The sequence below is a fragment of the Nerophis lumbriciformis genome, linkage group LG27, assembly GCF_033978685.3.
Source record: "Nerophis lumbriciformis linkage group LG27, RoL_Nlum_v2.1, whole genome shotgun sequence".
Taxonomy (NCBI): domain Eukaryota; kingdom Metazoa; phylum Chordata; class Actinopteri; order Syngnathiformes; family Syngnathidae; genus Nerophis; species Nerophis lumbriciformis.
The window spans coordinates 38,070,001-38,202,500 of record NC_084574.2 but is presented as its reverse complement, the minus strand read 5'-3'; the positions used below and the strand labels follow the sequence as shown (position 1 = coordinate 38,202,500).

Below are 132,500 nucleotides of genomic sequence, written 5' to 3'. Positions count from 1 at the left end.
GTGTAACCTGTGAGTGAAGGTGCACAGCGACAAGTGATGCCCGGTTACCCCTGAGACGCTAAAAAGAGAAAAGTTGATGACGAATGGCGTGTTTTCAACAAGACATGGACTGCCAAGTATTTCTTTACATAAATTAAAGGTAAAGCCGTGTACTTAATTTGTGGTACACAGGTTGCTGTGTTTAAAGAATATAATTTAAATCGCCACTACACGACAAAGCACGAGGAAAAATACAGGAATCTGTCTGATGAAGCGCACACAAGGGAGGCTGATGCGTTGATGGTAAAACTGCAAACCCAACAAGGACTTTTTGCCAAATTTCACACCCCCAGAGATGCAGCCGTCAGGACAAGTTTCGTCATTTCTCACAAAATCGCCAGAAAAAGTAAGGCGTTTTCTGACGGAGAGTTTATTAAGGAGTGCTTATTGGACTCTGTTGCGCTGATATGCCCGGAGAAGAGGGGCGCATTTGAGAACGTGTCACTCTCCCGACGCACTGTAACGAGGCGGGTTGAGACCATCGCTGGAAACTTGGAGCTTCAGCTGAAGAACAGAACGACCGACTTTGACTGTTTTTCGCTGGCTTTGGATGAGAGCTGCAATGTACGTGACACCACCCAGCTGCTCATATTCTTACGTGGGATAACTGCAGACTTTCAAATCACAGAGTACCTGGCAGCCGCAGTCAATTAAAGAGACAACCACAGATAATGACTTGTTCACATAGGTATATGCGTGTTTGGACATGTTAGGACTGAAATAGGACAAGCTGGCAGGTGTGACAACAGCCGGTTGTCCAAATCTGACGGGGAAAAATGTTGGACTTATAAAGAGGATGCAGGATAAAGTGACATAAATGTACATTTTTGCATTGTATTATACATCAGGAAGTGTTGTGTAGGACAGTGTTAAAAATAAAACCATCAAAAGCAATCTGCTTTTGTATAAAGTTAAGTTAGGTTAAATGAAATTATTATTAGGGCCCGCATGGCCCATTGCATAAGGACTCCCACAGGGAGTCCTTATGCAATGGGACATAAGGACCTATTGAATTTGTAAGGTTTTTAGGGCCCGCATGGCCCATTGCATAAGGACTCCCACAGGGAGTCCTTATGCAATGGGACATAAGGACCTATTGAATTTGTAAGGTTTTATTCTTTATTCTTTATTCTTCCGCCGCCACATTAAACTGTAATTTGACCCACTTAACATGCTTCAAAACTCACCATATTGCCTTTTTTAAGAAAAACCGAACCACAAAACTCAAAATTGCGCTCTAGCGCCCCCTAGGAAAAAAAAAACTAGACTGCCTGTAACTCCCACTAGGAAGGTCGGAGAGACATGAAACAAAAACCTCTATGTAGGTCTGACTTAGACCTACATTTCATAATGGTACATTCTCGGGCTAAAATCAACAGGAAGTTGGCAATTCCCCCTTCAAGACAAAAAAGTACTAAAAACAGTCACTTTTGCCTCTTTGAGCTGTAATTTGACCCCCTTAACATGCTTCAAAACTCACCAAACTGAACACACACATCAGGACTGGCAAATATTGCGATCTAATAAAAAAACCTAACCCCAAATTTAAAAATTGCCCTCTTGAGCAATTTTTTAATAAAACGCAAAAAAAACTGCTCCTCGGAAGAAAAAAATGACAAAACTGCCTGTAACTCCCACTGGGAAGGTCGGAGAGACATGAAACAAAAACCTCTATGTAGGTCTCACTTAGACCTACATTTCATAAATTGACAACCCCCAGCAAAAATCAACAGGAAGTTTGCTACTCCCCCTTCAAAACAAATTTTTTGTAAAAACCGGTCACCTTCCTTCAAAAACAAACTCCTCTGAGCGCGTTTGTCGTTTCGCCTTCAAACTAACACAGGAGAGAGATTGAACCCTTGTGATTACAATGACAGAAGCGCTTTTTTTCTAACTGCTCCGGTTTTGATTTTATGACCCTTCAAAGACCCGCTGCGATGATTTTGCTGCGCTGCTGTTTTTTTAAGATGGCTGCTTAAAAGCAGGAAGCACCAACGTGCCCACACAATGCAGACAAGGTAGGTACACTAGACAAAAGTCTTGGGACACTTCAGACTAAAAGTAGACAAAAGTATTGGGACAGTTAGGACTAGCACCTGCCAAATACGCGGGCCCGACCAATGCTGCTTGCAGCTTTAATTATTATTATTATTTATCTTACGGTATATCAGAAATAATTTGAGCAAAATTTTAATGAAATATTGTCGTGTGGCCCTCAAGCAGTGCTCGGGTTGCTCACGCGGCCCCCGGTAAAAATTAATTGCCCACCCCTGATGTAGCGTGTGCAGGTGGCGGGTCAGGGGTGTAGTGGTTACTGTCACACAGTGAAGGATGTAGTGTGTGCATGTGGCGGAGCAGGGGTGTAGTGGTTACCGTCCAGCAGGTACTCGGCACTCAGGTGGATGTTGATGCTGCTGTGCAGGCCTGAGATGAGGCGGTAGAAAACTCTCTTCTCCAAACACAACCCTGACAGCAGAAGCATCAGTCAGTGGACATGCAGGAAGTAGGAAACAGCAACAGGTTACCTTCCAGCCAGTCGTAGAAGCCCTCGCCTGGAACGACATCACACTTTGACCTCTCACACACAAGCATGTGACGTCACCTGACCTCTACTCACCATCCTCGTCTCCTGAAACAAACAACAACAACAACAAGCCCATGACTTGGTGACAGCACAGGTCAAGCAGCAGGTGGCGCTGTGGTCAACATGACCGCTACATATGAAGCCACGCCCCCAGGGATGTGATGTCACGGGGCATCAGGCTGACCAATGAGAAGAGAGTGCATGACTCACCTCTGCTGGGGACCAGCGGGTTCAAAGGTCGGTACACAGACCTGGGCCTGCAAAGACATGTGAGGTGTCATGTGACAATACGTCCAGGGGTGTGTGGTCAAGGGGGCGTGGTCACTGACTTGAAGCAGTTCTCCTCGTAGATGCTGTTCCACACCCTCCAGGCCGACGGCCCCTTGTATCCCGTGTAGCGCTCCGAGTTGAGCAGCAGGTCCACGTACTCGGCGTCAGGACACATCTCGTCTGAAAGTCGGTGGTCAGCAATGCACACGCCTCCCTGAGGGGGCGCCACTGAGCTAAGTACTCCTACTCACCGTCCAGCTCGCAGAAATGATCCTGAGCGTCGTCGTGTCTCGCCCAGTCAGCAAATGCCTCTTTGCTCTGATTACTGCAAGTACACAACACTACTTTCACTCGTAACATGTACAAGTACGCAACACTACTTTCACTAGTAACATGTACAAGTACGCAACACTACTTTCACTCGTAACATGTACAAGTACGCAACACTACTTTCACTAGTAACATGTACAAGTACACAACACTACTTTCACTAGTAACATGTACAAGTACGCAACACTACTTTCACTCGTAACATGCACAAGTACACAACACTACTTTCACTAGTAACATGTACAAGTACACAACACTACTTTCACTAGTAACATGTACAAGTACACAACACTACTTTCACTAGTAACATGTACAAGTACGCAACACTACTTTCACTCGTAACATGCACAAGTACACAACACTACTTTCACTAGTAACATGTACAAGTACACAACACTACTTTCACTAGTAACATGTACAAGTACACAGCACTACTTTCACTAGTAACATGTACAAGTACACAGCACTACTTTCACTAGTAACATGTACAAGTACGCAACACTACTTTCACTCGTAACATGCACAAGTACACAACACTACTTTCACTAGTAACATGTACAAGTACACAACACTACTTTCACTAGTAACATGTACAAGTACACAGCACTACTTTCACTAGTAACATGTACAAGTACACAGCACTACTTTCACTAGTAACATGTACAAGTACGCAACACTACTTTCACTAGTAACATGTACAAGTACGCAACACTACTTTCACTCGTAACATGCACAAGTACGCAACACTACTTTCACTAGTAACATGTACAAGTACGAAACACTACTTTCACTAGTAACATGTACAAGTACGCAACACTACTTTCACTAGTAACATGTACAAGTACACAACACTACTTTCACTAGTAACATGTACAAGTACACAACACTACTAGTTGAACAAGTAATACAGATCACATATGATGAAGTACAGAGTACTAGTTGAACTAGTAATACAGATCACATATGAAGTACAGAGTACTAGTTGAACTAGTAATACAGATCACATATGATGAAGTACAGAGTACTAGTTGAACAAGTAATACAGCCCACATATGATGAAATACAGAGTATTAGTTGAACTAGTAATACAGATCACATATGATGAAGTACAGAGTATTAGTTGAACTAGTAATACAGCCCACATATGATGAAGTACAGAGTACTAGTTGAACTAGTAATACAGATCACATATGATGAAGTGCAGAGTATTAGTTTAACTAGTAATAAAGATCACATATGATGAAGTGCATAGTACTAGTTGAACTAGTAATACAGCCCACATATGATGAAGTACAGAGTACTAGTTGAACTAGTAATACAGATCACATATGATGAAGTGCAGAGTATTAGTTTAACTAGTAATAAAGATCACATATGATGAAGTGCAGAGTATTAGTTTAACTAGTAATACAGCCCACATATGATGAAGTACAGAGTACTAGTTGAACTAGTAATACAGATCACATATGATGAAATACAGAGTATTAGTTGAACTAGTAATACAGATCACATATGATGAAGTGCAGAGTACTAGTTGAACTAGTAATAAAGATCACATATGATGAAGTGCATAGTACTAGTTGAACTAGTAATACAGATCACATATGATGAAATGCAGGGTATTAGTTGAACTAGTAATACAGATCACATATGATGAAGTGCAGAGTATTAGTTGAACTAGTAATACAGATCACATATGATGAAGTACAGAGTACTAGTTGAACAATACAACCCACATATGATGAAATACAGAGTATTAGTTGAACTAGTAATACAGATCACATATGATGAAGTGCAGAGGGTTACGGTTCATACACCTGCCGCCTCTCACTCAGCACCTCGGGACACGCCCGGGGGCGTTCCACTCATGCTGCAGCCGCGCGTGCAATCAACACACCTGATGCTGATGAGAATCCTGCCTTCATAAGCCAGCACGTCCTGCGTTCCAGTGCCATAACGTAGCTACTTGTACTTGTACAGAAGGCTTCTCACGTCTCTCGCTTCTTTGCCCATGTGCTTCCTCACTCTTTGTGTTTCCCCTCCGTCGTGCTCACTGTGTCTTGTCTTGTGTCGTCATCCAGCAACCCTTCGTCATCCCCTGGTTTCGAGCTGTGTGTCTCGTCTCCCTGGATCCTCTCTGGACTCTTTTCTGCCTTCCTGGTTCTACACCTCACGCCTGCCTTTGGACCACGACGGCCCGCTCCAGCCCCTGACCTCCTGCCTTGCCCTTTCTGGACTTTCGCACCGATCTCAACATGCACCTTCAACACCACCTGGTAACACTCCTCATATACCTGCTGCACATAGTCACACCCTATACACCTGGTTTAAACACACACTTCACATATATTTGTATATTTCAATAAACACGACGTCCCTGCCTCCGTGCCGTCTCCTTCTCCCACTACACCGTTACACTGAGTACTAGTTGAACTGGTAATACAGCCCACATATGATGAAGTGCAGAGTACTAGTTGAACTGGTAATACTTGAAAGAGGAAGAGAATAGTAGGAAGTCATGTGTGTCAGACGAGTGTGATGATGTCATCAGCAGGCGCTCACCTCAGCGTGCTGTTGATGGCGCCAAGTTCTTCCACTTGTTGGCACTCTGCCATGTCGGCCATGTTGTTGGCAGCCTGGGAATACTGAGCACAGAGCAGGACCGTGTTAGAACACACTACTTGGTCTCCAGGACGTAACACGTGTGTGTGTGCGTGTGTGTGTGAGTGTTTGTGTATGTGTTTGTGTGTGTGTAAGTATGAGTGTGTGTGTGTGTAAGTGTGTGTGTGTAAGGGTGAGTGTGTGTGTACGTGTGTGTAAGTGTGAGTGTGTGTAAGTGTGAGTGTGTGTGCGTGACATTCGACCCTGTGGGTGTGTGTGTGTGTGTGTGTGTGTGACATTCGACCCTGTGTGCGTGTGTGTGTGTGTGTGACATTCGACCCTGTGTGTGTGTGTGTGTGTGTGTGTGTGTGTGTGTGTGTGTGTGTGTGTGTGTGTGTGTGATTCGACCCTGTGTGCGCAGCTGTGGAATAACAAAGATGGCCTCCCACAGATGGACTTAATCCAGAGAGTAACCTTCCAAAACAAACATGACTGTTCGGCCTTCAGCCTCTTCATGGAAACTTCCGGAGAAGATAAAAGTCCAAGTTAGCAGCTGCTAACAGTACTTAGCAAAGCTGTCTGCCGCGAGCAGTTAGCATTAGCATGAAATATTGTTTTGGAGGGTGCAGCATGATTGACAGCCTGCATTGTTGCATTCTTCTAATAGTTCTACTTGTCATCAGGACAGCAAACTCTTGCAAGCCCTTGTGCACAGGTGGACCCTTCCACAGGTGGAGCCTTGAACAGGTGGAGCCCTGAACAGGTGGACACTTGCACAGGTGGAGCCTTGAACAGGTGGACACTTGCACAGGTGGACACTTGCACAGGTGGAGCCTTGCACAGGTGGACACTTGCACAGGCGGAGCCTTGCATAGGTGGAGTCTTGCATAGGTGGACCCTTGCACAGGTGGAGCCTTGCACAGGTGGACTCTTACAAGCGGTGTGCACAAGTGGACTCTTACAAGCGGTGTGCACATGTGGACTCTTGCTAAGGTGGACTCTTATAAGCGGTGTGCACAGGTGGACTATGGCTAAGGTGGACTCTTACAAGTGGTGTGCACAGGTGGACTATGGCTAAGGTGGACTCTTACAAGTGGTGTGCTAAGGTGGACTCTTACAAGTGGTGTGCACAGGTGGACTCTAGCTAAGGTGGACTCTTAAAAGCGGTGTGCACAGGTGGACTTTTGCTAAGGTGGACTCTTACAAGCGGTGTGCACAGGTGGACTCTGGCTAAGGTGGACTCTTACAAGTGGTGTGCACAGGTGGACTCTGGCTAAGGTGGACTCTTACAAGCGGTGTGCACAGGTGGACTCTTGCTAAGGTGGACTCTTACAAGCGGTGTGCACAGGTGGACTCTTGCTAAGGTGGACTCTTACAAGCGGTGTGCACAGGTGGACTCTGGCTAAGGTGGACTCTTACAAGCGGTGTGCACAGGTGGACTCTTACAAGCGGTGTGCACAGGTGGACTCTTGCTAAGGTGGACTCTTACAAGTGGTGTGCACAGGTGGACTCTTGCTAAGGTGGACTCTTACAAGCGGTGTGCACAGGTGGACTATGGCTACGGTGGACTCTTACAAGCGGTGTGCACAGGTGGACTCTTGCTAAGGTGGACTCTTACAAGTGGTGTGCACAGGTGGACTCTTGCTAAGGTGGACTCTTACAAGCAGTGTGCACAGGTGGACTGGTGCACATAAGAGCGTGTGCAAGTGTGTGAGTGCGTGCAGGTGTGTCAGCTGTGTTCACCTTGTTGTAATTCCCAGACTTGATGCCCGGAGGAATCTCGCTCTGGAACATGAAGAAGAACAGTCAGTATGTGGGCGGGGTGAAAGGTGAAAGGTGAAAGGTACCTCTGGGCAGGCCTCCACATGGCAGTCTTTGATGGCACACTGACCGTCATCTGGCCAAAATGGACACGGCCGCTTCAAGTTGACCTGAACACGCCATCAAAGTCAAATAACCCCTTTGCACATGTGTGTGTGTGTGTGTGTGTGTGTATGTGTGTGTGTATGTGTGTGTGAGTGTGTGTGTGTGTGTCGTACCTTGTAGTACCTGAAGTAGTCTCTCTCCGTCAGCTTCTTGATGCGAGGATAGATCCTAAAGTTGTTGAACAGGTCGATGCTCTCCACGTCACAGAAACAATCGTCAAGAACGCCCGTCAGCTGCCAGACATCATCACAACTTCATAACTCAGTATCATCACAACTTCATAACTCAGTATCATCACAACTTCATAACTCGGTATCATCACAACGTCATAACTCAGTATCATCACAACTTCATTACTCAGTATCATCACAACTTCATAACTCAGTATCATCACAACTTCATAACTCAGTATCATCACAAATTCATAACTCAGTATCATTGTATCACTGTGATTGTGTGCACGTTTTATGTGAAGTATGTAGAAGTATTATTTAGAAGTATTTAGAAAGGTAACATGAAGTATGTAGAAGTAGTATTTAGAAGGGTGACATGAAGTATGTAGAATTAGTATTTATAAGTATTTAGAAAGGTAACATGAAGTATGTAGAAGTAGTATTTAGAAGTATTTAGAAAGGCAACATGAAGTATGTAGAAGTAGTATTTATAAGGGTGACATGAAGTATGTAGAATTAGTATTTAAAAGTATTTAGAAAAGTAACATGAAGTATGTAGAAGTAGTATTTAGAAGTATTTAGAAAGGTGACATTAAGTATGTACAAGTAGTATTTAGAAGTATTTAGAAAGGTAACACGAAGTATGTAGAAGTAGTATTTAGAAAGGTAACATGAAGTATGTAGAAGTAGTATTTAGAAGGGTGACATGAAGTATGTACAAGTAGTATTTAGAAGTATTTAGAAAGGTAACACGAAGTATGTAGAAGTAGTATTTAGAAGTATTTAGAAAGGTAACATGAAGTATGTAGAAGTAGTATTTAGAAAAGTAACATGAAGTATGTAGAAGTAGTATTTAGAAGTATTTAGAAAGGTAACATGAAGTATGTAGAAGTAGTATTTAGAAAGTTGACATGAAGTATGTAGAAGTAGTATTTAGAAGTATTTAGAAAGGTAACATGAAGTATGTAGAAGTAGTATTTAGAAAGGTGACATGAAGTATGTAAAAATAGTATTTAGAAAGGTGACATGAAGTATGTAAAAGTAGTATTTATAAAGGTAACATGAAGTATGTAGAAGTAGTATTTAGAAGTATTTAGAAAGGTAACATGAAGTATGTAAAAGTAGTATTTAGAAAGGTAACATGAAGTATGTAGAAGTAGTATTTAGAAGTAATTATAAAGGTAACATGAAGTTTGCAGAAGTAGTATTTAGAAAGATGACATGAAGTATGTAGAAGTAGTATTTAGAAGTATTAAACGTATTTAGAAAGGGGACATGTAGTATGTAGAAGTAGTATTTAGAAGTATTTAGAAAGGTGACATGAAGTATGTAGAAGTAGTATTTAGAAGTATTAACAAAGGTGTTCCAGGTGAGTCCAACCTGAGAGTGCAGCAGTGCAGTGAGTTTAATGAATAGCAGGAGGATGCAGAAGGTTCTCATTATCATCATCATCATCATCATCTTCATCGTCGTCATCTCCGTCACCATCTTCACACTCCACTCTGTGTGTGTGTGTCTGTGTGTGTGTGTCTGTCTGTGTGTGTGTCTGTCTGTGTGTGTGTCTGTCTGTGCGCGTGTGTGTGTATGTGTGACTGAGTCTTGTCACTCGGCTGCCGAGGCCCCGCCCCCTGGTTGGCACATCATGCCCCGCCCCTTGTAGTCCTCCTATCCAATGAGTTCGCGTCCTGACGCTGACCGACAACTCCGGGGCAGAGGGCGGGGCTAGCATAGGCCCTGACCAATCACATCGCACCACGCTCGTGCATTCACACACGTTGCCTTCGCGTCACGTGACTAATATTTATTTACATGTCATGATCAATGTTTACGTGTCATTATTCGTGACAATGACTTCATGAGCATCATAAATCAGGACCCTAACGAAGAAGTTCAACATTATAAGCTGTCTTTTAGAACAGAACATGTTTCCGCGTAACTTGCGTAGCAACGCTGCTAATTAGCATATCACACGTCAAACGACTGCCGAACATTCTGGAAGCGCTGACGTCATACGTAAGCAGCCGTTGGAAAGCGGTGTTAAAAAGAAGTCCCAGACGACGAGTTGGACGCAAAGTGTGACTTACATGGCAGAAGCAGCTCTGCTCGTGTTGCTCCGCGCTGGTGCCGGCGAGGCTGTGCTGGAACCAGCCCAGAGCTAACTTGTCCAACACAAAGGCCAGCAGCAGAGCACTGAAGGCTTGTAAAGTCACCCTCCACATGCCGCACTGTGCTCCAGGCCAAACAATGGCGGTGGGAAAGAGCAAAAAGCAGCGAGACGCACAACCACTTCCGCCTTCAGCCTGTTAGCTTCCGCAGGCTAACAGATGCTAACACACGCCAGCGGCTCGCGGAGCGGAGGAAGGCCGCTAAGAGAGCGCCCTGACGCGGCCACTCGCGCCTACACGCGCCCTGAGAAAACGGAGGTCTTTGTGGGGGGGAAAAAAAAATCAACACAACTTGGAGAAGTTTTGACCGACAGCTTCCACGAGAGTGTCGGATATAAAAGAACTACTTTCAGGTTGGAGATTTCAAAATAAAAGTACGCTGGGCTCGAGCGGGCTTGTGGGCGGTGTTCCGGTTTAGAGGTTCAACTAAGTCCGAGTTTAAACTACTCGATTCGAATTCGAATCGTGATTCTCACGTTGTGCGATTCAGAATCGATTCTCAATTTTTTTTTAAACGATTTTTATTTTTTATTTATTTTTTATTTTCTATTAATCAATCCAACAAAACAATACACAGCAATACCATAACAACGCAATCAAATTCCAAAACCAAACCCGACCCAGCAACACTCAGAACTGCAATAAACAGAGCAATTGAGAGGAGACACAAACACGACACAGAACAAACCAAAAGTAGTGAAACAAAAATGAATATTATCAACAACAGTATCAATATTAGTTACAATTTCAACATAGCAGTGATTAAAAAATTCCTCATTGACATTATCATTAGACATTTATAAAAATAAAAATAGTGTCACAGTAGCTTACACTTGCATCTCATCTCATAAGCTCGACAACACACTGTGTCCAATATTTTCACAAAGATAAAATAAGTCATATTTTTGGTTCATTTAATAGTTAAAACAAATTTACATTATTGCAATCAGTTGATAAAACATTGTCCTTTACAATTATAAAAGCTTTTTACAAAAATCTACTACTCTGCTTGCATGTCAGCAGACTGGGGTAGATCCTGCTGAAATCCTATGTATTGAATGAATAGAGAATCCTTTTGAATCGGGAAAAAAACGTTTTTGAATCGAGAAACGTGTTGAATTGAAAAAAAAATAGATTTTGAATCAAATCGTGGGACACCCAAAGATTCACAGCCCTAATACATATATATATATATATATGTATGTGTGGGAAAAAAATCACAAGACTATTTCATCTCTACAGGCCTGTTTCATGAGGGGGGGTACCCTCAATCATCAGGAGATTTAATCTCCTGATGATTAAAGTGCTACGGTATCGAGCACTATTTTTTGGATAACCTTATTAAGACATATATATATATATATATATATATATATATATATATATATATAGCTGTAATTCACTGAAATTCAAGTATTTCTTAAATATATATATATATATATATATACACATAATTAAATAAAAAAATTAATAAAAGGAGGATAGGGATGATGTTCGTTAAGACTTTATCGATGTTGATGCCATTAGCGAATCCTCTTATCGAACCGATTCCTTATCGAATCTCTTATTTGAATTCAGATTGGTTGTTGTGTGTGCACTAGAGATGCGCGGATAGGCAATTATTTCATCTGCAACCGCATCAGAAAGTCGTCAACCATCCGCCATCCACCCGATGTAACATTTGATCAGAACCGCACCCGCCCGCACCCGCCCGTTGTTATATATCTAATATAGACGATGCAAGGCATAAAGTGAGGTTATAAAGCTTTTGCCTGTTAAAGAAAGGAGACTGATCCAATGCAGTTCAGACATTCGCGTGCCATGCTGTCACGACCCAGACGCACACCAGTGCGCAATCATATGGGAGCCGCGCTGAGCGCACCTCCAAGCGCGTCTCGCTGCCGGCGACGGCCGGGTATGGGCCCGACGCTCCAGCGCCATCCATTTTCAGGGCTAGTTGATTCGGCAGGTGGGTTGTTACACACTCCTTAGCGGGTTCCGACTTCCATGGCCACCGTCCTGCTGTCTATATCAACCAGGGTGAGCCCCACCCCTTTCGTGAGCGCACTGCGCGCGGAGTGACCCCTGTTACGCGCCCCCGGCAACAGGGGTGGCGGGCAGGTAAGCTGCGCGGGCGAAGCGCGCGGAGTGACCCCTGTTACGAGCCCCCGGCCACGGGGGTGGCGGGCAGGTAAGCTGCTTACCTGCTGCGCGTGACGCCGGCCGCGGCGAAGGCGGACAAGGCGGGGTGTCGGTGCGGTGGGCGCGGTGGTGACCCTGGACGTGCGTCGGGCCCTTCTCGCGGATCACCTCAGCTACGGCTCCCGGTGGGGCCCTCTCGGGGGAAGGGGCCTCGGTCCCGGACCCCGGCGAGGCGTCCCTTCTCCGCTCCGTAAAAGTGTCCATCTCTTTTTTTTTTTTCTTCTGTTGTGGCATATGCTGCAGGTGCCTGCTCGTTTTTCGTATGTGGGTAACAACATTTAACTATGTATATATATTTACCAATTGGTTTAACTGCCACCCGCCTGAATCTATTTAAAATCTAATTTTTTTTTATTTCAACCGCCCGACCCGCGGATAAAATCTAATTTTTTTTAATTTCATCCGCCCGATCCGCGGATAATCCGCGGACTCCGCGGTTGTGCCCGCAAACCGCGCATCTCTAGTGTGCACTGAGTTCCAAAAGCCATAGATGTTATGTGACCGGGCCGGCACGCTGTTTATATGGAGGAAAAGCGGACGTGACTGAGGACAGCATGCGGCCATTAAAGGGTGAAGGTTTCAGGTGAGAGAGGACGCTAAAGGCACGCCCCCAATATTGTTGTCCTGGTGGAAATCGGAAATGCCCCGGGAGATTTTCGGGAGGGGCACTGAAATTCGGGACTCTCCCGGGAAAATCGGGAGGGTTGGCAAGTATGTATACCTCAACATGGCAAACATCTGATCGGGATTACTGCAATTAATCCACACTATGTGGACTGAGTTATAAAGACTTAGACTTCCTTTTTATTGTCATTCAAATGTGAACTTTACAGTACAGATAAGAAGTTGCATTAGCTGATTGCAGTGCAGGATAAAAAAGCAATAAGGTGCAGATATAAATAAATAGATTACTGTACAGATAAATGTATTGCACTTTTGCATATGCGTCCAGGTTTATGGATGTATGTTATATTGTCTTTATATTCCAGCCACTTCATCCATTTTTGGGGTGAATTGAGGGGATTATTATGATGCGTTCAAGAGGGAAGAAGCTGTTACAGAACCTGGAGGTTCTGCTTCGGAGGCTGCGGAACCTCTTTCTAGAGTCCAGCAGTGAAAACAGTCCTTGGTGGGGGTGGGAGGAGTCTCTACAGATATCCTGAGCCCTGGTCAGGCAGCGGCTTTTTGCGATCTCCTGGATAGGAGGAAGAGGAGTCCTGATGATAAAGCGGTCATATTATCTTTTTTTTTTTTTTTTTACATTTAAAACATTTCCTTGTCTACAGCAGTGGTTCTCAAACTTGTTTCCCAGTACCCTCAGAAAACACTTGCCCTCCGGTCCTCCAAGTACCATGCACCATAATGACCAACACTAGTATTATAGTAGGCTTAAGTATTCACTAAAAAAACAAGCAGAGGTTTTATTTAACAAGTGTATTTCACATGTTAGGCTACTGTAACATTACACGCAGTTTGAACAGTAACACTTTGAATGTAGGAAAATAAAACACGTGACGTACCCCAGTTTGAGAATCACTGGTCTACACAACATGTCATGGTTCTCTGGTGGAAATGTTGCATGGATTTTGTTTTGCAGACCATCGTCAAGCTACTTTGTTAGAAATGGCAACAGCGGAGGACGCATGTGCCTGTACGAGCTCGTCTGCCCCACAACAGGAGGATTGTGAGAAATAACCTACAAAGTGGGACGAGCCGCGCGAGGGTCTTTGAGTAAATCTCTTCTTGTGCGATGGAAAAACATCACAAATTGTGCAAATTGTGCAAATTCCTAAAATACGTATGAAGATTGTTTCATAAATATCTCCGCCATGCTTTCACACTTGGGATACTTATGTGGATCATGATTGCACAAAAACAGGAAAGAATCGTTGCTTTTGCACAACCGCTGCCCGCTAAGACCGCAATACAAAGACTCATTCTTCATAGCAACAGAACATTTTGTCTTTCTGGAACTTCTTGTTTTTCTTACTATGACTCATAGATGTATTTACAGCCAATAAAAAACAAAAAGGCTCGCTTTCTCAAAGAAATTCAATGATACTAAATATCTCAAATCAAGGAGCACTTTTATTTTTTGGGGGTGACCAAAATCTGACATCTCGCTTCACTTTTATCAGCACGGAGGAGAACACGCAGGGCCGGCCCGTGGCATAGGCCGTATAGGCAAATGCTAAGGGCGCCGTCCATCAGGGGGCGCCACGCCAGTGCCACAAATGTTGGGGAAAAAAAAAAAAAAGTTGGTACTATTATTTCTAAATACAAAAAATAATCCCACGTTAATTAAAATGCAAAGTAAAGCCTATTTAATAGAAATATTATTTGTTACAACATATTACGCCCTGAAGGTGTACCTAATGTTGTGGCCCTGCAGTCATTCACAACTCCTCCAACACGAACATTACTGTTTTTGCACTTTTTGGCTTCTTATGAAATAACTTTTTTAAATAGATTCAATCTTGCACGTGGAAAGTTTAAGTGTGGGCTTTAGTTGATATAACAATTCTACGGCGGGGGTGCAGGAGGCGGGGCTACTGGAGCCTCAGCCAGTGCGTCTTTTGCAGCCGTTTTATGATCGCTCAGCACAAGAAATACGTTATACACATACAGTTGTTGACAAAATACACTGTACATTATATACCTCAGCTAACTAAACTATGGAAATGTATAATATCATTCATATAGCAATACAGTCTCACTGCACAGCAGGCCAGCAGTTAGCCGAGTCATTGCGCAATCCATGTTGAGGCAGTGAGTGACGTGCCTCAACTGGCTGCTGTTCACCGCACCGTCTCTTCTCAGTATTTGAACGGCAAATGTGAAAATTCAGCGATTTTTAATAAAAATAATCTAAAACTGGTGAAGTTAAATGGAAAATAACTTTATAGTATAATCACTGGATACATATAACAATTTAATTAATTTTTTTTCTTTTTGCATTTTTTTTCTTTCCATGATGGAAAGAAAAAACTTTTTTTACTTACAACTATACCAGTGACTGCACGTCACTGGTATAGTTGTAAGTAAAAAAAAAAAGGTCAAAGACAAAGCTATTCGGGTTCTTGTGAGTATATACACTTCACTGCCGATGTAGGGGGGCGCCACCTAAAATCTTGCCTAGGGCGCCAGATTGGTTAGGGCCGGGCCTGAGAACACATGTTATGTTACGTTCACGGTTACTATGGCAACAGACATTTTTTGTCACATAAAGCCCGACATTTTTCGTTAAAACGTACAAATTATTTCACTGCTGGTTGACTGGCTGCGGCGTATTTTACTTTGAAAATCTTAGACGGAAGCAGCGAGCGTTTTTTGCGCTAAAGCGGCTTGGAGCGCGTCGGCTCGGCACGGTGATGCTGAGGAGAGAGAGAGCGAGAGAGAGAGAGAGCATCTCCCCCGGGCGAGGCCGAGCGATCTGGCGGACGTGTTAGACGCCGCAGAGGCGATCCCACCTGCGTGCAGGTGCACTTCCGCCCCGCAAAGATGCTGGCCGTCCCGCTGGGCGGCTCGGCGTCTCACGGCAGACACGGCCTGAGCAGCGGCGCCAAGAAGACGTCGAAAAAGTGCCGCGCGAGACGAAGCAAGCGAGGTCGGCGACGTCGGAGCAAAAAGAGCAACAGGAGCGACAACAAATGCCAACAACCCTTTTTACCGCCGGAGGTAGCATCTTCCTTTTAGCACCCTTAGCAACATGCTAGCTCGCCGCAACAACAAAGTCACTTGTGACGTCACCGACGCGTGACGTCACCGAAACGCCAGACACGTCTTGTGTGTACACAGAATGCTAACTCTGTGTTTGCAGGCAGAATGAAGTACAACCCCGTTTCCATATGAGTTGGGAAATTGTGTTAGATGCAAATATAAACGGAATACAATGATTTGCAAATCCTTTTCAACCCATATTCAGTTAAATATGCTAGAAAGACAACATATTTGATGTTCAAACTCATAAACATTTTTTTTTGTGCAAATAATCATTAACTTTAGAATTTGATGCCAGCAACACGTGACAAAGAAGTTGGGAAAGGTGTCAATAAATACTGATAAAGTTGAGGAATGCTCATCAAACACTTATTTGGAACATCCCACAGGTGTGCAGGCTAATTGGGAACAGGTGGGTGCCATGATTGGGTATAAAAACAGCTTCCCAAAAAATGCCCAGTCTTTCACAAGAAAGGATGGAGCGAGGGTCACCACTTTGTCCACAACTGCGTGAGCCAATTGTTGAGCAGTTTAAGAAAAACCTTTCTCAACTAGGAATTTAGGGATTTCACCATCTACGGTCCGTAATATCATCAAAGGGTTCAGAGAATCTGGAGAAATCACTGCACGTAAGCAGCTAAGCCCGTGACCTTCCATCCCTCAGGCTGTACTGCATCAACAAGCGACATCACTGTGTAAAGGACATCACCACATGGGCTCAGGAACACTTCAGAAACCCACTGTCAGTAACTACAGTTGGTCGCTACATCTGTAAGTGCAAGTTAAAACTCTCCTATGCAAGGCGAAAACCGTTTATCAACAACACCCAGAAACGCCGTCGGCTTCGCTGGGCCTGAGCTCATCTAAGATGGACTGATACAAAGTGGAAAAGTGTTCTGTGGTCTGACGAGTCCACATTTCAAATTGTTTTTGGAAACTGTGGACGTCGTGTCCTCCGGACCAAAGAGGAAAAGAACCATCCGGATTTTTATAAGCGCAAAGTGTAAAAGGCAGCATGTGTGATGGTATGGGGGTGTATTAGTGCCCAAGACGTGGGTAACTTACACATCTGTGAAGGCACCATTAATGCTGAAAGGTACATACAGGTTTTGGAGCAACATATGGTGCCATCCAAGCAACGTTACCATGGACGCCCCTGCTTATTTCAGCAAGACAATGCCAAGCCACGTGTTACATCAACGTGGCTTCATAGTAGAAGAGTGCGCGTACTAGACTGGCTTGCCTGTAGTCCAGACCTGTCTCCCATTGAAAATGTGTGGCGCATTATGAAGCCTAAAATACCACAATGGAGACCCCCGGACTGTTGAACAACTTAAGCTGTACATCAAGCAAGAATGGGAAAGAATTCCACCTGAGAAGCTTCAAAAATGTGTCTCCTCAGTTCCCAAACGTTTACTGAGTGTTGTTAAAAGGAAAGGCCATGTAACACAGTGGTGAACATGCCCTTTCCCAACTACTTTGTCACGTGTTGCAGCCATGAAATTCTAAGTTAATTATTATTTGCCAAAAAAAAAAAAAGTTTATGAGTTTGAACATCAAATATGTTGTCTTTGTAGTGCATTCAATTGAATATGGGTTGAAAAGGATTTGCAAATCATTGTATTCCGTTTATATTTACATCTAACACAATTTCCCAACTCACATGGAAACGAGGTTTGTATTTGTGCTAACTGTGTGTGTTTGCAGGCAGAAGAAGGAAACATTGAATATAAGGTAGCTAGCCGCCGCCAACACCTCAAAGTCCGGCGGGTCACGTGACGCTAACACGTGACCTTTGCCCCCCCCAGCTCAAGCTGGTCAGCCCCACTCAGTACCGCTTCGAGCATCTGGCCACGCAGCTGAAGTGGCGTCTGCAGGAGGGTCGCGGCGAGGCCGTCTACCAGATCGGCGTGGAGGACAACGGTCTGCTGGTGGGCCTGAGCCAGGCCGACATGGAGGCGTCCATCGCCACCTTGAAGAAGATGGCCGACAAGTACGTTGGCGGCGAGCTCGCCCGGCTGTCCGCCGTGTTGACGTGTCTTGTCACGCCGCAGGGTGGGCGCCGACATCACGGTGCTCCGGGAGCGGGAGGTGGACTACGAGCCGGACGCCAGCACGCGCAGGATCGCTGAGGTTCTGGTGCGGAAAGTTCCGGACGATCAGCAGGTGACGAAGGTTGACCATGGTGCGGTGCCAAACAAAGACTAAAGTCTGTCCGTGTGCAGTTCCTGGACCTGCGTGTGGCCGTCTTGGGCAACGTGGACTCCGGGAAGTCCACCCTGCTGGGCGTGCTGACGCAGGGCGAGCTGGACAACGGGCGAGGACGAGCGCGTCTCAACCTCTTCAGGCACCTCCACGAGATCCAGACGGGACGCACGTCCAGCATCAGCTTCGAGATCCTGGGCTTCAACAGCAGAGGACAAGTCAGCACGTGCGTGTCCCAGCCAGGTGTGCAAGGGTCCGCTCATCCCATGTCTGTGCAGGTGGTCGACTACAGCCACTCTCGCAGCGCCGAGGAGATCTGTGAGAGCTCCTCCAAGATGATCACCTTCATGGACCTGGCTGGACACCACAAGTACCTGAAGACCACCATCTTTGGCCTCACCAGCTACTGCCCCGACTTCGCCATGCTGGTGGTCAGCGCCAACACGGGAGTGGGTGAGGTCCTTCTACTTTGCTCAACTGCAGAGAGTGCTAGGCCTAGACAGTGGTGGTGATACCGTGTCATTGTTTAGGTTGCTTACGCAGGAGGGAAAGCAGGGCTTCTCAAATGCGGATATGTGTAGGGGGGGCGTGACAGACAATAGCATACGGATCAATAAATAAACATTCACTTCAGGGGGGGCGGGAGAGACAATAAGGTACATCTTGACACATACAGACCAATAGATAAACATTCACTTCGGGGGGGCTAATAAGTACTGTCTACAAACCCCGTTTCCATATGAGTTGGGAAATTGTGTTAGATGTAAATATAAACGGAATACAATGATTTGCAAATCCTTTTCAACCCATATTCAGTTGAATATGCTACAAAGACAACATATTTGATGTTCAAACTCATACTTTTTTTTTTTTTTTTTTTTTTTTGCAAATAATAATTAACTTAGAATTTCATGGCTGCAACACGTGCCAAAGTAGTTGGGAAAGGGCATGTTCACCACTGTGTTACATCACCTTTTCTTTTAACAACACTCAATAAACGATTGGGAACTGAGGAAACTAATTGTTGAAGCTTTGAAAGTGGAATTCTTTCCCATTCTTGTTTTATGTAGAGCTTCAGAGTATTTTACGCTTCATAATGCGCCACACATTTCGTACAAAGCCCACATAAGGGCAAGGAAAAACTCACCCCAGTGGGACGTCGATGTGAATGACTATGAGAAACCTTGGAGAGGACCGAATATTTCCAAAAACAATTTGAAATGTGGACTCGTCAGACCACAGAACACTTTTCCACTTTACATGAATCCATCTTAGATGATCTCGGTCCCAGAGAAGCCGGCGGCGTTTCTGGGTGTTGTTGATAAATGGCTTTTGCTTTGCATAGTAGAGTTTTAACTTGCACTTACAGATGTAGCGACCAACTGTATTTAGTGACAGTGGTTTTCTGAAGTGTTCCTGAGCCCATGTGGTGATATCCTTTAGAGATTGATGTCGGTTTTTGATAGAGTGCCGTCTGAGGGATGGAAGGTCACGGTCATTCAATGTTGGTTTCCGGCCTTGCCGCTTACGTGGAGTGATTTCTCCAGATTCTCTGAACCTTTTGATGATATTATGGACCGTAGATGTTGAAATCCCTAAATTTCTTGCAATTGCACTTTGAGAAACGTTGTTCTTAAACTGTTCAACAATTTGCTCACGCAGTTGTGGACAAAGGGGTGTACCTCGCCCCATCTTTTCTCGTGAAAGACTGAGCATTTTTTGGGAAGCTGTTTTTATACCCAATCATGGCACCCACCTGTTCCCAATTAGCCTGCACACCTGTGGGATGTTCCAAATAAGTGTTTGATGAGCATTCCTCAACTTTATCAGTATTTATTACCACTTTTCCCAACTTCTTTGTCACGTGTTGCTGGCATCAAATTCTAAAGTTAATGATAATTTGCAAAAAAAAAAAAGTTTATCAGTTTGAACATCAAATATGTTGTCTTTGTAGCATATTCAACTGAATATGGCTTGAAAATGATTTGCAAATCATTGTATTCCGTTTATATTTACATCTAACACAATTTCCCAACTCATATGGAAACAGGGTTTGTACATAATAGTAGTTCATGTACTGTTTATAATGTGTAGTGTCCTCCATGCAGCTGGTACCAGTCGGGAGCATCTGGGCCTGGCCATGGCGCTGAAAGTTCCCATCTTCGTGGTGGTCAGTAAAGTGGACGTGTGTTCGAGGGGCACGGTGGATAAAACCCTGCGACAGCTGGAAAGACTCCTCAAGCAGCCGGGCTGTAACAAGGTTCCTCTCATGGTCTCCAACCCGGACGACGCTGTTGCTGCTGCCCAGCAGTTCGCACAGTCGGCATGGTGCGTGTGTGTGTGTGTGTGTGTGTGTGTGTGTGTGCGCATGTGTGTGTGTGTGTGCGCTCCCTATGTGTGCTAACTGGTCCTGTGTGTGTGTGTGTGTGTGTGTGTGTGTGTGTGTGTGTGTGTGTGTGTGTGTGTGTGTGTGTGTGTGTGCGCATGTGTGTGTGTGTGTGCGCTCCTTATGTGTGCTAACTGGTCCTGTGTGTGTGTGTGTGTGTGTGTGTGTGTGTGTGTGTGTGTGTGTGTGTGTGTGTGTGTGTGTGTGTGTGTGCAGCATCACGCCCATCCTGACAGTGTCCAGTGTGTCAGGAGAAAGTCTGGAGCTCCTCAAAGTCTTCTTGAACGTTCTTCCTCCTCTGAGCAACAGCAAAGAACAAGAGGAGCTCATGCAGCAGCTGACTGAGTTCCAAGTGCGCGCACACACACACACACACACACACACACACACACACACACACACACACACGTCATTTCACTTTTTACACTATTATTGTTTTCATTACCTCTATTCTTTTTAAGATCATAGTTATTATAATAATTTTTATAATAATTAATATAAACAAATCAGAGACCTAATCCTGCAGCCACCAAACCGGATCCCCTCAACGCCTTGACTGCGCCTAGAAATTCTGTCCATAAAAGTTATGAACAGAATAGGTGACAAAGGGCAGCCTTGGCGGAGTCCAACCCTCACATCATCCGCTTTCTGCGGATGATGTGGTCCTGATGGCTTCATCTGGCCAGGATCTTCAGCTCTCGCTGGATCGGTTCGCAGCCGAGTGTGAAGCGACTGGGATGAGAATCAGCACCTCCAAGTCCGAGTCCATGGTTCTCGCCCGGAAAAGGGTGGAGTGTCATCTCCGGGTTGGGGAGGAGACCCTGCCCCAAGTGGAGGAGTTCAAGTACCTAGGAGTCTTGTTCACGAGTGGGGGAAGAGTGGATGGTGAGATCCACAGGTGGATCGGTGCGGCGTCTTCAGTAATGCGGACGCTGTATCGATCCGTTGTGGTGTAGAAGGAGCTGAGCCGGAAGGCAAAGCTCTCAATTTACCGGTCGATCTACGTTCCCATCCTCACCTATGGTCATGAGCTTTGGGTTATGACCGAAAGGACAAGATCACGGGTACAAGCGGCCCAAATGAGTTTCCTTCGCCGGGTGGCGGGGCTCTCCCTTAGAGATAGGGTGAGAAGCTCTGTCATCCAAGAGGAGCTCAAAGTAAAGCCGCTGCTCCTCCACATGGAGAGGAGCCAGATGAGGTGGTTCGGGCATCTGGTCAGGATGCCACCCGAACGCCTCCCTCGGGAGGTGTTTAGGGCACGTCCGACCAATAGGAGGCCACAGGGAAGACCCAGGACACGTTGGGAAGACTATGTCTCCCGGCTGGCCTGGGAACGCCTCGGGATCCCCCGGGAAGAGCTGGACGAAGTGGCTGGGGAGAGGAAAGTCTGGGCTTCCCTGCTTAGGCTGCTGCCCTCGCGACCCGACCTCGGATAAGCGGAGGAAGATGGATGGATGGATGGATGGATGGATGGATGGATGGATAAACAAATCATTATATTAATGTTAATTGATTATTATATTTAATATTGCAGTTATTATTCCTATTATTATTGTTGTAATTGTATTTTGCTCCTCCTACTCTTATAATCAAAGCACTTAACTCCGCCCACCATGTCTCCCATGATGCATTGCAGCTACACTTGTCAGTCAGCCCATGCTGACTGTGCGTCAATTACAAGTTTAAGGCCCTCACAGTCGTCTATTAACATTATTATTAATATTCCTATTATTGGTATTATTATGATAAATATGATCATAATCATTAATACAGTAATTATTATCAATTGTATTATTACAATTATTATTTTTAGTATTCCTATTATTATTATTATTCCTAATATTGGTATTATTATGATAAATATAATAATCATTACAGTAATTATTATAAATGGTCTCATTACAATAACTAATATAAATGTTATAATTTTTTTAATATTTTTATTATTACAATTATTATTTTTGGTGTTATAATTATTATTCTTATAATTATTATTATTATTCCTATTATTGGTATTATTACTCGTATTATAACAATAATCATTGTTACAGTAGTTATTATAATTAGTTTTATTACAATAACTAATACAAATATAATTATATTTTTATTGTCACAATAAATCTTTATTATTGTAACTATGATTATTATTCCTATCATTATTATTATTATTATTCCTATTATTGGTTTTACTCGTATTATTATTATGATAAATATAATAATTATTACAGTAATTATTATAAATGGTCTTATTACAATAACTAATATCAATATAATAGTTTATTTTTACAATTATTATTTGTAGTATTGTAATCATGATTTTTCCTGTCAGTATTATTATTATTATTTTTCTTATTATTGGTATCATTACTCGTATTGTGATGGATCTAATTATTACAATAATTATAAATGGTCTTATTACAATAACTAATATCAGTATTATAACTAATATATTTTTTATTATTACAATTATTTTTAGTATTGTAATTATGATTATTCCTATAATTATTATTATTCCTATTATTGGTATCATTACTCGTATTATGATGCATATAATAATCATTATTACAGTAATTGTTATAAATTGTCTTATTACAATAACCAATATAAATATAATTATATTTTTATTATTACAATTATTATTTTTAGAATTGTAATTATGATTATTATTCCTATTATTATTATATTTATTATTCCTAGTATTGGTATTATTACTCGTATTATCATGATAAATATAATAATCGTTACAGTAATTATTATAAATGGTTTTATGACAATAACTAATATGAATATAATTATTATACTTTTATTACAATGATTCATTTTAATATTGTAATCATGATTATTATTCATATTATTATTACTATAATAATAATTATTATTCCTATTATTGCTATTATTACTTGTATTATGATAAATATAACAATAATCATTATTACAGTAATTATTATAAATTGCCATGTTACAATAACTAATATAAATATAATTAAATTTGTATTATTACAATTATTCGTTTTAGTATTATAATTATGATTATTATTCCTATAATTATTATTATTCCTATTATTGGTATTATTACTATAAATATAATAATCATTATTACAGTAATTATTATAAATTGTCTTATTACAATAACTAATAAATATAATTATATTTTTTATTATTACGATTATTATTTTTAGTATTGTAATTCTGATTATTATTCCCATTAATATTATTACAATAATTATTATTATTCCTATTATTGGTATCATATGATTTATCATATAATGATAAATCTAATAATTATTACAGTAATTATAAATGGTCTTATTTCAATAACTAATATCAATATTATACATATTATATTTTTATTATTACAATTATTTTTAGTATTGTAATTATGATTATTCCTATAATTATTATTGTTATTATTCTTATTATTGGTATTATTACCCGTATTATTATGATACATATAATAATCATTGTTTCAGTAATTATTATAAATTGTCTTATTACAATAACCAATATAAATAGAATTCTATTTTTATTATTACAATTATTCTTTTTAGTATTGTATCCATGATTATTATTCCTATCATTATTACTATAATAATTCCTATTATTGCTATCATTACTCGTATTATGATAAATATAATAATAATCGTTATAATTACCGTAATTATGATAAATTGTCTTGTTACAATAACTAATATAAATATAATTAAATTTTTATTATACAATTATTCGTTTTAGTATTATAATTATTATTATTCCTATTATTGGTAATACTATAAAGATATCATTATTTCAGTAATTATTATAAATTGTCTTATTTCAATAACTAATAAATATATATATTTTTAAATTATTACAATTATTCTTTTTAGTATTGTAATTCTGATTATCATTCCTATTATTATTACAATAATAATTATTATTCCTACTATTGGTATCACTACTCGTATTATGATAAATATAATAATTATTACAGTAATTATAAATGGTCTTATTACAATAACTAATATCAATATTATAATTATAATATTTTTATTACAATTATTTTTAGTATTGTAATTATAATTATTCCTATAATAATAATTATTATTATTCCTGTTATTGGTATTGTTACTCATATTATTATGATACATATAATAATCATTATTACAGTAATTATTATAAACTGTCTTATTGCAATAACCAATATAAATATAATTATATTTTTAATTATTCTTTTTAGTATTGTAATTCTGATTATTATTCCTATGTTATTACAATAATAATTATTATTCCTATTATTGGTATTGTTATTATGATACATATAATAACCTGTATATATGTAATTATTATAAATGGTCTTATTACAATACCTAATATCCATCCATCCATCCATCCATCTTCTTCCGCTTATCCGAGGTCGGGTCGCGGGGGCAGCAGCTTAAGCAGGGAAGCCCAGACTTCCCTCTCCCCAGCCACTTCGTCCAGCTCCTCCCGGGGGATCCCGAGGCGTTCCCAGGCCAGCCGGGAGAGATAGTCTTCCCAGCGTGTCCTGGGTCTTCCCCGTGGCCTCCTACCGGTCGGACGTGCCCGAAACACCTTCCTAGGGAGGCGTTCGGGTGGCATCCTGACCAGATGCCCGAACCACCTCATCTGGCTCCTCTCGATGTGGAGGAGCAGCGGCTTTACTTTGAGCTCCCTCCGAATGACAGAGCTTCTCACCCTATCTCTAAGGGAGAGCCCCGCCACTCGGCGGAGGAAACTCATTTCGGCCGCTTGTACCCGTGATCTTGTCCTTTCGGTCATGACCCAAAGCTCTTGACCATAGGTGAGGATGGGAACGTAGATCGACCGGTAAATCGAGAGCTCTGCCTTCCGGCTCAGCTCCTTCTTCACCACAACGGATCGATACAGCGTCCGCATTACTGAAGACGCCGCACCGATCCGCCTGTCGATCTCACGATCAACTCTTCCCCCACTCGTGAACAAGACTCCGAGGTACTTGAACTCCTCCACTTGGGGCCTAATATAAATATGATATTTTTAATGATTAATTATTGTATTTTGCTCCTCCCACTCCAAACATCAAAGCGCCAACATGTCTCCCATGATGCATTGCAGCTACACTTGTCAGTTGAAAGCCTCTAGTGGACACAGTGGTGTACTTGCAGGTGGACGAGATCTACTCGGTGCCTGAGGTGGGCACGGTGGTGGGCGGGACTCTGTACAGGTGAGGACACGGTGGTGGGCGGGACTCTGTACAGGTGAGTGTACGGCGAGCGCCCAACAATGTGTGTGTGTGTCAGTGGGGTGTGCCGCGAGGGCGAGCGCCTGGTGGTGGGGCCCACGGACCAGGGCCACTTCCTGCGCCTGAGGGTGGCGAGCATCCAGAGGAACCGCTCGGCGTGCAGGCTGCTGAGGGCGGGGCAGGCGGCCACGCTGGCGCTGGGCAACTTTGACCGCTCGCTGCTGCGCAAGGTGAGAGGTCGCCCAGAGCGCCGCCTCGCAGCGATGTGACGGCTGCTGTCCCGGCAGGGGATGGTGATGGTGAGTCCCAAGATGAAGCCCACCGTCTGCCGGGAGTTCGAGGCCGCCATCGTGCTCCTCTTCCACGCCAAGACCTTCCGCCGGGGGTCACAGGTCACCGCCCACGTGGGCAACGTGCGGCAGACCGCCGTGGTCCAGAGCCTCTACGGGAAGGTGCATGTCGGCGCTACGTTTGCAAGATGGCTGCCGGCAGGTCACGCCACTCTCTTCCCCTCGCAGGACGAGCTGCGGACCGGCGAGCGAGCCGTGGTGGGATTCCGCTTCATCAAACATCCAGAGTACCTTCGGACCGGCGCCAAGCTGCTCTTCAGAGAGGGCGTGACCAAAGGCATCGGCCACGTCACCCGCCTGCTGCCTGCGGACCAGAACCACCGGCAGAACCAGAACCCTTACTAGGCTAATCTGATCGCGCCAAGAACTTGTGGACGCCATCTTGGCTCCTTTGAGCACTTTAAAGGTGAATGTATCATTTCCTCTGCATGCCACACCTTCAATAAATCACCTCGTCAGAGGCAGGAGGCGGAGTCATGCTGAAGATGAATCTTTAATCTTGTGACCTGATCTCTGGCAGCTGTCAATCATTCAGTCAAGCGTCTTGTCGGGGGCGGACCCTCGCGCAGACCTGTCAATCATCGGGAATATTAGCAGCGCTACATGCTAATGCTAACTGAGGAGGACTCACCCCCAGCAGGTTCCGGGCGACGTAACCTTCGCGGTCGCCACATCTCGCCCACCACCACTCGTCCTCCGCCTCGTCCTCCCGCCTCAGCACCGTCACGCACTCGCCTTCCTGGAGGCGGAGCTCATCGCCACTCTCAGGCTCGTAGTCCCACAGGGCGTAGACCACGCCCCTATTCATCACCCCCATCTTCTCCTGCACGCCTGCACACACAAACACACATCTAGACCCTCACATGTATTATTGTCACTAAACTACTGGCCTTTCACAATCTGTAACCCGTGTAATACTTGTGTGTCTGTATCACAATCTGTAATCCATGTACTAATTTGTGTGTCTGTATCACAATCTGTGCGTCTGTAATCCGTGTACTGATTTGTGTGTCTATATCACAATCTGTGCGTCTGTAATCCGTGTACTGATTTGTGTGTCTGTATCACAATCTGTGCGTCTGTAATCCATGTACTGATTTGTGTGTCTGTATCACAATCTGTGCGTCTGTAATCCATGTACTGATTTGTGTGTCTGTATCACAATCTGTGCGTCTGTAATCCATGTACTGATTTGTGTGTCTGTATCACAATCTGTGCGTCTGTAATCCATGTACTGATTTGTGTGTCTGTATCACAATCTGTGCGTCTGTAATCATTGTACTGATTTGTGTGTCTGTATCACAATCTGTGCGTCTGTAATCATTGTACTGATTTGTGTGTCTGTATCACAATCTGTGCGTCTGTAACCCATGTACTGATTTGTGTGTCTATCACAATCTGTGCGTCTGTAATCCATGTCCTGATTTGTGTGTCTATCACAATCTGCGCGTCTGTAATCCATGTACTGATTTGTGTGTCTGTATCGCAATCTGTGCGTCTGTAATCCGTGTACTGATTTGTGTGTCTATATCACAATCTGTGCGTCTGTAATCCGTGTACTGATTTGTGTGTCTATATCACAATCTGTGCGTCTGTAATCCATGTACTGATTTGTGTGTCTGTATCACAATCTGTGCGTCTGTAATCCATGTACTGATTTGTGTGTCTGTATCACAATCTGTGCGTCTGTAATCCATGTACTGATTTGTGTGTCTGTATCACAATCTGTGCGTCTGTAATCCATGTACTGATGTGTGTGTCTGTATCACAATCTGTGCGTCTGTAATCATTGTACTGATTTGTGTGTCTGTATCACAATCTGTGCGTCTGTAATCATTGTACTGATTTGTGTGTCTGTATCACAATCTGTGCGTCTGTAACCCATGTACTGATTTGTGTGTCTATCACAATCTGTGCGTCTGTAATCCATGTCCTGATTTGTGTGTCTATCACAATCTGCGCGTCTGTAATCCATGTACTGATTTGTGTGTCTGTATCGCAATCTGTGCGTCTGTAACACGTGTACTGATTTGTGTGTCTATCACAATCTGCGCGTCTGTAATCCATGTCCTGATTTGTGTGTCTATCACAATCTGCGCGTCTGTAATCCATGTACTGATTTGTGTGTCTATCACAATCTGTGCGTCTGTAATCCAGGTACTGATTTGTATCTGTATCGCAATCTGTGTGTCTGTAATCCGTGTACCGATTTGTGTGTCTGTATTGCAATCTGTGCGTCTGTAACCCGTGTACTGATTTGTGTGTCTATCGCAATCTGTGCGTCTGTAATCCATGTCCTGATTTGTGTATCACAATCTGCGTCTTTAATCTGTGTTCTGATTTGTGTGCCTGTATCGCAATCTGTGCGTCTGTAATCCGAGAATTGATTTGTGTGTCTGCATCGCAATCTGTGCGTCTGTAATCAGTTCAGTTTGTGTGTATTTTAATTTGTGTGTCCGTATTTTGATTTGTGTATGTAAAAACACACAGATGTTAATACGGACAGATACATTTTCTTTTACACGGACTCATATCAAAATACAGACACACAAATTAAAACGCGCACAGATCTGATCACACACACACACACAGATTGAGATACAGACACAGTGAATCGGATTACAGACGCACATATTGAGATACACACACACAAATTAGTACACGGACACTTGGATCTGATTACACACAAATTAGTACACAAACGTGAATCTGATTAAAGACACAGATTGAGGTACACACACAAATTAATACACAAACGTGAATCAGATTACAAACGCACAGATTGAGTTAGACACACAAATTAGTAAACAGATATGCAGTGATTACACACACAAAGATGGCGATACACACACAAATCAGTACACAAACACGAGAAATGGATTACAGACGCACATACTGAGATATAGACACACAAATCAGAACACAAACACGTGAATTAGATTACAGACACACAGATTGAGATATACACACAAATCAGAACACAAACACGTGAATCGGATTACAGACGCACAGACTGAGATATAAACACACAAATCAGTACACAAAGACATGAATTAGATTACAGACTGAGACAGACACACAAATCAGTACACAAACACGTAAATCAGATTACATACACACAGACTTGAGATATAGACACACAAATCAGTACACAACACGTGAATCATATTACAGACACACATACTGAGATATAAACACACAAATCAGTACACAAACACGTGAATCAGATTACAGACGCACAGACTGAGATATAGACACAAATTAGTACACAAACATGTGAATCGGATTACAGACACAGAGTGAGTTATAGACACACAAATCAGAACACAAAGACGTGAATTAGATTACAGACACAGACTGAGATATAGACACACAAATCAGTACACAAACACGTGAATCAGAGTGAAACACAGTTTGCTACAATATTACAATAATACTTCCATACCTTATACATTAAATACAATACTACTTGCATACATTATACATTAAATACAATAATACTTGCATACATTATACATTAAATACAATAATACTTGCATACATTATAGATTAAATACAATACTACTTCCATACATTATACATTAAATACAATAATACTTGCATACATTATACATTAAATACAATAATACTTGCATACATTATACATTAAATACAATAATACTTGCATACATTATACATTAAATACAATAATACTTGCATACATTATACATTAAATACAATAATACTTGCCTACACACAGCCTATAAATCTGATGGTGGTCAAAGGATGGACCACCAAAGATGAGGACTTCCTGATGGAACTTCTAGAATGTTCTCTAGAGTGAGGAAGTGTGTGGATCAGAAGTTTCTCACCGTAGAGGAACTGCGAGCACTGGGCGTAGCCGTCCTCCGTGTCTTCGCACTTGTCGGCGGCCGTCTGCATGTCGCTGTAGGTGGCGGCGAAGACAGCGGCGCCCGACTCCACCAGGAACTTACACGCCCGCACGTTGTTGCAGGAGGCGGCGCAGTGCAGCGGCGTCCTGGCGACACACCACCAACAGAGCGTGAGAACACATAACTACGCGTCGCGACCTTCGGGGGGGCGCCACGCTCTACCGACCAGCCGTCACTGTCTGCGGCGTTGACGTCCACGCCAAACCACACCAGGAGCTTGACGATGTCCGTGTGTCCGGCGCACACGGCGTTGTGTAGCGCCGTGATGCCCTCGTCGTTGGCCGCGCTGGGGTCGTCCACCTGCAAGACAAGCAAGCGTCAGGGACCACAGCGTCCAAGATGGCGAGGGGACTCACATCGTAGATGACCCTGCGGACGAGGTCGTACTCGCCCTCCAGCGACGAGTCCAGCAGGATGGCGAGGGCGTTGAACTTGACCCGCAGCGCCCGATCTACAGGACCCGAGTCAGCTTTGCGCAGGATGGACTTCTTTGCCTGAAAGGTTTATTAACATTAATATTATGATTATAATTACTATTCTTATACCTATTCTTATTATATTATTGTTATTATGATAATTACTATTGTTATACATATTATTATTATTATGATAATTACAATTATACATATTATTATTATTATCATCATGATAATTACTATTCATTTTCCTATTATTATTATTATTGTCATCATGATAATTACTATTCATTTTCCTATTATTATTATTATTGTCATCATGATAATTACTATTCCTTTTCCTATTATTACCATCATGATCATTACTATTCCTTTTCTTATACCTATTATTATTATTATTATCATAATTACTATTTGTATACTTATTATTATGACAATTACTATTCTTATACATCATTATTATTATATTATGATAATTATTATTCATATACCTATTATTATTATGATAATTACTATTTGTATACCTATTATTATTATTATCATTATTATAATTACTATTATATTCTTATACCTACTACTATTATTATTATTATCATCATCATTATAATAATATTCTTATACCTATTATTATTATAATTACTATTCTTATACCTATTATTCTTTTAATAATTACTATTCTAATACCTCTTATCATAATTACTATTTTATGCCTATTATTATTATGATATTTACTATTCTTATGCCTATTATTATTATCATCATAATTACTATTTGTATACCTATTATTATTATTATGATAATTACCATTATACATCATTATTATTATTATTATGATAATTACTATTCGTATGCCTATTATTATTATTATGATCATTACTATTCGTATACCTATTATTATTATTATCATTATTATAATTACTATTCTTATACCTACTACTATTATTATTATCATCATCATTATAATTAATATTCTTATACCTATTATAATTATTATTATGATAATTACTAATCTTATTATAATAATTACTATTCTTATACCTATTATCATCATTACTATTTTATGCCTATTATTATTATCATAATAATTACTATTCTTATACCTATTATTCTTATACCTATTATTATTGTCATGATAATTACTATTCTTATACCTATTATTATCCATCCATCTATTTTCTACAGCCTATCTCAGCTACATTCGGGCGGAAGGCGGGGTACACCCTGGACAAGTCGCTACCTCATCACAGCCTATTATTATTATTATGATAATTACTATTCTTATACCTATTATCCATCCATGCATTTTCTATCGCTTATTCCCTTCGGGTCCTATTATTATTATTTTTATTATTATCATTATAATTACTATTCTTATACCTATTATTATTATTATCATCATAATTACTATTGTTATACCTATTATTATTATTATTATCATCATGATAAATACTATTATACCTAATACAATTATCATGATAATTACTATTCTTATACCTATTATTATAATCATCATTAATATTCTTATACCTATTATTATTATTGTCATGATAATTACTATTCTAATACCTATTATTATTGTTATTATTACTATCATGATAACTATTCTTATACCTATTATAATTATTATCATGATAATTAATATTCTTCTACCTATTATTATTATTATAATTACTGTTATACCTATTATTATTATCATGATAATTACTATTCCTTTTCCTAATATTATAATTATTATGATAGTTACTATTCCTTTTACTATTATTATCACGATAATTATTATTCCTTTTCCTATTATTATTATCATGATAATTACTATTCTTTTTCCTATTATTATTATTATCATCATGATAATTACTATACATTTTCCTATTATTGTTATTATTATTATCATCATGATAATTACTATTCTTTTTCCTATTATTATTATCATGATAATTACTATTCATTTTCCTATTATTATTATCATGATAATTACTATTCTTGTACTTATTATATTATAATTACTATTCTTATACCTATTATTATTATTATCATAATAACTACTCTTATACCTATTATAATTATCATGATAGTTACTATTCTTTTTCCTATTATTATTATCATCATGATAATTACTGTTAATTTTCCTATTATTATTATCATTATTATCATCATGATCATTACTTTTCCTATTATTATTATTAGCATGATAATTACTATTGTTATACCTATTATTTTTATATTATGATAATTACTATTCTTATACCTATTAATATTATTATCATCATGATTACTATTCTTATACCTATTAATATTATTATCATAATTACTGTTCTTATACCTATTAATATTATTATTATCATCATGATAATTACTATTCTTATACCTATTAATATTATTATTTTTATTCCAGCACTCCCCGCGACCCCGAACGGGACAAGTGGTAGGAAATGGATGGATCATTATCATGATAATTACTATTCTTATACCCATTAATATTATTATTGTTATTATCATTATCATGGTGATTACTATTCCTATTCCTATTATTATAATTAACATGATAATTGTTACTCTTATACCTGTTATAATTATTATTATTTTCATGATAATTACTATTTTTATTCCTATTATTTACATTATAAATATTATATTTTAATAAAATGGTATATTAGTATACTATAATAGCAATCATTATTATGATTTGTTATTACAATAATATTTATAAAATAATGCTAATAAAAATGGCAATAATAACTATGATTAATATGTATTCCTAATTATTGTAATTAATATTATTCTTATTTATATTAACATTATTATTCCTGTTATTTTTATTCCTATTATGACAAATATTGACATCATTATTATTATAGTAATTAATATAACTACTAAAGGTCTACTTATTACAATAATAGTTATATGTATCAATATTATAATACTAATAATTATAATAGTAATTATTATAAAATTTCTATTATTACAGTATTATCATTCAATAATAATAATATTGGAATAATAATTGTAATGATTATATTTCATATTATTATTATTGTTCTAATAATGATTATTGTAATCATAATGTCATGACTATTAGTATCATAATTATTATTATAATGATAATATTTCACGTGATTATAATAATAATAATGATTATTATGATATTATTATTCTAATCCCTTTGAGCGGGAGGTCCACTCACCGTGACCTCAGGGGGTCGCAGGTTGGGGGTGTGGTCTCCTTGCGAGAGGCGGGACGAGGGGTCCGGATGAGGCGACGTGATTGGATGCAGCACTTCCTCTTTGGCCCCCCCAAGAGCAGTGGCCGGGGGACGGGAAGACGCGGAGCTTGTGATGGGTGAACTTTGGGGACGTGGGGGTGGAGTCACCTCATCCTCTGGGGTCTCCATGGCGATGGTCTCCATGGCGGCCATGGTGGTCTTCTGGTAGAGGAGCTTCTGGATGTTGGGCCCCGCCGGGCCTTCGGGCTCCGTGACGGAACCACGCTTCTTCAGGGGCCGGGGGGCGTGGTGCCGGCGCCGCAGGACTTCCGGGTCGGTGGGGTAAGACAGGAAGGGGAGGAGCTTTGTGGGACTGAGCGGCCGAGTGGGGGCTGGCTCTGCAGGATCCGCTCTACAACTTTCAGTCCCGCCCCTTTTTGAGGCGCACGAGGGGAGGGGCCTCCCGTACACTGGGGGAGGAGGTGACAAGTTGACCTTTAGCGGCGGCGGCGAGTCACCTGCTTGGCAGCGTGGCAGCGTGCAGCTCTTTCCCAGGAGGCTTTGCTGCGTGTACACGAGGATTATGGACGCCGCCGCCACCGTCAAAGGCTTCTGCAGCACAGGGGGGAGGGGCCCTGAGGTGTCGGCGGCGGCGGCGGGGGGGCTCTCCCGCTTGCTGGCCAGATGTAGGGCGCCCCTTGCTGGCCGCATCCTTCCAGGGAAGGTTCCGGTGGAGAAGGCGGTGGATGGAGGCGGAGCTCTAGTTGCCGTCTGAGCTTGAGACCACGCCTACCAGCCAAACACACAAACACGGGTGTAACACGGTCCTCAGCGAGAAGGAGACAGGCGGGAGTCCACTGGTACCTGGTCTTCAGCCATGTGATTGGTCCTTGAGGGGACAGGGGGCGGAGCATCTGTAGCGTCGCCTGAGCTTCCAGCGTCCTTGAACGCAACGCCTGATGAGTGGCGGCGCAGGCCGGCCACGCGGGGCAGTGTGGAGGCGTGGGCGGGGCTAGTCTCCACAGCTGCAACACAACAACACGTCTGATTGGCTCACGGAGATCACGTGACTGGCCTACCTGAGGCTGCTTCCTGCGGCCGGCGGAGCGGGATTGGCGTCGGCAGGGTGGTGGCGCCCTCCTGGCGGGGGGGCAGTGGGGGCCCCTGACAGGAGGACTGGATGTACGGACCCACCGCCGCCACAGCAACGTCCGAGGTGACCTGCAGGGGGGGCCGACACAAGTGGGCAGGACCCCCAGGGGCCCACACCTTTGTCTCCTGGGGCTGCAGCGCCGCCTTCTTCTTCCAAAGACGGAGGCGGAGCTCAGAGAGGCGTCGCTCCATGGCCGCCACATCCACGTTCTTCTTGTTCAGGCCCGACCTCTGATGCTGCAGTCGGCTGCTCTGGTCCTGGTTCAGCTGCTTCCTCAGCTGGAAGGTCCAACGCCACGTTAGCATCTTCATTAGCAGGCCACGCTAGCATCTTCATTAGCACGCCACGTTAGCATGTTTATTAGCACGCCAGTTAGCGCCTTCATTAGCACGCCTCGTTAGCATCTTCATTAGCACGCCACATTAGCATCTTCATTAGCCTGCCACGCTAGCATCTTCATTAGCACGCCACGTTAACATCTTCATTAGCATGCCACGTTAGCGTGTTTATTAGCACGCCAGTTAGCGCCTTCATTATCACGCCACATTAGCATGTTTGTTAGCACGCCAGTTAGCGCCTTCATTTTCATGCCACATTAGCGTCTTCATTAGCTTGCCACGGTAGCATCTTCATTAGCATGCCACGTTAACAGTTTTATTAGCACTCCATGTAGCATCTTCATTAGCACGCCCATGTAGCATCTTCATTAACACGCCACGTTACCATTTTTGTTAGCACACCATATTAGTATCATGACGAGCACGCCCTGTAGCATTTTCATTAGCACGCCACGTTAACATCTTGTCTAGCCTGCCACGTTCACCTTCATTAGCACGCCCGTTAGCATCTTTGTTAGCATGCCATGTCAACATTTTCGTTAGCATGCCAGATTAGCATTTTCATTACCATGCCACGTTAGCATTTTTGTTAGCACACCATATTAGCGTCTTGACGAGCGCGCCATGTAGCATTTTCATTAGCGCGCCACGTTAACATCTTGTATAGCACGCCACATTAGCGTCTTGACGAGCACGCCATGTAGCATTTTCATCAGCACGCCACGTTAACATCTTGTTTGGCCTGCCACGTTCACCTTCATTAGCACGCCACGTTAGCATCTTCATTAGCACGCCACGCTAGCATCTTCATTAGCCTGCCACGTTAGCATTTTCATTAGCACGCCATGTTAGCATGTTTTTTAGCACGCCAGTTAGCGCCTTCATTAGCACGCCACGTTAGCATGTTTATTAGCACGCCAGTTAGCGCCTTCATTTTCATGCCACATTAGCGTCTTCATTAGCTTGCCACGGTAGCATCTTCATTAGCATGCCACGTTAGCATTTTCGTTAGCACACCATATTAGTATTTTGACGAGCCCGCCCTGTAGCATTTTCATTAGCACGCCACGTTAAATTCTTGTTTAGCCTGCCACGTTCATCTTCATTAGCACGCCCGTTAGCGTCTTGTTTACAAGGATACGGACCCCTCTGTGTACCAAGACGAGATAGACCTATTTATTAGGTGGTGTGACACTAACCATCTTATTTTAAATGTGACCAAGACACAGGAAATGGTTTTGGATCCGAGGAAAGTGACTGACCATGAGCCAGTGGTCATCAAAAATCAGGAAATCACCCAGGTATCCTCATATAAATATTTAGGGGTTCATATTGATAATCTTCTCTGCTGGAAGACACATATTGACAAACTGTGCAATAGACTGCAACAGAGGCTATATTTTTTGCGAAGATTAAGATTGTACGGCGTAAGCAGCCACATCATGATGATTTTCTACCGTGCCATTGTAGAGAGCATCATTAGATACGGGATCACCTCATGGTTTGGCAACCTAACCGTTAAGCTAAAAAGCAAACTGGCCGGCATGCATAAAACGGCAATGAAAATCGTAGGGAGGAAAGAATATGAGCCTATACAGAGCATCTATGAGCAGGCAGTTAGGAAAAAAGCTAAGAAAATTATTTCCAACTCACAACACCCACTCTTTCCTGAATATGGAACCCTGCCATCAGGGAGAAGACTCCGGGTCCCACTATGCAAATCTAACCGCCTTAAATTATCATTTGTTCCAGCCTCCATTAAGCTGACCAACAATGTGCAATAGAATTTTAATACATAGGTTAGCACTTTTTTAGCACATAGCACTTTAGCAGATAGCTAAATGTCTATCAAGCTCCATGTTCTGATGTTTAAATGTTAGTTGTATGGTTGTGGTTGTGTCTGTGCTTGTGTTTTTCTTCTGTTGTTTTTGGGTATGTTAAGAAAGCCATGATGCACTGTGCCCAAGACAAATTTCCCCGCGGGGACAATAAAGTTGAACCTTGACCTTGACCTTAGCACGCCACATTAACATTTTGTTTAGCACGCCACATTAGCATCTTGACGAGCACGCCATGTAGCATTTTCATTAGCACGCCACATTAACATCTTGTTTAGCACGCCACATTAGCATCTTGTTTAGCACGCCACATTAGCATCTTGACGAGCACGCCATGTAGCATTTTCATTAGCACGCCACATTAACATCTTGTTTAGCCTGCCACGTTCACCTTCATTAGCACACCCGTAGGCGTCTTCGTTAGCATGCCATGTCAACATTTTCATTAGCATGCCACGTTAGCATGCCAGATTAGCATTTTCATTAACACGCCACGTTAGCATTTTTGTTAGCACACCATATTAGCGTCTTGACGAGCGCGCAATGTAGCATTTTCATCAGCACGCCACGTTAACATCTTGTTTAGCCTGCCACGTTCACCTTCATTAGCACGCCACGTTAGCATCTTCATTAGCACGCCACGCTAGCATCTTCATTAGCCTGCCACGTTAGCATTTTCATTAGCACGCCATGTTAGCGTGTTTATTAGCACGCCAGTTAGCACCTTCATCTTCATGCCACATTAGCGTCTTCATTAGCTTGCCACGGTAGCATCTTCATTAGCATGCCACGTTAGCATTTTCGTTAGCACACCATATTAGTATTTTGACGAGCCCGCCCTGTAGCATTTTCACTAGCACGCCACATTAACATCTTGTTTAGCACGCCACATTAGCATCTTGTTTAGCACGCCACATTAACATTTTGTTTAGTACGCGACATTAGCATCTTGACGAGCACGCCATGTAGCATTTTCATTAGCACGCCACATTAACATCTTGTTTAGCACGCCACATTAGCATCTTGTTTAGCACGCCACATTAGCATATTGACGAGCACGTCACATTAGCATCTTGACGAGCACGCCATGTAGCATTTTCATTAGCACGCCACATTAACATCTTGTTTAGCACGCCACATTAGCATCTTGTTTAGCACGCCACATTAGCATCTTGACGAGCACGCCATGTAGCATTTTCATTAGCACGCCACATTAACATCTTGTTTAGCCTGCCACGTTCACCTTCATTAGCACGCCCGTAGGCGTCTTCGTTAGCATGCCATGTCAACATTTTCATTAGCATGCCACGTTAGCATGCCAGATTAGCATTTTAATTACCACGCCAAGTTAGCATTTTTGTTAGCACACCATATTAGCATCATGACGAGTGCGCCATGTAGCATTTTCATTAGCGCGCCACGTTAACATCTTGACTAGCCTGCCACGTTCACCTTCATTAGCACGCCCGTTAGCGTCTTCGTCAGCATGCCACATTAGCATTTTCATTAGCACGCCACGTTAGCGTCTTCATTAGCACGCCAGATTAGCACATTCAACTGGCACACGGACCTGCAGCTCCCTGCAGAGGCGCATCAGCTCCACGGAGGAGGAAGCGGAGGTGGCGTGGAGGCGGGGAGGAGGAGGAGACAGCAGTGAGCTGCTCCTCAGCGCCTCCAACTGGAGGCTGAGCTCCTCCACCCGCGCGACGGCCAGCAGCACCTCCTTCTGCTTCTGCTGCAGCACATCACTCATCTGCTCCACCTCGCCCGCTGCGGGAGCACACACACGCAGCACCTCCATGACATCGCCCGTCGCATGGCCACGCCCCTTCCTCGGCGACCACCCCCCCCGCTCACCCAGCTCGCTGTTGCCGAGGTGTTTGTTCTCCACTCGGCCCCTGAGGGCCCGCACACGCTGCAGCTTGGCCTCCTGCCTGAGGACGTTCTCTTGGAGCATCTGCTCCTCCTGATGCTCCTCCCGATTGTCCTCCTGATGCTCCTCTGGCCTCAAGGTCCACAGTCGCGGCTTCTGGGGGCCACAAGGGGACGAAAAAACATCATCAGACATGATCACAGTCTGGCGGCCTGCACGTCCCGAGGTCAAGCGGTCCAGACGGGAAGGGAGGGGGCGGAGTCGGGCTGTGAACCTCATCAAGGGCCAGACAGGATGTAGAGCGCCACCTCGTTAGCGCCGTCCTAATCCAGACAGATTAGAGCCCCCCCGCCGTGAGGGACGCCATCACAACAATGTGGCGTCTGCTGACCCGTCATGTGACCATGACATCACGCTACCATACGACCACGCTGTCTCTTTAAGACGGTCAAAGGTCACAATTAAGGCTGGGATTAAGAATTTGCCACGTCGTCATGGCAACCTGAGCATCGATGTCACATCCTGAACTTTGGCTGGGGCCATATGGGGTGGTCACATGACCAGGTGGGCTTCACTTTTCATGGATAACACGGTCACCATGGCAACTGTTGCCGAGCAGAACACAGATCCCCCCCACCTCCTGTGGCCCCCCCTGCCTTCACGTTGTCATGGTAACGCAGGTGCCTGTCACTCGCCCCCAGCTACCTTGATGACGTCATCTACAACGTTTCCGTCAACGCCGCCTTGTCGTTCAACACACTTCCGCCACCGCAGATGATTGACAGCTGTGTCAACAAGTCCACGCCGACCATTTACTTTTTTAAACGACAAGCCCCTCCCACTTGTTAGTTCATTAACACACAATATGAAGTAGCAGTGCAAGGTGAAAGGTCACCAGGGGGGGGCTCACCGGCATCATGGTGTCCACACGAAGAAGCAGGAGGTAATCGCGCGGCGTCCACGACCACTTTGACCGCGCGTGTGAGGATCACTGCCATTTAATTCACGCACAGCGAATCAAGCGCCTGTACGTGACGACAGCTTCCGCTTTGGCTCTTCAGCAGAAGAGGGGGGAATAATCCATCACGTGGATCCGATTCGAGCTCAATAGCATAATTAATCATTGTGGTGTGAAAAGGGATGTTTGGTGTCACGTGTGACACGCCAGGTACAGCTCGTGCTCCGTGGCGTCCTTTAACATTTGTAGTCACTCGTCCAAAACATTTTATTTTGAAAGTTGACATGTGTATAATTCCGGTTTTAAGCGTTTCCGGGCAACCACCATATACTCCTCCCTGTGTCTTAAAATGCGTGAACGAAACATTCGCCGGAAATAAACAGACGTTTCAAAATAAATGAGGGGAATAATCCATCACGTGGATTGGAGCTCAATAGCATAATTAATCATTGTGGTGTGAAAAGGGATGTTTTGTGTCACGTGTGACACGCCAGGTCCAGCTCGTGCTTCGTGGCGTCCCTTAAATTTTGTAGTCACGCGTTCAAAACATTTTATTTTGAAAGTTGACATGTGTATATTCCGGTCTGAAGCGTTTCCGGGCAACCACATAAACTTCTTCCGGTGTCTTAAAATGAGTGAACAAAACATTCACTGCGATGAGGTGGCGACTTGTCCAGGGTGTACCCCGCCTTCCGCCCGATTGTAGCTGAGATAGGCTCCAGCGCCCCCCGCGACCCCAAAGGGAATAAGCGGTAGAAAATGGATGGATGGATGGACATGTGTATATTCCGGTCTGAAGCGTTTCCGGGCAACCACATAAACTTCTTCCGGTGTCTTAAAATGAGTGAACAAAACATTCGCCGGAAATACACAGACGTTTCAAAATAAATTGGGGGGAATAATCCATCACGTGGATCCGATTGGAACTCAATAGCATAATTAATCATTGTGGTGTGAAAAGGGATGTTTTGTGTCACGTGTAACACGCCAGGTCCAGCTGGTGCTCCGTGGCGTCCGTTAACTTTTGTGGTCACTCGTCCAAAACATTTTATTTTGAAAGTTGACATGTGTACAATTCCGGTTTTAAGCGTTTCCGGGCAACCACCATAAACTCCTTTCTTTGTCTTAAAATGCGTGAACAAAACATTCGCCGGAAATAAACAGCAGTTTCAAAATAAATGAGGGGAATAATCCATCACGTGGATCCGATTGGAACTCAATAGCATAATTAATAATTGTGGTGTGAAAAGGGATGTTTTGTGTCACGTGTGACACGCCAGGTCCAGCTCGTGCTCCGTGGCGTCCGTTAACTTTTGTAGTCACTCGTCCAAAGCATTTTATTTTGAAAGTTGACATATGTATATTCCGGTCTGAAGGGTTTCTGGGCAATTCCGGTCTGAAGGGTTTCTGGGCAACAACAAACTTTTTCCGGTGTCTTTAAATGAGGGAACAAAACATTCGCCGGAAATACACAGACGTTTCAAAATAAATTACTAGCAAGGAAACTGACCACTCCATGTGTACATTTATGCCATGATATGCGCTATAACATAAGCAGTTATGACGACTCACAACAACAGGCTGAGTAGCTAAATACGAACAGAGCCTCTTGGCGGCCAGTGACTTTTATTGTGACCTTCCTCAGCTGGAAGGTCCAACGCCAAGTTAGCATCTACATTAGCACGCCACGTTAACTCCACTTTTTATTATAAACCTTTATTTATAAATTTAAACATTTACAAACAGTTGAGAAATAATAATCAAACTAAGTACAAAACAGCGCCTGGGGTTGTAAATTACGTTAACTCCACGTAAACTTCTTCCTGTGTCTTACAATGCGTGAACAACACATCCGCCGGAAATACACAGACGTTTCAAAATAAATGACTTGCAAGGAAACCGACCACTCCATGTGTACATTTATGCAATGATATGCGCTATAACATAAGCAGTTATGACGACTCACAACAACAGGCTGAGTGAGTAGCTAAATACGAACAGAGCCTCTTGGCGTACAGTGACTTTTATTGTGACCTTCCTCAGCTGGAAGGTCCAACGCCACGTTAACTCCACTTTTTTATTTTATAAACCTCTATTTATAAATTTAAACATTTACAAACAGTTGAAAAATAATAATCAAGGTAGGTACAAAACAGTGCCAGGGGGTTGTAATTACGTTAACTCCACATAAACTTCTTCCTGTGTCTTAAAATGCGTGAACAAAACATCCGCCGGAAATACACAGACGTTTCAAAATAAATGACTTGCAAGGAGACTGACCACTCCATGTGTACATTTATGCCATGATATGCGCTATAACATAAGCAGTTATGACGCCTCACAACAACAGGCTGAGTAGCTAAATGCGAACAGAGCCTCTTGGCGGCCAGTCACAAGTAGCAGGCTTTTATTGTGAAAGCGAAAAGGAAAATTACGTCTTTCTGAGGAACTCGCCCACGCGTGTAATGGAGATTTGGACCGACGTGTCTGTAATGTAAATATTTGCAACATTCCATCAAAAAAACTCCCAACTGAAGGCGAGTTAACGCGGGGAACAAAGACCGGAAGTCCGTGTGAAGTCGCACTGTTGTTTTGGACGTCCCTGACGCGACACCACTGAAGTGCATTGCGGATTGGTCGTCTTTTAACGTTCACCTGCAACTCAGGTAACACACGTTGGCGTTAAACCGTGTCACTTGATCGTAAACGACTCTTTTGTATATTACAATTAATTCGGCGTATCGACAATCTTGCTAACTTTACTTTTGGACCAACTTTGGACCGAAATGCTTGTTACTAGACGGCGAGGGCGAACAAGATGGCGGCCAGTAGCAGCGATGGAGAAGACTCTGATGTGGAGAAGAACTTTGCTTTGCTGATGGAGAGAGGAGCTGAGGAGGAGGAGGAGGAGGAAGATGAGGAGGAGGAGGAGGACGGTGAAGATGAGGAGGAGGATGATGAAGAGGACGGTGAAGATGAGGAGGTTGAAGGGTCAGCAATGGAGACGAGAGAGGACATCAAAAAAGGTGAGGAAGATGTTCCTGGTGTTTGTGAAGGAGTGAGTGAGTGAATGAGTGAGTGTCGTTGCCAGAACTCTCCAACATGTCCTTTGAGGACGTGATGAAGCTGCAGAATGAAGTGGGCACCAAGGTGTACCAGGAAGTGGCGTACGGCGCCGCCAAGCGTCCGCACGGCGCCGCCAAACACAAGCGTCTGAACAAGAACAGGTGAGCGGTCACGTGACCACCGCCGACCACACCCGCCAGCTCACCCGTGTTTTTACGCCAGGCCCATGGAGATGTCCTCCAAGAGGGCGGCGCCGTTCCTTCGCCAGGTGGCGGGCGTGAAGAAAGCGGTGAGTGGCAGGAAGTGCGGGGAGAAATGCTAACGTGCTAACGAGCTAACGGCGCGCAGACGCGGAGAGACCCTCGCTTTGACGACCTGTCGGGAGAGTACAAGGTGGACGTCTTCGAGAGGACCTACGGCTTCATCCATGACATCAGGAGACAGGAGGCCCAGGTGCGTTGACCTCACCTGCTTGTGGGCGGAGCTACACGCTGGCGCGCTCTCTCTCCCTGTGCAGGTGATTAAAAAGCAGCTGAAGAAGACCGAGAGCGGCGAGAAGAAGGAGAAGCTCAACTCCCTCCTCAAGAAGATGGTGAGTCTCCGCCCCCTGCCCCTCACGCTGAGCATTGTGGGAAATGTGACGGGCGTGTGGCGTCCCGCAGACCAATCAGGAGCGAGCGAGGCGGAGTGCAGAGCAGCAGAGAGAGAGAGCGCTTCAGTTCAAGAAGGAGCAGAGAGAACGAGCCAATCAGGGAGCACAACCCTTCTTCCTCAATAAAAGTAAGCAGTTCACATTCGTTCATGTGTTCATATTCGTTCACCCCCCTCGTATTTGTTCATGTGGTCACATTTGTTCATCCCTTTGTATTTGTTCATGTGTTCATATTTGTTCACCCCTTTGTATTTGTTCATGTGTTCACATTCGTTCATCCCTTCGTGTTTGTTCATGTGTTCAGTCGTTCATCCCTTCGTATTTGTTCATGTGGTCACATTCGTTCATCCCTTCGTATTTGTTCATGTGTTCACCCTTTCGTATTTGTTCATGTGTTCAGTCGTTCATCCCTTCGTATTTGTTCATGTGGTCACATTCGTTCATCCCTTCGTATTTGTTCATGTGTTCACCCTTTCGTATTTGTTCCTGTGGTCACATTCGTTCACCCCTTCATATTTGTTCATGTGGTCACATTCGTTCACCCCCTCGTATTTGTTCATGTGGTCACATTTGTTCACCACTTTGTATTAGTTCATGTGTTCATATTTGTTCACCACTTTGTATTTGTTCACATTCGTTCATCCCTTCGTATTTGTTCATGTGTTCACAGTCGTTCATCCCTTCGTATTTGTTCATGTGGTCACATTCGTTCATCCCTTCGTATTTGTTCATGTGTTCACCCTTTCGTATTTGTTCCTGTGGTCACATTCGTTCACCCCTTCATATTTGTTCATGTGGTCACATTTGTTCACCCCCTCGTATTTGTTCATGTGTTCACCCCTTCGTATTTGTTCCTGTGGTCACATTCGTTCACCCCTTCATATTTGTTCATGTGGTCACATTTGTTCACCCCCTCGTATTTGTTCATGTGTTCACCCCTTCGTATTTGTTCCTGTGGTCACATTCGTTCACCCCTTCATATTTGTTCCTGTGGTCACATTCGTTCACCCCTTCATATTTGTTCATGTGGTCACATTCGTTCACCCCCTCATATTTGTTCATGTGGTCACATTTGTTCACCACTTTGTATTTGTTCATGTGTTCATATTTGTTCACCACTTTGTATTTGTTCACATGTTCACATTCGTTCATCCCTTCGTATTTGTTCATGTGTTCACAGTCGTTCATCCCTTCGTATTTGTTCATGTGGTCACATTCGTTCATCCCTTCGTATTTGTTCATGTGTTAACCCCTTCGTATTTGTTCCTGTGGTCACATTCGTTCACCCCTTCATATTTGTTCATGTGGTCACATTCGTTCACCCCCCTCGTATTTGTTCATGTGGTCACATTTGTTCATCCCTTTGTATTTGTTCATGTGTTCATATTTGTTCACCCCTTTGTATTTGTTCATGTGTTCACATTCGTTCATCCCTTCGTGTTTGTTCATGGGTTCACAGTCGTTCATCCCTTCGTATTTGTTCATGTGGTCACATTTGTTCACCCCCTCGTATTTGTTCATGTGTTCACCCCTTCGTATTTGTTCCTGTGGTCACATTCGTTCACCCCTTCATATTTGTTCATGTGGTCACATTCGTTCACCCCCTCGTATTTGTTCATGTGGTCACATTTGTTCACCACTTTGTATTTGTTCATGTGTTCATATTTGTTCACCACTTTGTATTTGTTCACATTCGTTCATCCCTTCGTATTTGTTCATGTGTTCACAGTCGTTCATCCCTTCGTATTTGTTCATGTGTTCACCCTTTCGTATTTGTTCCTGTGGTCACATTCGTTCACCCCTTCATATTTGTTCATGTGGTCACATTTGTTCACCTCCTCGTATTTGTTCATGTGTTAACCCCTTCGTATTTGTTCCTGTGGTCACATTCGTTCACCCCTTCATATTTGTTCATGTGGTCACATTCGTTCACCCCCCTCGTATTTGTTCATGTGGTCACATTTGTTCATCCCTTTGTATTTGTTCATGTGTTCACATTTGTTCACCACTTTGTATTTGTTCATGTGTTCATATTTGTTCACCACTTTGTATTTGTTCACATGTTCACATTCATTCATCCCTTCGTATTTGTTCATGTGTTCACAGTCGTTCATCCCTTCGTATTTGTTCATGTGGTCACATTCGTTCATCCCTTTGTATTTGTTCATGTGTTCACCCTTTCGTATTTGTTCCTGTGGTCACATTCGTTCACCCCTTCATATTTGTTCATGTGGTCACATTTGTTCACCTCCTCGTATTTGTTCATGTGTTAACCCCTTCGTATTTGTTCCTGTGGTCACATTCGTTCACCCCTTCATATTTGTTCATGTGGTCACATTCGTTCACCCCCCTCGTATTTGTTCATGTGGTCACATTTGTTCATCCCTTTGTATTTGTTCATGTGTTCATATTTGTTCACCCCTTTGTATTTGTTCATGTGTTCACATTCGTTCATCCCTTCGTGTTTGTTCATGTGTTCACAGTCCATCCCTTCGTATTTGTTCATGTGTTCACAGTCGTTCATCCCTTCGTATTTGTTCCTGTGGTCACATTCGTTCACCCCTTCATATTTGTTCATGTGGTCACATTCGTTCACCCCCCTCGTATTTGTTCATGTGGTCACATTTGTTCACCCCTTCATATTTGTTCATGTGGTCACACTCGTTCACCCCCCTCGTATTTGTTCATGTGGTCACATTTGTTCACCCCTTCATATTTGTTCATGTGGTCACATTCGTTCACCCCCCTCGTATTTGTTCATGTGGTCACATTTGTTCATCCCTTTGTATTTGTTCATGTGTTCATATTTATTCACCCCTTTGTATTTGTTCATGTGGTCACATTCGTTCATCCCTTCGTGTTTGTTCCTGTGGTCACATTCGTTCATCCCTTCATATTTGTTCATGTGTTCATTCATTCATCCCTTCATATTTGTTCATGTGTTCATTCATTCATCCCTTCATATTTGTTCATGTGTTCACATTCAATCACCCCTTCATATTTGTTCATATATTTATCTGTCCATCACCTCATATTATATCTACTTATATTTTTCCACCCATCACGTCAGTTATTCCATCCATCCATATTTATTCATTCCTTCATCATTCATGTTTATTCATTCCTTCATCATTCATGTTAATTTGTTCACCCCTTCATATTTATCCATCCGTTGGTAGTTATTTAGTCAGTCATTTGTTCCCTCCCAAGGTTTCTCATTGTGTTGAGTTTTTCCTTGCCCAGATGTGGTGTGGTTTGTGCAGGCCTATATAAAGACATTTGGATGGATGGATGATTGATGGATGTGTTGTCTTGGCAACAGGCGCGGAGAAGAAAGTGCGTCTGGCTGAGAAGTATGAGGAGCTGAAGAAAAGCGGCAAGCTGGAGAACTTCCTGAGCAAGAAGAGGAAGAGGAACGCCCTGAAAGACCGCAGGAAGTTACCATGGCAACAGCAGCACAAGTGAGTGTGCGGTGCGTTCAGGGTCCCACGTGAAAATCACGTCTGACTGGACGGCGTCGTGGTCACATGGTTTGTGTATTGATTGTTGTGGCACTACAACTCAAACACAATATAAAGAACTTTCAAAATAAAGCTTTAAAGTATTGATCATTGAAATATGTTTTTTCCTACACTTGTGCACATTTATTGCAAATAAAGTTTGTACACTTTGACCACACCTGCTGACCGTAAGAAAATAATACTTTGTCGTTGCTATTCCTGTACACTAACACAAACATCCTCTTTTACCCTTCAAAGTAAAGTGTATTTCTCCATCAGAATCTTTATTAATGCCAAGAATTGATGGAATTCACATTGTGGTAGATCACACACACACACACACACACACACACACACACACACATTGTAGTTAGTGCCATCTTCTATCCAGAGTGTGAAGGTGGACTGATGGAAGACTGCCTGATGACATGTGTAGTGCATGTGAGGGGTCAGAGGTCATCTTCTGGGCTCTTTGACGGAGGATGTGTTGGTGCAGGGAGGTCTTGACCTGTGATACATCTTCATTCATCAACCAGTGACACATCTCCATTTATCAACAAGTGACACATCTCCATTTATCAACCAGTGACACATCATTTATCAACCAGTGACACATCTCCATTTATCAACCAGTGACACATCTCCATTCATCAACCAGTGACACATCTTCATTTATCAACCAGTGACACATCTTCATTCATCAACCAGTCACACATCTCAATTTATCAACCAGTGACACATCATTTATCAACCAGTGACACATCTCCATTTATCAACCAGTGACACATCTTCATTTATCAACCAGTGACACATCTCCATTCATCAACCAGTGACACATCTTCATTTATCAACCAGTGACACATCTTCATTCATCAACCAGTGACACATCTCCATTCATCAACCAGTGACACATCTCCATTCATCAACCAGTCACACATCTCCATTTATCAACCAGTGACACATCTTCATTTATCAACCAGTGACACATCTCCATTCATCAACCAGTCACACATCTCCATTTATCAACCAGTGACACATCTTCATTTATCAACCAGTGACACATCTTCATTTATCAACCAGTCACACATCTCCATTTATCAACCAGTGACACATCTTCATTTATCAACCAGTGACACATCTCCATTCATCAACCAGTCACACATCTCCATTTATCAACCAGTGACACATCTTCATTTATCAACCAGTGACACATCTCCATTTATCAACCAGTGACACATCTCCATTTATCAACCAGTGACACATCATTTATCAACCAGTGACACATCTCCATTTATCAACCAGTGACACATCTTCATTCATCAACCAGTGACACATCTTCATTCATCAACCAGTGACACATCTTCATTCATCAACCAGTGACACATCTCAATTTATCAACCAGTGACACATCTCCATTTATCAACCAGTGACACATCTTCATTCATCAACCAGTGACACATCTTCATTCATCAACCAGTGACACATCTCCATTTATCAACCAGTGACACATCATTTATCAACCAGTGACACATCTTCATTTATCAACCAGTGACACATCTTCATTTATCAATGTTGACCAGGTGTGTAGAGTATGAATATTAATGAGATGATTAATGAGTGTCACATGGAATCAAGAAAAGATTTGAATGTCTTTAATGAGGTGGATGTGGTTGCCTAGCAACCATCAGTCACGCTAAAGGTCAGTCACCTTCAGCTTGCTTCTGTTGCGTCACCTCAGAGTGCACGGCGCTCCGAACGGCTCGCTGCATCAGCCACGTGCCCGCGTGCACGCTGATGAAGGCCCCGCCCACCAGCCACACCCACTTCCTCCTCATCCAGCTGCCGGTGTTCCTCTGCAGGGCAGAACGTGGCCGTGTCAGCACCTTCAGCCGCAGCGTGCTCGCGGGAACTCACCATTTCTTCCAGGGCGCCCGGGACACGGTGGCGTCGTCCGCGGCCACTTCCTGTTTTCTGTGTTGGCGCAGCCGGGGGTTGGACTTCAACTGGTACCAGCCCACGTGGATCAGAACCAGGCTGCTGCCCATCACTATCAGAACCTTGTAGTTCCGCCACACGTCTCGCATGCGCATCACACTTCTCTGCCGCCCGCTGTCTGTCCAACACACACACACATATACATATATATATACAGGTAAAAGCCAGTAAATTAGAATATTTTGAAAAACTTGATTTATTTCAGTAATTGCATTCAAAAGGTGTAACTTGTACATTATATTTATTCATTGCACACAGACTGATGCATTCAAATGTTTATTTCATTTAATTTTGACGATTTGAAGTGGCAACAAATGAAAATCCAAAATTCCGTGTGTCACAAAATTAGAATATTACTTAAGGCTAATACAAAAAAGGGATTTTTAGAAATGTTGGCCAACTGAAAAGTATGAAAATGAAAAATATGAGCATGTACAATACTCAATACTTGGTTGGAGCTCCGGAATGACAGACAGAAATACCCATTTTTTATATATATATAAATGTATTTATTTAGCTATTCTTCTTTAAATCACACTTACGTGTAACTTACAAATGACAATATATTTATTTATTTAAGTGTGTATCAAACTGGTAGCCCTAGGCATTAATCAGTACCCAAGAAGTAGTTTTTGGTTTCAAAAAGGTTGGTGACCCCTGTACTAGGGCATCAAATCAGTGTCAGTTGAGTCGGTCCATAGGTTGCCTGTAGGGATTTTTAATGTCCAGCAGATGTCAGTATTTAGTGACACAGTATCGACACAGTATCAATACAGTTTTGCAATGTGTCGAAACGCTTCATGACGCCTCATCAACCCATCACTACCGGCAGCATGAATGTGGTTATGAGCATGTAAACGTTGAGAAGTCAGCCAACACGCCTCGTCTGCATTTATTACAATTAGACAGACAACACAGTGTGTTTATTACCTACGTTGTTGTGCAAATAAATGTTATTTAGGACACACGTTCGGTATTCATAAGATAGCGAATCCAACATGACGATAGGAAAAGCTCAAAGTTGTTCGACATGTTTGTGTTACTAAAGGTTGTTATTATTATTATTATACTAAAGGTTGAAGTTGTCCAGATACTTTGTAAAGCGAGTGTTGCGGTGTACCTAATGAAGTGTCCACTGAGTCACGTCTGTATCAAACGACAAGAATATGCGATGAATGTTCGATAACGAAACCCATCGCTAACATTATTGTTTAGTTGTCATTCTAACGAGTCACCACGTACGACGTGAAGTGAAAAAAGAAGATAAAAACGACAATTCACCTTCAAAAAGCTCTTCCTGCAGCGCCTATCATCACCTTTCCCGGAAGTGACGTAAAAGTGCCTGAACAAAATGGTGCTTGTCCAACATCGCTATGGTATAGAAACAGGGACTAAAACTGACGTTTCTTTAGTATGAACAAATAATAATTATATATATATATATATATATATATATATATATATATATATGCATTTTTTAAAGGGTTATTTAGACAGGCACCAGTGCGGTTGCCTGCGTGGGTCACGTGTCACGCGTAACGATGACAACTAAATCACTAGAATAATAATAGCATAATACAAAATAAAAAAAATATTGACTTCCGGTTCTCGTGTCAGAAATCTGACCAAAAACTGATTTCTGACACAGGAACTGGAAGTTAATATTTATTGTTTTTGCTGACTAGTTATTTTATTTTTTGTCGAATAGAATACAAATTAAACAGTGTTTTGGATGTAGTTATTGTTTTTCGACACTGAAAATATATATATATATTATTATTTTCAAGCTTAATATTTTTATATTTCAAAACAAAATTCTTCTTCTTAAAAATAATAATAATAAAATACAAAAAAATAATAATAGCATAATCACTGTTATACAATTTAATTACTTTACAATTATTAATGATTCTAATTATTACCATCTTATTATGCAAAATCACTCATTGCCTTTTATAAAAAAAGTTCATTTCATATAATAATTTTTTTGTGTGTAGTCATGGAGACGCTACATCAATGACGTCATCATCACACCTGCTGCACGTGTGTGTGCGTGCTACAAGTGGTTTCGTATCCAAAGGTTTGATCCCCTGCAGCGTGACAACAATGCAAGGCGCTGTAAGTGGGGTCAAGGGTCACTGTCTCCATCAGTCGTTACCATAGCAACCAGGCCCGACGACACACTGCCGTGTCATTCCGATAAAGTTATCCCAACACATTCTTCATTGGCAACCACTTGAAAGAAAGCAAAAGGATGAAATGTAAAGGGAACAGGTTGCAATGTTGACACTAACAACACAACGCTGCCGTGCAGACTGTCATTGCTCTAAAACTAATCAATCAATCAATCAATCAATCAATCAATGTTGTTCTGAGCTTAAATGTGCTTTATAAATAAAGTTGATTTCATTTGATTTGATTTAACCTATTTGATTACTCCACATCAAATATTCCGCTTTGAAATACTTTTGGGGGAAAATATTGCATATTTTGTGTGTTTGCCATAAAAAAGTAAAGATCTCTAGGATAAAAAGGACACACATGAACAAATACACATTTTAATGGACAGCCAGACTGGAAGTTGACATAAATATTGAAGCGTTGAAAGTCAAAAAAGAAAAACAAAACAATGTACACTATGATTGATTTCTAGACAGACTCTTTGATCCTTCAGAATTTTAGTGGGATTTTTTTTTTTTTTTTTTTTTAAACAGTCATTACTCGAAAAATCATCATGAATCAAAGTCAGTGTTGCTATGAATTATTGACCTAGTCAAGGTTCAAATGGTTTCATATCCAATTTTCCACTTGGAACATTTCCTGGAAGAAAAATATTGCATATTTCATGCTTTTGCCATAAACAAAACAGGATTTTTTTTTAACAAAAAGGGCACAAAAGTAAAAAAATGAAATAATAATAATCGAGAGATTTGAAGTTGATCTAGAACAGGGATTTTCAAACGGTGGCACGTGTGCCACTGGTGGTACACAGGCTCTATCTAGTGGTAGGCCAAAGAATCACTTGATTGAAATACAGTGTTTTATTTTCCTATATTCAAACATAGTGTTACTGTTCAAACTGTCTGTAATGTTACAGTGGCCAGAAATATGAAATACACTTGTTAAGTAAAACCCCTGCCTTGTTTTTAATAAATACTTAGGTCTACTAAACTACTGTACTTTAATGTTGTCATTATGGTGGTACTTGATGAATACTTAGGTCTACTACACTACTGTATTTTAATGTTGTCATTATGGTTGTACTTGATGAATACTTAGGTCTACTACACTACTGTACTTTAATGTTCTCATTGTGGTGGTACTTGATGAATACTTAGGTCTACTACACTACTGTATTTTAATGTTGTCATTATGGTTGTACTTGATGAATACTTAGGTCTACTACACTACTGTACTTTAATGTTCTCATTGTGGTGGTACTTGATGAATACTTAGGTCTACTGCATTACTGCATTTTAATGTTGTCATTATGGTGGTACTTGATGAATACTTAGATCTACTACACTACTGTATTTAATGTTGTCATTATGGTGGTACTTGATGAATACTTAGGTCTACTACACTACTGTATTTTAATGTTGTCATTATGGTGGTACTTAATGAATACTTAGGTCTACTACACTACTGTATTTTAATGTTGTCATTATGGTGGTACTTGATGAATACTTAGGTCTACTACTTGAGGGGAACCCTATAGTTAAAAAAAAAATCTACATTTTGTGTTTATTTTCCACATGGAGAGGAGCCAGATGAGGTGGTTCGGGCATCTGGTCAGGATGCCACCCGAACGCCTCCCTAGGGAGGTGTTTAGGGCACGTCCGACCGGTAGGAGGCCACGGGGAAGACCCAGGACACGTTGGGAAGACTATGTCTCCCGGCTGGCCTGGGAACGCCTCGGCGTCCCCCGGGAAGAGCTGGACGAAGTGGCTGGGGAGAGGGAAGTCTGGGCTTCCCTGCTTAGGCTGCTGCCCCCGCGACCCCACCTCGGATAAGCGGAAGAAGCTGGATGGATGGATGGTGTTTATTTTGTAAATGAAAAATATCAAAATGGTTCCCGCATGTTTTCATTTTTCTCAGTGTAAAAAGTTAGGACACCCTTGATAATACCCCCCAGGTAGGAAGATTCTAGAAGGACTTCCATCTGACGGCTGACAAGATGGTGTGCACGAAGTAGAGCAGCGTTGTGGCGTATGAGAAGACCTGAAACAACACACACACCATCAACATGTCCCACTGTGTGTGTGCGTGTGTGTGTGTGTGTGTGTGTGTGTGTGTGTGTGTGTGTAGGAGACCAACCACGGCTGAGATGTCCAGCTGGTAGTCCTGCAGGCGGCCATTGTCCCTCATGTCCAGCGTGACCTTGGCCAAGGCCACAGAGGCGCTCAGGTAGAAGACGGTGGCGATAAAATGATACACAAAGTCCTGCAAGAGAAGACATCTTGGACTGATTGATTGAGACTTGCATTAGTAGATGTCACAGTACAGTACATATTCCCTACAATTGACCACTAAATGGTAACACCCCAATACGTTTTTCAACTTGGTTAAGTCAGGGTCCACGTTAATCAATTCATGGTAACAAAAAACAAAAACAGAGGAGGCATGAGGAGCGCCAGCTTGTTTGTTGTGTGAGTCGCACTAGACAATGAGCTGACAGCCCAGGGCTCTCAGCTCATTGTCTAGCAAGCACTGCTGCACTGACTCCCGTTTGCTGCTTCCGGCTCACAGTTGGTCTCAACAAATTGTGTATTTATATTGTATATTTATATTGTGTATTTGTATCTTATATTTATATAGGCCTTTCATATTGTGTATTTATATCTTATGTTTATATTGTATATTTGTATCAGCCTTTTATATTGAGTATTTATATCTTACATTTATATTGTATATTTATATGGGCATTTTATATTGTGTATTTATATATTATGTTTATATTGTATATTTGTATGGGTCTTTTATATTGTGTATTTATATATTATGTTTATATTGTATATTTGTATGGGTCTTTTATATTGTGTATTTATATTGTATACTATATTGAATAGAATAGAATGGACTTTATTGTCATTATACTTGTATATAACAAGATTAAGGACTCCAACTTAAGGTGCGGTAGTGGAAACAAATATGGAATAAAAATAAATCACATACAGTGCCCTCCAAAAGTATTGGAACAGTGAAGCCAGTTCCTTTATTTTTGTTGTAGACTGAAAACATTTGGGTTTGACATCAAAAGATGAATATGAGACAAGAGATCAACATTTCAGCTTTCATTTCTGGATCTGATACACAACTTAGCATTATTTGTAATGGAACACAACATTTTTAGGTGAGCAAAAGTATTGGAACATATAAACTTAAAATGGATTAAAGTGAATAAGACTTAATATTTAGTTAGTTCAATAAGTGCATCAAGCCTGTGAGCCATTGACATCACCAAACTGTTGCATTCTTCTTTTGGGATGCTTTCCCAGGCTTTCACTGCAGCCTCTTTCAGTTGTTGTTTGTTTTGGGGGGTTACTCCCTTCAGTCAGCAGGTAAAATGCATGCTCTATTGGGTTTAAGTCTGGAGACTGACTTGTCCAGTCTAAAACCTTACACTTCTTGCCCCAGTAACTCCTTTGTTGTTTTGGTCATTATCTTGCTGCATGATTAAGGATCTCCCAATCAGCATCTTTCTTTAAATTAGCAGACAAAATGTTTCTGTAGACTTCTGAGCTCATTTTGCTGCTGCCATCATGTGTGATGACAGATGAGCTTGTATGTTTGGGATCATGAGCAGATTCTTTCCTTCTCCAAACGTTCGCCTTTCCATCACTTTGAAAGAAGTTAATCTTTGTCTCATCAGTCCCATAAAACTTTTTCCCAGAATTTTTGAGGCTCATCTCTGTACCTTTTGGCAAATTCCAGCCTGGCCTTCTTGTTCTTCTTACTAATGAGTGGTTTGCATCTTCTGGTGTAGGCTCTGTACTTCTGTTCATGAAGTCCTCTGCCAACATTAGATTGTGATACCTTCACTCCTGCCCTCTGGAGGTCGTTGTTCTTTATAGCTATCACAATGTTTCTGTCATCAACTCCTGATGTTTTCCTTGGTCTACCTGTTCCACATGTGTTGCTTAGTACACCAGTGGTTTCTTTCTTCTTCAGGACATTCCAAATGGTTGTACTGGCTATGGCCAATGTTTGTGCAATTGCTCTGATTGATTGTCCATCTTCTCTCAGATTCACTGTTGCTTCTTTTTCACCCATAGACAGCTCTCTGGTTTTCATGTTGGTTCCACCTCTAAATGCAGGTAAAACCTATCCTACCCAATCTGAAACTGAGCTCAGACATTCAGTGCTACTTATTGTTTGAATAATCAATGTAATTTGGAGACACCCGGGCAACAAAACACACCTGTCAGTCACATGTTCCAATACTTTTGCTCACCTAAAAATGTTGTGTTCCATTACAAATAATGCTATCTTCTAAGTTGTGTATCAGATCCAGATGTAAATACCTGGAAATGAAAGCTGAAATGTTGATCTCTTGTCCCATATTCATCTTTTGATGTCAAACCCAAATGTTTTCAGTCTACAACAAAAATAAACAAATTGGACTCACTGTTCCAATACTTTTGGAGGGCACTGTAAGTAATAAAGATAAAAAATAAGAATTGAAATAAACAGACTACTATCCTATAAAAACAATAAGCAATCCTGTACAATATACAAAAAACTGTACAATATACAGAACAACACAAGAGTACTGGACTAATAAAGTAATGACAATCAGTGTCGGACGTATTGGCATTTTATATTGTGTATTTATTTATATCTTATATTTATATTGTATATTTTTATTGGCCTTTTATATTGTGTATTTATATCTTATGTTTATATTGGATATTTATATGGGCCATTTATATTGTGTATTTATATCTTATGTTATATTGGCCCTTTATATTGTGATTTATATCTTATGTTTATATTGTATATTTACATCTTATGTTTATATTGTGTATTTATATCTTATGTTTATAATGTATATTTATGTGGGCCTTTTAAATTGTGTATTTATATCTTATGTTATATTGTATATTTATATTGGCCTTTTATATTGTATATGTATATCTTATGTTTAAATTGCATATTTGTATTGGCCTTTTATATTGTGATTTATATCTTACGTTTATATTGTGTATTTTTACATCTTATGTTTGTATTGAGTATTTATATCTTATGCTAATATTGTATATTATATTGGCCTTTTATATTGTCTATCTATATTTTATATTTATATTGGCCTTTTATATTGTGTATTTATATTGTATATTTATATTGTGTATTTATATCTTATGTTTATATTGTATATTTATATTGGCCTTTTATATTGTGTATTTATATTGTATATTTATATCTTATGTTTATATTGTATATTTATAATTGTGTATTTATATTGTATGTTTATATATGTATTTAAATCTTAAGAAGGTGGAGCAGAAGAAGAAAAAGGAGAAGGAGAAGAAGAAGAAGAAGAAGAAGACTCACTGCTGCCGCCCAGCTGCTCTTGTTGGAATGACATCCACATGTAAACATCATCATCCACAGGAAGGTGAAGACGAAGCAGAAGACAGAAACCATCATCACCCAGCCTTGGGGGTTCTCTGGGACAACCCGTGTACATGCCACCAGAACCCACACCAGACCACCAAACACCTGCTCACACACACACACACACACACACACACACACACACACACACACACACACACACACACACACACACACACACACACACACACAAACACAAAATTTCACAAGAAAAACTGAACATTTGTGCAACATTATAATAAAAGTTATATCAATTTTACTCAATAACAGTCGCAATTTTACAAGAAAAGCTTAACATTCTGGCAATTTTATGAAAAGAGTCGTAATTTTACTCGACAAAAGTGACATTTTTATAGGAAAACTTAAAAAATTGGGGCAATATTATAATAATAATCGGAATTTTACTCGGCAAAATTATGAAAAAATTCCTAATTTTACTTTAAAAATGTCACTTTTTACATAAACAACAAAACAATTGGCAATATTGTGATAAAAGTCAGAATTTTATATGACAAATGTCACCATTTTGCATTAAAAAGTAATAATCCATCCATCCATCCATCTTCTTTCGCTTATCCGAGGTCGGGTCGCGGGGGCAGCAGCCTAAGCAGAGAAGCCCAGACTTCCCTCTCCCCAGCCACTTCGTCCAGCTCATCCTGTGGGACCCCGAGGCGTTCCCAGGCCAGCCGGGAGACATAGTCTTCCCAACGTGTCCTGGGTCTTCCCCGTGGCCTCCTACCGGTCGGACGTGCCCTAAACACCTCCCTAGGGAGGCGATCGGGTGGCATCCTGACCAGATGCCCGAACCACCTCATCTGGCTCCTCTCCATGTGGAGGAGCAGCGGCTTTACTTTGAGCTCCCCCCGGATGGCAGAGCTTCTCACCCTATCTCTAAGGGAGAGCCCTGCCACCCGGTGGAGGAAACTCATTTGGGCCGCTTGTACCCGTGATCTTGTCCTTTCGGTCATAACCCAAAGCTCATGACCATAGGTGAGGATGGGAACGTAGATCGACCGGTAAATTGAGAGCTTTGCCTTCCGGCTCAGCTCCTTCTTCACCACAACGGATCGATACAGCGTCCGCATTACTGAAGACGCCGCACCGATCCACCTGTCGATCTCACGATCCACTCTTCCCCCACTCGTGAACAAGACTCCGAGGTACTTGAACTCCTCCACTTGGGGCAGGGTCTCCTCCCCAACCCGAAGATGGCATTCCACCCTTTTCCGGGCGAGAACCATGGACTCGGACTTGGAGGTGCTGATTCTCATCCCAGTCGCTTCACACTCGGCTGCGAACCGATCCAGCGAGAGCTGAAGATCCTGGCCAGATGAAGCCATCAGGACCACATCATCTGCAAAAAGCAGAGACCTAATCCTGCAGCCACCAAACCAGATCCCCTCAACGCCTTGACTGCGCCTAGAAATTCTGTCCATAAAAGTTATGAACAGAATGGGTGACAAAGGGCAGCCTTGGCGGAGTCCAACCCTCACTGGAAACGTGTCCGACTTACTACCGGCAATGCGGACCAAGCTCTGACACTGATCATACAGGGAGCGGACCGCCAAAATCAGACAGTCCGATACCCCATACTCTCTGAGCACTCCCCACAGGACTTCCCGAGGGACACGGTCGAATGCCTTTTCCAAGTCCACAAATGTGTATGGTGAGGATGGTGTTCTGCTGACCTCGACTGCGGATGTTGTGGATCGGTGGAAGGAATACTTCGAAGACCTCCTCAATCCCACCAACACGTCTTCCTATGAGGAAGCAGTGCCTGGGGAATCTGTGGTGGGCTCTTCTATTTCTGGGGCTGAGGTTGTTGAGGTAGTTAAAAAGCTCCTCGGTGGCAAGGCCCCGGGGGTGGATGAGATCCGCCCGGAGTTCCTTAAGGCTCTGGATGCTGTGGGGATGTCTTGGTTGACAAGACTCTGCAGCATCGCGTGGACATCGGGGGCGGTACCTCTGGATTGGCAGACCGGGGTGGTGGTTCCTCTCTTTAAGAAGGGGAACCGGAGGGTGTGTTCTAACTATCGTGGATCACACTCCTCAGCCTTCCCGGTAAGGTCTATTCAGGTGTACTGGAGAGGAGGCTACGCCGGATAGTCGAACCTCGGATTCAGGAGGAACAGTGTGGTTTTCGTCCTGGTCGTGGAACTGTGGACCAGCTCTATACTCTCGGCAGGGTCCTTGAGGGTTCATGGGAGTTTGCCCAACCAGTCTAAAAAGTAATAATTTCACATAAAAAAGTAATAATTTTACGAGGCAATATTGCAATATTACAGAAACAATGAGAAATTGTTCCCAATTTTATAAGAAAAAAGTTGATACATTGTGAGAAAAAGACTGCTTTTAGTTCATTTTTGATTTTGTGATTGTAATTGGTTTTAAATCTTCATTATTTACTTCAAGTTATTACAGTAGGTCTCTATATACGTATTTACTTGATTTTTTAAATCAATTTTAGACAAAGGGGGCGCAGTTCAATTTCTTACACACACTTATTATTACATATGTTGACCAGAGGGGGAGCACTTCTAATGTTTACACACTTGTTATTACATATGTTGGCCAGAGGGGGCACACTTCTAATGTTTACACACACTTGTTATTACATATGTTGACCAGAGGGGGAGCACTTCTAATGTTTACACACTTGTTATTACATATGTTGGCCAGAAGGGGAGCACTTCTAATGTTTACACACACTTGTCATTACATATGTTGACCAGCGGGGGCACACTTCTAATGTTTACACACTTGTTATTACATATGTTGACCAGATGGGGAGCACTTCTAATGTTTACACACACTTGTTATTACATATGTTGACCAGAGGGGGCACACTTCTAATGTTTACACACTTGTTATTACATATGTTGGCCAGAAGGGGAGCACTTCTAATGTTTACACACACTTGTCATTACATATGTTGACCAGAGGGGGAGCACTTCTAATGTTTACACACACTTCTTATTTCATATGTTGACCAGAGGGGGAGCACTTTTAAAAGCGACACACAGTCAATGTGAAAAATCCCTCCTTTTTGGGTTCACCCTCATGTTGATGGATGTCACCAGTAGGAGTGCAAATGAGATCTATTTTTTGTCACGTGCTTAAGACCGATGGCAAAGGAGTCAGGGACCACAGATGGCCCCTGTGCCGCACTTTGGACAACCCAGCTGTAGAAGCTAACAGTTAATGGCCACCATAGTCTTAGTAGTGTAGTGTATGTGTTCATCCTATGGTCACATATGGGTGGTCTTACGTCAGCACCAGAAGTGGTCAAATCAGCTGTTCTCCTGGCGGGGATGAAAAGGGAAGTCGTTCTTTAGCTTGTGTTATCATATATTGCTGCCTTTGCACTTGTCAATCTTTACTTCTGTATGCACATTAAACCTGACTTTGGAGCAATGTTCACGGACTCTAGTATTTGGCTCTCTATTACATGCAATGTTATTGGGACCGGGCAGCACGGTGGAACAGGGGTTAGTGCATGTGCTTCACAATCCCGGGCTCGGGATCTTTGTGTGGAGTTTGCATGTTCTCCCCGTGACTGCGTGGGTTCCCTCCGGGTACTCCGGCTTCCTCCCACCTCCAAAGACATGCACCTGGGGATAGGCCCCTCCCACCTCCAAAGACATGCACCTGGGGATAGGCCCCTCCCACCTCCAAAGACATGCACCTGGGGATAGGCCCCTCCCACCTCCAAAGACATGCACCTGGGGATAGGCCCCTCCCACCTCCAAATACATACATCTGGGGATAGGTTGATTGGCAACACAAAAGGTCCCTAGTGTGTGAATGTTGTCTGTCTATCTGTGTTGGCCCTGTGATGAGGTGGCGACTTGTCCAGGGTGTACCCCGCCTTCCACCCCAATGCAGCGGAGATAGGCTCCAGCACCCCCCGCGACCCCGAAAGGGACAAGCGGTAGAAAATGGATGGATGGATGGGTTATTGGGACCATGATTTATGTCATCACTTGTTCACACCTCCTCATATGGAAGCTACTTTTCCTTCTTGATGTATCAAGAAGGGTAGAAATACAAGAACACACACACACCCACACACACACACACAAGCGCGCGTGCACACACAGACACACACACACACACAGACACAAACAAGCACACACACAGACACAAACACACAAGCACACACACACACACACACACACACACACACACACACAAACAAACAGACAGACAGACACACACAAGCAGACAGACAGACAGACAGACAGACACACACACAGACACAGACACACACAGAGACACACACACACACAGACAGACAGACAGACACAGACACACACACAGAGATACAGAGACAGACACACACACACACACACACACACACACACACACAGACACACACACACACACACACAGACAGAGACAGAGACACACACACACAGACAGACTGACCAGTTCAGGCAGGTAGAAGATGTCAGGGATGGTGCAGCAGACCCTCAGACCACTAGGCAGGTGTTCCATGGTGTTCACTTGGGTGTTGGACGTCATTCTGCTGCTGCTCAAAGGCACTACAACAGGTGCAGGGTCATGTCCTGGTGGAGCACACACACACACACACACACACACACACACACACACACACACACACACACACACACACACACACACACACACTCGCAGGTGTACCCGACGCTCTTCAATGTTTGAGTCAGCTGAGCCGCTCGTCGCCATGACAACAAGCCTCCCACTGACGGCGCTAATTGCAGTCACGTGACCACGCCTCTGCGCAGGTGACCCCGCCGCAGACGTGCCAAGCGTGTTGCTGTCATGGTCGCCATGGTGACCGGGATGTGCCTTCCTGCCACGTGTCTGTGGAAGGTCACTGCGAAGGTCATTCAACACCTGGCCTTGAAGTGACATAAGGTCTCGTTACCATGGTAACCGTCATGCATCACTTCACCTTCTCTTGTTCACCTTGTGCACTTTTCTATAAGGCACACACACTTATTATACATATATACAAGTACAGTAATCCTGAGTCAAGTAAAGTAATCCTGAGTCAAGTAAAGTAATTCTGAGTCAAGTACAGTAATCCTGAGTCAAGTACAGTAATCCTGAGTGAAGTAAAGTAATCCTGAGTCAAGTACAGTAATCCTGAGTGAAGTAAAGTAATCCTGAGTCAAGTACAGTAATCCTGAGTCAAGTACAGTAATCCTGAGTGAAGTAAAGTAATCCTGAGTCAAGTACAGTAATCCTGAGTCAAGTACAGTAATCCTGAGTGAAGTAAAGTAATCCTGAGTGAAGTAAAGTAATCCTGAGTCAAGTACAGTAATCCTGAGTGAAGTAAAGTAATCCTGAGTCAAGTACAGTAATCCTGAGTGAAGTAAAGTAATCCTGAGTCAAGTACAGTAATCCTGAGTTAAGTACAGTAATCCTGAGTTAAGTACAGTAATCCTGAGTCAAGTAAAGTGAAGTGTGTGCGTGCAGGCAGCTGTTGAGGACAGACTGGGACCAGTACTGCATAGGACGTTGCTGGTCCGAGACCACCTGGGTCTTCCCAACGGGCTGACCTTTGACCTGGAGCGCCAGCAGCTGTGTTTGGTGAGTGACAGGAAGTGGTAGAGTGCAGTGCTTGGAGCTGGTTGGCAGGTGGCCGTACGACACCGACTGGAGGAGGTAAGACCCGCCCCCTCACTCCTCGCCAGTGGCCATGTTTCTTCTTTGGCTTTCATCAGGGAGGCCGTGGTCGCCGTCCACCTGGGCTCAGGAAGAGAGACTGACCACTTCCTGCCCCAGAAACGTTCGACTGTACGACATCACGCCAGGTACGCTGTTAGCTTAGCATCACACGTCGCCCTCCGCAAAGTCATCATCCATGCTAGCAATGGCTGCTGGTCACATGACCTCACTGGTCTTCTCTGCTCTTTCAGTCTACAACCTCTGTGTCCACCGTGACACCTGCTCACACCTTCACCTGGCACTGCTAGTACTAAGTATCCATCAAGTACCACCATAATGACAACATTAAATACAGTAGTGTAATAGACCTAAGTATTCATCAAGTACCACCATAATGACAACATTAAATACAGTAGTGTAGTAGACCTAAGTATTCATCAAGTACCACCATAATGACAACATTAAAATACAGTAGTGTAGTAGACCTAAGTATTCATCAAGTACCACCATAGTGACAACATTAAATACAGTAATGTAGTAGACCTAAGTATTCATCAAGTACCACCATAATGACAACATTAACATACAGTAGTGTAGTAGACCTAAGTATTCATCAAGTACCACCATAATGACAACATTAAAATACAGTAGTGTAGTAGACCTAAGTATTCATCAAGTACCACCATAATGACAACATTAAAATAGTCATGTGATGGAATGACTGCTTTACTTTGACGAAAGTAAACAATGTGTTGACATTAAAGAAACTTTTTATTGGGATGTTACATTTGCAGTAAACAACGTGTAAATATTGTTGTTGTGATGATAAAATAGGATAAAAGTGACTTTTGCATGTGTTGTGTTTTGAACAGTGACATGATTGTTTGGGGGCGTGGCCAAATGATGTCACACAAAGAGTGTGTGCGTGTGTGTGTGTGTGTGTGGTCACAGCCAGCGCACCAGCACGTGGTCGCCGTCGTCGATGGCGTAGAAGAGCAAGGTCTGCAGGTCGCTGTCCATGACAAACTCTCTGTCGGCCACCTGAAAGAACAGTTTCACCTCGTCATGTGACGTCCAATAGCACGTTAGCACGTTAGCACCTTGGCGCTGGTGTAGCTGAGCCTCAGGTCAGCCGCAGGAACCTTCATGAGTCTGGAAAGGAGACCTTTGACCTTCTGGACCTCCATGGAGGCTGCAGCACACAACATGGCTCCATTGTTATGGTTGCCTAGCAACATGCTGGCTGACCTGACACCTTTACCTGGAAGCTTCTTTTCCACGGGCCGCCTGTCACCATCAACAAACACGAAGGTGATCTCTGCAAAGAAACACATTACATCAGTAATGGATTACATCTTTAATCACATACTATCAGCAGTAATAGATTACATCTTTAATCACATACTATCAGCAGTAATGGATTACATCTTTACTCACATACTAGCAGCAATAATAGATTACATCTTTACTCACATACTAGCAGCAGTAATAGATTACATCTTTACTCACATATTAGCAGCAGTAATAGATTACATCTTTACTCACATACTAGCAGCAATAATAGATTACATCTTTACTCATATACTAGCAGCAATAATAGATTACATCTTTACTCACATTCTAGCAGCAATAATAGATTACATCTTTACTCACATACTAACAGCAGTAAAAGATTACATCATTACTCACATACAGTACTAGCAGCAGTAATAGATTGCATCTTTGCTCACATACTTGCAGCAGTAATGGAGTACATATTTACTCACACTCATACTAGCAGCGGTAATAGATTACATTTTTACTCACATACTATCATCAGTAATAGATTACTTAGGTTACTAGTAGCAGTAATGGATTATTAGAGCTTCAGTAAGTTACTGTCTTTTTACTCACATACTATCATCAGTAATAGATTACTTAGGTTCCTAGTAGCAGTAATGGATTATTAGAGCTTCAGTAAGTTACTGTCAGCAGTGATAGATTACTTAAATTACTAGCAGTAGTAATAGATTACTACATATTTAGTAAGTTACTAGCAGCAGTAAGTAATTACTAGATATTCAGTAAGATCTAGAAGTAGTAATAGATTACTACATATTTAGTAAGTTCCAATCAGCAGTAATAGAATACCACATAGTAAGAGCCTCACAGCAGTAATTGATTACTAAAGCTCCTATCAGCAGTAATACATTACTACTTCTTCAGTCATTTCCTACCAGCAGTGATACATTACTAGAGTTACTAGCAGTAGTAATAGAATGCGAGATATTCAGTAAGTAACTAGCAGCAGTAATGCCTTACTAGAGTTACTAGCAGTAGTAATAGGTTACTACATATTTAGTAAGTTATTGGCAGCAGTAATATCTTACTTAAGTTACTAGTAGCAGTAAAATACTACATATTCTGTAAGTTACTAGCAGCAATAATTGATTACTAAAGTTACTAGCAGTAGTAATAGATTGCCACATATTCAGTAAGTTACAAGCATCAGTAATTGATTACTTGAATTGATAGCAGTAGTAATATATTACTACATATTCAATATGTTACTAGCAGCAGTAACGGATTACTAAAGTTACTAGCATCTGTAATAGGTTGCTACATATTCGGTAACTTACTATCAGATAGCTAAAGTTACTAGCAGCAGTAATGGATTACTTAAGTTACACGCGGCAATAATAGATTGCTAGACATTCTGTAAGTTACATGCAGCAGTAATAGATTACTACATATTCTGTAGCTTACTGGCAGCAGTAATACATTACTTTAGTTACTAGCAGCAGTAATAGATTACTTAAGTTAAGAGTAGCAGTAATACATTATTTAAGATACACGCAGCAGTAATAGATTGAAATGATATGGAATTGTGTGATGTATTATGCTGCAAGTGTGTTCATGTTCAAAATAAACTAAAGAAAGAAAGAAAGAAAAAAAGATTACTACATATTCAGTAAGTCACTAGCAGCAGTAATAGATTACTAAAGTTACACACAGCAGTATTAGATTGCTACATATTCAGTAACTAACCAGCAGCAGTAATAGATTACTTAAGTTACACGAAGCATTAATAGATTGCTACATATTCAGTAAGTTACTAGCAGCAATAATAGATTACTTAAGTTACATGCAGCAGTAATATATTACTGAAGTACACGCAGCAGTAATGGTCTACTACATATTCAGTAACTTACTAGCAGCAATAATAGATTACTTAAGTAATCTATTAGTGCTGCATGTAACTTAAGTAATCTATTATTGCTGCTAGTAAGTTACTGAATATGTAACAATCTATTAATGCTGCATGTATTTTAAGTAATCTATTACTGCTGCATGTAATGTAAGTAATCTATTAGTGCTGCATGTAACTTAAGTTACACGCAGCATTAATAGATTGCTACATATTCATTAAGTTACTAGCAGAAATACTAGATTACTTAAGTTACATGCAGCACTAATAGATTACTTAAGTTACATGCAGCGTTAATAGATTGCTACATATTCAGTAACTTACTAGCAGCAGTAATAGATTACTTAAATTACACAGCATTAATAGATTGCTACATATTCAGTAAATTACTAGCAGCAGTAATAGATTACTTCAGTTACATGCAGCACTAATAGATTACTTACACTACATGCAGCGGTAATGGATTACTTAAGTTACACGCAGCAGTAATAGATTACTACATATTCACTAAGTTAGCAGCAACAGTAATAAATACTTAAGTTACGGATGCAGGCCAATCAGAGGAGAGAAAGCAGAAAGAGGCGGGACTTACTTAAAAGCTGATTCTTAAGTGCGAATGGTTGTCGCTTCTTCACTTCGCCTTCTTCAGGAGCGCCGTACTCTGTTGGCGACACCAGTTTACTGGAACAATCTCGACAGTCATTGGTTATGGCGGGGGAAGTGGGCGGGGCTTACTGTCAATCAAGCTCAGGTAACGAGGATGCTGACGTGCAAACTGCTCACTGAGCGGACTCCGCCCCCTCAACTGCAGCCACTCCTCGCCAAACATCTTCAGGTAGTCGCACTCCGCCCCCCTCCTCTCCTGAGGGTGGATCTGTCCCGTAACCATGACAACCCATGAGTCTGCGCGCGCTCACACACACACACACACACACACACACACACACACACACACACACACACACACACACACACACACACACACACACACACACACCTTGCAATTGTTGAGGACCTCCAGGCGTCCGAGTTTGGCGATAAAGATCTGATTGGCGGTCTCAGGGTTTCGGTCGCTGCTGGCCAGCGGGTTGCCGCGGCAACAGAGTTGCACCAAGGCGGGCAACTTGGCCAGCTCGTCAATCACACTCCACTGGCGACACAACGGCACAGCTTTTATTGTGAAGTAAGGAGCAGGCACTTCCTGCCAGGGTAGAAGCTGACCTCACTAATGTTGTTGCGGCTCAAGTTGAGGTTCTCCAGCGCCGCAAACATGGCCGTCTGACCTCCTGCGGGACAAAGTGCACGTGAAGAACACGTGAAGAACACGCCTCACGTGAGCCGTACCTGCGGCGGCGTCGTGGAAGTGAAGCTGGGAGAGTCCGGTGTCGGCCATGTTTAACTGCTCCAGTCTGCACAGAAGAGAGGGAGCTGCAGCGCACATGTCCGCCACACGGGGCGCTGTCTTTCCTTCACGCACCTGGGCAGGAAGGCCAGGGTCAGCAGGCTGTCCTGGTCCACGGGGTTCTTGGACAGGTTGAGACGTTTCAGCTGCTGAAGGACGCCCTCGGGCCTGCAAGAAAGCACAAATGTCCGCCGTTAGCTAGGCCCCGCCCACTCCACCTCCAGGACGGGCGGCGAGCGTCACCTGTGCAGCTCCGTGATGTTGTTGTCCTCCACGATGAGCTCCTCCAGCTGCGGCCACATGGGGGCGCACTGCAGGATCTGAGCAAATCCAACGTTTTACCGCCGCTGAGCTAACCGTGCTAACGTGCTAACACACACCTGAGTCCAGGTGAGCTCGCAGCCGATGAGGGTGAGGACTCTGAGGTTGCAGAAGGCCCGGCAGTGGGCCGCGGGGTCAGAGGGCAAACGCAATCTGTTGCAACTACAGAAAAGGGGGTTGGGGGGGCTGCAGGAAGTAGGCCAGAGGTCAACAGGAAGTGAGGGGCGTGGCCTCCTACCTGAGCTGGAGAGCCTCCAGGTGCTCCAGCTGGCGACTGATGGCGACCACGTCCTCCCAGCAGCACAGCAGAGACGCGCTCAGGTCGAGCCAGCGCACGTCTGGAGCGCCGAGTCAAAGGTCCAACACGGACGCTGGGGGTGACTTTCACAATAAAAGCCTCCGACTAAAAAGATACTGGGGGTCGTTTCCCGGATGTCGCCGTCCGCTCCGGGCCCGTTCACCTCGCAGCCTTGAAGGAGGACCGTTGGTAGACTTTCCAAGCTGACACACACACACACGCACACACACGCACACACACACACACACACACACACACACACGTCATAAAAGCACTAAACTCGTCCGTCCAATCAGCTTTGAGCGTGCTTGCACGCAAAACACCTGCGCTCTTGGAAGGCCGCCCACTCCAAAGTTTTGGAGGAGATGGAGATCTCCTCGCCGAGCACTTCCTCGGCGTCGACGTGGTAGACGCGCCGCACCGCCGCCGGGTAGTCCGAGCCGAAGCTGGCCTTCGCCGGACGCACGAAGGACCCTCCTTTGGGGTGCCTGACAGGAAGTGAGAGCGTTGACGTGTGTGGAGCGCCTGACTGGGAACGCCGTGGCGGGACTACCTGCAGGTGAAGTACTGGACTCCTTCGTGGCGCCCGTCGTGTTTCCCTCGCATGGGGTCGTCCCACTCCACGCCCAGCCACAAGCCTCAAACACGCAGCACCATTAGAGGGTCTTATTTAGTAACATACAATAGTTTGATGACTGTTGGCCTCCATGACGTCATAGACTACCTGCAGTGGGCGGGACCTCGCCCACAAAGCGGACTGTGGCTCTCTCCCCCTTACACGACACCCGCCGACCCACAGCGTCTTCCGGTACCTCTGGTTCCGTCGTATCCGCTGCCATTATTCTGGGGTCAGGAACATTATTTGAATGTTGATTTTTTTTTGAGTCAACAGTGACAGGAGATTATTATTATTATGGGATGTTGAATGCTAACACAAAAAGCTAATACGTGTAGCTTTGTTCACTTGGATTCAACACATAATTCATTTCATCTCCGCGCAGTAAAATAAACGCTCGTAGCATAAATAAACTTAAATGTTGTTTTAACCACATAACATAATATCCCAAATACAAGTACAATGATGTTACCTTTGAGCGTTGACGAACGAGAGAAGCGATGCTAGCGAACAGACATCGCGCCTCTAAAAACAACCGGAAACGACTTTTTTAGATGATACACATATTATTATGTTTTAATTTCAAGTATATGTCATTCCAACGATGTATTGCATTTACGTAAAAACACATGTGTGAATGCTTTGGAATATTGACACAATTAAGTGTAATATCGATCTGAAAATATGTAGTGTTGGAGATTACCCGTCAAAAGTTGTTGATAGTTTAGGTTGACTAGCAAACTTGGTGTCTGTCGGACACATTTGACAGAAGGACTTGATTTAACAAGGAGACGTGCACGCTTTTAATCATTTTAGGTTTTAAGCAGCAGAAATAAACCTAAATGTTGTTTTAACCACATTTCAACTCCAAAATATAAAACTCATAGCCCAAATAAAGTGCCATTCTGTTACCTTTGAGTGTTGATGAACGAGAGAAGAGATGCTCGCTCGCAAACAGACGTCACGCCTCTAAAACACCGGAAACGATTTTTTTAGATGATGCACATATTTTTACTAATATCATCCATCCATCCATCCATTTTCTACCGCTTATTCCCTTTGGGGTCGCGGGGGGCGCTGGAGCCTATCTCAGCTACAATCGGGCGGAAGGCGGGGTACACCCTGGACAAGTCGCCACCTCATCGCAGTACTAATATCATTTGAGTACGTTTTCATATATATAGTATGTCATTCAAATGTGTTATCATATTTATGTAGATAAGTGTAATATTGATATGAATGCATGCAAACTGTTACACTACCTGACGAAAGTTGTTGAATGTTTACGTTGACCAGCAAACGTGTTTCCGGTCGGACACAATTGACAGAAAGACTTCATTTAATAGGAAGACGTGTACGCTTTCAAACATTTTAGATTTTAAGAAGAAAAAATGACCTTAAATGTTTTAACTTTACAACTCCAAAATTTAAAACCCACAGCACAATTAAAGGTACAATTATATAACATTTGAAGGTTGAAGAACGAGAAAAGCGATGCAAACCGACATCACGCATCTAAAAACACCGGAAACGACTTTTTAGATGCACATATTTTTACTAATTATATAATTTGATTACGTTTTCATATATATAGTATGTCATTCAAATTTATGTAGATAAGTGTAATATTGATATGAATACATACACACTGTTACATTACCTGTCAAATACAGACGAAAGTTGTTGAATGTTTACGTTGACATTTGACAGGAAGACGTGTACGCATTCAAATATTTTAGATTTTAAGAAGAAGAAATGACCCTAAATGTTTTAACATTACAACTACAAAATGTAAAACCCATAGCACAATTAAAAGTACAATTATTACATTTGAAGGTTGAAGAACGAGAAAAGCGATGCGAGCAAATCGACATTGCGCCTCTAAAAACACCGTAAACGACTTTTTAGATGATACACCTTGACTAGCAAACGTGTTTCCGATCGGACACATTTGACAGAAGGACTTCATTTAAACAGGGACACATGCACGCTTTCAAACATTCTACATTTTAAGAAGACGAAATGAGCCTAAATGTTGTTTTAATCCACATTTCAACTCCGGGACGTTCTTAGACGAGTGGGCGTGGAATAATTTGGGATCGTTTGGCGGAAATCATCATGAAGAAGAAACTTGCTCACAGGTTTGTTTACTCCTTTTTTCAGCAGAGCATGCCGTGAGAACTGTACAAAATATATTATTAGAATGCAATACAAGATGATTCTCAGAACATAAAACATGTATTTACTATTCAAATAACTTTGGACTTAACCAAGTAATGGTACGGCACACAAATATCCGCCACATTGGCCTGCTAACATGCTAACTATTAGCATGCTAACGTTGAGCCTAATAACTTCGAAAAGCGTCAAATTAAAATCACAGTCAGGGTTCAAAATGATTGCTTTTGTTACCCCACTGGCTGCATTCACCAGAGGGGTAAATAAATCATTTTTAGTGGTCACGTCATAGACATGTTATAAGTACACGCAGCATCGGCTGCTGTGACGCGAGAAATTGGGTCGCCATCTTGAAGTGGTGATGAGCAGCCTAAACTGACAGTTGACAGATAGAAAACAAAGATGGTGTTCAGCGTTTTCCTGTTCAAATGAGCGGACTGTTGAAAACAGGAATCGGGGGATTACTTTTCACAAGTAAGATTTAACATTAACGTACTATTGGTTGTATTTTGTGAAAAGAGTGTGTGCATATTGTATATAGTTCTCTGCAAACCTATGAAATGTTCTATTTTGTCGTCATTATTTTGTCAGAATGCACCAGAATGCTTCATTTGTATGTGAAAATCACAAAGAAATCTTCTGTGGGAGGATGACCCCCCATACAGAGGTTTGGTTTACAAACTTTCAGCCCCACCTAAAACAAAATTCACCAGCCGCCACTGATTATGATGCATTCTCAGTTTAGGCAAAATATAAGACAATACTTTCTTAACAGTAAAATTGTAACCAGGAATAAGTCTTCAAGTAACAATATTCAAATACTAACATTGTTGGGTAAGACAGAATTTGGTTTTATTCTGAATCCAGTGAAACAGATTGGTGGTTTTAGCTGATATAAAGACTTTCAGGTGTTTATATATGTTTATGTTGAAGTATTTGGCAGACGCTTTTATCCAAAGCGACATACATAAAAAGCAACATATGTAAAAAATACATATAAAACAATCACTGTAAACATGATCATTTAAGGGAAGAATGTAATACAAAATATCAATACAAAGTGTCAAGACAGAATAAACTCTCTGCTGCTGATACAGTCTATAGCAGTGTTTTTCAACCACTGTGCCGTGAGATACAGTCTGGTGTGCCGTGGGAGATTATGTAATTTCATCTATTTGGGTTAAAAATATTTTTTGCAAACCAGTAATTGTAGTCTGCAAATGATGTGTTGTTGAGTGTCGGTGCTGTCTAGACCTCGGCAGAGTAACCGTGTAATACTCTTCCATATCAGTAGGTGGCAGCCGGTAGCTAATTACTTTGTAGATGTCGGAAACAGCGGGAGGCAGCATGCAGGTAAAAAGGTATCTTATGCTTAAACCAAAAATAAACAAAAGGCATTGAAGCTGCGGTCCTCTCCAAGGTTTTTCATTGTCCCATTGGGTTGAGTTTTTCCTTGCCGGGATGTGGGATCTGAACCAAGAATGTCGTTGTGACTTGTGCAGCCCTTTGAGACACTTGTGATTTAGGGCTATATAAATAAACATTGATTGATTGATTGAAGCTTAGGGATGGCTATGCAGAACGAAACTAAAACTGAACTGGCTACAAAGTAAACAAAAACAATGCTGGACGACAGCAAAGACTTACTGTGGAGCAAACATGGCGTCCACAATGTTCATCCGAACATGACATGACAATCAACAATGTCCCCACAAAGAAGGATAAAAACAACTGAAATTTTGTTGATTGCTTAAACAAAGTAGATGCGGGAATATCGCTCAAAGGAAGACATGAAACTGCTACAGGAAAATAAGACAATAAAAAGACGTAAGGCAAAAGTAAAACACTACACACAGGAAAACAGCAAAAAAGTCCAAATAAGTCAGGGTGTGATGTGACAAGTGGTGACAGTACATCTACTTTGAGACAAGAGCTATATTGATGTATGCTTGGTTATGCTTTAAAGTCATATCCAACAATTGCAACAACAACTTTTTACTGTCAATTGAGTTTCGTTTTTTAATGATTTCTGCTGGTGGTGTGCCTCCGGGATTTTTCAATGCAAAAAATGTGCCTTGGCTCAAAAAAGGTTGAAAAACACTGCTCTGTAGGTCCCTAAGATATATAGATATCTAATGTATTCATACATTGTTTATAAGGGATATATGCATGTATATACATTACCTAATCATATTCTTTCTTCAACTTAAAAATAGTTTTTCCCCCTTCTCTGGGATTATATTCCCAGTTTTGATCTGGGACGTCTGGTCACTTATAGCATATAAGGATATTCTATTACTGTTAAGCAAACTATGAGGAATAAAACATGTGTCCTTTATCATAGCTACACGTATGACAAAAAAGCGTGTGAAAATCAGTGGTATTCAGTGAGGTAAGATGAATTAAATGTTCATTGCTCCTGCCAAATGAATTGCACTGATCACCACTCCAAGATGGCGGCCCTACGTCTCGTCAGTAGCGCTCCATGCTGCGTACCCTTATAACATGTCTATGGAATAAACCCACATAGCGTATATTTACAAAGTTATACAAAAACAATATATTGTGAATAGAATAATTTATACATGTGTATGTAAAGACAACACTTTAGATATGACTTCAAAACCTCTTCTGTCCTCAGCGTGGAAGTGTCTCCTGGACAGGTGTCCGCCGACTACCAGGTGGGCCAGGTGTCAGGAAGTCTGCTCCAGAAGAACTCTGCCACTTGCGCAACACTTTCATCCTTGTTCAGCAGCGCCCAGCCCCGCGCCGCGTCGGCCCTCTTCGTACCTGCGCCCCAGGTAAGCCTCTTCGTACCTGCGCCCCAGGTAAGCCCGCACACCTCGCGTGGGAAACCGCCCGGTGACGCCTCGGTCTTGTGTGGTGGCCACAGCTGCCTCGCCTGGTCAGCCCGGAGGAAGCCCAGGAGGTCCGAGGTCAAGGCCGTCCCCAGCAGAAGAAGCTGCCCAAGAAGAAATCTGTGGCCGAGCAGAAGCTGGACGACAGGTGATTTAGGTCATTATGCACAGGTGTCCCAGGTGATTTAGGTCTTAATGCACAGGTGTCCCAGGTGATTTAGGTCTTAATGCACAGGTGTCCCAGGTGATTGTCTTAATGCACAGGTGTCCCAGGTGATTTAGGTCTTAATGCACAGGTGTCCCAGGTGACTGTCTTAATGCACAGGTGTCCCAGGTGATTGTCTTAATGCACAGATGTCCCAGGTGATTTAGGTCTTAATGCACAGGTGTCCCAGGTGACTGTCTTAATGCACAGGTGTCCCAGGTGATTGTCTTAATGCACAGATGTCCCAGGTGATTTAGGTCTTAATGCACAGGTGTCCCAGGTGATTGTCTTAATGCACAGATGTCCCAGGTGATTTAGGTCTTAATGCACAGGTGTCCCAGGTGATTGTCTTAATGCACAGATGTCCCAGGTGATTTAGGTCTTAATGCACAGGTGTCCCAGGTGATTTAGGTCTTAATGCACAGGTGTCCCAGGTGATTGTCTTAATGCACAGGTGTCCCAGGTGATTTAGGTCTTAATGCACAGGTGTCCCAGGTGATTTAGGTCTTAATGCACAGGTGTCCCAGGTGATTGTCTTAATGCACAGGTGTCCCAGGTGACTGCCTTAAAGGGGAACATTATCACAATTTCAGAAGGGTTAAAACCATTAAAAATCAGTTCCCAGTGGCTTATTTTATTTTTCGAAGTTTTTTTCAAAATTTTACCCATGACGCAATATCCCTAAAAAAAAGCTTCAAAGTGCCTGATTTTAACCATCGTTATATACACCCGTCCATTTTCCTGTGACGTCACATAGTGATGCCAACACAAACAAACATGGCGCATAGAACAGCAAGCTATAGCGACATTAGCTCGGATTCAGACTCGGATTTCAGCGGCTTAAGCGATTCAACAGATTACGCATGTATTGAAACGGATGGTTGTAGTGTGGAGGCAGGTAGCGAAAACGAAATTGAAGAAGAAACTGAAGCTATTGAGCCATATCGGTTTGAACCGTATGCAAGCGAAACCAACGAAAACGACACGACAGCCAGCGACACGGGAGAAAGCGAGGACGAATTGGGCGATCGCCTTCTAACCAACGATTGGTATGTGTTTGTTTGGCATTAAAGGAAACTAACAACTATGAACTAGGTTTACAGCATATGAAATACATTTGGCAACAACATGCACTTTGAGAGTGCAGACAGCCCAATTTTCATCAATTAATATATTCTGTAGACATACCCTCATTCGCTCTCTTTTCCTGAAAGCTGATCTGTCCAGTTTTGGAGTTGATGTCAGCAGGCCAGGGAAGCTAGGGTCGATATTCTTCTCTTGATCATCTTCGGTGGCATAAGGGACGGTGTGAGCCAAGACATCCAGGGGGTTTAGCTCGCTCGTCTGCGGGAACAAACTGCCGCCATTGCTTGCCGTGCTACCGAGGTCTTTTGTCCCTGAATTGCTCAAACACTCCGGCAGATTCAATGGGGGTCTGGCGGCAGATTTCTTTGACTTTATGGTTAGAAATGCATCTGCTTTGAGTGTCGCAGGATATCCACACATTCTTGCCATCTCTGTCGTAGCATAGCTTTCGTCGGTAAAGTGTGCGGAACAAACGTCCGATTTCTTGCCACTTTGGCATCTTTGGGCCACTGGTGCAACTTGAATCCGTCCCTGTTGGTGTTGTTACACCCTCCGACAACACACCGACGAGGCATGATGTCTCCAAGGTACGGAAAACAGTCGAAAAAACGGAAAATAACAGAGCTGATTTGACTCGGTGTTTGAGAAAATGGCGGATTGCTTCCCGATGTGACGTCACGTTGTGACGTCATCGCTCCGAGAGCGAATAATAGAAAGGCGTTTAATTCGCCAAAATTCACCCATTTAGAGTTCGGAAATTGGTTAAAAAAATATATGGTCTTTTTTCTGCAACATCAAGGTATATATTGACGCTTACATAGGTGATAATGTTCCCCTTTAATGCACAGATATCCCAGGTGAGGTGCGTTGTAAAAATACTATTTAATAAAACCACCTGAGGTTTAGGTCAGACTGATTACTAAAATAAGGGCTCATAAAAACATGTAATTATGTTGCGTTAAAATATTTAAAAAATCAAACTAAATTAATAACAATTATGTTTCTTGAATAAACTGTCAATAAATGTAAACGGCTTTACCACTTTTGTATTACCTATTGCATTTGTGTACTAGCTGTTACACTGTCTCATGCTAGCATGCTAACGCTTAATGCTAGCTTTTTTTTTTAGCTAATTTTGTATGTTTACACCTACAAACAGTGCATTTTATTTCCTTTTAAAGCAGGGGTGTCAAACTCAAATACAGAGTGGGCCAAAATGTAAAACTGAACAAAGCCGCGGGCCAAGGTTGAACAAATTAACCTTTTAATAGGGACCCAAACAAGTTTTGCATTGAATATTGAACAAGCAAGGCTTATATAACTTTATAATGACATGCAAAATCCAGTTTCAAATAATAATAATAATCATTAAAAAATCTCAATGGCATATCAAATACAATTTGAATAAAAATTGAATGCCTCTTTTCTATTTGCAGCCTTCTGAGGTAAATATCAACATTAACTTTTTCCACAGGCTAATATATTTGAAAATAAAATAACAATGAATAAATCAACCATTCAGGACTTTAAACTGCTCAGTTTGCAACACACTGATCTAATCTGATACCTGCCATCTTTTCTTGGATGCTAGTTCATTAATGTCAGGGCTCAGGCTTTGAGCTGAGGCAACCTTCATTATCCAACTAAGGTGTTCATCAGTCATTATATCTCGCAGTCCACCCGGACCACAGTCTTGAGGGCGTGCCTTTAACATACTCTACGAGCTGTCGTCACGTCCGCTTTTCATCCATTCTAACAACGTGCCCGCCCAGTCACAAGATATGTGCAGCTTCTGCACACGCACACACGTGAATGCTAGACATACTTGATCAACAGCCATACAGGTCACACTGAGGGTGGCCGTATAAACAACTTTAACACTGTTACAAATATGCGCCACACTGTGAACCCACACCAAGCAAGAAAGACAAACACATTTCGGGAGAACATCCGCACAGTAACACAACACAAACACAACAGAACCAATACCCAGAACCCTTTGCAGCACTAACTCTTCCGGGACGCTACAAAATACACCCCATCCATGCCAGAGTTTGACACCCATGTTTTAAAGTGTCTCCTACTAGCATGCGAACTAGCTAACGTTTATGCTAGCTTTTCAGCTAATTTTGTGTGTTTAAACCTAAAAACCATGGATTTGGATACTTGGCGCCATCTTGGAAGTATGCTAACTTCTCTCATATTGTCAAAGCGCTTTGAGTACCTTGAAGGTAGAAAAGCGCTATACAAGTATAACCCATTTATCATTATTTATATTAGCATGCTAACATGCCAACATTTTATGCTAGTTTTATTTCAGCAAATCGTGTTTGTTTATACCTAGAGATAGTGCTTTTTGGTATTTCTTGTGCTAACGAGCTAACGTTTTATGCTAGCTTTTTAGCTCATTTTGTATGTTTAAATTCAGAAATCATGAATGTGGCTACTCGGCGCCATCTTGGAAGTATGCTAACGTCTCTCATATTAGCATGCCAACATTTTATGCTAGTTTTGTTTTAGCAAATTTTGTATGTTTACACCTACGAACAGTGCATTTGATTTCCTTTTAAAGTGTCTCGTGCTAACAAGCTAACGCTTTATACCAGCTTTTTAGCTAATTTTGTATGTTTAAACCTAAAAATCATGGATTTGGATACTCTGCGCCATCTTTGAACAGGGAGAGCAGCCTGCAGAGCGCTGACGACGGGGAGCCAGGCGCCAGGAAGAGGAAGAGGCAGGCGGCGGGCGCCGAGGAGGCGGAGCAACACTGGGCGGTGAAGAGGCAGAAGCTGCGAGCTCACAAGCAGGAAGAAGCGGTCAAGGCGGAGAGGAGCGTCTTTGTGGGCAACCTGCCGCTCAGCTGCACCAAGAAGGTGCCGCCATCTTTGCGCACCTTTTTGAGGGCCACCACGCCGCCGCTCACCGTGTGTCTGTCCTTCCCAGACGCTGCGCGGCCTCTTCAAGCAAGACGGCGCCATCGAGTCCATACGCTTCCGCTCCATGGTAGGGAACTCACTTCCGCTCGCGTTCTAACCTCCCGCTCACGCCGCTTGTCCTCGCAGGCCCCAGAGGACCCGTCCGTGTCCCGCAAGGTGGCCGCCATCAAGTAAGTCTGCGTCTCCTCGGGCGCCGCCCTCTCCTTTTCTAAGACGCCATCTTGTGCGCGGCAGGCGCCAAGCCCACCCGCTGAAGCAGAGCGTCAACGCCTACGTGGTGTTCCAGGACCAAGATGGCGTCGCCAAGGCCCTGAAGAGGTCTGTACCGCCGCTCCTCCCACGCCTCGTGGTCGCCGTGGTAACACGTCTTGTGTTCCCCTCCCGACAGAAACGGTGTGGAGTTGGAGAAGGATGTCTTCATCCGGGTGGACCGGGTGGGGAGCACCTCGGTAAGTCATGTGACACACCACACCCCCAGCAGGCGTGTCATGGCGTCTTTGTCTTTCAGCACGACCACAAACGCTCCGTCTTCGTGGGCAACCTCCCCTTTGGTGAGTGTGTGCTTTTAACAGTAACACTCTATAGATGTGTGTATATATACATGTATATGTGATATATACATGTATATAGAATATATACATGTATATATTCTATATATATGTTATATATAATATATACATATACAAAAGTCAAAAGTAGTGAAGTTGTCACGTTGTGTAAATGGTAAATAAAAAGAGAATACAACAAATCCTTTTCAACTTCTATTCAATTGAATAGACTGCAAAGACAAGATATTTCATGTTCACACTGAGAAACGTTTGTTATTTTTGCAAATATTAGCTCATTTGGAATTTGATGCCTGCAACATGTTTCAAAAAAGCTGGCACAAGTGGCAAAAAAGAGTGAGAAAGTCGAGCAATGCTCATCAAAGACTTATTTAAAACATCCCACAGGTGAACAGGCTAATTGGGAACAGGTGGGTGCTATGATTGGGTATAAAAGCAGCTTCCATTCAGTCATTCACAAACAAGGACGGGGCGAGGGTCACCACTCTGTCAACAAATGCCTGAGCAAATTGTTTAAGAACAACATTTCTAAAGCAGCTATTGCAAGGAATTTAGGGATTTCACCATCTACGCTCCGTAATATCATCAAAAGGTTCAGAGAATCTGGAGAAATCACTGCACGTAAGCCATGATATTACGCACCTTGGATCCCTCAGGCGCTACTGCATCAAAAAGCGACATCGGTGTGTAAAGGATATCACCACATGGGCTCAGGAACACTTCAGAAACCCACTGTCAGTAACTACAGTTGGTCGCTACATCTGTAAGTGCAAGTTAAAACTCTACTATGCAAAGCCAAAGCCATTTATCAACAACACCCAGAAACGCTTCACTGGGCCCGAGCTCATCTAAGATGGACTGATGCAAAGTGGAAAAGTGTTCTGTGGTCTGACGAGTCCACATTTCAAATTGTTTTTGGAAACTGTGGACGTCGTGTCCTCCGGACCAAAGAGGAAAAGAACCATCCAGACTGTGTGAAAGTGTAAAAGGCAGCATCTGTGATGGTATAGGGGTGTATTAGTGCCCAAGACATGGGTAACTTACACATCTGTGAAGGCACCATTAATGCTGAAAGGTACATACAGCTTTTGGAGCAACATATGTTGCCATCCAAGCAACGTTATCATGGACGCCCCTGCTTATTTCAGCAAGATAATGCCAAGCCACGTGTTACATCAACGTGGCTTCATAGTAAAAGAGTGCAAGTACTAGACTGGACTACATTGAAAATGTGTGAAGGCTAAAATATGAGAAGGGAGACTGTTGAACAACTTAAGCTGTACATCAAGCAAGAATGGGAAAGAATTCCACTTGAAAAATGTGTCTCCTCAGTTCCCAAACCTTTACTGAGTGTTGTTAAAAGGAAAGGCCATGTAACACAGTGGTAAAAATGCCTTTTTTGCAATGTGTTGCTGCCATTCAATTCTAAGTTCATGTTTCTCAGTGTGAACATGAAATATCTTGTCTTTGCAGTCTATTCAATTGAATAGAAGTTGAAAAGGATTTGTTGTATTCTCTTTTTATTTACCATTTACACAACGTGACAACGTCACTGCTTTTGGGCTTTGTATATGTATATGTATGTATTTTATATGCATGTGTGTGTATATATAGATGTATAAACAATGTATATCAAACACATACATGTGCAGTCAACTAAACAGCAGGTGAGGCTAAAAGATGACCTCTAATAACACACACAATGTGTGTATCTGACCTCTAATAACACACACAGTGTGTGTATCTGACCTCTAATGACACACACAATGTGTGTATCTGACCTCTAATAACACACACAATGTGTGTATCTGACCTCTAATAACACACACAATGTGTGTATCCGACCTCTAATGACACACACAATGTGTGTATCTGACCTCTAATAACACACAATGTGTGTATCTGACCTCTAATGACACACACAATGTGTGTATCTGACCTCTAATAACACACACAATGTGTGTATCTGACCTCTAACGCCGCATATTGTAAACATGACAGTTTTACTATTAAATATATGACGAAATGTTTCCTAATTTCACATTGCATCAATGGACAAACTTTGTATTATGTACTAATGTGTGTGTCTGTGTAGTCTAAAATGATTTTCAAGAAACAAAAAAGATTTTCAAAGTAAAAGTTGATTTTCAAGACAAAAAAATATTTTCAAGGTAAAAGTTGATTTTCAAGACAAAATGATTTTCAAGGTAAAAGTAAATTTTCAAGACAAAAAATGATTTTCAAGGTAAAAGTAGATTTTCAAGACAAAAATTGATTTTCAAAGTAAAAGTAGATTTTCAAGGAAAAAAATGTCAAGGTAAAAGTTGATTTTCATGACAAAAAATGATTTTCAAGGTAAAAGTTGATTTTCAAGACAAAAAATGATTTTCAAGGTAAAAGTTGATTTTCTTGACAAAAAATGATTTTCAAGACAAAAAATGATTTTCAAAGTAAAAGTTGATTTTCAAGGGAAAAAATTTAAAGGTAATAGTTGATTTTCAAGACAAAAAATGATTTAAGGTAAAAGTTGATTTTCAAGACAAAAGATTATTTTCAAGCTAAAAAAGACAAAAAATTATTTTCAAGGTAAAAATTATTTTCAAAGTAAAGTAGATTTTCAAGGTAAAAGTTGATTTTGATGACAAAAAATTATTTTCAAGGTAAAAGTTGATTTTCAAGACAAAAAAATATTTGAGGTAAAAGTTGATTTAAGACAAAAAATTATTTTCAAAGTAAAAGTTGATTTTCAAGACAAAAAATGATTTTCAAGACAAAAAATGATTTTCAAGGTGAAAATGATTTTCAAAGTAAAAGTTGATTTTCAAGACAAAAAAATATTTGAGGTAAAAGTTTATTTTCAAGACAAAAAATTATTTTCAAAGTAAAAGTTGATTTTCAAGACAAAACATTATTTTCAAAGTAAAAGTTGATTTTCAAGACAAAAAATGATTTTCAAGGTAAAAGTTGATTTTTTCATGACAACTTCTTGGAAATTAGAAAACAAAAAAAATCTTAGAAAACAAGAAATTCATACTGACGTGTCGGTAAAAATTTTTATTTTTCTTGACTTATTCTTTTTTCAATTTGGCAAAGTTTCTCTCTGAGATCTCTGCTTCCTTCTCGGCGGCCGTTTTGCAGCATGACTGCCCTCTGGTGGCCGAGACGTGCAGTGCATGCATCTCATCTCTGACGTCAGGCTTCTGGGGGGAAACTAACCTTCCGCTGCGTTGTGAGGCTGACAAACGGACTTTTCTTTCTCCTCCGTGTCCGTGCTGTCAGACGTGAAAGAGTTGGCCATGCGGCGCCATTTTGAGGAGTGCGGCGGCGTGGAGGCGGTGCGTCTGGTGCGGGACAAGAACTCTGGACTGGGCAAAGGATTTGGTTACGTCCTGTTTGAGGTACACCTGACCCCTGACCTCTGACCTCATCACATGACTGAAAGATTGCTCCGTTGCAGAACTCCGACTCGGTCCAACTGGCGCTGAAGCTTGACGGCTCCCAGCTGGAGGGCCGGCGTGTGCGCGTGCAACGCTCGCTGAAGACGCAGATGCAGAAGAGCGGGACCAGAAGAAGCTTTGAGGGGAAGAAGAGCGGGCCCAGAAGAAGCTTCCCGGGGAAGAAGAGCAGGCCCAGCCAAAACTTCCGAGGCGAGCAAGCCGAGCCCAAGAAGAAGAAGTCGGCCAAGAAAAAAATGAAGGCAAAAAAGAGCCTTCGCTCGACAGGAAGTGGGCCAACAAAATAAAAGCCTCACAGTAGAAATGAATACTTTAGACTGTTTTTGTCATGTCCAAATATTTTCCACAGAAAATTAAAACCTTTTGGTAAGTTTTCATTTTGAAAAACAATATTTGTTCATCTTTAAGGCTTCCCTCTTGTTTTTATTTTTTTTCATCTCTGGATCCACTGATAGAAAGTTAACTTTTTATGTTTTAGGCCCTTTTTGTCAAATAACTTATTTTGTACAGCAAAAATGCAAGATTGGATGTTGTACTATAATAACAATAATAGATGCAATCATGGATTGAAGTCATTATTTAGAAACACTGACAGTTTTAACAAATCCAAAATGGTTTTTTTTAACTTTCAACGCTTGAATCTCCGAGATCAACTCCAGATCTATTTGTTCTGCTCTTATTTGCAATATTTTGAGAAGTCCTTGAACACCCCACAGTTGTCTAAAGATGAATGTAACTGTTGGGAGTCAAGTATTCTTAGTGATTTAAGACGTGAGCAAGAAAGACTTTATTCTTTACCAGCCAATAAAAGACAACATGAACTTCTTTTCTTCTCTCTGCTGGAACTTTGGAAATCATAAATAGTTGAAGGAACTTCCAGAACAATCCAGCTTTGCACCGTCAGTCCTCAGCAGGTCACATGACCTCACTCGATGTCGTCCTCGCTCAAACTTTGTGCGCTCACAATGCGCTGCAACACACACACACACACACACACGGTTACAATAAAGTAACACGAATTTACAACAAAATAAGTGTACAACAAAGTAACACACAAGTACAAGTTTACCACAAAGTAAGACAAGTTTAGGACAAAGTAAGACAAGTTTACAACAAAGTAAGACACAAGTTTACCACAAAGTAAGATACAAGTTTAGGACAAATTAAGACACAAGTTTACAACAAAGTAAAACAAGTTTACCACAAAGTAAGACAAGTTTACAACAAAGTGGGACACGTTTAGGACAAAGTAAGACAAGTTTACAACGAAGTAAGACACAAGTTTACAACAAAGTGGGACAAGTTTACGACAAAGTAAGACACGTTTAGGACAAAGTAAGACACGTTTACGACAAAGTAAGACAAGTTTACGACAAAGTAAGACACGTTTAGGACAAAGTAAGACAAGTTTACAACAAAGTAAGACAAGTTTACAACAAAGTGAGACAAGTTTAGGACAAAGTAAGACACGTTTAGGACAAAGTAAGACCAGTTTACGACAAAGACAGACAAGTTTAGGACAAAGTAAGACAATTTTAGGACAAAGTAAGACCAGTTTACGACAAAGTAAGACACGTTTAGGACAAAGTAAGACAATTTTAGGACAAAGTAAGACCAGTTTACGACAAAGTAAGACACGTTTAGGACAAAGTAAGACAAGTTTACAACAAAGTAAGACACAAGTTTACAACAAAGAAAGACAAGTTTACCACAAAGTAAGATACAAGTTTAGGACAAATTAAGACACAAGTTTACAACAAAGTAAAACAAGTTTACCACAAAGTAAGACAAGTTTACAACAAAGTGGGACACGTTTAGGACAAAGTAAGACAAGTTTACAACGAAGTAAGACACAAGTTTACAACAAAGTGGGACAAGTTTACGACAAAGTAAGACACGTTTAGGACAAAGTAAGACACGTTTACGACAAAGTAAGACAAGTTTACGACAAAGTAAGACACGTTTAGGACAAAGTAAGACAAGTTTACAACAAAGTAAGACAAGTTTACAACAAAGTGAGACAAGTTTAGGACAAAGTAAGACACGTTTAGGACAAAGTAAGACCAGTTTACGACAAAGACAGACAAGTTTAGGACAAAGTAAGACAATTTTAGGACAAAGTAAGACCAGTTTACGACAAAGTAAGACACGTTTAGGACAAAGTAAGACAAGTTTACAACAAAGTAAGACACAAGTTTACAACAAAGAAAGACAAGTTTACCACAAAGTAAGATACAAGTTTAGGACAAATTAAGACACAAGTTTACAACAAAGTAAAACAAGTTTACCACAAAGTAAGACAAGTTTACAACAAAGTGGGACACGTTTAGGACAAAGTAAGACAAGTTTACAACGAAGTAAGACACAAGTTTACAACAAAGTGGGACAAGTTTACGACAAAGTAAGACACGTTTAGGACAAAGTAAGACACGTTTACGACAAAGTAAGACACGTTTACGACAAAGTAAGACACGTTTAGGACAAAGTAAGACAAGTTTACAACAAAGTAAGACAAGTTTACAACAAAGTGAGACAAGTTTAGGACAAAGTAAGACACGTTTAGGACAAAGTAAGACCAGTTTACGACAAAGACAGACAAGTTTAGGACAAAGTAAGACAATTTTAGGACAAAGTAAGACCAGTTTACGACAAAGTAAGACACGTTTACGACAAAGTAAGACACGTTTAGGACAAAGTAAGACACAAGTTTAGGACAAAGTAAGACACGTTTAGGACAAAGTAAGACACGTTTAGGACAAAGTAAGACCAGTTTAGGACAAAGTAAGACAAGTTTACCACAAAGACACAAGTTTACAACAAAGTAAGACAAGTTTACCACAAAGTAAGACACAAGTTTAGGACAAAGTAAGACTAGTTTACCACAAAGTAAGACAAGTTTACAACAAAGTAAGACAAGTTTACAACAAAGTAAGACAAGTTTACCACAAAGTAAGACACAAGTTTAGGACAAAGTAAGACACAAGTTTAGGACAAAGTAAGACAAGTTTACCACAAAGTAAGACAAGTTTACCACAAAGTAAGACACAAGTTTACAACAAAGTCAGACAAGTTTTGGACAAAGTAAGACAAGTTTACAACAAAGTAAGACAAGTTTAGGACAAAGTAAGACAAGTTAACCACAAAGTAAGACACAAGTTTAGGACAAAGTAAGACACAAGTTTACAACAAAGTAAGACAAGTTTACAACAAAGTAAGACAAGTTTAGGACAAAGTAAGACACAAGTTTAGGACAAAGTAAGACACGTTTAGGACAAAGTAAGACCAGTTTAGGACAAAGACCAGTTTAGGACAAAGTAAGACAAGTTTAGGACAAAGTAAGACAAGTTTACCACAAAGTAAGACACAAGTTTACAACAAAGTAAGACAAGTTTACCACAAAGTAAGACACAAGTTTAGGACAAAGTAAGACAAGTTTACAACAAAGTAAGACAAGTTTACAACAAAGTAAGACAAGTTTACAACAAAGTAAGACAAGTTTACCACAAAGTAAGACACAAGTTTAGGACAAAGTAAGACACAAGTTTAGGACAAAGTAAGACAAGTTTACCACAAAGTAAGACAAGTTTACTACAAAGTAAGACACAAGTTTACAACAAAGTCAGACAAGTTTTGGACAAAGTAAGACAAGTTTAGGACAAAGTAAGACAAGTTTAGGACAAAGTAAAACACACCTGGCTGATGGTGGGCAGCTTGGTGAGCAACATCTGGAAGACGGGTGGAGGCAGAGTCTGCTGCAGGACCTGCAGGAGCTGCTGAGGTTGCCCACACACGGCGATGGCGTTGGTCAGGTGGTCCACACCCTTCTCGTAGTCCCCTGTGGCGCAGACAAGGTGGCCGACACTAAGACCAGGCCTGCTGTGAGGCGTGTGACCTCCTACCTTGTGCCAGCAGCTCCTCGCCCAGCTGGATCTCCTCCAGGAAGAACTTCTGCACGGCCTCAGCATCCTTCAGGTCTGGGAGCTGGCGAAGGGCAAAAGGTCACTACAAAGAAGCCATGAAAGACTTGGGGGAGGAACCCACACAACAACTTACTTTGGCCATACCAGCTCGCTCTTTTGCCGCCACCTGCTTCCTCCGGCCTGAAACGCCAACACACGTCCGTCACTCGTTGTCTATCATTCACAATCCTCATGTATTGTTGTCTATCATTCACAATCCTCATGTATTGTTGTCTATCATTCACAATCCTCATGTATCGTTGTCTACCATTCACAATCCTCATGTATCGTTGTCTATCATTCACAATCCTCATGTATTGTTGTCTATCATTCACAATCCTCATGTATCGTTGTCTACCATTCACAATCCTCATGTATCGTTGTCTATCATTCACAATCCTCATGTATTGTTGTCTATCATTCACAACCCTCATAAATTGTTGTCTATCATTCACAATCCTCATGTATTGTTGTCTATCATACACAATCCTCATGTATTGTTGTCTATCATTCACAACCCTCATGTATTGTTGTCTATCATTCACAATCCTCATGTATTGTTGTCTATCATTCACAATCCTCATGTATTGTTGTCTATCATTCACAATCCTCATGTATTGTTGTCTATCATTCACAATCCTCATGTATTGTCTATCATTCACAATCCTCATGTATTGTTGTCTATCATTCACAATCCTCATGTATTGTTGTCTACCATTCACAATCCTCATGTATTGTTGTCTATCATTCACAATCCTCATGTATTGTTGTCTATCATTCACAATCCTCATGTATTGTTGTCTACCATTCACAATCCTCATGTATTGTTGTCTATCATTCACAATCCTCATGTATTGTTGTCTATCATTCACAATCCTCATGTATTGTTGTCTATCATTCACAATCCTCATGTATTGTTGTCTATCATTCACAATCCTCATGTATTGTCTATCATTCACAATCCTCATGTATTGTTGTCTATCATTCACAATCCTCATGTATTGTTGTCTACCATTCACAATCCTCATGTATTGTTGTCTACCATTCACAATCCTCATGTATCGTTGTCTATCATTCACAATCCTCATGTATTGTTGTATATTATTCACAACCCTCATGTATTGTTGTCTATCATTCACAATCCTCATGTATTGTTGTATATTATTCACAACCCTCATGTATTGTTGTCTATCATTCACAATCCTCATGTATTGTTGTCTATCATTCACAATCCTCATGTATTGTTGTCTATCATTCACAATCCTCATGTATTGTTGTCTATCATTCACAATCCTCATGTATTGTTGTCTATCATTCACAATCCTCATGTATCGTTGTCTACCATTCACAAGCCTCATGTATTGTTGTATATTATTCACAACCCTCATGTATTGTTGTATATTATTCACAACCCTCATGTATTGTTGTCTATCATTCACAATCCTCATGTATTGTTGTCTATCATTCACAATCCTCATGTATTGTTGTCTACCATTCGACGGTCAACATACGTGAGTGAGGCCGGGTGAAGGCGAGCATGAGGCGGTCAACATAGGTAAGTGAGACTGGGTGAAGGCGGGCATGAGGGGTCAACATAGGTAAGTGAGACCGGGTGAAGGCGAGCATGAGGGGTCAACATAGGTAAGTGAGGCTGGGTGAAGGCGGGCATGAGGCGGTCAACATAGGTAAGTGAGACCGGGTGAAGGCGAGCATGAGGGGTCAACATAGGTAAGTGAGGCCGGGTGAAGGCGAGCATGAGGGGTCAACATAGGTAAGTGAGACCGGGTGAAGGCGAGCATGAAGCGGTCAACATAAGTAAGTGAGACCGGGTGAAGGCGAGCATGAGGCGGTCAACATAGGTAAGTGAAACCGGGTGAAGGCGAGCATGAGGGGGGCAACATAGGTAAGTGAGACCGGGTGAAGGCGAGCATGAGGGGTCAACATGGGTAAGGGAGGCCGGGTGAAGGCGAGCATGAGGGGTCAACATGGGTAAGTGAGACCGGGTGAAGGCGAGCATGAGGCGGTCAACATAAGTAAGTGAGACCGGGTGAAGGCGAGCATGAGGGGTCAACATGGGTAAGTGAGGCCGGGTGAAGGCGAGCATGAGGGGTCAACATAGGTAAGTGAGACCGGGTGAAGGCGGGCATGAGGGGTCAACATAGGTAAGTGAGGCTGGGTGAAGGCGGGCATGAGGCGGTCAACATAGGTAAGTGAGACCGGGTGAAGGCGAGCATGAGGGGGTCAACATAGGTAAGTGAGACCGGGTGAAGGCGAGCATGAGGCGGTCAACATAAGTAAGTGAGACCGGGTGAAGGCGAGCATGAGGGGTCAACATGGGTAAGTGAGGCCGGGTGAAGGCGAGCATGAGGGGTCAACATAGGTAAGTGAGACCGGGTGAAGGCGAGCATGAGGGGGTCAACATAGGTAAGTGAGGCTGGGTGAAGGCGAGCATGAGGCGGTCAACATAGGTAAGTGAGGCCGGGTGAAGGCGAGCATGAGGCGGTCAACATAGGTAAGTGAGGCTGGGTGAAGGCAGGCATGAGGGGTCGACATAGGTAAGTGAGGCCGGGTGAAGGCGTGCATGAGGCGGTCAACATAGGTAAGTGAGGCTGGGTGAAGGCGGGCATGAGGGGTCAACATAGGTAAGTGAGGCCGGGTGAAGGCGTGCATGAGGTGGTCAACATAGGTAAGTGAGACCGGGTGAAGGCGAGCATGAGGGGGTCAACATAGGTAAGTGAGACCGGGTGAAGGCGAGCATGAGGGGTCAACATGGGTAAGTGAGGCCGGGTGAAGGCGAGCATGAGGCGGTCAACATAGGTAAGTGAGACCGGGTGAAGGCGAGCATGAGGGGGTCAACATAGGTAAGTGAGACCGGGTGAAGGCGAGCATGAGGGGTCAACATGGGTAAGGGAGGCCGGGTGAAGGCGAGCATGAGGGGTCAACATGGGTAAGTGAGGCCGGGTGAAGGCGAGCATGAGGCGGTCAACATAGGTAAGTGAGACCGGGTGAAGGCGAGCATGAGGCGGTCAACATAGGTAAGTGAGACCGGGTGAAGGCGAGCATGAGGGGGTCAACATAGGTAAGTGAGACCGGGTGAAGGCGAGCATGAGGCGGTCAACATAGGTAAGTGAGGCCGGGTGAAGGCGAGCATGAGGGGTCAACATGGGTAAGTGAGGCCGGGTGAAGGCGAGCATGAGGCGGTCAACATAGGTAAGTGAGACCGGGTGAAGGCGAGCATGAGGGGTCAACATGGGTAAGTGAGGCCGGGTGAAGGCGAGCATGAGGCGGTCAACATAGGTAAGTGAGGCCGGGTGAAGGCGAGCATGAGGGGTCAACATAGGTAAGTGAGGCTGGGTGAAGGCGAGCATGAGGCGGTCAACATACGTAAGTGAGACCGGGTGAAGGCGAGCATGAGGCGGTCAACATAGGTAAGTGAGGCCGGGTGAAGGCGAGCATTAGGCGGTCAACATAGGTAAGTGAGGCTGGGTGAAGGCGGGCATGAGGGGTCAACATAGGTAAGTGAGGCCGGGTGAAGGCGTGCATGAGGCGGTCAACATAGGTAAGTGAGGCTGGGTGAAGGCGGGCATGAGGGGTCAACATAGGTAAGTGAGGCTGGGTGAAGGCGAGCATTAGGCGGTCAACATAGGTAAGTGAGGCCGGTTGAAGGCGTGCATGAGGCGGTCAACATAGGTAAGTGAGGCCGGGTGAAGGCGTGCATCGAGGCGGTCAACATAGGTAAGTGAGGCTGGGTGAAGGCGGGCATGAGGGGTCAACATAGGTAAGTGAGGCTGGGTGAAGGCGAGCATGAGGGGTCAACATGGGTAAGTGAGGCCGGGTGAAGGCGAGCATGAGGCGGTCAACATAGGTAAGTGAAACCGGGTGAAGGCGAGCATGAGGCGGTCAACATAGGTAAGTGAGGCCGGATGAAGGCGAGCATGAGGCGGTCAACATAGGTAAGTGAGACCGGGTGAAGGCGAGCATGAGGCGGTCAACATAGGTAAGTGAGGCTGGGTGAAGGCAGGCATGAGGGGTCAACATAGGTAAGTGAGACCGGGTGAAGGCGAGCATGAGGCGGTCAACATAGGTAAGTGAGGCCGGGTGAAGGCGAGCATGAGGTGGTCAACAAAGGTAAGTGAGGCTGGGTGAAGGCGAGCATGAGGCGGTCAACAAAGGTAAGTGAGGCTGGGTGAAGGCGAGCATGAGGCGGTCAACATAGGTAAGTGAGGCCGGATGAAGGCGAGCATGAGGCGGTCAACATAGGTAAGTGAGACCGGGTGAAGGCGAGCATGAGGCGGTCAACATAGGTAAGTGAGGCTGGGTGAAGGCAGGCATGAGGGGTCAACATAGGTAAGTGAGACCGGGTGAAGGCGAGCATGAGGCGGTCAACATAGGTAAGTGAGGCCGGGTGAAGGCGAGCATGAGGCGGTCAACATAGGTAAGTGAGGCTGGGTGAAGGCGAGCATGAGGCGGTCAACAAAGGTAAGTGAGGCTGGGTGAAGGCGAGCATGAGGCGGTCAACATAGGTAAGTGAGGCCGGGTGAAGGCGAGCATGAGGCGGTCAACATAGGTAAGTGAGGCTGGGTGAAGGCAGGCATGAGGGGTCAACATAGGTAAGTGAGACCGGGTGAAGGCGAGCATGAGGCGGTCAACATAGGTAAGTGAGGCCGGGTGAAGGCGAGCATGAGGCGGTCAACATAGGTAAGTGAGGCTGGGTGAAGGCGAGCATGAGGCGGTCAACAAAGGTAAGTGAGGCTGGGTGAAGGCGAGCATGAGGCGGTCAACATAGGTAAGTGAGGCCGGGTGAAGGCGAGCATGAGGCGGTCAACATAGGTAAGTGAGGCTGGGTGAAGGCGGGCATGAGGGGTCAACATAGGTAAGTGAGACCGGGTGAAGGCGAGCATGAGGGGGTCAACATAGGTAAGTGAGACCGGGTGAAGGCAAGCATGAGGCGGTCAACATAAGTAAGTGAGACCGGGTGAAGGCGAGCATGAGGGGTCAACATGGGTAAGTGAGGCCGGGTGAAGGCGAGCATGAGGGGTCAACATAGGTAAGTGAGACCGGGTGAAGGCGAGCATGAGGCGGTCAACATAAGTAGGTGAGACCGGGTGAAGGCGAGCATGAGGCGGTCAACATAAGTAGGTGAGACCGGGTGAAGGCGTGCATGAGGCGGTCAACATAGGTAAGTGAGGCCGGGTGAAGGCGAGCATGAGGCGGTCAACATAGGTAAGTGAGGCCGGGTGAAGGCGAGCATGAGGGGTCAACATACGTAAGTGAGGCTGGGTGAAGGCGGGCATGAGGGGTCAACATAGGTAAGTGAGGCCGGGTGAAGGCGGGCATGAGGGGTCAACATAGGTAAGTGAGGCCGGGTGAAGGCGTGCATGAGGCGGTCAACATAGGTAAGTGAGGCTGGGTGAAGGCGAGCATGAGGCGGTCAACATAGGTAAGTGAGGCCGGGTGAAGGCGTGCATGAGGCGGTCAACATAGGTAAGTGTGGCCGGGTGAAGGCGTGCATGAGGCGGTCAACATAGGTAAGTGAGGCCGGGTGAAGGCGAGCATGAGGCGGTCAACATAGGTAAGTGAGGCCGGGTGAAGGCGGGCATGAGGGGTCAACATAGGTAAGTGAGGCTGGGTGAAGGCGGGCATGAGGGGTCAACATAGGTAAGTGAGGCTGGGTGAAGGCGAGCATGAGGCGGTCAACATAGGTAAGTGAGGCTGGGTGAAGGCGAGCATGAGGCGGTCAACATAGGTAAGTGAGGCTGGGTGAAGGCGAGCATGAGGCGGTCAACATAGGTAAGTGAGGCCGGGTGAAGGCGAGCATGAGGCGGTCAACATAGGTAAGTGAGGCTGGGTGAAGGCGAGCATGAGGCGGTCAACATAGGTAAGTGAGGCTGGGTGAAGGCGAGCATGAGGCGGTCAACATAGGTAAGTGAGGCTGGGTGAAGGCGAGCATGAGGCGGTCAACATAGGTAAGTGAGGCTGGGTGAAGGCGAGCATGAGGCGGTCAACATAGGTAAGTGAGGCTGGGTGAAGGCGAGCATGAGGCGGTCAACATAGGTAAGTGAGGCCGGGTGAAGGCGAGCATGAGGCGGTCAACATAGGTAAGTGAGGCCGGGTGAAGGCGAGCATGAGGCGGTCAACATAGGTAAGTGAGGCCGGGTGAAGGCGAGCATGAGGCGGTCAACATAGGTAAGTGAGGCCGGGTGAAGGCGAGCATGAGGCGGTCAACATAGGTAAGTGAGACCGGGTGAAGGCGAGCATGAGGGGTCAACATAGGTAAGTGAGGCCGGGTGAAGGCGGGCATGAGGCGGTCAACACTTACGTTCTCGCAGCCTGTTCTTGAAGTTGGGATCGCTTCGTCTCTTCCGGTCAAAATAAATGCAGTAACCGACGAAAATAGCTCCGCACACTCCCGCCGCGATGGCACTCGTCTTCCCGACCATCATGGACTCGGTGACGGCTCAGTCCGACGACGTTTTCGGCTACTTTGCACCTTTTTTCTCGCCTGCTGCGGCTGCTTGCAAGCTAGCGGAGCGAGACGTAAAGAGGAAGGACCCCGAAAGGACCCCAAACGCTTGACAACTCTGGACGTCCGACGAGTGCCTGACGGAAAATAATGTTCTCTACCTGGAACATACACAATGATTGTTTGAATTTAAAAGTAATTTTGTAAGATGTAAACAATTTAAGTGATGAGCTCATTTGTAAGCCATTTTCCCTTTTGTTGGGGGCAGTCGGACCGGATGTGACGCACACGCAACCCGGAATTGAGTGACTGGTTCTAGAAGAAAAACCTTTACTATGGGGATGTGTGATTGTAGCAATAAGTAATTAATTACTTTCTACGATTAGATACACCAGAAACGTTCAATTGATCTATTTAAATGTTTATTTCATTTACACAGAAATATATTAGGGCGGGCGCTACCGTAGATACAGTATAACTACGGGCAGGGCCGGCCCGTGGCATAGGCCGTATAGGCAAATGCTAAGGGCGCCGTCCATCAGGGGGCGCCACGCCAGTGTCACAAATGTTGGAGAAAAAAAAAGTTGGTACTATTATTTCTAAATACAAAAAATAATCCCACGTTAATTAAAATGCAAAATAAAGCCTATTTAATAGAAATATTATTTGTTACAACATCACCCCCCAACCCCCCCCCCGCACGGTGCGCCCCCTCCCTTCCCGTATCATGACTCTTTTTGGACGTCACCACATCAAAAAATCAACACAAGATGTCAAAACGGCCAAAACTGTCAGGTGCCCAGGGAAGAAAAAAGAGAAAAGAAGAGGAGGAAAAACGAGAAAAGACAGAGGTAGCAGGTAGGTAACGTTAGCCTACACGAAATTATTTGTCTGTTACAGAATGTGATAGTAACCTGGCTTTTTAGCATTAAGCTAATGTTACATGATTCGGCAATTGCTAATCAATAAATAGCGAGTTCTGTTTTAACATCGGGTTAATATTGTGGAGGGGGCTAAATTGTTATGGAAAATAATAATGTAACGTTAGGTAATTACAGTACTCCCACCTTACATTCCTCAGGGACATTTGTATTAGATCTTTTAAGCAGGTGTTTTTTGTTTACATTGTTATTGCCTTCTGGTTAGCTAATGTTTGCCCTGCAGGTAATAGTCACTTTTCCACCCCTTTATATATTAGGTATAGTTGTAAGTAACAAAAAAAAGGTCAAAGACAAAGCTATTCGGTTTCTTGTGAGTATATACACTTCACTGCCGATGTGGGGGGGCGCCACCTAAAATCTTGCCTAGGGCGCCAGATTGGTTAGATTGCGATACTGCAGAATTTAGTATCGCACCAAGACCAAGTACAGACATTGATACTGATACCGATACTTAATACACATCACAAGACAACGCAGAGACACAAATATTGTTTTCATCTGTTATATATATATATTTATATATATATATATACAGTGTGTGTTTGTGTGTGTGTTTTCACTTGGTTGAGCGTCGCGATGTGATGACGTCATTAAGCAACGATGTAATGGCGGTGGTTGGTCAGCAGGAGGAGATGTGCCCTTGACCTCAGGGAATTTAGTATCAAATTCAGTAAAGACTTGGAGAAAAAGAAAATGAGTCATGAATGTAGTAAGCAAAGTGTGCATTGATGTTGGTGGTGACACTTTAGAAAATGACAAATTCATAGAATTACAAGTTAAGCCAGATTAATTTTATCTGAAAAAAAAGCAGAAGGGGCCTTCATAAGGTCACATGCTAAATGGATTGAGGAAGGGGGAAAAAGCCCTCCTATTTCAGTAGTCTGGAGAGAAGTAGCCAACAGAAAATTTGTGTCAAAAGTTTAATAATAAATGGAAAAGAAGTAAAGACGCTAAAGCATCCAAAAAGAGATTTTCTCCTTCTATTCTAAGTTGTACTCTTCACGTCACTCATTAGACCACACGAAAAGGAATACATTTATTCAACAAGTGAACGACTCCTTTAAAGACTTATGTGAGGCAGAACTTAAAATAGAGGAATTAGATTTGGTTGTCATTAAAATGTCCCCAAATAAATCACCTGGCACTGACGGGCTTACTGCTAACTTTACTGCCAACCAATCTTTTGGAAGGACTTAAGACACATTTGATATACGAAGCATTATCAATGCGCATACAGAAACAAGAATTAAGTACAAACATGAAGCAAGGTCTAATTGTTTTAATCCCTAAACCTGGCATTGATAAGGGAATTCTCAATCATTTAAGACCAATTACTTTACTCAATACAGATTATAAAATTATTTCAGGCGTTATTTCTTCTAGATTAAAAAAATGCATTTCTAGCGTTATTGAGGAGACACAGTCTGGTTTCCTAAAAGGACATTCTATATCCAATCCAATCCAATCCACTTTATTTATATAGCACATTTAAACAACAAAAATGTTTCCAAAGTGCTGCACAACAATATTAAAAATAATATTAAAAACAATATTAAAAACAATAATCAAATATTATCCTTAGCTCCACCAATGACTGAATGAAAACAAAACATAAATAAATATAGAACCAATATAAAAACAATATAAAAACAAATATGATTAAAAACGATTTTAAAGGGAAAAAACAATTAAAACCGTAAATAGAAATCAAAATTTATAAAAAAATAAAAAAACACAGAGGACAACAGAGGATATATATATATATATATATATATATATATATATATATATATATATATATATATATATATATATATATATATATATATATATATATATATACAATAACAGTGACGTGCGGTGAGGTTGATGGCTGGTGAGGCACTGACTTCATCACAGTCAGATTTACAAACATATGAACCCTAAAGAGTATCTTATTCACCATTTGATTGGCAGCAGTTAACGGGTTATGTTTAAGAGCTCATACCAGCATTCTTCCCTGCTTGGCACTCAGCATCAAGGGTTGGAATTGGGGGTTAAATCACCAAAAATGATTCTCGGGCGCGGCGCCGCTGCTGCCCACTGCTCCCCTCACCTCCCAGGGGGTGAACAAGGGGATGGGTCAAATACAGACGACACATTTCATTACACCTAGTGTGTGTGTGACAATCATTGGTACTTTAACTTAACTTTAACTTTACACATACAAACTGTAGCACACAAAAAAGCACATTTAATTAAAAAAAACATTATTATGGTCTTACCTTTACTTATAAATGAAGTCCATGCGCCGCAACTAAAGCCCTCACTTAAACTTTCCATGTGCAAGATTGAATCTATTTAAAAAAGTGTAACCGAGGGTTTATAAATGTCGCCTATACTGTATGAAACTACAAAATGACAAACACGGAGGCTCCAGTTTACACGAGGACCACTTTATTTACATTCTTTCAAAAACCTAATGTTATTGTGACAATAACATTAGGCTAGTTTTAGACTTAGTGGATTACAAATAAATCATCGACAGCAAAAGTCTCATCCTGTTTTTAGACTTTTATAAAGCATTAAACTGTATTGAACATCCATTTATTCTACAAGCCCTGAAACATTTTGGTTTTGGACACAAATTTGTTGCCACAATTCAAATGTTGCTCTCGACCAAGGGACATGTCCAAGATTTGATGTCAAAAGAGGAATAAGACAAGGCTGTGGAAGTTCACCTTTACTATTTATAATGGTGGCAGAAATGTTAGCTATCTTTATGAAGAACTCTTTTATAGAAGGCATTCAAGTGATGGGAAATGAGATATTGATAAGTCAACTAGCTGACGACATCACACTTATTTTGAAAAATCATCATCAAATCCCTGTGGCCCTACAAGCTATTGATCTGTTTTCTAAAGCTTATGGATTCGACTTAAACACAGACAAGTGTGCAGTCCTCACCTTGCATGATTGTCCAAGCACAACATTGCACAATATCAAAGTGAAAGATGAGGTGACATATTTAGGCATTCTCATATGGAAAAACAGGATCAGAGCAGATAAGGTCAACTTTGAAAACCGAATTGATCACTGGAAATAAACCCTAAACAGCAGGACTTATCCATCTTTGGAAGAATCTTGCTGACTAAAGTGAATAGCACTTGTTCCCTACCTACTACATCTAAGATTGTTAAAACTATTAATGATATCAATCTAAAATGTGTTTGGAAAAATAAATGTCATTATTATAAGAAAAGAGGATATGGTTAAAGATGTGGAAGAGGGTGGTTTAAATAGAATAGAATAGAATGGACTTTATTGTCATTATATTTGCATATAACGAGATTAAGGACTCCAATTTAAGGTGCGGTAGTGGGTACAAATATGGGGTAAAAATAAATTAAACAAGAGGTAATAAAACTATTTTGTATCCTATGGTATTGTCTCCTATGTTATATTTTTTTTAACACTTTTTGTTTATACGGATGTTGATTGTGCAACCTTTTTGTTGAAATATATTAACATATTGAATTGCCTTATAGTGTGTGTGTGTTGCATTGTGGCGCAGTGGAAGAATGGCCGTGCGCGACCCGAGGGTCCCTGGTTCAATCCCCACCTAGTACCAACCTCGTCATGTCCGTTGTGTCCTGAGCAAGACACTTCACCCTTGCTCCTGATGGCTGCTGGTTAGCGCCTTGCATGGCAGCTCCCTCCATCAGTGTGTGAATGTGTGTGTGAATGGGTAAATGTGGAAGTAGTGTCAAAGCGCTTTGAGTACCTTGAAGGTAGAAAAGCGCTATACAAGTACAACCCATTTATCATTATTTATTTAGTTGAAGGCTAACTGACTTCAGATCAGTCTCATGTGGCAGGAAGGGGTTAACTTGTCACCATGTGACCCCCTAAGAGGAGGCGTGTCCTGGAGGGCAGCGAGGAGGGGGATGGGGGGGGGGGGGGCCTGTGACTCAGGGATTCCACGGTGGAGCACACGCCCCCCCCTCCGTGTGGCCCCGTGGTGGTATTACCCATGAGGCCGAGCGTCTTGTTTTGGTCTGTCTGCGTCTGATGGCAGCCATTTTATCCGGTGCACTTGCAAAAAGACCCCCTTTACAAGAACCCTGAAGGACCACGCACAAGCGGCTGTTGCCACGACAACCACAAACAGGAAGAGAGTGGTAACTGCTAGTGTTTACTAACACACACACACACACACACACACACACACACACACACACACACGTGTACGGAGGAGTAGTTTGCTTTTATTGGCCAAGTGCTCGCTCACATTCTTCCAAAAAAAAAAATACAAACACAAAAGTGGTGGAAAAACAAAAACACCGTCGTCATGGTTACGAGTCCCTATGCACGCGTCACGGTCGCCACAGGAACCTTTCAGGGGTCCCGCTCCTTTTTGACCTTGATGTCGCCGGCCAAGATGGTGGCGATCTCGCCCTGCATGAAGGCCCAGGGCACGTTGGAGCCCACCAGGGGGCAGCGCTCGCCACTGGGACAGTACACCTCGCCGCTGGCGCCCTGCTGCTTGATGCTCTCCCGCGAGCACGGGAAGCAGAACTTGTGCGACGCCACTGACGGGCACTGCACAAAGTGCGTGTCCTCCAGACGCTCTTGACACAGCGTGCAGCACAGCGGCACGCCACTCGCCGCCGCCGCCACCGACGAGTCGGGGGTGCCGTGAGGCGGGGGGTCCGCCGAGTCGGCGCCGCCGGGCCCCTCCCTCTGGGCCGGCCTGTGGTGGGACGTGGAGGACGGCGACGGGGGGCTGCCGCTGTTACTCCGTGCGCCCGCCGTCGTGGAATGAACCTGAGCGCCGTCTCTGGGCGAGCCCACGGCGCCAGCGTGGTCTGCGGCGAGGATGAGCGCGGCCATCGGGGACGGAGAGTTCTGCGCCGCGGCGGCCTCGGGGGGTGCCGTGTGCGCGTCCGGGAAGCCGGGCATCTTGGCGACCTCGGAGGGCGCCGGCAGCCACGACTGACCCTCGGCGCCGTTCAGCTTGGGGGCGCAGCCTTCGCCATCGGGCTCGGGCGAGGCCTTCCTCTTCACACTGCGCAGGTGCTTCCCCCTGTCTGAGGCAGAAAGTAGGTCAAACGGGGCACTTCCTGCTGTCGTGACGTCATCCTACCTGTTTTGGACGAGGAGGCGGGGCCGTCACACGCCATCATCCGCTGCATGGTCACGTGCTCCTTCTTCAGCCTGCTGTCCAGCGCGTGCAGGGCCATGAGCTCGCGCACGCTCTTGCCCGCCATGTTTTTCTCCACGACCGCAGCTTGGCCGCCGTTGACCAGCTGCACCAGGCTCGGCGGCCGTCGCGGGTTGGGGCTCTGGCGGTTGGGCTCGGGCGTCTCGTCGCCTTTGGGGAAGCCGTTGGTCAGCCGCCCCGCCTGGTAGTCCGGGCCCGGGCGCGGCGGGTAGCGGTCCAGGCGCGAGGCAGGCTCCCCGGCCGAATGGTGGGGCTCCTTCCCGGGGAGAGGCGCCTTCCCCGGCTGCGAGGCTCGGCCCTCCCGGAGGCCGTGGGCCCGCTTGAGCTGGCGGGCGGCTTCGATAACGAACTCGACCCTGTCGGCCCCCTCGTAGTTGACACACCCGCGACACACCGCCTCGCTGAAGTCCCAGATGACGGCCCACGGCATGCGGGGCAGGTCGCACAGGTAGCACGACTGGCGCCGGGACGCGGCCCCGGCCGACATGTTGTTGCCGCGGGGACTCGGAACAAAGAGTCCGCGGTGGAGGACTTTAGTGTGGCGAGGAAAAGCAGCCTCCGCGGCGGCGGGACGCCATCGTGTTGCTTTCGTGGACGCGCGCACGACTCCTCGCTCGTGGCAATAAAGCCCGCTGACGTCACGGCTCGTGCGCGGTGCCTGTGTTTACTGGAGTGCCGCGCATGCGCACGAGGGGAGCTGACGCCAAAGATTGTTGTTGAGTAAAATGGCTCACTACTTTTCTTTTGTCGCCCTCTGGTGAAACAAAATGGAGTGGCGAGGTAAGGTTTAGAAGTAGGTTAGTGAGGGCTAAACAATACCTCTTTACAGGGATGACTTTTATTCGACGTGAGTCATGTGACTTGTACACGGCAAGAGTGCTCATGACGTCACAGTCAGCTTCCTGTTTTTACAGCAGTCTTCATCTTGACCTCTGATGAAAAGGAAGCGAGGAAAGGGTCAAGTGGACAAAAAATGTTCCCACGCTCCCATTGGCTGACTCTTATTGCTGGCCTCTGACCTATAGTGACCTACATATGTGACCTACAGTGACCTATAGTTGTGACCTATAGTGACCCATATGTGACCTATACATTTGACCTATAGTGACCTACATATGTGACCTATACATTTGACCTATAGTAACCTACATATGTGACCTATAGTGACCTACATATGTGGCCTATAGTGACCTACATATGTGACCTATACGTTTGACCTATAGTGACCTACATATATGACCTATACATTTGACCTATAGTGACCTACATATGTGACCTATACATATGACCCATAGTGACTTACATATGTGACCTATACATTTGACCTATAGTGAATTACATATGTGACCTACACTTTTGACCTATACTGACCTACATATGTGACCTATACATTTGACCTATAGTAACCTACATATGTGACCTATAGTGACCTACATATGTGGCCTATAGTGACCTACATATGTGACCTATACGTTTGACCTATAGTGACCTACATATATGACCTATACATTTGACCTATAGTGACCTACATATGTGACCTATACATATGACCCATAGTGACTTACATATGTGACCTATACATTTGACCTATAGTGAATTACATATGTGACCTACACTTTTGACCTATACTGACCTACATATGTGACCTATACATTTGACCAATTGTGACCTACATACTGTATGTGACCTATACATATGACCTATAGTGACCTACATATGTGGACTATACATTTGACCTATAGTGACCTATAGATGTGACCTATACACTTGACCTATAGTGACCTACGGGGCGGTATAGCTCGGTTGGTAGAGCGGCTGTGCCAGCAACTTGAGGGTTGCAGGTTCGATCCCCGCTTCTGCCATCCTAGTCACTGCCATTGTGTCCTTGGGCAAGACACTTTACCCACCTGCTCCCAGTGCCACCCACACTGGTTTTAATGTAACTTAGATATCGGGTTTCACAATGTAAAGCGCTTTGAGTCACTTGAGAAAAAGTGCTATATAAATGTAATTCACTTCACTTCACTACATATGTGACCTATACATTTGACCTATAGTGAATTACATATGTGACCTATACATTTGACCTATAGTGAATTACATATGTGACCTATACATTTGACCTATAGTGACCTACATATGTGACCTATAGTGACCTACATATGTGGCCTATACATTTGACCAATTGTGACCTACATACTGTATGTGACCTATACATTTTACCTATTGTGACCTATACATTTGACCTATAGTGACCTACTAATGTGACCAATACATTTGACCTATAATGACCTATAGTGACCTACATATGTGACCTATAGATGTGACCTATACATTTGACATATAGTGACCTACATATGCGACCTATACATTTGACCTATAGTGACCTATAGATGTGACCTATACATTTGACCTATAGTGACCTACATATGTGACCTATACATTTGACCTATAGTGACCTACATATGTGACCTATACATTTGACCTAGAGTGACCTATAGATGTGACATATACATTTGACCTATAGTGACCTACATATGTGACCTATACATTTGACCTATAGTGACCTACATATGTGACCTATACATTTGACCTAGAGTGACCTATAGATGTGACCAATACATTTGACCTATAGTGACCTACATATGTGACCTACACATTTAACCTATAGTGACCTGCATACGTGACCTATACATTTGACCTATTGTGACTAGGGCTGAAACGACGCGTCGACGTAGTCGACGTCATCGGTTACGTAAATACGTCGAGGACGTTTTTGTTCGTCGACGCGTCGCATATTTACGTCACACTACCGTCATGGCGGAGCGCAAAGCAGACGATGCGAGCGGTGCGAGCGAGGGGAAAAAAGCACGCCAAAAGTCGTCAAAAGTGTGAGAGTATTTCAATAAACGGCCTAAGAAGAAACGCTACTTTTACTCCGCTACTTTTATCTACATTCAGCTCGCTACTCGCTACTAATTTTTATCGATCTGTTAATGCACGCTTTGTTTGTTTTGGTCTGTCAGACAGACCTTCAAAGTGCCTGCCTTACTGGTGACGTTTCACTTCGTTCCACCAATCAGATGCAGTCACTGGTGACGTTGGACCAATCAAACAGAGCCAGGGGTCACATGACCTGACTGGCTCCAAGCTAACTTCGGGTGTTACCATTTAGTGGTCAATTGTACGGAATATGTACTGTACTGTGCAATCTACTAATAAAAGTTCCAATCAATCAATCAAAAGTGTGAAGGAAAAAAGACCCTTTTTTTATTTCAACCGTAAAGACTGACTGCACAGTTCCTGTCTTCACAATAAAAGTCCCGCTCCATCGCGCCTGCGCTTTCAAAACAAGAGTCTCCGAAAGCCAGCGCAAACAAGCTAGCAAGCCTCGGAATTTGCCGCCAATGTATTTCTTGTAAAGTGTGTGAAAACGAATATGGAAGCTGGACAAATAAGATACCAAAAACCAACCACTTTCATGTGGTATTAGACAGAAAGGAGGAACTTTTTTTCTCCTGCATTTGAAAACGTGGACGTTAAGCACTGCTGTCTGATTACAATCAATGCAAGTCATCAGAATCAGGTAATACACCAACTTATATTCTTGTCAACATGAAAGAAAGGAATCTATATGTGTTAAACATGCATGTATATTCATTAAAACACCTTTAACATGTAAACAAAAACGGCAAAATAAATAAATATAAATGATATACTGTATATATCAATGTATGTGTATATATGTATATATATATATATATATATATATATATATATATATATATATATATATATATATATATAGAGAGAGAGAGAGATGATATGTGTGTGTATGTTACTCATCAGTTACTCAGTACTTGAGTAGTTTTTTCACAACATACTTTTTACTTTTACTCAAGTAAATATTTGGGTGACTACTCCTTACTTTTACTTGAGTAATAAATCTCTAAAGTAACAGTACTCTTACTTGAGTACAATTTCTGGCTACTCTACCCACCTCTGCCTATAGATGTCACCTATAGACGTCACTTAAAATGCCACTTAAAAATGTCACCTATAGATGTCACCTACAGATGTCACTTAAAATGTCACCTAAATATGTCACTGATAGATGTCACTTATAGATGTCACCTATAGATGTCACTTATAGATGTCACCTATAGATGTCACTTATAGATGTCACCTATAGATGTCACTTATAGATGTCACCTATAGATGTCACTTATAAATGTCACCTATAGATGTCACCTATAGATGTCACTTATAAATGTCACCTATAGATGTCACCTATAGATGTCACTTAAAAATGTCACCTATAGATGTCACTTATAGATGTCACTTAAAATGTCACCTATAGATGTCACTTAAAATGTCACCTAAAGATGTCACTTAAATATGTCACTTATAGATGTCACCTCCAGATGTCACCTACACATGTCACTTAAAATGTCACCTAAAGATGTCACTTAAAAATGTCACCTATAGATGTCACTTATAGATGTCACCTATAGATGTCACTTAAAATGTCACATAAAGATGTCACTTATAGATGTCACCTATAGATGTGAAGTGAAGTGAAGTGAATTACATTTATATAGCGCTTTTTCTCAAGTGACTCAAAGCGCTTTACATAGTGAAACCCAATATCTAAGTTACATTAAAACCAGTGTGGGTGGCACTGGGAGCAGGTGGGTAAAGTGTCTTGCCCAAGGACACAACGGCAGTGACTAGGATGGCGGATAGTTATATATAATTATTTATGTAACTTTATGAAGTGATTGTAGTTATATATAATTATTGATGTAACTTTATGAAGTGATTGTAGTTATATATAATTATTGATGTAACTTTATGAAGTGATTATAATTATTGATGTAACTTTATGAAGTGATTGTAGTTATATATAATTATTGATGTAACTTCATGAAGTGATTATAATTATTGATGTAACTTTATGGAGTGATTGTAGTTATATATAATTATTGACGTAACTTTATGGATTATAATTGATGTAACTTTATGAAGTGATTGTAGTTATAATTATCAGAGGTCATTGTTTTGCAAGTCACAAGTAAGTCTCAAGTCTTTGCCCTCAAGTCCGAGTCAAGTCCCGAGTCAAGACAGGCAAGCCCCGAGTCAAGTCCAAAGTCAAGACTGGAAAGTCTCAAGTCAAGTCCTAAGTCCTGCATTTTGAGTTTCGAGTCCTTTTAACCACAGACTAATATATTAACACAGATTGTGTATGCTTTTCAAACGCTGTATTTATTTATTAAAACAAGTGCATTTTAAATTGCAGGAAAGAAAATTGTGCTGACATTGCACTTTATAATAGCACTATTAACCAGTCATTTTGAACATTAACTCATTCCTTTACAGAACAAACACATTGAAAAATAAAGTGCAAATGTACTTATTTGTACAAAAGTGTTAACATTGAAAAAAACATGACATATACGTGAACATAACAAAAAAGTTGTACTTTTTATATGTCAGGGCCCTATGCTGCATTGCATTTGCAAAAGACCAAATTAGCCAAGAGTCTGTCAGTCATTTGTGCACGATGGGGGCGTAGTATGATGCCACCATGGCTGAAAACTCGCTCCACTGGAGCACTGGAGGCAGGCACTGCCAAGACTCTCATGGCCACTCGGAACAGTGAAAGAAGAGTCTTCATGTTCAATGCACAGAACAAAAGGGGGGAGAGAGTTGTTTTGGGTTGGTGCACTACTTGTAAGTGTATCTTGTGTTTTTTATGTTGATTTAATTTAAAAAAATAAATAAATAAATAAATAAAAATCTTGTGCGGCCCGATACCAATCGATCCACGGACCAGTACCGGGCCGCGGCCCGGTGGTTGGGGACCACTGAGGTAAACAACCAACAGTATGTCAGAAAGCTAGCTAAAACGGTACACATATTCATAATATAGTATACATTTTAACTGACCTTTATTTGACTATTTTTGTCTTTTTTTAGGTGGCTAAAATACGCGGTGCTGCTGACCGCCGTCTAACGTTACGTGTGATATATTGACTAACGTAACCCTGCTTAAAAAAAAATCACTGAACAAAAAGTATGAATAAGGTAGTGAACTGCAACAGATTCCCGTGTTTGCAATAACGTTATAACGTTAGCAGTGAGTTTACAGCCTCACTGATTTAACTACACAGCAAATAAAAGTCACGTTACTTAGCCAATAAACGTTATCTTACATTCAAAACTTACCCTTCTTTGTGCAACTTCAAATGCCGGACGAAGTTGGAAGTTGTTGCCTCTCCATCAGTCATTTTGGAACCGCATGTGTTGCATACTGCAAACCGTTTTGTGTTGACCACCTCGTAATTTTTAGACCCAAACAAAATTATTTTAGGTATGATTTTTTGTTCACTGGCGTGTGGTTTGGACATGTCTTCTTCGTTGGTTGTCCTGCAATTTGATTGGATGAATGCTGTGTGATGAAAACAAAGTAGATGTAATTTGATTGGCTGTTGTACTGAGAGCACACCAGCTGACACACGCAACGCTGATAGACAAGTACACAATGAAAAATACGGAGCGCTCCCGAATAACTTTTTCATCTTTGGGTTTTGGGGAAAGTAGCAAGTCATGTCAAGTCATGTCAATTCAAAAGGCTCAAGTCCAAGTGAAGTCACAAGTCATTGATGTTAAAGTCTAAGTCGAGTTGCAAGTCTTTTTACATTTTGTCAAGTCGAGTCTAAAGTCATCAAATTCATGACTCGAGTCTGACTCGAGTCCAAGTCATGTGACTCGAGTCCACACCTCTGATAATTATTGATGTAACTTTATGAAGTGATTATAGTTATATATAATTATTGATGTAACTTTATGAAGTGATTGTAGTTATAATTATTGATGTAACTTTATGAAGTGATTATAATTATCGATGTAACTTTATGAAGTGATTGTAGTTATATATAATTATTGATGTAACTTTATGGATTATAATTATTGATGTAACTTTATGAAGTGATTGTAGTTATAATTATTGATGTAACTTTATAAAGTGATTGTAGTTTATTTTTATTAAGTCATATTATATTTAATAAGGTCATCTTTTGGTTGCATGTGAATAAGACAGCGATGATGTGAAATTTACATAAGATTTATTGCGTCATTAAAATCCACAAACATATTTTCTATTTACATGAACATTCATAGCGTGTTAAAAGCCGAACATCTCCTGCGAGGCGTAGGTCATGTACAGGAAGCCGTCCTCGTCCTGGTGGTCCTTGTAGACCTGCGCCATGGTCAGGGTCATGCTGGCCAGCCCGCTGTTGTTGATCAGCAGGTAGAAGGCCTGCGAGGGGAGCAGCGCCATGCGGTTCCTGTGGCACACCGGGTCAAGGGTCACCTTCGGCCGCTTGGGAACCACCTTTGACCTCACCGCTTAGCCACGCATCAACCCCCTGTCAGTTGGCTACACAGGCTTCACTGCACATCTTAAAAGTCTCCTCTGCTCGTATCCCTCGGTTGGTTACAGACGTGGGAAAGTTGGATCTCTGACCTGACTATGCTAACCTAGCATGATGCTAATTGTAATGTTAGCATATAAGCTCACAGATATGCTACAGTTGCTAACCTAGCATGAGACTAATTGTAATGTTAGCATGTGTCTCACATAGGCAACAGTTGCTAACCTAGCATGACGCTAATTATAATGTTAGCATGTAGGCTCACATAGCTATACTACAGTTGCTAACCTAGCATGATGCTAATTGTAATGTTAGCATGTAGGCTCACTTAGCTATGCTACAGTTCCTAACCTAGCATGACACCAATCATAATGTTAATATGTATCTCACATAGCTATGCTAAAGTTGCTAACTTAGCATGACGCTAATTATAATGTTAGCATGTAGGCTCACATAGCTATGCTAAAGTTGCTAACTTACCATGACGCTAATTATAATGTTAGCATGTAAGCTCACATAGCTATGCTAGTTGCTAACCTAGCATTACGCCGATTGTAATGTTAACATGTATCTCACAGGCTAGAGTTGCTAACCTAGCATTACGCTAATTGTAATGTTAACATGTAGGCTCACTTAGCTATGCTACAGTTGCTAACCTAGCATGACGCCAATCATAATGTTAACATGTATCTCACATAGCTATGCTAAAGTTGCTAACCTAGCATGACGCTAATTATAATGTTAGCATGTAGGCTCACATAGCTATGCTAGTTTCTAACCTAGCATTATGCTAATTGTAATGTTAAAATGTATCTCACAAAGCTATGCTAGTTGCTAACCTAGCATTACGCTAATTGTAATGTTAACATGTATCTCACAGGCTAGAGTTGCTAACCTAGCATTACGCTAATTATAATGTTAGCATGTAGGCTCACATAGCTATGCTAAAGTTGCTAACCTAGCATGACGCTAATTATAATGTTAGCATGTAGGCTCACATAGCTATGCTAAAGTTGCTAACTTACCATGACGCTAATTATAATGTTAGCATGTAAGCTCACATAGCTATGCTAGTTGCTAACCTAGCATTACGCTGATTGTAATGTTAACATGTATCTCACAGGCTAGAGTTGCTAACCTAGCATTACGCTAATTGTAATGTTAACATGTAGGCTCACTTAGCTATGCTACAGTTGCTAACCTAGCATGACGCCAATCATAATGTTAACATGTATCTCACATAGCTATGCTAAAGTTGCTAACCTAGCATGACGCTAATTATAATGTTAGCATGTAGGCTCACATAGCTATGCTAGTTTCTAACCTAGCATTATGCTAATTGTAATGTTAAAATGTATCTCACAAAGCTATGCTAGTTGCTAACCTAGCATTACGCTAATTGTAATGTTAACATGTATCTCACAGGCTAGAGTTGCTAACCTAGCATTACGCTAATTATAATGTTAGCATGTAGGCTCACATAGCTATGCTAAAGTTGCTAACCTAGCATGACGCTAATTATAATGTTAGCATGTAGGCTCACATAGCTATGCTAGTTTCTAACCTAGCATTATGCTAATTGTAATTTTAAAATGTATCTCACATAGCTATGCTAGTTGCTAACCTAGCATTATACTAATTGTAATGTTAGCATGTAGGCGCACTTAGCTATGCTACAGTTGCTAACCTAGCATGATGCTAATTATGTTATCATGTAGGCTCACATAGCTATGATAGTTGCTAACCTAGCATGACGCTAATTATAATGTTAGCATGTAGGCTCACATAGCTATGCTAGTTTCTAACCTAGCATTATGCTAATTGTAATGTTAACATGTATCTCACAGGCTAGAGTTGCTAACCTAGCATGACGCTAATTATAATGTTAGCATGTAGGCTCACATAGATATGCTACAGTTGCTAACCTAGCATGACGCTAATTATGTTAGCATGTAGGCTCACATAGCTATGATAGTTGCTAACCTAGCATGACGCTAATTGTAATGTTAACATGCATCTCACAGGCTAGAGTTGCTAACCTAGCATGACGCTACTTATAATGTTAGCATGTAGGCTCACATAGCTATGCTAGTTGCTAACCTAGCATTACGCTAATTGTAATGTTAACATGTATCTCATAGGCTAGAATTGCTAACCTAGCATGACGCTAATTATAATGTTAGCATGTAGGCTCACATAGCTATGCTACAATTGCTAACCTAGCATGACGCTAATTATAATGTTAGCATGTAGGCTCACATAGATATGCTACAATTGCTAACCTAGCATGGCGCTAATTATGTTAGCATGTAGGCTCACATAGATATGCTACAATTGTTAACCTAGCATGACGCTAATTGTAATGTTAACATGTATCTCACAGGCTAGAGTTGCTAACCTAGCATGATGCTAATTGTAATGTTAGCATGTAGGCTCACTTAACTAAGTACACAGTAATACTAGTATATGGTGAGAAGTACACAGTAATACTAGTATAGGGTGAGAAGTACACAGTAATACTAGTATAGGGTGAGAAGTACACTGTAATACTAGTATAGGGTGAGAAGTACACTGTAATACTAGTATAGGGTGAGAAGTACACTGTAATACTAGTATAGGGTGAGAAGTACACTGTAATACTAGTATAGGGTGAGAAGTACACTGTAATACTAGTATATGGTGAGAAGTACACTGTAATACTAGTATATGGTGAGAAGTACACAGTAATACTAGTATATGGTGAGAAGTACACAGTAATACTAGTATATGGTGAGAAGTACACAGTAATACTAGTATATGGTGAGAAGTACACAGTAATACTAGTATATGGTGAGAAGTACACTGTAATACTAGTATATGGTGAGAAGTACACAGTAATACTAGTATATGGTGAGAAGTACACAGTAATACTAGTATATGGTGAGAAGTACACAGTAATACTAGTATATGGTGAGAAGTACACAGTAATACTAGTATATGGTGAGAAGTACACAGTAATACTAGTATATGGTGAGAAGTACACAGTAATACTAGTATATGGTGAGAAGTACACAGTGATACTAGTATATGGTGAGAAGTACACTGTAATACTAGTATATGGTGAGAAGTACACAGTAATACTAGTATATGGTGAGAAGTACACAGTAATACTAGTATATGGTGAGAAGTACACAGCGATACTAGTATATGGTGTGAAGTACACAGTAATACTAGTATATGGTGAGAAGTAGATGAAGTACACAGTGGTACTAGTATATGGTGAGAAGTAGATGAAGTACACAGTAATACTAGTATATGGTGAGAAGTAGATGAAGTACACAGTAATACTAGTATATGGTGAGAAGTAGATGAAGTACACAGTGGTACTAGTATATGGTGAGAAGTAGATGAAGTACACAGTAATACTAGTAAATGGTGAGAAGTAGATGAATTACACAGTGGTACTAGTATATGGTGAGAAGTAGATGAAGTACACAGTAATACTAGTATATGGTGAGAAGTAGATGAAGTACACAGTAATACTAGTATATGGTGAGAAGTAGATGAAGTACACAGTAATACTAGTATATGGTGAGAAGTAGATGAAGTACACAGTAATACTAGTATATGGTGAGAAGTAGATAAAGTACACAGTAATACTAGTATATGGTGAGAAGTAGATGAAGTACACAGTAATACTAGTATATGGTGAGAAGTAGATGAAGTACAAAGTAATACTAGTATATGGTGAGAAGTAGATAAAGTACACAGTAATACTAGTATATGGTGAGAAGTAGATGAAGTACACAGTAATACTAGTATATGGTGAGAAGTAGATAAAGTACACAGTAATACTAGTATATGGTGAGAAGTAGATGAAGTACACAGTAATACTAGTATATGGTGAGAAGTAGATAAAGTACACAGTAATACTAGTATATGGTGAGAAGTAGATGAAGTACAAAGTAATACTAGTATATGGTGAGAAGTAGATGAAGTACACAGTAATACTAGTATATGGTGAGAAGTAGATGAAGTACAAAGTAATACTAGTATATGGTGAGAAGTAGATAAAGTACACAGTAATACTAGTATATGGTGAGAAGTAGATGAAGTACACAGTGGTACTAGTATATGGTGAGAAGTAGATAAAGTACACAGTAATACTAGTATATGGTGAGAAGTAGATGAAGTACACAGTGGTACTAGTATATGGTGAGAAGTAGATAAAGTACACAGTAATACTAGTATATGGTGAGAAGTCCACAGTAAAGTGTTGCAATGCTGATGGACATTAAGAATGTGACTCGCATTAACGCTAACAGGCAACATGCTTGACTGCGTAACCATGACAACCATCGCAGCCGCCTGTCATGTGACCTAATAATGAATGAAGACAGACTACCTGATGATGGTGACAAACTGGTTCATGGTGAGCTCGTGAGGAACAAGAAACTTGGTTTTGTCCAGCGGAGGAAGAAACTTCTCCCGCTCATAGCGCTCGATGATCACCTGCCAACAGGAAGTGATGTCACTCGGCTCACCTGCCGTCATTGCAGTGTCATCATACTGTACTGACTGGGATCTTGTTGGGGAACTTGGAGCGGATTCCTGCCACCTCCTGCTTCCTGGTGGCTAAAGAAAGAAGAGGTTTAACAGTGTCGAACAAGAAGGTTTAAAGGTTTAAAAGAAGACGGTTTAAAAGTGTAAGAGAAAAGAAGGTGTAAAAGTGTAAGAGAAAAGGTGTAAAAGTGTAAGAGAAAAGAAGGTGTAAAAGTGTGAGAGAAGGTGTAAAAGTGTAAAAGAGAAAAAGGTGTAAGAGAAAAAAAGGTGTAAAAGTGTAAAAGAAAAGGTGTAAAAGTGTAAAAGAAAAGGTGTAAAAGTGTAAGAAAAGGTGTAAAAGTGTAAGAGAAAAGAAGGTGTAAAAGTGTAAGAGAAAAGAAGGTGTAAAAGTGTAAGAGAAAAGAAGGTGTAAAAGTGTAAGAGAAAAGAAGGTGTAAAAGTGTAAGAGAAAAAAAGGTGTAAAAGTGTAAGAGAAAAAAAGGTGTAAAAGTGTAAGAGAAAAAAAGGTGTAAAAGTGTAAGAGAAAAAGGTGTAAAAGTGTAAGAGAAAAAGGTGTAAAAGTGTAAGAGAAAAAGGTGTAAAAGTGTAAGAGAAAAAGGTGTAAAAGTGTAAGAGAAAAAGGTGTAAAAGTGTAAGAGAAAAGAAGGTGTAAAAGAAAAGAAGGTGTAAAAGAGAAAAAGAGAAAAGAAGGTGTAAAAGAAAAGAAGGTGTAAAAGAGAAAAAGAGAAAAGAAGGTGTAAAAGTGTAAGAGAGAAAAGAAGGTGTAAAAGTGTAAGAGAGAAAAGAAGGTGTAAAAGTGTAAGAGAAAAGAAGGTGTAAAAGTGTAAGAGAAAAAGGTGTAAAAGTGTGAGAGAAAAAGGTGTAAAAGTGTAAGAGAAAAATGTGTAAAAGTGTAAGAGAAAAGAAGGTGTAAAAGTGTAAAAGAAAAGAAGGTGTAAAAGTGTGAGAGAAAAAGGTGTAAAAGTGTGAGAGAAAAAGGTGTAAAAGTGTAAGAGAAAAAGGTGTAAAAGTGTAAGAGAAAATAAGGTGTAAAAGTGTAAGAGAAAATAAGGTGTAAAAGTGTAAAAGAAAAGAAGGTGTAAAAGAAAAGAAGGTGTAAAAGTGTGAGAGAAAAAGGTGTAAAAGTGTAAGAAAAGAAGGTGTAAAAGTGTAAGAGAAAATAAGGTGTAAAAGCGTAAGAGAAAAGAAGGTGTAAAAGTGTAAGAGAAAAGAAGGTGTAAAAGTGTAAGAGAAAAGAAGGTGTAAAAGTGTAAGAGAAAAGAAGGTGTAAAAGTGTAAGAGAAAAGGTATAAAAGTGTAAAAGAAAAGAAGGTGTAAAAGTGTAAGAGAAAAGAAGGTGTAAAAGTGTAAGAGAAAAGAAGGTGTAAAAGTGTAAGAGAAAAGAAGGTGTAAAAGTGTAAGAGAAAAGAAGGTGTAAAAGTGTAAGAGAAAAGAAGGTGTAAAAGTGTAAGAGAAAAGAAGGTGTAAAAGTGTAAAAGAAAAGAAGGTGTAAAAGTGTAAAAGAAAAGAAGGTGTAAAAGTGTAAAAGAAAAGAAGGTGTAAAAGTGTAAAAGAAAAGAAGGTGTAAAAGTGTAAAAGAAAAGAAGGTGTAAAAGTGTAAAAGAAAAGAAGGTGTAAAAGTGTAAAAGAAAAGAAGGTGTAAAAGTGTGAGAGAAAAAGGTGTAAAAGTGTAGGAGAAAAAGGTGTAAAAGTGTAGAAGAGAAAAAGGTGTAAAAGTGTAGAAGAGAAAAAGGTGTAAAAGTGTAGAAGAGAAAAAGGTTTAAAAGTGTAGAAGAGAAGAAGGTAGTGATGTGTCCGGCAACACCGATGCATCGGCGCATGCGTGGAGCTCATAGAGCGAAACCCTGTGTCGGTGCGCATATCGCTTTTAGAAAGTCACGTGACCGATCATGAGCTGTTTTGGTCACGTGACCGATACGCCAACTGTGTCGCACTGACGCCTCCTCTGTGCCCTGTGAGCGGCTCTTTTCTACAGCCGGAGAAATAATAACTAAGAAGAGAAAGCGTCTAAAATTGAATACGTTGGAAAAACTGTTTTGTTTTTTTAAATAAAAATGTTTACAAAAAATAATAATAATTTCCAGGTCCACAAGCATCCTCATTCACAACACGTTCTCTTAGATTTCCATGTTATGATACATGTTCACATTATTTATTGACTGTATCTAAAAAAGACAAAAAATATATTTTTATTTAAATGAAGTTATGAAATAATCCTAAATGAAATACAATGACTTGCTTTATATTATTGTATATACTAGGTCAGTGGTTCTCAACCTTTTTTCAGCAATGTACCCCCTGTGAATTTTTTTTAAATTCAAGTACCCCCTAATCAGAGCAAAGCATTTTTGGTTGAAAAAAAAAAAGATGAAGTAAAATACAGCACTATGTCATCAGGTTCTGATTTATTAAATTGTATAACAGTGCAAAATATTGCTCATTTGTAGTGGTCTTTCTTGAACTATTTGGAAAAAAAGATATAAAAATAGCTAAAAACTTGTTGAAAAATAAACAAGTGATTCAATTATTAATAAAGATTTCTACACATAGAAGTAATCATCAACTTAAAGTGTCCTCCCCTAGAGGGGGGGGGGGTTACCCACATATGCGGTCCTCTCCAAGGTTTCTCATAGTCATTCACATCGACGTCCCACTGGGGTGAGTTTTTCCTTGCCCGTATGTGGGCTTTGTACCGAGGATGTCGTTGTGGCTTGTGCAGCCCTTTGAGACACTTGTGATTTAGGGCTATATAAATAAAGATTGATTGATTGATTGATCTTTGGGGATTGTATTAGAGATCCATCTGGATTCATCAACTTAATTCTAAACATTTCTTCACAAAAAAAAAAATTCTTTAACATCAATATTTATGGAACATGTCCACAAACAATCTAGCTGTCAACACTGAATATTGCATTGTTGCATTTCTTTTCACACTTCTTTTTGACAGACATTTTAGTGACAAACCTGAGCTTGTGCTTCACTGAGTTTATGAACTTACATTCATATTTTGTTGAAGTATTATTCAATAAATATATTTATAAAGGATTTTTGAATTGTTGCTATTTTTAGAATATTTTTTAAAAATCTCACGTACCCCTTGGCATACCTTCAAGTACCCCCAGGGGTACGCGTACCCCCATTTGAGAACCACTGTACTAGCTCATCAAATCAGTGTCAGTTGAGTCGGTCCATAGGTTGCCTGTAGGGATTTTTAATGTCCAGCAGATGTCAGTATTTAGTCACACAGTATCGACACAGTATCAATACAGTTTTGCAATGTGTCGAAACGCTTCATGACGCCTCATCAACCCATCACTAGAAGAAGGTTTAAAAGTGTAAAAGAAGAATGTTTAAGAGTGTAGAAGAATGTTTACGAGTGTAGAAGAAGAAGGTTTAAAAGTGTAGAAGAAGAAGAAGTTTACCAAAGCTCTTCCTCTGCTTGAAGGACTTGCTGTGCAGCTGCTGGCTTCTCTCCAAGGGCGGCATCGTGGACGGCGGGCGCGCGACCCAGGCACGCGGACGTTAAATAGCGCGCACGCAGGCTGTGGCTCATCAGCTGATTGACACGTCACGTGTCAGACGGGGTCCAGACGGAGGGGGGGGGGGCGTGTCTACTCTGGCTTCCTGTTTGTGTGACGTCACACGCGACACTAATAAATACGAGCAACAAAGTGTGGTGTTGTATCCCACAGTGCACGATGTATATCATCTAGTGTTATATCCCACAGTGCACTATGTTATATGATCTGCTGTTATATCCCACAGTGCACGATGTATATAATCGACCCTAACTGGACTATTCAGGTTGATCCCACGACAACAGCTGGAGATCACGGAGATCCTGCAGGAGATGGACCGGGCCGGGTGGGACGTGAAGAGAGCCGAACTGCTGGTGCTGTTGACGCCGGACTGCGTTGAAAAACAATGGTGGTGGACTTGCGTCGACTTGCCGGCGGACTCGTGTTCCGGAAAAGTCCCAGACAGAACCTGCACCGGAGAGGAAAAGAACCGACAAAAAGTTCGGCCGGCGGTCAAATAAATATTTGGATCACCTTGTGTACATTTAGCCCAGGCCCGGCCCTAACCAATCTGGTTAGGGCCCCCCCCACATCGGCAGTGAAGTGTATATACTCACAAGAAACCAAATAGCTTTGTCTTTGACCTTTTTTTTTACTTAAAGAAAGCAAATTAACAATCAGAATAGTTAACAAGATTAAAAAAAATATGAATAAATAAATGAATGCAAAAAATAAAAAATGAATATATGAAATACAATATTTTTTACATACATATTGCTTAATTTACAATAATGATGTGCACTTTAACAACTAGGCTTACAACTATACCTAATATATAAAGGGGTGGAAAAGTGACTATTACCTGCAGGGCAAACATTAGCTAACCAGAAGGCAATAACAATGTAAACAAAAAACACCTGCTTAAAAGATCTAATACAAATGTCCCTGAGGAATGTAAGGTGGGAGTACTGTAATTACCTAACGTTACATTATTATTTTACATAACAATTTAGCCCCCTCCAACAATATTAACCCGACGTTAAAACAAAACTAGCTATTTATTGATTAGCAATTGCCGAATCATGTAACATTAGCTTAATGCTAAAAAGCCAGGTTACTATCACATTCTGTAACAGACAAATAATTTCATGTAGGCTAACGTTACCTACCTGCTACCTCTGTCTTTTCTCGTTTCTCCTCCTCTTCTTTTCTCTTTTTTCTTCCCTGGGCACCTGACAGTTTTGGCCGTTTTGACATCTTGTGTTGATTTTTTGATGTGGTGACGTCCAAAAAGAATCATGATACGGGAAGGGAGGGGGGGGGCGTAATGTTGTAACAAATAATATTTCTATTAAATAGGCTTTACTTTGCATTTTAATTAACGTGGGATTATTTTTTGTATTTAGAAATAATAGTACCAACTTTTTTTATTTATTTTTTTTCTCCAACATTTGTGGCACTGGCGTGGCGCCCCCTGATGGACGGCGCCCTTAGCATTTGCCTATACGGCCTATGCCACGGGCCGGCCCTGCCCAAAACAACACCATCTTTAAAGAGAAACTTTTCGAGAATAAATGTAGTATACAAAAAAATAGGGCTGGGAGATATGGCTGAAAACTGTATCATGATACCAGTGTTTGGTATCGCTTCATACATTGTAAAAAAAAAATTCTGTAAAAAAAACGGTCATCTACTGCAGTGTTTTTCAACCACTGTGCCGCGGCACACTAGTGTGCCATGAGATACAGTCTGGTGTGCCGTGGGAGATGATCTAAATTCACCTATTTGGGTTAAAAATATTTTTTGCAAAGCAGTAATTATAGTCTGCAAATGATGTGTTGTTGTTGAGTGTCGGTGCTGTCTAGAGCTCGGCAGAGTAACCGTGTAATACTCTTCCCTATCAGTAGGTGGCAGCCGATAGCTAATTGCTTTGTAGATGTCGGAAACAGCGGGAGGCAGGGTGCAGGTAAAAAGGTATCTAATGCTTAAACCAAAAATAAACAAAAGGTGAGTGCCCCTAAGAAAAGGCATTGAAGCTTAGGGTGTCATGTCTTTTGGATCATGTTTTGTTTTGTTTACTTAATGGACTCTTTAGTTTCTGTTTACGCTCCATTGTTTTTGTTTCCATGACTACCCATTAGTTTTCACCTGTCCTCATGTCACGCACCTGTCTCACGCTTTGCACTTGCGCACCTGTCACTAATCATGTCACTGCTATTTAAGCCTGTCTGTTTCTGTTGATCGTCCTGGTGACATTATCCATCCATACTACCTCTGCTACCCATGATATTCCTGTTTACCATAGTTCATGCTTCATGCCATGCCACAGTAAGTGTTTTTGTTTTCGTGTTCATAGTTAATTGCCTTTGTGCTAGTCTTTTGTTTTCATTAGTCAAGTTTGTTCTCCGCCATTGTGCGCGCTTTTTGTTTGCTTCCTTTTTTGTAAAGTAAAGTAAAGTAAAGTAAATATGTACTCACCTCTAAGCCATGGCCGATCCAACTTTACTTGCATCTCGGGAAAACAAAACCCTCACAGTCCAAGTCATGACATAGGGAAGGCTATGCAAAACGAAACTAAACTGAACTGGCTACAAAGTAAACAAAAACAGAATGCTGGACGACAGCAAAGACTTACTGTGGAGCAAAGACGACGTCCACAAAGTACATCCGAACATGACATGACCATCAACAATGTCCACACAAAGAAGGATAAAAACAACTGAAATATTCTTGTTTGCTAAAACAAAGTAGATGCGGGGAAATATCGCTCAAAGGAAGACATGAAACTGCTACAGGAAAATAACAAAAAAAAGAGAAAAAGCCACCAAAATAGGAGCGCAAGACAAGAAGTAAAACACTACACACAGGAAAACAGCAAAAAAGTCAAAATAAGTCAGGGTGTGATGTGACAGGTGGTGACAGTACACCTACTTTGAGACAAGAGCTATATTGATGCATGCTTGGTTATGCTTTAAAGTCATATCCAACAATTGTGACAACGACTTTTTACTGTCTACTGAGTTTCATTTTTTAATGATTTCTGCTGGTGGTGTGCCTCCGCATTTTCTCAATGCAAAAAATGTGCCTTGGCTCAAAAAAGGTTGAAAAACACTGATCTACTGGCAGCTACGGCTGCCAAACGAAAACCATAAAATTAAAGTAAAACATTGTAAACCAAATAATGATCAAAAACATTATATTTACAGAAATGTTCATGAAACGTTTTGCGGAAAAACATCGTCATTTTACAGATTTTTACTAATTTATTAAGATGAACCACGTTTAATAAAGTGACGATGCAAACAGTACTGCAGAAAAATACCTTTATTCTACAGAGTTTTTCCAAATTATTACGATCAAACACTTTTTATGAAGTGACAATCCTGGCAGTTCCACAGAAAAATACCATTATTTCACAGATTTTTTCTGAATTTTTAAGATCAACCACCTTTAATAAAGTGACGATGCAAACAGTTCTGCAGAAAAATATCTTTATTCTACGCTAGATTGTTAGTATGGACATAGACTTTTATATAACAAGCTCCATATTTAATGAAAGATAATTACTGTAATTTTACATGAATTTGAAAGTAATTTAAGAAAACAAAAAATGCTATGTATAATTAATTAGGTATTTTTCTGTAAAAAAAAATAGAAATATACATAGTTTGTCATTACTGGCGGATTGTTTATTTACAGATAATGTCTTCAATTCTACAGTTTTATAAACTATTTAAAAAAAATGGAAAAATTACAGTAGAAATTTAGAGTAAATTAACCATAAAAATAGGATTTGATTTTTTTTACAGTGTATCCTTAATTATTGATGACTCGTGGAAAGTAAAGAGCTGGACAATGTAACTTCCTCTGAATATAATCCCTCAGCTATTAAGGCAGAGAGGAAATGTCAACACAAGCATGGAAAACACTCAGCCAACGTAAACAAAGTATTAATAACACATTGGACACTTAACAATAAGATCTTAAAAAGAAAGAATATGTAAGAAATTCTGAGTGAAGTGTAAGAAAATAGTGCAAAGTGTAAAGATGAAACCCGACTGAAAGGGTTTAACAAAGACTGTTAGACTATTTATTTAGCTACTGTGCAACAATTTCTTAGAGGATTTTTAGAGATAAAGGGGAGGTGCGACACCAGCCGTTAACCAGTATGTTAGGTCTTTTAAGCAGAAATGAAATGAAAACATGCAAACATGAGGAGAACTATTTTCCGCATGTTCAATGGCAGGACGTGTCAGCTGTGCTCTAAAGGGTGAGCGCAGGTAAGGTGGTGTGGTGTTCGCGGCCTTGGTGGGGACGAGCGCCTTGCATCATTGACAGACCACATTGGCGTGACCACGGTCCCCCTGAAAAAAATCCAAAGAAGCTGTATACTGTTGATAGTTGATACTGTTACCTGATTGGCTGTTAGCATGTCACACCCACTGATCAGTGATCACTTCCTGTGTTGCTGCGTTACCAGATAGCGAGTGACTTTGTTCATGCAACCAACCTTGTTTCCATACTTCCTCTTTCTTCCAAATCTTTCTTCATAATCACCTTGATCTTCACCTTGACCTGGCAGGCCACGACAGTTCGGTGCGGGTGTGGACCATGGACACCAAGACGTGCATGCAGGAGTTCAGCGCCCACCACAAGAAGTCTGGCGAGTGCGTCCATGATGTGACCTTCCACCCGGCCAGATGTTACATCGGCAGATGCCCTGGCCAAGGTCTTCGTGTGACCCGGGTGTGGACTCGGGCTGGCTGCGGGTCGTAAAACAAACACGCCTGCCGCGTCTTGTTCGTTTGTCACGAGCGCGTGCCTTTTCTTACTTCCTGTCTGTCGAGGTGTGGCCACGTCACTGTGCACTTTGACCTTTCGATGGCGTTCAAGACGAGCTCTAAAAAAAAAAAAAAAAAGACATGGAAAGGGACAAGCGGTAGAAAATGAACGGATGGATGGAATAAAAACTGTCAAATGTTTGATTTTTGTTGCAAAATGTAATAACAATATTAGCATTTTCATGCTAATGCTCGTTAGCTTTTTTTGTCAGTAAAATGTTTGTAAAACTTGAAAATAGATTTTGGAGGGCAAAAAAAGTATTTTATTGAACTTTTATTATTTCCTCATGCACTCTGTAAAAGCTGAGACGCTAACAAAGAATAATTATTTATATATAATTATAGTATTAATCTTGTCCACAGCGTGTACAGTAGTAGCCTATTAGCCAACATGATTTATTATTTTTTATTTGCATTGATTTATTATTTATTATTATTAAAACATTATTAACGTTGATCCTGTTGAATTCTGTTTTATTAATTATCTTTTCAATATGTGATACAAATATTCTGTTTACTGTGTTTTATGGAGCTGGTGACGTAATGCGTGACGTCATCGAGCGCAGGGCAAGGTGTCCGCCAGGGGGCGATAGTGATCTCGGTGCTGAGAGTCCCTGCTGATTACTCTTCGTACAAGACGTCAGGCAGTTCGCTGCTGTAAACAAAGCAGTTGGTCGCGTCCTGCTTTCCTCACTTATAAATCTGCTAGTTTGGACCACAAGATGATCGCCAAAACACATCTGCGACTTTGACGTAAGTGAAATAATGGACGCGAGGGGCAGCTGCAGACTCACTAGATCAGCAGCCCGACCGACAGCTAGCTTAGCCTAGCTAGCATGATGCTAACAGGAAGAATTCAAACATGTCCGCTTTATTGTCAACTTTTCTTGTCCCACTCAAACATTTCTACTTTTGGACCTTTTTTTAAATCTACGTTTATGAGCAAGTAATCGATGATTTTAGCTTAGCAGCACCGAGTGAATGTACTTTGGTTCTGTATTCAATGTTTGAGGCTGCCGTGACCCGGTCCACAGTCTGACTGGTTCTGGTTCCGGTTCCGGTTGTCCATGTTTAATGTTTGCGGTCTCCCACAGTCTGACTGGTTCTGGTTCCGGTTCCGGTTCCGGTTGTCCATGTTTACTGTTTGCAGTCTCCCACAGTCTGACTGGTTCTGGTTCCGGTGGTCCATGTTTAATGTTTGCGGTCTCCCACATTCTGACTGGTTCTGGTTCTGGTTGTCCATGTTTAATGTTTGCGGTCTCCCACAGTGTGACTGGTTCTGGTTCTGGTGGTCCATGTTTAATGTTTGTTGTCTCCCACAGTCTTGTCCATGTTTAAGGTTTGCGGTCTCCCACATTCTGACTGGTTCTGGTTCCAGCGGTCCATGTTTAATGTTTGCGGTCTCCCACAGTCTGACTGGTTCTGGTTCTGGTTGTCCATGTTTAATGTTTGCGGTCTCCCACAGTCTGACTGGTTCTGGTTCTGGTTGTCCATGTTTAATGTTTGCGGTCTCCCACAGTCTGACTGGTTCTGGTTCTGGTGGTCCATGTTTAATGATTGCGGTCTCCCACAGTCTTGTCCATGTTTAAGGTTTGCGGTCTCCCAGTCTAAGGCTGCCATGACCCGGCCCACAGTCTGACTGGTTCTGGTTCCAATTGTCCATGTTTAATGTTTGCAGTCTCTCACAGTTTGACTGGTTCTGGTTCCGGTGGTCCATTTTTAGTGTTTGTTGTCTCCCACAGTCTGACTGGTTCTGGTTCCGGTGGTCCATGTTTAATGTTTGCGGTCTCCCACATTCTGACTGGTTCTGGTTCCAGCAGTCCATGTTTAATGTTTGCGGTCTCCCACAGTCTGACTGGTTCTGGTTCCGGTTGTCCATGTTTAATGTTTGCTGTCTCCCACAGTCTGACTGGTTCTGGTTCCGGTGGTCCATATTTAATGTTTGCGGTCTCCCAGTCTAAGGCTGCCATGACCCGGTCCACAGTCTGACTGGTTCTGGTTCCGGTTGTTCATGTTTAATGTTTGCGGTCCCCCTGGTTGAGGCTGCCGTGATTCGGTCCACAGTCTGACTGGTTCTGGTTTTGGTTGTCCATGTTTAATGTTTGCGGTCACCCTGGTTGAGGCTGCCGTGACTCGGTCCACAGTCTGACTGGTTCTGGTTTTGGTTGTCCGTGTTTAATGTTTGCGGTCTCCCAGGCTGAGGCTGCCATGAATCAGTCCGCGTTGTGACTGGTTCTGGTTTTGGTTGTCCACAGTCTTAATGTTTGCGGTTTCCCAGCCTGAGGCTGCCGTGACCCGGTCCACAGTCTGACTGGTTCTGGTTCCGGTTCTCCATGTTTAATGTTTGCGGTTCCCCAGGCTGTGGCTGCCGTGACCTGGTCCACAGTCTGACTGGTTCCGGTTCTCCATTTTTAATGTTTGCGGTTCCCCAGGCTGAGGCTGCCGTGACCCGGTCCACAGTCTGACTGGTTCTGGTTCCGGTTCTCCATGTTTAATGTTTGCGGTCTCCCAGGCTGAGGCTGCCATGACCTGGTCCACAGTCTGACTGGTTCTGGTTCCGGTTGTCCATGTTCAATGTTTGCGGTCCCCCAGGCTGAGGCTGCCATGATCCGGTCCACAGTCTGACTGGTTCTGGTTCCGGTTGTCCATGTTTAATGTTTGTGGTCCCCCAGGCTGAGGCTGCCATGACCCGGTCCACAGTCTGACTGGAAGAGAATGGCCGCGGAGCTGTTTCCCACGAAGAAGCTGGTTCCGTCCGCCTCCGTCCAGCAGTACCAGCAGCAGAACCTGACCAACAACAACACCTCCACCTGCTGCAACTGGCAGGGCCTGTACTCCACCATCCGGGAGAGGTGGGTTGCGTCCCGCCGGTCCCGTCCTAGAGAACCGGGTTCTGACTGTGGTGTCTGTGCAGGAACTCGGTCATGTTCAACAACGAGATGATGGCTGACGTCTACTTCGTGGTCGGACCTCCTGGCGGGACTCAGCGGGTTCCGGGCCACAAGGTAAGACCCGGTTTAGGTATCCGACCGGTGTGCGCTCACGTGACCGTGTCGGCCATTTTGCTCACGCAGTACGTCCTGGCGGTGGGTAGCTCCGTGTTCCACGCCATGTTCTACGGCGAGCTGGCCGAGGACCAGGACGAGATCCGCATCCCCGACGTGGAGCCACCGTCGTTCCTGGCCATGTTGAAGTGGGTGGAGCCTGCAGCGTAGCGTCGCTGGCCAGACTAACCTCTGCGTCTCCTCGCCAGGTACATCTACTGCGACGAGATCGAGCTGTGCGCCGACACGGTGCTGGCCACGCTGTACGCCGCCAAGAAGTACATCGTGCCCCACCTGGCCCGCGCCTGCGTCAACTTCCTGGAGACCAGCCTGAGCGCCAAGAACGCCTGCGTGCTGCTGTCGCAGAGCTGCCTGTTCGAGGAGCCCGAGCTGACGCAGCGCTGCTGGGAGGTGATCGACGCGCAGGCCGAGCTGGCGCTGCGCTCCGAGGGCTTCTGCGACATCGACGCGGTGACGCTGGAGCGCATCCTGCGGCGCGAGACGCTCAACGCCAAGGAGATGGTGGTGTTCGAGGCGGCGCTGGGCTGGGCCGAGGCGGAGTGTCAGCGGCGGGAGCTGCAGCCCAGCATCCAGAACAAGCGCCTGGTCCTGGGCAAGGCCATCTACCTGATCCGCGTGCCCACCATGGCACTGGAGGACTTCGCCAACGGGGCGGCGCAGTCGGGCGTGCTGACGCTCAACGAGACCAACGACATCTTCCTGTGGTACACGGCCGCCAACAAGCCCGAGCTGCTGTTCTGCAGCAAGCCTCGCCAGGGTCTGGCGCCGCAGCGCTGCCACCGCTTCCAGTCCTGCGCCTACCGGAGCAACCAGTGGCGCTACCGCGGACGCTGCGACAGCATCCAGTTCGCCGTGGACAAGCGCGTCTTCATCGCCGGCTTCGGCCTGTACGGCTCCAGCTCCGGCTCGGCCGAGTACAGCGCCAAGATGGAGCTGAAGCGGCAGGGCGTGGCCATGGCGCAGCGCGTCATCAAGTACTTCTCGGACGGCTCCAGCAGCACCTTTCCCGTCTGGTTCGAGTACCCGGTCCAGATGGAGCCCGACACCTTCTACACGGCCAGCGTGGTCCTGGACGGCAACGAGCTCAGCTACTTCGGCCAGGAGGGTATGACCGAGGTGCAGTGCGGCAAGGTCACCTTCCAGTTCCAGTGCTCCTCCGACAGCACCAACGGCACCGGCGTGCAAGGCGGACAGATCCCCGAACTCATCTTCTATGCCTGAACTCCCTCTTTTCCTGGGAGTCGTCTTCTCGTGGACCTTCTTGCCTTAAACATGAAGACTCCATAGGCAACACTTGACTTCACGCTTTTATTTTGAAAGCCCCAGCGTAACGGTGATGTCGGTGTTGTCTGTTGAATGTGTGTGATGGCGACAGTGGCCTTAATCCTGGAAATAAAACACTCCATTAGACACACCCCTTAATCCTGGAAATAAAACACTCCATTAGACACACCCCTTAATCCTGGAAATAAAACACTGCATTAGACACACCCCTTAATCCTGGAAATAAAACACTCCATTAGACACACCCCTTAACCCTGGAAATCAAACACTCCATTAGACACACCCCTTAATCCTGGAAATCAAACACTCCATTAGACACATGGCACACTTGGCAACACGCCCCCATGGAGATGGGACCTTCCTAAACGAACATAGTTTTTTTAACAACTCTTTTAAGTTAAGGGTGAGAACCGATTCTCAGTCAAGAGCCCTTTTTTATGTACCTGGAAATTTAGCATCGGCAATTGCGCACAGGAAGTTTGGATTGACTTTTTTTTAAATTAAGATAATACTTTTACATATACATTATATATATATATATATATATATATATATATATATATATATATATATATAATGTACGTATGTGTATATACTGTACATACGTATGTGTGTATATATGTATGTATATGTCTATATTACATATGTATTATATGTGTGTGTATATGCTTATGTCTATGCATATGTGTGTATGTATGTACGTATATATACAGTCGCGATCAAAAGTGTACATACACTTGTAAAGAACATAATGTCATGGCTGTCTTGAGTTTCCAATCATTTCTACAACTCTTATTTTTTTGTGATGTAGTGATTGGAGCACATACTTGTTGGTCACAAAAAACATTCATGAAGTTTGCTTCTTTTATGAATTTATTATGGCTCTACTGAAAATGTGAGCAAATGTGCTGGGTCAAAAGTATACATACAGCAATGTTAATATTTGCTTACATGTCCCTTGTCAAGTTTACCTGCAATAAGGTGCTTTTGGTAGCCATCCACAAACTTCTGCTGGAATTTTTGACCACAAAATTGTTACAGTTCAGCTAAATGTGTTGCTTTTCTGACATGGACTTGTTTCTTCAGCATTGTCCACACCTTTAAGTCAGGATTTTGAGAAGGCCATTCTAAAACCTTCATTCTAGCCTTAATTCAGCTGAATTTTTGTTTCATCTGACATCACATGGACAAAGATAAGACCTTCTGGAGGAAAGTTCTGTGGTCAGATGAAACAAAAATGGAGCCGTTTGGCCACGATACCCAGCAATATGTTTGGAGGAGAAAATCCCAGGAACACCATGCCTACCGTCAAGCATGGTGGTGGTAGTATTATGCTCTGATCCTGTTTTGCTGCCAATGGAACTGCTGCTTTAAATGAGACAATGAAAAAGGAGGATTACCTCCAAATTCTTCAGGACAAGCTAAAATCATCAGCCCGGAGGTTGGGTCTTGGGCGCAGTTGGGTGTTCCAACAGGACAATGACCCCAAACACATGTCAAAAGTGGTAAAGGAATAGCTAAATCAGGCTAGAATGAAGGTTTTAGAATGGCCTTCCCAAAGTCCTGACTTAAAGGTGTGGACAATGCTGAAGAAACAAGTCCATGTCAGAAAAGCAACACATTTAGCTGAACTGTAACAATTTTGTGGTCAAAAATTCAAACAGAAGCTTGTGGATGGCTACCAAAAGTGCCTTATTGCAGGTAAACTTGCCAAGGGACATGTAAGCAAATATTAACATTGCTGTATGTATACTTTTGACCAAGTCACATTTGCTCACATTTTCAGTAGACCCATAATAAATTCATAAAAGAAGCAAACTTCATGAATGTTTTTTGTGACCAACAAGTATGTGCTCCAATCACTATCACAAAAAAATAAGAGTTGTACAAATGACTGGAAACTCAAGACAGCCATGACATTATGTTCTTTACAAGTGTATGTACACTTTTGAACACAACTGTACATACACACATATACATACACACATATGCATAGACATTAGCATATATATACAAACATATAATATGTAATATAGACATATACATACATACATATGTATATACATATACGTACATTATAAATATATACGTATGTATGTATGTACATGCATGTATATGCGTGTATTAAAAAAAACATAATTTAGTATTCACATTTTTATGTCCTAACATTTGCTGTAGTTTTATTTAAAAATGTTATATCCTTAATGCATTTTATTTGTACTTATGTGTGTATTTTTGTTCCATATTGTCAAAATGCTACACGTGTTTTAGGTGAGGGGAAATTCAAACTAGTGATGAAAATATGAAATTCAAAAATAAGATCATAGGATAGTTCCTACAATACAGTAATATTTGTGTACATTCTAATGATTCTGTCCGTGATTTAAAAAACAAGAAACTATAATAACGAGCCAAGAAGCGGCTCCTCAAAATCCGACTCCCTTCCAGGGGCCACAAACGTGCCAGGATCCTTATTGTCGACACATGCAACTTAAAAAAAACCTCCCAGCACTTTGTGAGGAAAACTGCAATAACAAGCAACAAAACAAGAAATTCATATCACTTAGTATTCCAACTCATATACGTTATAATTGGCATAAACACGTAAGATGACGTCACAAATGACAAACAGAAAGATTGCTATACCCCAGATCGCCTGTAGATGGCGACAAAGGCACATTACACATTTCCACGGCGGCAGTCAACTCGCCACAAAAACGATGTAATAAAGTAAAAGTGACACAGTCTTGTCACTTCAACTCTGACAACTTTCTTACTGGCAGCAGTTGCTCTCCGCAGGCTAAGAAGACGACAAGGTACAACATTCAAGGAGTTCTCGGGAAGATGAGTTTTCCAGGATGCATTGCGACTTCCACAAACGCTGTCAAAATAAAACATTTTAATTTTGTTACAAATACTAGTGTAACCGAGTGTTTATATATGTCGCCTGTACTGGATAAAACTACAAAATAACAAACACGGAGGCTCCAGTTTTACACGAGGACCACTTTATTTCCTTTGTATTCTAAACTCCGCTCCACCACACCGTGTCACAACTTCCGCTCTTAGTGCCTTCAAAATAAGAGCCCAAGGCATACACTGTATAACAGGAACTTAACATCACAAAGAGGCAAGTTCATAAAATAGGTTCCACTATGTTAACTTCCTGTCAAGAAAACGCGCATGGCAGCAGAACACGAAACTAGTTGGCTCGTCGTCACTTCCGGTCCAAAACTTCCGAACCCGGAAGTGAGACTCCAGACAACTTTGTGTCCACAGTCCGCCATGCAGAGAATCAAAGTGATTTCGGGACATTTGTGTCCGCCCGTCCCGGGACACCACGTGCACGACGTCAGCTCCAACGAGTGTTCGGCGGCCGCCTGTCCTGACGACGTGGTGGTCGTTCACGGCCGCAGGAGCGCCATCGGTAAAGCCAAGCGCGGAGCTTTGAAGGTAAACTACACGTTGACGTCACCCCGCTGACGAATAAAGCGTCACGTGACGTCTTAGGACACCACACCTGACGAGCTCTTGAGTGCTGTGATGAGTGCTGTGCTGGATGACGTCAGCCTGTCGCCTCAGCTGCTGGGTGACGTGTGTGTGGGTGAGCTGTGACGTCATGCACGTTCAACATGGCCGCCGCTGCTTCCTATCGTCAACCCGACTTCTTCGCTTTCGCAGGAAACGTGCTGCAGCCCGGCGCTGGCGCCCTGATGGCCCGCGTGGCTCACTTCCTCAGGTCGGAACAGCCGCTCGCGGCGTTGATGTCACTGACGTCCATGACGCATGTCGATGATGTCACTGACGTCCATGACGCATGTCAATGATGTCATTGACGACCATGACTCATGTCGATGATGTCACCGACGACCGTGACGCATGTCGATGATGTCACCGACGTCCATGGCGCATGTCGATGATGTCATTGACGACCATGACTCATGTCGATGATGTCACTGACGACCGTGACGCATGTCGATAATGTCATTGACGACCGTGGTGCATGTCGATGATGTCACCGACGACCGTGGCGCATGTCGATGATGTCACCGACGTCCATGGCGCATGTCGATGATGTCACCGGCGGCCATGACGCATGTCGATGATGTCACCGACGTCCATGGCGCATGTCGATGATGTCATTGACGACCATGACGCATGTCGATGATGTCACCGACGACCGTGGGGCATATCAATGATGTCACTGACGTCCATGACGTATGACGATGATGTCATTGACGACCATGACTCGTGTCGATGATGTCACCGACGACCGTGACGCATGTCGATGATGTCACCGACGTCCATGGCGCATGTCAATGATGTCATTGACGACCATGACTCATGTCGATGATGTCACTGACGACCGTGACGCATGTCGATAATGTCATTGACGACCGTGGTGCATGTCGATGATGTCACCGACGACCGTGGCGCATGTCGATGATGTCATTGACGACCGTGGCGCATGTCCATGATGTCACCGACGACCGTGGCGCATGTCGATGATGTCACCGGCGGCCATGACGCATGTCGATGATGTCACCGACGTCCATGGTGCATGTCGATGATGTCATTGACGACCATGACGCATGTCGATGATGTCACCGACGACCGTGGGGCATATCAATGATGTCACTGACGTCCATGACGTATGACGATGATGTCATTGACGACCGTGACGCATGTCGATGATGTCACCGACGACCGTGGTGCATGTCGATGATGTCACCGACGACCGTGACAAATGTCGATGATGTCACCGACGACCGTTACGCATGTCGATGATGTCATTGACGACCGTGGCGCATGTCCATGATGTCACCGACGACCGTGGCGCATGTCGATGATGTCACCGGCGGCCATGACGCATGTCGATGATGTTACCGACGTCCATGGCGCATCTCGATGATGTCATTGACGACCATGACGCATGTCGATGATATCACCGACGACCGTGGGGCATATCAATGATGTCACTGACGTCAATGACGTATGTCGATGATGTCACTGACGTCAATGACGTATGTCGATGATGTCATTGACGACCATGATTTATGTCGATGATGTCACCGACGACCGTGACGCATGTCGATGATGTCACCGACGACCGTGGCGCATGTCGATGATGTCACCGACGACCGTGGCGCATGTCGATGATGTCACCGACAACCATGACACATGTCGATGATGTAATTGACGACTGTGGCGCATGTCGATGATGTCACCGACGACCGTGGCGGATGTCGATGATGTCACCGGCGGCCATGACGCATGTTGATGATGTCACCGACGTCCATGGCGCATGTCGATGATGTTATTGACGACCATGACGCATGTCGATGATGTCACCGACGACCGTGGGGCATATCAATGATGTCACTGATGTCCATGACGTATGTCGATGATGTCATTGACGACCATGACTCGTGTCGATGATGTCACCGACGACCGTGACGCATGTCGATGATGTCACCGACGACCATGACACATGTCGATGATGTCACCGACGACCGTGACGCATGTCGATGATGTAATTGACGACTGTGGCGCATGTCGATGATGTCACTGACGACCGTGGCGCATGTCGATGATGTCATTGACGACCATGACTCGTGTCGATGATGTCACCGACGACCGTGACGCATGTCGATGATGTCACCGACGACCGTGGCGCATGTCGATGATGTCACCGGCGGCCATGACGCATGTTGAAGATGTCACTGACGGCCATGATGCATGTCGATGATGTCGCCGATGGCCATGACGCATGTCGATGATGTCACCGACGACCATTACACATGTCGATGATGTCACCGACGACCATGACACACGTCGATGTCATTCACCGAAGACCATTACGCATGTCGATGATGTCGCCGACGACCATGACGCACGTCGATGATGTCACCGACGGCCATGGCGCACGTTGATGATGTCACTGATGGCCATGACACATGTCGATGATGTCACCAACGGCCATGGCCCATGTTGATGATGTCACCGACGACCATGACGCAAGTTGATGATGTCACTGATGGCCCCGCCTTCCTTTCAGTGACTTCCCTGAGTCGGTGCCAGTTTACACCGTCAACCGCCAGTGTTCATCTGGCCTGCAGGCGCTGCTCAACATAGCAGGTGTGTGTGTGTGTGTGTGTGTGTGTGTGTGTGTGTGTGTGTGTGTGTGTGTGTGTGTGTGTGTGTGCGTGCGTGAGAGTGTGTGTGTGTGTAAGTGTGTAAGTGTGTGTGACCTGAGAGTGTGTGTGTGTGTTTGCAGGCGCCATCAGGAGTGGTTCCATTGATTTGGGTCTCGCCTGTGGGTATGTATGAGGACCCCTCCCCCATTCTTTGGCAACATCCTAATGTGTGTGTGTGTGTGTGTGTGTGTGTGTGTGTGTGTGTGTGTGTGTGTGTGTGTGTGTGTGTGTGTGTGTCAGCGTGGAGAGCATGTCACTGCGCTCCATGGGAGATCCAGGAGATCTGAGCTCCAGGCTGATGGACAAGGACAAGGCCAGAGATTGCATCATCCCCATGGGGTCAGAGTTCACGCTGTTGCAACTTGTCCTGTAATGGCGTCACACTGAGAGTGTTTGTGTGTGTGTGTGTGTGTGTGTGTGTGTGTGTGTGTGTGTGTGTGTGTGTGTAGCATGACGTCGGAGAACGTGGCAGAGAGGATGGGCGTGTCCAGAGAGAAGCAGGACGTCTTCGCCATGATGTCTCACCAGAAGTAATCCAACATGTCCGCCGTGAGCCCCGCCTTGAGGTCAAGGGTCAGCCTGTGCTTCCCGCCCCCATCAGGGCGACGCGAGCGCAGCAGTCGGGCGTGTTCGAGCGTGAGATCGTTCCTGTGGTCACCAGGCTGCTGGACCAGGACGGCACGGAGCGGCGGGTGACGGTGGCCAAGGACGAGGGGATCCGAGCGGGGACCACGCTGGCGGCTCTCAGCAGACTGACGCCCGCCTTCAAGGTCGGCGGCAGCACCACGGCCGGTGAGTGGGCGGACTCGGTGCCGAGGACCGCGTGCACTCACCACTCGCTCGCCCACGCGTCAGGTAACTCCAGCCAGGTGAGCGACGGCGCCGCCGCCGTGCTGCTGGGGCGCAGGTCCACGGTGGAGGCCCTGGGTCTGCCGGTCCTGGGAGTCCTGAGGGCCAGCGCGGTGGTGGGGGTCCCTCCTGACATGATGGGCGTCGGCCCAGCAGTCGCCATCCCCGCGGCCCTCAAGAAGGCGGGTAAGATTTTGATTGGCGGCCAAGCCGTCACGATTATTCTGCTAACTTGTGCGCCTGTCAGGACTCAAGATGTCCGACATCGACGTGTTTGAGATCAACGAGGCCTTCGCCAGCCAGGTGAGTGTTGACCCACATGGATCCTACCGCAGCTTCTGAGTCAACATCGCCGCCGTGTGGCTCAGGCCGTGTACTGCATGGAGAAGTTGGCCATCCCGCCGGAGAAGGTCAACCCAAACGGCGGCGCCATCGCTCTGGGTCATCCGCTGGGCTGCACCGGCGCCCGGCAGGTGGTGACGCTGCTGCACGAGCTGCGGCGCCGCGGGCCAAGGTGGGTGCGCCCGCTCACCTGAGGCCCGGCACGGCTCTCACCTGTGTTGTGTGCAGGGCCCTCGGCGTGGTGTCCATGTGCATTGGCACCGGGATGGGAGCTGCCGCCATCTTTGAATACCCGGGCCATTGAAGAACCACATCCTGTAAGGACGAAGACTTCCTGTCTGACCTTGTTGGACCACAACATTTCTAAAATACGCTAATAAAGGTTAGCAGTCGAGAAGTAGTGATGAGTCTTTAATGTGTGCATGATGTCATCAATAGAGTAGTTGAAGTGTGATGAGTCTTTAATGTGTGCATGATGTCATCAATAGAGTAGTTGAAGTGTGATGAGTCTTTAATGTGTGCATGATGTCATCAATAGAGTAGTTGAAGTGTGATACATGTCTTTAATGTGTGCATGATGTCATCAATAGAGTAGTTGAAGTGTGATAAATGTCTTTAATGTGTGCATGATGTCATCAATAGAGTAGTTGAAGTGTGATAAAAGTCTTTAATGTGTGCATGATGTCATCAATAGAGTAGTTGAAGTGTGATAAGTCTTTAATGTGTGCATGATGTCATCGATAGAGTAGTTGAAGTGTGATAAAAGTCTTTAATGTGTGCATGATGTCATCAATAGAGTAGTTGAAGTGTGATACAAGTCTTTAATGTGTGCATGATGTCATCAATAGAGTAGTTGAAGTGTGATACAAGTCTTTAATGTGTGCATGATGTCATCAATAGAGTAGTTGAAGTGTGATACAAGTCTTTAATGTGTGCATGTCATCAATAGAGTAGTTGAAGTGTGATACAAGTCTTTAATGTGTGCATGATGTCATCAATAGAGTAGTTGAAGTGTGATAAATGTCTTTAATGTGTGCATGACGTCATCAATAGAGTAGTTGAAGTGTGATAAGTCTTTAATGTGTGCATGACGTCATCAATATAGTGGAAGTGTGATAAATGTCTTTAATGTGTGCATGACGTCATCAATAGAGTAGTTGAAGTGTGATAAATGTCTTTAATGTGTGCATGATGTCATCAATAGAGTAGTTGAAGTGTGATACAAGTCTTTAATGTGTGCATGTCATCAATAGAGTAGTTGAAGTGTGATACAAGTCTTTAATGTGTGCATGATGTCATCAATAGAGTAGTTGAAGTGTGATAAATGTCTTTAATGTGTGCATGACGTCATCAATAGAGTAGTTGAAGTGTGATAAGTCTTTAATGTGTGCATGACGTCATCAATATAGTGGAAGTGTGATAAATGTCTTTAATGTGTGCATGACGTCATCAATAGAGTAGTTGAAGTGTGATAAAAGTCTTTAATGTGTGCATGACGTCATCAATAGAGTAGTGGAAGTGTGATAAATGTCTTTAATGTGTGCATGATGTCATCAATAGAGTAGTTGAAGTCTGATAAATGTCTTTAATGTGTGCATGATGTCATCAATAGAGTAGTTGAAGTGTGATAAAAGTCTTTAATGTGTGCATGATGTCATCAATAGAGTAGTTGAAGTGTGATAAAAGTCTTTAATGTGTGCATGATGTCATCAATAGAGTAGTTGAAGTGTGATAAAAGTCTTTAATGTGTGCATGATGTCATCAATAGAGTAGTTGAAGTGTGATAAAAGTCTTTAATGTGTGCATGATGTCATCAATAGAGTAGTTGAAGTGTGATAAAAGTCTTTAATGTGTGCATGATGTCATCATGTGATGAAAGGTTCAAAGGATTTTAGCTCTCTTGCGGGCCTGAAACTGTTCCGTCTTGCTCTTGATGGACTTGACCAGCAGGGACAAACTGGGCTCCATGTCTTGTTTCTGAGCCGGCGTGGCGGCGTCCCGCTCCTGACTCCGCCCCCTCTGCGCCACCTGAGCGCCGTCCTCCATCTTGAGGCGCTCCTCCTGCTGGCGGCGGCGCTGCCTCTCGTGCAGGATGCTCTGCGTGGCCTTGGTCTTCTTGTAGCTGGGGTGGGAGGGGTCCAGGTTGTAGAGGTGGGATGTGAACATGGCCTGGAAGCGAGGGTCCTTCACGTCCACCTGAGGACAAGAGCACACCTGGGTTCAGGGACAAGATGGCCGCCAGGACAGGCTGTGTCAGAGTCAACTTTGACCTGGAAGTGATCGTCAGTCAGCTGCTGGCCGCTCTTCATCATCTTCCTCTTCTTCCTCTTGCTCAGGTTCTCATGCTCCACGATCTTGTCGTAGTTGAAGTGTTGCTCCTCCTCC

At 42.8% G+C, this 132,500-nt stretch overlaps 15 protein-coding genes across 23 annotated transcripts in view; 5 read left to right on the top strand and 10 right to left on the bottom strand.

The window, feature by feature from the left end:
* ero1b (endoplasmic reticulum oxidoreductase 1 beta) overlaps positions 1-10,453 on the bottom strand; it is a 19,050-nt gene extending 8,597 nt beyond the window's left edge. The window contains exons 1-11 of one of the 2 annotated variants that reach the window (XM_061987979.2): positions 10,008-10,453; positions 7,864-7,983; positions 7,672-7,755; positions 7,568-7,609; positions 5,786-5,868; positions 3,145-3,218; positions 2,953-3,073; positions 2,834-2,880; positions 2,657-2,668; positions 2,565-2,591; positions 2,413-2,505 (exon numbers count right to left, since the gene is read on the bottom strand). In XM_061987979.2, coding sequence (XP_061843963.2) covers positions 2,413-2,505; positions 2,565-2,591; positions 2,657-2,668; positions 2,834-2,880; positions 2,953-3,073; positions 3,145-3,218; positions 5,786-5,868; positions 7,568-7,609; positions 7,672-7,755; positions 7,864-7,983; positions 10,008-10,142 — 838 coding nt within the window. In that variant the 5' untranslated portion in view covers positions 10,143-10,453. Of the gene's footprint in view, positions 1-2,412; positions 2,506-2,564; positions 2,592-2,656; positions 2,669-2,833; positions 2,881-2,952; positions 3,074-3,144; positions 3,219-5,785; positions 5,869-7,567; positions 7,610-7,671; positions 7,756-7,863; positions 7,984-9,303; positions 9,503-10,007 lie in introns of those variants that run through there. The other variant, XM_061987980.2, reaches the window with a different exon arrangement.
* Positions 10,454-15,427: 4,974 nt separating this feature from the next.
* Positions 15,428-26,645, top strand: gtpbp2b (GTP binding protein 2b). Its single transcript, XM_061987983.2, has 12 exons — positions 15,428-15,968; positions 17,718-17,744; positions 17,819-18,003; positions 18,065-18,176; positions 18,236-18,433; positions 18,494-18,668; positions 20,324-20,543; positions 20,818-20,953; positions 25,746-25,804; positions 25,881-26,052; positions 26,110-26,274; positions 26,341-26,645. The coding sequence occupies exons 1-12, from the start codon at positions 15,792-15,794 to the stop codon at positions 26,515-26,517; spliced, it is 1,803 nt and encodes a 600-aa protein (XP_061843967.2). The 5' UTR covers positions 15,428-15,791; the 3' UTR covers positions 26,518-26,645.
* Positions 26,603-39,943, bottom strand: LOC133624434 (apoptosis-stimulating of p53 protein 2-like). The gene is made up of 11 exons (XM_061987981.2): positions 39,832-39,943; positions 38,906-39,077; positions 38,619-38,818; positions 34,799-35,150; positions 34,584-34,744; positions 33,702-34,508; positions 30,461-30,598; positions 30,271-30,404; positions 30,024-30,190; positions 26,804-27,003; positions 26,603-26,743 (listed from the first exon to the last, which is right to left on the bottom strand). Exons 1-11 carry the CDS (start codon positions 39,838-39,840, stop codon positions 26,708-26,710), a joined length of 2,376 nt encoding a protein of 791 aa, XP_061843965.2. The 5' UTR covers positions 39,841-39,943; the 3' UTR covers positions 26,603-26,707.
* A 2,186-nt stretch (positions 39,944-42,129) lies between these two features.
* Positions 42,130-47,203, top strand: rrp36 (ribosomal RNA processing 36). The gene is made up of 8 exons (XM_061987984.2): positions 42,130-42,545; positions 42,680-42,905; positions 42,971-43,106; positions 43,168-43,234; positions 43,294-43,398; positions 43,463-43,537; positions 43,608-43,725; positions 46,920-47,203. Exons 2-8 carry the CDS (start codon positions 42,698-42,700, stop codon positions 47,060-47,062), a joined length of 852 nt encoding a protein of 283 aa, XP_061843968.2. The 5' UTR covers positions 42,130-42,545; positions 42,680-42,697; the 3' UTR covers positions 47,063-47,203.
* LOC140679965 (uncharacterized) lies at positions 47,176-49,154 on the bottom strand. The gene is made up of 3 exons (XM_072916445.1): positions 49,012-49,154; positions 48,806-48,950; positions 47,176-47,605 (listed from the first exon to the last, which is right to left on the bottom strand). The coding sequence occupies exons 1-3, from the start codon at positions 49,012-49,014 to the stop codon at positions 47,547-47,549; spliced, it is 207 nt and encodes a 68-aa protein (XP_072772546.1). The 5' UTR covers positions 49,015-49,154; the 3' UTR covers positions 47,176-47,546.
* LOC140679966 (uncharacterized) lies at positions 48,734-50,449 on the bottom strand. Of its 2 annotated transcripts, none has more exons than XM_072916446.1 (3): positions 50,374-50,449; positions 49,012-49,210; positions 48,734-48,950 (listed from the first exon to the last, which is right to left on the bottom strand). In XM_072916446.1, coding segments are annotated over exons 2-3 (177 nt in total). In that variant the 5' UTR covers positions 49,188-49,210; positions 50,374-50,449; the 3' UTR covers positions 48,734-48,949. The 2 variants fall into 2 exon arrangements, with proteins under 2 accessions (XP_072772547.1, XP_072772548.1); XM_072916447.1 differs by having other exon boundaries at positions 49,012-49,206; positions 50,374-50,431.
* Positions 50,450-53,118: 2,669 nt separating this feature from the next.
* On the bottom strand, positions 53,119-62,660 carry LOC133624440 (myelin and lymphocyte protein-like). Its single transcript, XM_061987992.2, has 4 exons — positions 61,138-62,660; positions 56,647-56,814; positions 53,410-53,535; positions 53,119-53,313 (listed from the first exon to the last, which is right to left on the bottom strand). Exons 1-4 carry the CDS (start codon positions 61,603-61,605, stop codon positions 53,239-53,241), a joined length of 837 nt encoding a protein of 278 aa, XP_061843976.2. The 5' UTR covers positions 61,606-62,660; the 3' UTR covers positions 53,119-53,238.
* Positions 62,661-63,116: 456 nt separating this feature from the next.
* On the bottom strand, positions 63,117-70,172 carry tbce (tubulin folding cofactor E). Of its 4 annotated transcripts, none has more exons than XM_061987985.2 (18): positions 70,017-70,172; positions 68,661-68,713; positions 68,297-68,415; positions 68,126-68,210; positions 67,896-68,060; positions 67,690-67,775; positions 67,513-67,612; positions 67,334-67,436; positions 67,197-67,273; positions 67,029-67,121; positions 66,896-66,960; positions 66,773-66,837; positions 66,549-66,701; positions 66,287-66,425; positions 66,144-66,212; positions 63,626-63,682; positions 63,465-63,556; positions 63,117-63,405 (listed from the first exon to the last, which is right to left on the bottom strand). In XM_061987985.2, the coding sequence occupies exons 1-18, from the start codon at positions 70,155-70,157 to the stop codon at positions 63,310-63,312; spliced, it is 1,758 nt and encodes a 585-aa protein (XP_061843969.2). In that variant the 5' UTR covers positions 70,158-70,172; the 3' UTR covers positions 63,117-63,309. The 4 variants fall into 4 exon arrangements, with proteins under 4 accessions (XP_061843969.2, XP_061843970.2, XP_061843972.2 ...); XM_061987986.2 differs by lacking the exon at positions 70,017-70,172 and adding an exon at positions 68,892-68,928; XM_061987988.2 differs by lacking the exons at positions 68,661-68,713; positions 70,017-70,172 and adding an exon at positions 69,849-69,980.
* Positions 70,063-81,780, top strand: rbm34 (RNA binding motif protein 34). The gene is made up of 11 exons (XM_061987990.2): positions 70,063-70,329; positions 73,008-73,167; positions 73,260-73,372; positions 77,193-77,388; positions 77,459-77,518; positions 77,578-77,621; positions 77,686-77,769; positions 77,840-77,900; positions 77,960-78,002; positions 81,297-81,415; positions 81,475-81,780. Exons 1-11 carry the CDS (start codon positions 70,307-70,309, stop codon positions 81,757-81,759), a joined length of 1,188 nt encoding a protein of 395 aa, XP_061843974.2. The 5' UTR covers positions 70,063-70,306; the 3' UTR covers positions 81,760-81,780.
* A 455-nt stretch (positions 81,781-82,235) lies between these two features.
* tomm20b (translocase of outer mitochondrial membrane 20b) lies at positions 82,236-92,155 on the bottom strand. Its single transcript, XM_061987993.2, has 5 exons — positions 91,751-92,155; positions 85,526-85,572; positions 85,372-85,453; positions 85,165-85,307; positions 82,236-82,442 (listed from the first exon to the last, which is right to left on the bottom strand). The coding sequence occupies exons 1-5, from the start codon at positions 91,872-91,874 to the stop codon at positions 82,398-82,400; spliced, it is 441 nt and encodes a 146-aa protein (XP_061843977.2). The 5' UTR covers positions 91,875-92,155; the 3' UTR covers positions 82,236-82,397.
* Positions 92,156-97,068: 4,913 nt separating this feature from the next.
* irf2bp2b (interferon regulatory factor 2 binding protein 2b) lies at positions 97,069-98,672 on the bottom strand. The gene is made up of 2 exons (XM_061987734.2): positions 97,961-98,672; positions 97,069-97,904 (listed from the first exon to the last, which is right to left on the bottom strand). The coding sequence occupies exons 1-2, from the start codon at positions 98,523-98,525 to the stop codon at positions 97,213-97,215; spliced, it is 1,257 nt and encodes a 418-aa protein (XP_061843718.2). The 5' UTR covers positions 98,526-98,672; the 3' UTR covers positions 97,069-97,212.
* Positions 98,673-105,148: 6,476 nt separating this feature from the next.
* Positions 105,149-113,551, bottom strand: map1lc3c (microtubule-associated protein 1 light chain 3 gamma). Its single transcript, XM_061987735.2, has 4 exons — positions 113,442-113,551; positions 110,033-110,088; positions 109,859-109,965; positions 105,149-105,387 (listed from the first exon to the last, which is right to left on the bottom strand). The coding sequence occupies exons 1-4, from the start codon at positions 113,503-113,505 to the stop codon at positions 105,225-105,227; spliced, it is 390 nt and encodes a 129-aa protein (XP_061843719.1). The 5' UTR covers positions 113,506-113,551; the 3' UTR covers positions 105,149-105,224.
* Positions 113,552-113,686: 135 nt separating this feature from the next.
* btbd3a (BTB (POZ) domain containing 3a) lies at positions 113,687-122,893 on the top strand. Its single transcript, XM_061987994.2, has 6 exons — positions 113,687-114,049; positions 118,120-119,131; positions 121,051-121,230; positions 121,293-121,383; positions 121,453-121,571; positions 121,632-122,893. The coding sequence occupies exons 3-6, from the start codon at positions 121,094-121,096 to the stop codon at positions 122,662-122,664; spliced, it is 1,380 nt and encodes a 459-aa protein (XP_061843978.1). The 5' UTR covers positions 113,687-114,049; positions 118,120-119,131; positions 121,051-121,093; the 3' UTR covers positions 122,665-122,893.
* Positions 122,894-125,820: 2,927 nt separating this feature from the next.
* On the top strand, positions 125,821-130,515 carry acaa1 (acetyl-CoA acyltransferase 1). Its single transcript, XM_061987736.2, has 12 exons — positions 125,821-126,180; positions 126,238-126,331; positions 126,409-126,466; positions 128,786-128,865; positions 129,005-129,047; positions 129,165-129,263; positions 129,374-129,454; positions 129,526-129,716; positions 129,780-129,959; positions 130,021-130,076; positions 130,142-130,287; positions 130,344-130,515. The coding sequence occupies exons 1-12, from the start codon at positions 125,911-125,913 to the stop codon at positions 130,417-130,419; spliced, it is 1,374 nt and encodes a 457-aa protein (XP_061843720.2). The 5' UTR covers positions 125,821-125,910; the 3' UTR covers positions 130,420-130,515.
* Positions 130,516-131,888: 1,373 nt separating this feature from the next.
* The window catches only part of esf1 (ESF1, nucleolar pre-rRNA processing protein, homolog (S. cerevisiae)), an 11,984-nt gene continuing 11,372 nt past the window's right edge, over positions 131,889-132,500 (bottom strand). For all 4 annotated transcript variants that reach the window (XM_072916443.1, XM_061988003.2, XM_072916444.1 and 1 more), the window contains exons 13-14: positions 132,386-132,500; positions 131,889-132,311 (exon numbers count right to left, since the gene is read on the bottom strand). The exon at positions 132,386-132,500 is cut by the window's right edge and continues 29 nt beyond it. In XM_072916443.1, coding sequence (XP_072772544.1) covers positions 131,997-132,311; positions 132,386-132,500 — 430 coding nt within the window. In that variant the 3' untranslated portion in view covers positions 131,889-131,996. The remainder of the gene's footprint in view (positions 132,312-132,385) is intronic.

What these genes read in the sequence shown, in the direction of transcription:
- gtpbp2b (XM_061987983.2), top strand. Translation starts at nt 15,792, where the DNA reads ATGCTGGCCGTCCCGCTGGGCGGCTCGGCGTCTCACGGCAGACACGGC. An exon ending in AAGGAAACATTGAATATAAG is followed by an intron (nt 17,745 to 17,818) that starts GTAGCTAGCCGC and finishes TGCCCCCCCCAG; the next exon opens with CTCAAGCTGGTCAGCCCCAC. An exon ending in AAGTTCCGGACGATCAGCAG is followed by an intron (nt 18,177 to 18,235) that starts GTGACGAAGGTT and finishes GTCCGTGTGCAG; the next exon opens with TTCCTGGACCTGCGTGTGGC.
- LOC133624434 (XM_061987981.2), bottom strand. An exon ending in GTGCTCGCAGTTCCTCTACG is followed by an intron (nt 27,004 to 30,023) that starts GTGAGAAACTTC and finishes TTGTGTGTGCAG; the next exon opens with GCGTGCAGGAGAAGATGGGG. An exon ending in TCGCCCGGAACCTGCTGGGG is followed by an intron (nt 26,744 to 26,803) that starts GTGAGTCCTCCT and finishes GATGATTGACAG; the next exon opens with GTCTGCGCGAGGGTCCGCCC.
- rrp36 (XM_061987984.2), top strand. Translation starts at nt 42,698, where the DNA reads ATGGCGGCCAGTAGCAGCGATGGAGAAGACTCTGATGTGGAGAAGAAC. An exon ending in TCAGGAGACAGGAGGCCCAG is followed by an intron (nt 43,399 to 43,462) that starts GTGCGTTGACCT and finishes CTCCCTGTGCAG; the next exon opens with GTGATTAAAAAGCAGCTGAA. An exon ending in ACCCTTCTTCCTCAATAAAA is followed by an intron (nt 43,726 to 46,919) that starts GTAAGCAGTTCA and finishes TCTTGGCAACAG; the next exon opens with GCGCGGAGAAGAAAGTGCGT.
- LOC140679965 (XM_072916445.1), bottom strand. An exon ending in GCAACAGAAGCAAGCTGAAG is followed by an intron (nt 47,606 to 48,805) that starts GTGACTGACCTT and finishes GATGTATCACAG; the next exon opens with GTCAAGACCTCCCTGCACCA.
- LOC140679966 (XM_072916446.1), bottom strand. Translation starts at nt 49,187, where the DNA reads ATGCGCATGCGAGACGTGTGGCGGAACTACAAGGTTCTGATAGTGATG.
- LOC133624440 (XM_061987992.2), bottom strand. Translation starts at nt 61,605, where the DNA reads ATGTCACTTCAAGGCCAGGTGTTGAATGACCTTCGCAGTGACCTTCCA. An exon ending in AGAGCAGCTGGGCGGCAGCA is followed by an intron (nt 53,536 to 56,646) that starts GTGAGTCTTCTT and finishes CTTCTCTTGCAG; the next exon opens with GACTTTGTGTATCATTTTAT. An exon ending in AGCTGGACATCTCAGCCGTG is followed by an intron (nt 53,314 to 53,409) that starts GTTGGTCTCCTA and finishes GTGTTGTTTCAG; the next exon opens with GTCTTCTCATACGCCACAAC.
- tbce (XM_061987985.2), bottom strand. Translation starts at nt 70,157, where the DNA reads ATGAAGTCCTTCTGTCAAATGTGTCCGATCGGAAACACGTTTGCTAGT. An exon ending in TCGTTCTTCAACCTTCAAAT is followed by an intron (nt 68,714 to 70,016) that starts GTAATAATTGTA and finishes GGTTGTTTTTAG; the next exon opens with AGGCGCGATGTCTGTTCGCT. An exon ending in ACCCTGGCCTTCCTGCCCAG is followed by an intron (nt 66,961 to 67,028) that starts GTGCGTGAAGGA and finishes TCTTCTGTGCAG; the next exon opens with ACTGGAGCAGTTAAACATGG.
- rbm34 (XM_061987990.2), top strand. Translation starts at nt 70,307, where the DNA reads ATGAAGAAGAAACTTGCTCACAG. An exon ending in CCATACGCTTCCGCTCCATG is followed by an intron (nt 77,519 to 77,577) that starts GTAGGGAACTCA and finishes TTGTCCTCGCAG; the next exon opens with GCCCCAGAGGACCCGTCCGT. An exon ending in CGTGGGCAACCTCCCCTTTG is followed by an intron (nt 78,003 to 81,296) that starts GTGAGTGTGTGC and finishes CCGTGCTGTCAG; the next exon opens with ACGTGAAAGAGTTGGCCATG.
- tomm20b (XM_061987993.2), bottom strand. Translation starts at nt 91,874, where the DNA reads ATGATGGTCGGGAAGACGAGTGCCATCGCGGCGGGAGTGTGCGGAGCT. An exon ending in CAAGAACAGGCTGCGAGAAC is followed by an intron (nt 85,573 to 91,750) that starts GTAAGTGTTGAC and finishes TTGGCGTTTCAG; the next exon opens with GCCGGAGGAAGCAGGTGGCG. An exon ending in AGCGAGCTGGTATGGCCAAA is followed by an intron (nt 85,454 to 85,525) that starts GTAAGTTGTTGT and finishes GCCCTTCGCCAG; the next exon opens with CTCCCAGACCTGAAGGATGC.
- irf2bp2b (XM_061987734.2), bottom strand. Translation starts at nt 98,525, where the DNA reads ATGTCGGCCGGGGCCGCGTCCCGGCGCCAGTCGTGCTACCTGTGCGAC. An exon ending in CGCCTCCTCGTCCAAAACAG is followed by an intron (nt 97,905 to 97,960) that starts GTAGGATGACGT and finishes TTTCTGCCTCAG; the next exon opens with ACAGGGGGAAGCACCTGCGC.
- map1lc3c (XM_061987735.2), bottom strand. Translation starts at nt 113,505, where the DNA reads ATGCCGCCCTTGGAGAGAAGCCAGCAGCTGCACAGCAAGTCCTTCAAG. An exon ending in CAAGCAGAGGAAGAGCTTTG is followed by an intron (nt 110,089 to 113,441) that starts GTAAACTTCTTC and finishes TTCTTTCTTTAG; the next exon opens with CCACCAGGAAGCAGGAGGTG. An exon ending in AGTTCCCCAACAAGATCCCA is followed by an intron (nt 109,966 to 110,032) that starts GTCAGTACAGTA and finishes TCCTGTTGGCAG; the next exon opens with GTGATCATCGAGCGCTATGA.
- btbd3a (XM_061987994.2), top strand. Translation starts at nt 121,094, where the DNA reads ATGGCCGCGGAGCTGTTTCCCACGAAGAAGCTGGTTCCGTCCGCCTCC. An exon ending in TACTCCACCATCCGGGAGAG is followed by an intron (nt 121,231 to 121,292) that starts GTGGGTTGCGTC and finishes GTGTCTGTGCAG; the next exon opens with GAACTCGGTCATGTTCAACA. An exon ending in AGCGGGTTCCGGGCCACAAG is followed by an intron (nt 121,384 to 121,452) that starts GTAAGACCCGGT and finishes TTGCTCACGCAG; the next exon opens with TACGTCCTGGCGGTGGGTAG.
- acaa1 (XM_061987736.2), top strand. Translation starts at nt 125,911, where the DNA reads ATGGCAGCAGAACACGAAACTAGTTGGCTCGTCGTCACTTCCGGTCCA. An exon ending in GGCGCTGCTCAACATAGCAG is followed by an intron (nt 128,866 to 129,004) that starts GTGTGTGTGTGT and finishes GTGTGTTTGCAG; the next exon opens with GCGCCATCAGGAGTGGTTCC. An exon ending in GATTGCATCATCCCCATGGG is followed by an intron (nt 129,264 to 129,373) that starts GTCAGAGTTCAC and finishes GTGTGTGTGTAG; the next exon opens with CATGACGTCGGAGAACGTGG.